The 123,351-nt window shown below is 40.8% G+C and overlaps 1 protein-coding gene across 3 annotated transcripts; it reads right to left on the bottom strand.

Annotated features, from left to right (window-relative positions):
* Positions 1-5,846: 5,846 nt before the first annotated feature.
* Positions 5,847-106,172, bottom strand: LOC116698005 (neuropilin-2). Of its 3 annotated transcripts, XM_032529699.1 has the most exons (18): positions 105,091-106,170; positions 92,158-92,338; positions 78,834-79,015; positions 69,414-69,641; positions 66,568-66,723; positions 66,290-66,459; positions 61,301-61,456; positions 51,368-51,512; positions 47,182-47,357; positions 46,330-46,503; positions 44,820-44,964; positions 32,723-32,797; positions 31,618-31,782; positions 26,350-26,618; positions 25,976-26,072; positions 23,122-23,154; positions 11,522-11,584; positions 5,847-9,933 (listed from the first exon to the last, which is right to left on the bottom strand). In XM_032529699.1, the coding sequence occupies exons 1-18, from the start codon at positions 105,164-105,166 to the stop codon at positions 9,605-9,607; spliced, it is 2,820 nt and encodes a 939-aa protein (XP_032385590.1). In that variant the 5' UTR covers positions 105,167-106,170; the 3' UTR covers positions 5,847-9,604. The 3 variants fall into 3 exon arrangements, with proteins under 3 accessions (XP_032385590.1, XP_032385592.1, XP_032385591.1); XM_032529701.1 differs by lacking the exon at positions 23,122-23,154; XM_032529700.1 differs by lacking the exons at positions 5,847-9,933; positions 11,522-11,584 and adding an exon at positions 16,214-18,720 and having other exon boundaries at positions 105,091-106,172.
* Positions 106,173-123,351: the final 17,179 nt, after the last annotated feature.

The following is a 123,351-nucleotide window of genomic DNA, read 5'->3' as shown; positions in this document are numbered from 1 at the left end:
AATTCTGAGATTAAAGTCAGAATTCTGACTTTTTTCTCAGAATTCTGACTTTAATCTCAGAATTCTGAGAAAAAAGTCAGAATTCTGACTTTAATCTCTCTGACTTTAATCTCAGAATTCTGACTTTTTTCTCAGAATTCTGACTTTTTTCTCAGAATTCTGAGATTAAAGTCAGAATTCTGAGAAAAAAGTCAGAACTCACAAAAAAATTTCACCTGTGGCCCTAATCCTCTTCCGTATCTTACAGTATGAACATTTGATACACTTTGCTGCTCTTCTCATTTTTCGGAGAGCCACTTCTTGTGAACGTTTCTTCTTCCCCAGCAAAAGGAGGTGAAGACAGTTCTGAAGTGAATAAACAGACGTCGCATTGAATTTTCTAGTCAGATTCTGTATAGAATATACAGCTACAACCCTAGCCGGATAGATAATACATGACAAAAGAAATTTGTGAACCCCTTACGTTGTTGTGTATCTGATGAACTCACTGGAACCAAGAACCTGAGTTGAATGTTAGAGGCAGCGAGTTGCATTCAAAGTCAACTTGTTGAAAACGTTTCAACTTCTGCCAAACTTGCACGTTTTTTTTGGGGGGGGGGGGGGGGGTTCTGTATGCTTGCCCTTAATTCACTGTTGATCCTGTCAGTCACAAAAAAGAAAATCTAACATCACAGTATGACTTCACGCAAGACTGAACAGCACACAAAGTGAGAGGTTGCTCAGTGGGCAGATCGGGTTTGAGCCAACACATATTGACAGGTGTGTGTGGGCACGAGCTTTTGCAGTGAGGAAAAGTTGAATGTGTGGGTGAGGACAGGGAGTACAAAACACAGGGGCCGGCAACACCCGCTGCAACACACACACATGCACGCGCACACACACACACACACACAGACACACACACACGCACACACACACAAACACACGTACACACGCACACATGCACGCACACGCACGCACACACACTTGTGCCACCTACCCAGATGAAAGTGTTGGCTCTGTGGCAGACCTCCCTTAGAGGCCCCATTAGGGTTATTGTTGCTATTTATATGATAAGGAGACATGCCAGTGTGTACTTTGTATGTATGCACGCACACACACTCAGGTGTTTGTGTTCACTTATGTTCCACAGTTGAAGAGAATGTGTGTATGAGTGCCGTGCCTACTTCAAGGTTCTCAATAAGACTTGCTACATTCACACTGAGGCTGGATCAGTATAAGTCAACACACCACACACACACACACACACACACACACACACACACACCACACACACACACACACACCACACACACACACACACACAGACACACTCCACTGAGGGGGGAGAAACAGCAAACTTGGATAGTTGAGTCTTAATGTCAGCAACCCTCTAAAAGCACAAGTGTTTGCGGCTGAGCAGCCGTTTTAGATAAGCCAAAGGCTACCGAACAGAAAGACTGATACCATCACAACAGAATGTGCTCGCTGTACTGGTGACTGCTGAAAGAATGAGAAGAGGGAGATGAGATTCTTTTTAAACTATTTACAGTGAGAGAGAAACTAAAGAAAGTGAGAGAAAAGGAATTCCTATTATTATTATTTCATGTCTATTGTGTGTATGTGTATTTTTCCTAGTACCTCATTTATATTTATATTCTGTGTTGTGTGACTGATGTACGTGTGCTGCTGTAACACCGTAATTTCCCATTTTTCTTGGGATCAATTAATATCTATCTATCTATCTATCTATCTATCTATCTATCTATCTATCTATCTATCTATCTATCTATCTATCTATCTATCTCTCTATCTATCTGTCTATCTATCTATCTATCTATCTATCTATCTATCTATCTATCTATCTATCTAAACATGGAGCAGAAGAAATATTGAGTAGCAAGAAAGACTTAAAAAATGGAAGTGACAACCAGACATGATGAAGAGCTACAGTCAAATGCAAAACATGCAAATAAAGAGTTAATTATACAAAACACACTAGTTTTCCAGGTGAGTTTTACAGCTTTAAAGGAACTTTTTAATTTGGCAAAAATTTCAGGGACAGTTGCCAACAACTGGCAAACAGCCAAACAAATGAAAACGCAGAAATGAGAAAACAATAAACCTTCTGCTGTGATTAGATTTACAAAATCTTATTTGTACTGGTGTAGTGAGAAAAAAAGCTTTTGTTTGATGAAATGTAATTTGATTTAGCAGCATGCAGCCAGTGAGTTCGGGACATTAGGAGAGCAGGGTGCTGGAAGCTGCCAAGACCATGAACAGCTCTCTCCCGCAGACGCCCACCTAGGTGGGGGGAGATTAAAAAAAACACAAAAAATACACACGTAACGGATGTTATACACTCTGTCTAAAGGAGACGTTTTGCACTTAGCTTACATCATCTTTTCTACAAATTGAAAAATAAGATTCAGTTAGAGGCTGCCCAGCATGCATATTTGTGGCTCATTATTTAAAAAATGCTTTTCAGTCCCCTCCCCTCTTTGCTGAAATCAGTGTTGCTCTGTTCGCTCGAAATTATATTAAAATGATTTAAAGTGTATCAATGTGAAGGACTTAGCATAGGGACAGAGGAAGAACATGTGGAACGTGTGCAAAGACGGAAATATTTTACCCCACAAATAATTATTTCAGTAAATTATCCAATAATTTGGAGGAGGGTGCAAAACAAGCAACTATAGGGAAGAAGGAAGAAAAGAAGGAATTTTGCTATGTGACGTGCATCAATTAGGTTCCAGTCAATAGTTTCCGTCTCAGCTGAAGGCAACGTATTGTAGCTGCACCGCCAACGAGGTAGAAATAATGCAGACAATCAAATCAACTGTTGTTCTAACAGTGTGGCTTTGCTCACACACATAAATGTGAACACACAAACTTAAAATGTATTTTTTCATTTCTAACCTAAGTGAGGCCAAACGTTGAAATATCTCTTGCAAATGTTGAGTTTTTACTGATTAGATTTTGTTTATTGGGGTTGTTGTTGGTGTGGTGACACCCATTATGCAAATGTGATATTTGTGGTTGACATTATATGAGGAGTAATGGTTCATAATAGAAGCGCTCAATGGTTTCAACAGCGAGAAGGCACCGTATCCACCAGCTTTCTGTTGGAGCTCCCTCTCTCCCATTGCATTCTTGACCCTATACAGGCAGGTATGGATTCATAATAGAGCACATACATACACACAACAGCCCCAGTCTCTTTTACAGCTGTCGCATCTTTGCGCAGCATAGACTTTGTTCGGCAAAGCTGTCAGTGCTGCTGCAAGAATAACTGCTTTCCAGAAAGTACCAGACTTCCCACATTTATAAGGGGCTGCCTGTGGGTTTATGTGGGAGCTGTGTGCATCTGGTTGCATGCCTTGTAAAAGACAGAGAGGCAGGAATGGAAAACGTATAGGTGGAGGGCTGGCTCAGAGAGGAGGAGTGATTTAACTGCTGGGTAATGTTTGCAGGACATTCACCTTCATAGCTTCTACAGATGAAAGAAAAGATAGTGATTGGGACTGTATACTGTAATTGGACTGCTTGTCATTAAAGGATTTTTTATTACTAAGCATATCAACATGTCTAAAGTCAGGATGTGCTAAAGGTGCTCTAAACGATGTTACGCATTTTTTAGGTTACAACCTTTTTTGTCACATACAGCAAACATCTCCTTACTATTGGCTAGCGGCCTGTCCCCTGAACACACTGAAAAAACACGGTCTCTCTGTCTGCAAACAGCAACAAAAACAAACTGCGCCAATCTGCACCACGAAGCATACACACACAGTGTTCCAGCCAATAATTGACAAGAAGGATTTGCTTGAGACCTCACCGCAGCAGCGTTAGCACGTAGGCTACTTCCACAATGCGCCTTCATGACTGTTTCAGGCAGTATGGACGGGAGGAAGGGGGGCGAGCTAGTCTCAGTTTTGTTTGACAAATCTTCGAACTTCAAAAACAAGAAGCAACGTCACCCAACATCGCTTAGAGCACCTTTAAATAATGTGTCTGGATTTATTAAACTAGCAGATTATTACCATGGCATTTCTATACTGTTTTGTTTTTACCAAAGCTGGGAAATTACCAAAATACTACATTTTATAGATATACTATTTGAGTGTGTACGTGTGTGTGTGTGTGCTATCAGTGATTTGTGCTGCTGAGCAGAGAGTTAAAATCTGTGTTAGTAGGTTACACTCTCAGCAAAGGCCAACCACAAGAGACCTGTCTGAAGTGTGTGTTTGCATCTACAGAAGAACAAGGTTCACTCTGGCATGCTTGTGTTTGTGCGAGCCTGCGCTGAACTGCATTCAGGTTCTAGAAAGATGAGATCTGGAGCACATCATTATGGGAATGCAAATCGTGGACTGCCGTCTAAATTCTTCGGTGTTGAAAACATTCCCTCATCCCCATAGGGAGAGGACATTGCAAAAAAAAATATGTCAGAAAATGCTGTTGGATATATTGACTGAGCAAAATTAAACCGTGTATAAAGAAATTAATCCATAAATGAACGTCTCTCTATCTATAGATCTATCTGTCTGTTAAAGCACAGGTTTTAACTTTGAGTCAGTTGATGTGTGGAGACTCATTCTATCTTAAACCACATTCACATAAGTGTGTTCATTTGTGTGTTTATATGTCAGAGGAAGTGTGAGAACTGGGTCAGCCTCCTGAGGAGAACAATAACGGTGAGATAAAGAAGCAATGAATAAAGGAGGGCAGGAGGGATGAGAAACACGGAAGAACGAGGTGAAGAAATGCTGATGCAGAGAATTCACTGCTAAGTGCTCTCTAAGCTAATTAGAGGGCGAAAATCAAGCGAGCATTATACTGTTTATAGATACAGCCAATTAGGAAGCGTTGTACAGTGGGCCAGATGGTCAGGGATGTGGGACAGTCTGTGGGACGTTAGTTGGACCTTACAAATAAAAAAAGACCCATCTTTAGATTTGAATTCTTCTTACAGTGGTTTTACCTAAGTTGCATTCCTGCCTACTTCCTAAATGTGTTGATTTCCTAATGAACACACACACACACACACACACACACACACACACACACACACACATAGAAACACACACAAACACACACACAATGTGTCATGTCCAACCGTAAGCTTTTTGTTGCATCAATACTCTCACTTTTGTTATTTTCAGATAAATAAACAAAGATAAAACACAGTTAAGGAGGAGGGAAAGGCCAAAATAAAGTAAAATAAGGGAATAATGAGGGAAAGGCTCATTGTTTGGAGTTTTTTTCAAAAATGGGTAAATGGTTTGGTTTTGAATGGTGAAATAATACGGGTGAAAATGATTCTTTTTATTAATACAAAAATCCTATTTTTAAAATGTCATTTGCAATGCAATTATTCTGGGCTCAATCCCTTTTTCCCCCTCTTCACTTCATGTAACACTTTTGAACACTTTGAGCTGTCAATGTCGTTTCTGATGAAGGGATTAGTGTCTCCTGTCAGTATGAAACCCAACACCTTTCATCTGTGTTAAACCCATCATATCCTTATATGAAAGCATTTTTTTCCTGACCTATTGGTCAGAAAACCTATAATGATTAACCCTGAATAAGGTTCTTTAAATGCTTTGGAGAACAATGCTGAGGGTCTGTTTGGAGGTTAGTCAGTATTAGTTAGTTAGCAAAAATCTACAAATAAACACACACATTAAACACACACAGCCAATACAAACACCCAGAACCAAATCACTTGTTATTTAGCCTTTATTAAATAATAATAATAATAATAATAATAATAATAATAACATTAAAAAAAGAAATTTTTCTGTACAAAGTCTACAAACAACAACAGTTTGAGTTATCTGGCTTAGGTGTGTTTATGTCTTAACGTGTTTGTGTGTGTGTGTGTGTATGTGCGTGTATCCATCGAGACAAAAGAGGTAATACTATCTGGACTTCCAGAAGATAGTGTTGAAGTCGAAACAGGAGAGAGAGAGAGAAAGAGAGAGAGAGAGAGAGAGAGAGAGAGAGAGAGAGAGAGAGAGAGAATAGTTGATATGTTTGTGTGTTTCTGTATGATTTTGTGTTAATTTGTAGCAGACAACATACTCACTGTTTAATGTGTTTGTGTGAAAGAGAAAGAAAGAGTCAGATAGCAATGGGGAGAGAGAGAGAGAGAGAGAGATAGAGAGAGAGAGAGACAAAAAGGGAGCTCCAAGGCACTTGGAAAACGGTCCAATGAAAACGCAGTGGGATGGACAGAAATCCCTCTCTCTCTCTGTCCATTGCTCCCTCCCTTCGTATCTCCGTCCATGAGCATCTTTCAACACCTATTTTTTTAATAACCCCCCTAAAATCTTAATTTATTTCATCTCAGCAGGCCTCCTGACTACGGTAAATCCGTGCATGCCATCGAACAGGAAGAGATGAGAGAGAAAGGCAAAAAGACAAGTGTGACATGACATGATTTAGTCATTTCCCTCTTTCCTTCCTCTCTTTTTTCTCTATCAATTTACCCCCCCAGAGGTCAGCAACTTCACAGCTTCAGGAAACACAAAAAGGTCTTTATGGGATTGACAGTAAAAATGACAATGAGAAGGAAAAATACAAAGAAGGGAGAGGACAGCATCTGGTCGTCCAATTACATTTTTTAAGATTTCTGTCTCCGGTGTGTGTCTTTTTGTATTGTTGTTTATCTCTCACCTTCCACCTGTCCGGCTGACAGTCTCATTTTATGTTTCTTTGTCTTAATTTCTATCAGTCCACTCCATCTGTCAGCTGAGTATCTCACCGGATATGTTTCCATGTAGAGAATCATCTGTCTTAAAGCCCTACGACTTATAACATTTTCATATGAATCAAAAACTTTGACGGACTACGTTGCCAAGTTAATCAAATGTTCCCGACCACAGATTGAACAGTCTGCAAGTGACATCTTCAACAGCAGATAGTTTACTTCAAATGCAAGGTCTGCAGCCACGGGTTATGTTGCCATTTAAAATCTACCCAAAATGCAACAGTCTCCCACGATTTACATTAATTTGCAGCTAGGAAACCATTTATAAAGCGCACACAGAAGTAAGGGTGTGGAGGTCAGGATGGATGGTCAGCTGACAACGTGCTACACCTTATTCTGTTTTTTTTTTTTTTTTTTTACCACAACCTTTACAAATGACTTTTGGTTGTGTAAGCATCACCATAACAACTCTAGTTATAAATTAGTTGGATAGTCGTAGTTGTCATGAGTGTAAACTGTCGGAAAACATGTCAAAATTGGCGATATGTTAAGCAGTTTGTCAATATGCTAATTAAAAAAAAAAAAAGAAGAAAAACCTTCTGAAGGGCAATGAAGTTACCCTGTGGAGCTTTCTCGTGAACATAAAACTTATTATTTACCGTATATTCACAAACAAGTTGATTGCGTTTCCTTTCTCATAAAGGTATTTACAAAGCCTTTTGTCCAATTGTAATTTAAAAGCCTTGCAAGCTTGCGGATTTCTTCTTCCCCGTTGCTGGAAAATGTTGTTTTTTTCCATTGCATGCCAACCACCAGTCAGTGGAGTAGTGTGAAACCACGTTGCTGCATACATGTGTGCATGCATCAACAGAAACACTGCTCCACAGTGTTACTAGTGGTCAAAAACTCCACAGGGTACCTTTGAGTTTAAATTAAGTTTCACCAAAATGTAATTAGCTGAAGCCAAACAGTGGCATATTAATGTAATTCTTGGGAGAAACATCAGTATAATGCTGGCCATACATGTTCACATGCAATATTTGTGTAGGTATCCTTACCAGGCGTTAACAATAATCTGTGATAATCTGAGTATAAACTTTGAGTTATGATGTTCAGACATTTTCTGCATGTAAACATATAATTTAACACTTTTTCTTTCCTTTTTCTTCTCTGCCTGTCTTTCTTTATTTGTGTGTGTGTGTGTGTGTGTGTGTGTGTGTGTGTCCTCCTGTTTAGTCTCTCCAGCAGCACTGGCACTCCTTGATGGCTGTCCTCCGATACAGCGTATACTGTAGTTAGCTTAAGGCTCGATTGTGTGTCCAATAAAGTCAACGGTACAATTTCCATTGTCTTCTTTTAGACATTCCGTCTCTTTCTGTTTTTTGAGTGTCCTCCTTTCAGGGGGTGGGGGATGACTCTAAGAGCGGTAAATAAAAGGTAGGATGATTTATCACTCTCAGTCCCGGCCTCTTTTAAAACTTGTTCAGACCCCCTGTGCACATACAGTACACAGCTCTTTGGCAATCCATAGGTTGCAATAAAACAATCATTGACATTTTGTCCACACAGTGTCTGTCCATCATTTGGGCATCATACAGTCTATGAAGCAAAAAATATAGATATATACCAAAGACAAACCCTAGAATACTGAATCTAAAGCACGACTCCATAACAGCATGTTAGATTTATAATTTAAACCTCTGATTTTCTGTCTACCGTCTTTCTTTACCTTTCCTCTACTCTTTGTAAAGACTGATCATCTGTAATGGAACATGTGTGAAAATAGAAAAGGACTGAAGTAACAGTTAAGACCATGGAGTCCAACACAATGCTAAAGAAAGTCTAAAAATGGCGTTAAGAGCTCTACAAGGTGGCTACGAACTGAAGCTGGCTTTTCATTACTTTTTTTTTTCAAACAAACACAAGTCTAAAACATAACAAAAACAGTCACCATTACTCTTCTATGCCACTGGTTTCACAAAGCGCAGACCGAGGGCAGACAAAGGAGCGAGCGAGCGCCATATGGCAGGCTAAATGGACGTTTGAAAAGTCCCAGAACTCATATCTAAAACTTTCAGAAAAAAACAGAAAGAAAATGTCCTTTTTCCTCCTCTTTTCCTTCTTCGCCTTTAGAAATCCAGATTGATTTGAGTAGTGTGGTTTGATACCTTTAAAACTTCGTTAGGGGATAGGCATTCGCTTGAAATGCGTTGATTTCAGTCAAAAGTACCCACATTAAATGGTCCACTGGTGCTGAAGTCTTCACCGACAGTCAGAATCTGGAGCTTTTGGATTTCAGCATGCCGTCTCAACTGGCCACATTCAAATTCAAGCCAATGAGGACAAATTAGGCATTGCCCTTCTACAAAGTACCAGTCATTGGTACATCTTCTTCATTAAGAATCCCATTACAGACATTTTAACCAAACACACCAGACTGTGCTATCATTTGTGGTCCAAATTTCCAGATTATCATGGGTGCTGTGGTCCATCCCCTTCCTAGCTTCATTCCAGTGGCTGGTGGGTTATATTCTATGGTAGATCTGTCATTCATATTCATTCCTTCATTCATTCATTCACAGGCTTTTAGAATCGAGCAGGCTCTCTCCTGCAGGCGGAGGAGATATGGTACTGTGGGTAGGGGAGACTGGGATCAGGTGTTCCCCCAGTGTAGGCCTCATAGCATGTAGGGGAGATCAAGTTTCCACTGGTTGGGAATCTCTGGTGGACTGTTTCCCCTTTTAGACATTAGAGCAGGATATTGGGTATGGGACAGTGGGGATTAAAATAACAGATAGTGCTTACATTTCCTGTTTGCTTTGTCCAAACCGAGAACCAAAATTACTATCGCATGGGATCACGGGACGTGTCTTTCCCTATTGTTCTCCAGAGTTCTCCTCCTCCTGCTCTTCATGCCTCTGAGCAGCACCTCTGCTGGTTTATCTTCACTTTATGCTTAATCCCGTCGTACAACTCAAAGTTGTAGTTCTCCAGCGTTGTGGAGGAGCGCGAGGAAAGGCCGCTGTAGGAGCATGTGCAGTAGAGGAGCAGTCCTGCGCAAACAGCACCCATCAGCACGCCTAGAGAGCTCATCACTATGATGGTGAGGAGGATGGGGTCCAGCGTGTACAGCCAGGCGTTGTCCTTGTCTTTCTCTGACACCAGGGTTACGGAGGAGGGGTCCACATCAGAGGAAGAGGGGGTGGAGAAGGAGGACGGCCACCCTGGGAACAAATAGTCTGGAGAGAAAGCAGGAAACATTAGAAAATACTTCTATGCACAAAAAAAAACAACTAACAAACATCTAATACCATTGTTTTTGCATTTGTTAGCCTATATACTACAAACACATTTACACACACAAACCACAATGGTGTTATTTACATTTGTGACAACCTTTGTATAAAAATTACATCAAGAAGTCTTAAATTGTAAAGTGTGGATTCAAAAATGATTTGCAAAAAAATAAATATAACTGATTTGAAATTAAGAAGCTAAAACATTGAAATATATAAAGTGTAAACTATGTAACCTTTGATCAACAGCGCCACTGTGGCCACAAGTGACAATTTCGAGTTAATGGTGAACGTTAAAACGTGTAATGGTAGCACAAGCGGAGAAGTGACATGAAGTCAGAATTGGCTGAGTAATGTCTCTTAGCAATATCTTTAGTTAGATAACATTAGCCACTATAAGCTACTGTTACAAGACCAGTACAAGACCAAGTCAGTGTATTGTACAGAGTAAGGGTGCATATGATTGGTTACAGTTTAAATGGTTAATGTAAAAGAGAAGGACCGTGGTATTTCTTCTTTCAACTGTTGCATAGTCTTGCTTTAAGGAAATTAATTACTGTATCAGAGGCAAATGTCCCACGTCATGGCCGATATATTAAAGATAAAGCTAATTCTGTTACCCCAGCTGTTATTGACGTCATAAGTTTGTAAACATAATGAAATGAATTGCTGTAATGGTGCTCTGCCGTGTGTGTGGTGTGAACATTGAAGTGTGCACATCTAGTTGGCATAAGCAATCATGCTAATCCACTTAATGAATGTATACACATGAACAAGCCAATCCGTAATTGAGTACTGCATTTAGCGTTCTATGGCAGAACGCACACACACACGCACACACACACACACACACACACACACACACACACACACACGCGACACACACACACACACACACACACACACACTTGTTAGTGGGGTAAATGTTGAGTACCTTTCTTGTATCTGCCAAGGGGCTGGGAGAAACAAGACACACGCACACACACACACACACACACACACACACACACACACACACACACACACACACACACACACACACACACACACACACACACACACACACACAGGAAGTAAACCGTGATTGTTACAGACAGATGTTTTCTAGCTGCCCAGGAGAAAACTGTCTGTCTCACTTTGTGTACCACGGAACATAAAAGAGGAGGAGAGGAAACACACACTAACATGGCCACATGCACACTTTTGGTTACTCTCTCACACTGTTCCTCTCTCTATACACACACACACACACAACACACACACACACACACACACACACACACACACACACACACACACACACACACACACACACACACACACACACACACACACACAGCCTGTCACTGTTGCCACAGGCTTTTTTCTTTTGGAATCACAAGTAAAACGAAGAGCCAAGGGCATGCCTCTGCCTAAAGAGCTACTGTACTATTATTTTGGTGATCCTTGTAAAACAGCCAGTATTGCCTCAGGCTGAGAGGAGAGCAGAGGAGAAGAGAAGAGTAGAGTAGAAGAGAACTTGAAACCTCACCTCCATTGATGGGGGGCTTGTGGTTGAAAACAGGATCTTTTCCGAAATCCATAGGCCTGGGGTCTGTTATAAAAGACAGAAAAGCGGTATTAATCTCAACCAAGTTAAAGCTACTTTAGAGTCCAAAACATGTGAGAACATCACTCCATTTCTTATGTTGTCAGCACACAAGCTACCACAAACAGCTCAAAGAGTAAGTGATCTTGTTTAAACGGTCTGAAGATATCAGGCAAGACTTAAGGGGAGACTTAACTGTGAAAAAAGACACAAATCTGTTTCATAGAAAAATATCACTTTTATTACCTTCACATTCGCCACAATATATTTTCTTTTTATTCCAAGACCATGAAATTCAACAAGCTAAAATACCACATTATACTTCTGAGGCAGTCGGAAGTGCAAGACTTTGAAGGGTTTGGAAACTCAATTCTGATTCAATTTGGTTTCATTCAAGGAAATTGATATTACAATACTCAGAAAAATATAGAGCAATATCTGGGCAGCTGATAATCATTTATTGCTGGGGCAAAGAAATCAAAAACACATTATAAAGTGAAACCCTAATAGATATTCAAAAGACAAGAGGAGAAAAACTAATTTAGTAGATATGAAAAAAAGATACGGAGCCTCATTTCCTCAGTTAGATAAGGTCATTTTTCCATGAGACAATTTACTATACATTCTATAAAAACCCTTTCCAAAATCCAATAATCAGTCTGTAAACAATAGTAAGAGATGAATACTTTTAAATAAGATCCGCTATCTGGGAAATGAAGATATTTGCTCATGTATTATATATGATGTAACTTCCTTGAAATTGTAGAAGTGACTCCATCACATCTTTAATTGTGTCAAATTGACCCAAAATGGACTTCCAAACCCAATTAGAGAATAAACAAAAGACACTGACTTGAATTTCATTTCAATTCAAACGTTACAGCAACCAACAAATCCTTTGCTAAATTGACCGAATTCAATTTGCTTATTTAATTATTTGATAAGGGGAGTATGGGTGGATCATGACTTTCTATGTTTCTCTGTACTTCAATATTTAATTAGTGTAAAGTGTAAGATAGGGAAATCCAGCACAAGTCAAAAACACAATCATAAAGGTTTTTCCTTTACAGAGGCAGAGAAAGTGCACAGAAGTAAATATAATAGCGATCTGGCTGAAGCCAGAGATGAACGTTTAAGCAGTTCACCACTCTAAAGCTGGTTTTATTCATGTTCATCCCTCGCTTCAGGTCATGACCAGTCTTTACTGCTTCCAACTGGTTTACCACAAGAATAATCTTTCTGGTCAAAAACCTCAATTATTAAAGACCAGTAAACACATAATTTATTCATTTGATGAAAAGTGACTTCTCAAACATGACTACTCAAGGTAGATTTTCCAAAAACTCAACATGTGGTTGCACTTTACCCCTAAAGTGTGACCTCACCCAAATTGATGCCGGAAAGTGACAAACAAAGAAAAGACAAGCAAGGGATACCTACAAGGAATATCTCCCTAAATTATAGTACCTCCTGGAGGTCTTACTGAAATGTCCTCTTTGTGTAAGACTACACTTAGTACATGCACATATAAGAAGCTAATCTCTTCGGTCTTCTGATTGTGTAAATGTAGTCTCGAAACAGACCCTCCAGCTCTAACTTCTCTGTTCTCACAGTCAAATGAAATCACCGCAGACATCGACAAAACGTTAAATCAACGGAGAGCTAGCTAAAAAGGCAGGATAAAAAAAGAGGGATGCTCGGACACTCTTTGGATGACTGTTGAACACTTTCTAATGATCCTGGCTTAAAGCCCTCAGGCTATGGGATCCTGAGAAAAATCATCACGCGGATCTGGAAAGAGATTAAAACTCCCTGTAGCCCCATTTTATCTCCACTCTCCAATTAGACAAGAGAAGAATAAAAAGGGGGCTTTTTTATTCAGGAAAAGACATGGATGGCTCTTTGGCACCGTACGCTGTTCCAGTTGGTGCCCCAGGACCTGCTAGAGTGCAGGAGCAGGCAGAAAGAAAAAAGAAATAGAAATGGCCTGAGGGCTAAAAATGCTTACTGCAGGGTTTTATGAATGCAATCAGCTCCATTAACTAATTAGAAATATTAAAAGGCTTCAAAGTAGTCAGTGATGGAGAAGGGAGAGGGAAGTGAGGGAAGGTTGATTTAAAAGCGCTGCATGAAGAGACGCCAGCACATTTTCCAAATCTTGCAAAAAGTTTGATAGAGAGAGAGTGAGAATGAAAGAGAAAAGTGCATGGGCAGCACAACATAAACGCAGTCATATATCATTCCTCTGTTTGAATTTCGGACCCACATTGATTGGGTTACAGCACAGGGCTGCTAGAGTCAGTCACATAATGTGTAAATCATACACAAGTCGATTGAAATGGAAGGGAGAGGGGATGGATACGCAAGCATAAAATGATGAAAATACTTGTTGACTAAAGCACAAAACCACATTTTCATGAGACACAGTTTGACGAAATAAGTCAATATGGAGAGCTGCAAAGTAGATGCACTTGCTGAACACACATGCAACAAGGATTTAAGTGACTGAATTTGTTGGAATTCTTTGCTAATACAGGTTTGTTAGATTGTGTTCGTGCAGTAAGTATAATGTGGCTCCATCACACTGTCTATTCTGCCAAAAAACTTCTTTCATCTGCTTTTGTGTTTGAAACATCCTGCCCTCCTACTTCAATTCTCTCCCTCCTTCAATCCAAACCCCAACCTGCCTCCATGTTAGCCTTCCTCTCAGAGTAAAAGAAAAATCTATTTTAGAAAGTATAAAGCACTTTTGAGCACTTTTATTTTTTTACTTCTTTCATCTTCCTCTATCTCTGGGCGCTTTCCTTAAGGGAAAGAGGCCTTCGTAATGGGCTCCTCCCCTCTGAGAGATGTTTTACTCTTCTCCATTTCTGTCTCTCATTTTCCCTCCTGTGTTTTTTACTGGAAGGATTTGCGATGAGGGAAAGAGTAGAATAGGAACAAGCGGATTTTGATAAAAAGGCTGGGGGATTTGAGTATGAACAAAATGATGTCGTGGTGCAGCACACAACACAGTATGGTGAACTGCCGTGAATTCCAGAAAATAAGAACCACTTTTGGTGTGGTCTGAAGTTGATACAGGGCTTCTCAAACCCAAACCAACTAGTCTTGCATTGCTAGATTTCTTCCACAGCGCTGCGGAGGAGGGTCTGGCTAGTCCACACAGCTTTCTGGGATGGGAGAATAACGTGCTCTGTTATTGGCATTTCTTTAAACTAGTGCTGTCAGATAAACCGGTTATTAAAGGCCAAGTGAGAATGTTGCGTGTGAATCTGAACACTACAGTAGGCTGTGTGCCAATGTAGTTTTCAATAAAAAAAAACATTGAGACAAAGCAAGCCGATCCACTTTCCCATGTTGATAAGAGCATTAAAATGAGAAAAAATAATGGGACAAAAAGACATCGAGGGACATTTAGAATAGATAAAAATGTGCAATTAATTGACATTAATGTGCGAGTCAACTACATCATTAATGCAATTAATTGCGATTAAATATTTGAATTGTTTGACAGCACTAGTTTAAACCAATCACAATCATCTTGGGTGGCGCTGAGTGCCAGACGCAGGTAGGCCTATGGTGCCGCTGCAAAAAAGCCTTGGGAAGGAACTTGTTTTCGTGAACATGTGCTCGTAGGGAAGTGAGCTCTGGGATTCAAATGGCTGTCGAGTGTGTGATGAGAATTATACTTTAAAAAAAGTAGGGGTGCAACGGATTACACAACTCACGGTTTGGATCGCATCACGGTTTTGAACAAAGAATTTAAATGATTTATTCAATGTAATAACTTTTTTTTTAAGATTATTTTTGGGGCATTTTTAGGCCTTTATTTTCACAGGACAGATGAAGACATGAAAGGGAGAGAGGGGGAATGACATGCAGCAAAGGGCCGCAGGTTGGAGTCATACCTGCGACTTCTGCGTCAAGAAGAAAACTCTAAATATGTGCTCCCGCTCTACCAACTGAGCTGGCCCAGCCACCAATGTAATAACTTTTAAAAAAATGATAAGTTCTTTCACCAGTAAATTGCTGATGAGACAGAAGAGAAAAGGGTATTTGTGTCTTTCAGCTCATAGTTTTAGCGGCAGACTGTGGTACGTCCCCGATGTTGGAATCTTCTACGGTGAAATACAGTCGCACTTTTACACCGTTTAATGGCAGCATTTTAACCTTATGTTTCCTCTAACGTTGAGTTTCTAATAGCACCGGATTTTAATATGCGCTGCCTTTCCACGGCAATCCACCATAGAGTTATCAGCCTACTTTAAGTAACAGCGACAGCAAACATTTATTTCACTCTATTTTTATGGTTAAACTTTGAAATTGAACTGCTGTTCACATGCATTCCGAACCGTGAGTGTTGATCCGTACAGACCACGAATAAACTATGGTACGTAGCGCCAATAAAAAAAAAAAAGGTTAAAGATTTTTGGTTCTAGCTCAGAGGATGTTTCCGGAATCGAGTGGAGTTCAGAATGCTAACACAAAGAAGCGGAAGATGAGGGACAACCAGCCGAAAAGGAGGGACACCCGGCACAACCTCTGGCGGGACCAGAATGATCCCGTAATTATAACGTTGCTGATATGGACTACAAATCAAGCAAATTAATATATATATATGTATATATGTATATTTACATCATCTTAATACTTTTCACATAACATACTAATTTGCCTCTGTTGCGTGTCCCTACATGAAGCTTGATGCTTTAAATGAAGGGACAAACAATTGTTGTTGCAAAATGGCTTCAACGTGAGAATTTGACATCAAATTAAAGTCAAGAAGTTAAGATCATCTCAGTGAACAGTAACAACGTAACTGTTCCCTTAAAACAACAGTCAATGTGTATAAAAAATAAACATTGTATAACTATTATATACTGTATCAGAAGCACATGTAGGCATACTGTAACATGTGATCACAAAGAAAGAAATTAAATTTAATTCACAACCAGTACATTACTCAACTTGTTTTTATATTAAGATTCACAGTAAATATAAATCATCAAATCCTTCATCAAACCAGAATCAAGAAGCAGAAAAGTGCTAATGTTACTCCCAACATTGCAATAACGTGTAACACTACTTCAAACATGCATCTTGTCACACCACTTTTTATGCAAAGTCATCTATGTAAACATTGGAAAATGTGAAAAATGAATGCAAACACAAAGTTAGACAGGTGATTAAGAAAACACCAAGATATCTGTGTGATGATTGTGCTGCAATGGAATCAGACTTGAATGACAGATCATGGTGAATAAAAATAATTAAAGGAACTGACCAGTGATCCTGGATCAGTGGTTTTCTAATAGGCTTCATAACCATAGAAACTCTTTCTCACAGCATTAGTTTGGTCTCACCTGTTGATTACAAGCACATCTGCATAGCCAAGTGGACCCCACTTTCAGGTCACCAGGCTAATATGCAAACCATTCTGATTTTCACAAATTATTAATTTGTCACACAAAAAGATCAAACAGACATAACGATTTGAACTTGCACAGACTTCCAAGAAAAGTACAACTGCATACAAAGATGTTTAGTTTTAACATTTGAACAGACAGGCATTGGATTATCTATCAAGGCAGATAAAAACTTCAAGGCAAAAAAAACCAAACTTTATAGAGTCCATTCATACTCTAATTTAACACTGAGGCACAACCTTGTTCTGGAGGTGAAGAGGTAAAAGTTTTAAAGCACATTTTAAGAAAGGCATATCAGGATGTAATGAAAAATGCTCTCAGGGTAACACGCAAGACTCAATAATTTGAAAAGTTTTGAAGTGTTCGTGCATATGTGTTAGAGACTTTTGAGCCTTTTTGTGTCTTGATGCTGAAAGTGTTTGTTTCTACAATAGGTATGTGATGTAAGCTGTCTTATCCTATCTTCCCTCCGTGTAAACCAGACAAAGACCAGCACAGCACTGATTCCTTGCTCACAGACCAAAGGAGTCACCCACGGTGGATATGTAGCCGTCTAGCTGTCATGGCTGGACGGGCAGCACTAATTCTCCCCATACCTCTTCCTTTTCTGTTCTTAATCCGACCATGTCACTCTCGCTCTCTGAAAGGCTAGTGCACAAATAAACAGCAGTTTCATTCAGACCCAGAGACCTAGCCTTGTTTCTTTATGCAGCACACGTTGTGACTCCTATCTCCCTGTACCTGTGTGTAAATCCCCTCTGTGTCAAACAGGGTATTTGGAGGCAGGCAGTGTCCAAGCTGCAGATCACAGCAGGCCAGACAGACACATCCTGCTCCGATATTTCTAAAAGAAGATGGTTACAACAGTGACAATGTACACTGCATGTTTTGTCCAAAGTCTGTTAGTCTACCTGTCATTTAATGTGTTATCCTGGTCACAATCCATTTTCTTTTCAGGTTGGGCTAAATCTGAAAAGCCAGTGTGCTAAAAAAAAAAAAAGAGTGGCACTTTAATCAGGCACTAAAGCCGCCATCAGAATTGGCAAATGAAGTTCTTTCATCTACTCTCCCCAGTGATGGTAAAGTTTAATGTCAGCAGTTCATTCTGCCAGTGCCAGCCACAATGAAGTTTAGCAAAGGTGCATGCTGATCAGTTAATTAGACCAGTCATCAGTTACAGCAACTGCAGTGTCTCTTTCATGTAGATTCTCATCAGCAATAGTGGCGATTATGCTGAATATGGCTGTATTTCAGGGGGTTTTCACACCCTTGATTTGTTTTACTTGAACAAAGCATTCTAATAAAATCAAATCATTCACATGTAGTCCATTTGTTTTCAACACTGGGAATCATAGCTGTCATCTTTCTCCAGTCTGATGGTGAGCATTGGGTCAAGACTTGGCCCAGTACCTGGGTACAGGGGGTTTTGAGTGGGGCTCCCAATCAGATTATAGCTGAGGTTTTGGTTCTGGTAGGAGTTTTGGTGACCTTGCTGATTTGGATGTCGGCTGTTGTGGTACATCACTGAATGATGATGACTACTGCTGGTCTTCTTGGGCGCCCAGTGGTACCGATGGCAGCACAGTGTCACCACCACGGTTAGAGTGATCAGCAGCAAGAGGGCAGCGCCTCCCGCCAACACATAGTACCAGTAGGCAGAGACGGGCTGCACCGCCACTGTGTCTACTGTGGGCTCCATCCCAGACATGGCATCCCCTGGAGGGCAGGAGGACACATTACTGGTTGGCACTACGGACGAGGGTTGCAGGCATGCAGGCCGCATTGGAGACTTAAAAGCTGTTAATTGTCTAACTGACTGTTCTGCTAAACCCCTCCCCAAGACAGTGATTATCAAATCATAGCTTATTAACCTTAACTTGGCATGGCAGGTGTGTCAAGCTTTGGATTTCTCCACATGTTAGATCTTGTGCTTGGGACTGTAACATACTCTGCATTTTAAGAGTTTGTAGGATGTTTTGTAGCCCTTCCAAAACCAACCACATAATTTATTAGCTAAATAAATCAAAACTTGTTTTTTCCTTAGATCATCACCTGGGTAGGACAACAAATCCTCCAAACCGTACAATGATACAGGTCATTTATTTCTAACCACTAATATGACTTGTAGCATTTTTGCCCAAATATGTAAACCAGATAAAATGGGGATTGCGTTTTAAAACATGTTAACGTTGTGAAACGGTGCAGTTTGGTTAAAAATAAATAAATAAATAAACTACTTGGTTTAGTTTAAAAAGATCATGGTTTTGGTAAAAAATGGTACATGTTTTACATTACTTCATTTCCGTTTTACTTCCAAACAGAACATGAATCCTGGTCTCCTGGGTGAAAGTTTTGTTCGACCCATCCACCTCCTAACATGAAATATTTACACTTCGTAAACTTCCTCCCTGTTTTGCTCCTCCCATCATAATTGCTACGGCCACAAGGGGGCGCCACTAATGTATTACTATGATTTATGTGGGCGTTTTTCGGGGTTCATGACATTTTTGCCTAGTACATGCAGCTTTTAGCTTAATTAGCTATCTAGCAACAGCTATCAAATCTAACATTTCAGCCAGAAAAACTGAGTGCCAGTTAGAAATGAGAAGCCTGCTTTTATCTACCTCTGTCTAAAATCAAGAGTGTATTGTTTTCATCAATATCTATTTTCTACAGCGGGTAAAAAAAACAATAACAGCTTCCACATTTAGCTCACTTTACCAAAATGTAAACACCCAATTGCATACTCTACGGCAAGTCATCGTCATTAAAAAAAAATGCTGATATGTCAGTATAATTGAAACATATATGCATGTGTTTCAATTACACTGGTTTAACCGGTTGTTGCAAAGGTCACAAGCAGTAGCTTCACATTGACACGCAGAGGCTCATGCCATGCGCTAAGATTAGCCATGATTATGCATAGAGGGCTGACTTGGACAAAGGGCGGGGAGTGTCAAGTGGCTGTATTTGGTGGGACGCAGCTGCTTTTATCAGGGCAAGATCACATTCAAGGGAGTCGAGTGAAGGGAGAAAGAGATGAAAAAAGGAAATCAGAGAGAAATTACAGGGGTAGAGAAAGGATAAGAGAGAAGGCATTACTGGAAGAAAGAATAGAGTGAAATAGAGAGGGGTGGTAGAAAGTGAGGAGAGAGGGTAGGAGGGAGGGGAAATGAAGGGAGAGAGCTAATCCTGCTATAATATCTTTAATCCTGCATTAGAGGGTTTGTCTGAAACTTCAATACTCTGTCAACTCACTGTGAAAGAAATCCGCTGAGAGAGAGGTTGTGGAAGAAAGAAAGACTGAGAAAAAGAATGGGAGAGAATGAATGAAGGTAAGAACGTGAAAGAGAAAAGAACGAGCAAAAGAAAGAGGAAATAAAGCCAGGGCAAGCAAGAACTAGATGGAGATGAGAGAAAAGAGAGAAATAATGAAAGGCCAGAGGAAGGGGAGGTGCAGAGAAAGACAAAGAACCTCAAGGAAACAAGTGATCTTAATTTAGTCTTTTTTTTTCTTCTTTTTTTTTTTTAAAGAAGTTCAGACGTACTCTTTAAGGGTTTAAAATTGACTTTGATTGTAAAGCTGCACTCTAAGCAGCCTGCACAGAGAGCCTTCCCACAGATGATTTTTAGGGCTGCACAATTGACCGTTACTTTTCCTTTATTCCATCTTAAGGGGAACACAGGGGAACGTTTCTCAAGAGCACGACTTCTAAAGTGAGCTCAAACGTATGGCTTTTCAGGAACCTTCGAGTTTCTGAATCACTGAATTACTATACTATCTTTCTCATTCAAGGTCTTCCACGTCACACATCAACAATCTTTTAAATGAGATACTTTCACAGAGTAGAGTTAATTGTCCTCTCTATAGTCCAACTGAAACCCAAATTAGCTTCTTTTCTTTGTGCGTGTGTGTATGTATGCATGTGTGTGTGCGTGTAGCATGGTCAGTGTGCCGCCAGCCCTCTCTTTTCAGAAGCCAAATGCTTCCGTGTTGCCATGGATACATAAACCCAACAGTGTGGCACACTAGTTCATGTCACACCCCAATGAAGCTGCCACTGTAGTGTTTGCCGGAACTGTATGGCTATTTCACATATTTTAGATTTTCACTAGTTCTCCTCGATTTTCACTTATGTTTTGGCACTTTTATTATTATGTTGCATTGATGATAAGAAATTCTAGGTAGATTTCAATTAAAGTCCATTGGTTGTCCTGATCCCTGCTCAGTTACAAAGGACTCTCTGTCAGGACCAACATTTCCTCACTAGGGATGAAGTCAGTTCGACTTTTTGATTTACATGTAAATTAATGGAATTAAAATAATCTTTCAATAATCTTTTGTCTATGATGATTTACTCAAACTCTAGTTTCAACCTCTTTTTCACCTGCGGGATATTGGCAGAAACCCTGCAGTTCACAGCCACAACCCACACACTAACTCACATATAAAATGTAATATGTATATATATATGTATGTAAGTCTTGAATGGGGTTCAACTGCATTTACTAACCCAAAAACAAACACTTTAGTTCTCAGCTCATTTTTCAACCGGCGTTCCATGTGAGGAATCTTATCCTTCTCTCTGGAGCTCAGTCTCATGAAAACAAACGTATGCTGGAACAGACACTGTTGTCATGCTGCGAGTCATGTAATACATGCTCAAGATCCAATAATCTAAAAACCCAAAAGCATCAGGTCAAATACCTAGCGTATGAGTCAGGTGAGTACAGTTTTCAGAGTTAGGCTTTTTACTATTTTGGGAATGGTATTTTGGTTTTTATTGAATTGAATTGTGCTGCTCATGTATCTGACAGTATTCAAAGAATGTTTCTGATCTATTCACACACTAGGAACATGCGCTCGGGCGTGCACACACACACACACACCACACACACACACACACGCTGGACAGTGAACAGTTCTACCTTTCAATCAGTTGGGATCAACAGCAGAGTTATGCAAGAGGAGAGGAGAGGAGAGGAGAGGAGAGGAGAGGAGAGGAGAGGAGAAGAGAGGAGAGGAGAGGAGAGGAGGAGACAAACTAAAATCAGGCAAGGAAGGAAGATAATGAAAAGGACTGGTTGAGAGGAAAGTAGAGAAGCAGATAGGACGGTAGAAGAAACAGAAAGAAAAGGGCAGAACAGGGGGATAAGAAATATTAGGCAGTAAAGAGATGGAAAAAGAGAGGCTCCTTGTATGGTGTAACATGGTGACAGCACATCAGAAAGTAAGAATGAATGAGGAACGAGTGTGCTGTTCTCTACAATTAGGAAGTATTTTGGGTTGGACAACCTGGTTGAAACCAGACCAGACTGAGAAAGACCAGTCTGTTTCACTTTGTCTCAACAGTGCAAACATGACAATATTCCTATGTCATATTTTAAGTAATTTACCATAGAAGGAATACAAAAAGGAACACTGTTAGTGACGTAGTAACTGTCAGTAATTCACTGTGGGTCTGTGCACACTATAGTCACACTCATTGTGTTACATACATACAAGTGACAGATCACACACAACATGATGCACACCATTAAAGACGTATCGAACTTACAGAAAAACTTATCCATCTGTGGGATGTGCAAATACACCCATCATAGTGCTCAGTCTGCCAACCTTGCTGTTGTAGTAAATCATCATGTGTAGCTATTTGTTTGTGTAGTAGCAAAACAGTAACTTTCTGCCAGCCCAGCATGCAGGGAGTCATGCTGGAACAATGCAGTGGATCCTTCCATCAAATTGCAACGTTGTCACTATCTCTTTCTTAAACAAGATTAAAATCCACATATTACATTCTATCAATAAAGTAAACTCTGACACAGTCTTAAGCACTGTTTTAAAACTTGAAAGTGCATAGTTACACTGATGTATTTTACATTGTTCAATAACGCAAAACCATAGATTTGATTGGAAGTGATGTAAATGCGCAAAGGTAGTATTTTCAGTCAGAATAAGTGTGGTTTATGTCTCTTTAGGTGTATGTAACATATGGTATGCACTAAAAAGGTTACTCTGGGCCAGTGCAGTGCTGCGAGCTGAGCGTAGCAACAAGCAGAAAGCACACAAAGACGTTTGGCACATGAAGTACAAATGGAACAAGAAGTTGGACTTACTGGTTATGCCAGGAGTTAAGGCAGGGAAAGGCTCTGGAAAAGAGAGAAAAAGAAATGTTAGTGATGATGGTTAGTAGCTGTTATGTGTGACAAAGCAATAAAAGGATAACCGCTGTAGGATGAATGGTGATTAAAGTTCAGATGACTCGATGTGAGTTCATACATTTTAACTCCTGTTCACTGGAGATGCTCCCAGACAGAACTTTGGATTTCATCACCTATTGTTTCAAGTCTTTTTACTTTTGGCTTTCAGAAAGAATTTTATACACTTAACGTTGTGTTTACTGTAAAAGAAAGTAATGTTATGCTGATTAGTCAATCACTTTCATGTCAAGAGCTTAAAAGGAAAAGTGCTGCTTACATCATTAAACAGTATATGAGAGGGTATTATGGATCCACTAGCTTCGACAGGCCTTGATGTCAGTGTCACTCTCTAAAGAATGAGCTGAACCCTAAAGATAAAATATGAGCATGACATGATTTACTCCTTTTTGAAAAAAATCAATAAAGATTTGCAAAGTTCCGAAATGAAATAGGAGTCTAAAGGTCCATAAATCCTCCTGGATGACAGTACTTTTTTTTTTTCAAAATGGAGAAAAGACGAAGAGAGGAAGACAAAAGAGTGGACTGACAGGGTTAGTTGGAAGACAGGAAGCGGTCCTCCCTGAATGTCTCTCTCGCTTTGTGAGTCTGTCATTTTTGACTTGCTCTTACTATCTTCTTTTTGCTTTGTCATTCTACATCTCTTCTTCCTGTGACTGCTCTCTCTCTGTCTTTTCTTCAGGTGACACACAAGGTGTTAATGGCAGCAGGCATGTTGGGTAGAGAAGAAGAAAGATGGGGATGTATGGAAGATGGGGGTGAAAAGAGTCAGGGAGGGTGAAGAAAAAGGAAATATAGTAATGGGAAGGAAGGGTGAAGGTAAGTTAAAGGGTCACTGAAAGAGGGACTGAAATGTATTGCTGTTTATTATTTGCCAGAGGATACATCATCTATTATGAAAGCGAAAGAGTGAGAGAAAGAGAGAGAGAGAGAGAAAGAGAGAGAGAGAGAGAGAGAGAGAGAGAAGATGGAAAAGAAGAGAGAAAATCAGAGGGAGAAGAGAAAATGGCAGCACAAGTACAGAAGTTGCAGCACTGTGTTGAGAGATGATGGGTAAAGGAAAAAAAGAGAGAAGATAAGGCATGAGGGAGTGGGTGATGGTATAATAAGAAACACAGAATGGTGGAAACACAGAGGTTGGAAAAGTAAAAGAGGTAGGGGTGACCATGTCATCCCAGATTAAAGCCCTCAGTAACAACAGTCTCGTTCTGACCTGTGATTGTATTATCTTATCTCTCTCCTACTGGATGATAAATGTAATATTTAAATAGGAAAACTGGCATCTGAGACTCAGACCCACAGAAAGAGTTACAACATTACAATGCCAGAGCGAACAATGGAAGCAGTGCGGCAGATATGAAATATTGAGAATATCCAATAAAACACTAAAGAGTTATAGCCATTGACACATCCTGATCTTTAGTTCCTAGACTAACAGCATATAACTCCAGTTCAGTAAACCATTCCTGCCTGGTAAAAGCTCAAAGTGAGAGTAACCTGACGAAATCATTAGTGTTATTGTTTTAAACTCAATAAAGCTCCTCCAGAGCTACAGAAGACTTCATTTCACAGGCTAAGTATTACTCCTCATGACTAGCAAACTGATCTTTAAGTGTTAAATCAGTTTAAATCCCATTTAACAAATCTGCACAAATGTACTCTAGGTCTCATTAAAACACACCATCATCCCATGAGGTGACCAAAGGAAAAAACTCAGTTTGTGTTGTAGTGGATACAAATTTAAATGAACAAGAAGTTGGACAGAGATTAGACGTATTAACACCAGGCTCACTTAAATAAGGTTAAAAGAGAAGCAGCTTGAAATGTGGGTAGCCACTTTACAAGAGTGTGTGGGTGTGGGTCTTAATGCGTTATGGTTATTGATGACAAACACTGATGGTAATCATTATACATGTGTGTGTAGGCCAATATGTGTGCTCACATCAAGCTAACTATGATTGTCTTGCTGTGCTGAGTGAAGGGCTGCTCCGCTACATTAAAAGATAATAATAAAGAAAATAATATTCCCATTAGCTCCCACGGCAGAGACAACAAATCGTGTGTGTGTGGTGTGTGTGTGTGTGTGTGTGTGTGTGTGTGTGTGTGTGTGTGTGGTGTGTGTGTGTGTGGGTGGGTGGAAATTATGTTTGTCAAACAAGGACATGTTGAGGATTTTAAACCTAATCTGACTCTGTGGGGTTCAGGTAAGTCTGTATTTTTCTGTTACAGTAATACCAAAGCTTCCATTGTTGAAGCCAATCATTATTAACAGTAGTCTGGTTGACCAGCTTGTGTCTGTGTGTAAGAGAGAGAGAGAGAATCTCTCAAGCATTTCATTCCCATAATAACATGCACAAGCACACACATTTGCTCTATGGCTAAGCAATGGTCCAGACTCAATAGAAGACAAGGCTAGGGTTAGAGAGAGAATGAGAGAAGAAGGCCCAAAGGCCTTTTTTGGCCTACTTTCCCTTTTTTAATATATTTTTGTGTATATATAATGTGTGTGTGTGTGTGGTGTGTGTGTGTGTGTGTGTGTGTTTGTGGCTATGTATTTAAACAAGAAACATTATGAGGTTTTATCCCTTTTCTCTCGCTCGGTCTCTGGTAAAAACATGGAATAAACAGTGTGGAGTATAGTTAGAGAATCAGACGGATAGATAGTTAAATAGACAGACAGACTAACTGACTGACTGATTGACTGAATGAAATTAGCATCTTGATAAATGGACAGACAGGTTATGGGACTTACGTGTACACTGCTCCAGCTCAATGCTGTTGCTCATGTGAATGTTATCTATTCTGATGTGGCCTCTGGTCGGGTGATCAAAAAAGCCCTCGAATGCCACCTAGATGATAGAGGGAGAGATATATATCACGATAGGCTCTTTATTATATTAACAGTTACAATTAAGTGATCAGTAAAAAAGTGGATAAACCCCAGATGATCAATAGACATAGAACTACTATACATAAATATTTTAACAGGAGTGTTAATCTCATACATTGGCATTTAAAGTGTCCCTTAATCATACACTTTGCAACTAGACTGTGTTTCTGTCCCTGGTTATGTGCAGCAAAGCTCAATGATGGTAAATGACTGGTTCCCAGTTTAAAAACAACTACCTGATACTCCTTAGGACTTTGGGGCAGGATGGTGCGGCCCTCCCTCCAGTGAGGCCCCTGGTCTCCTTTTAGAGCCCATAACAGCGTCTCCTCCTGGTCGCTGTCCCTCAGAAGGACCCTCAGGCTCCCCTGTGCTTCCCCCTGGAGCTGGTAGTAGAAAAGTAGGCAGAGCGGGCCTTGCTCAGGCCCCACCTCGGGGCTCATTAGCCGGGCTCGCTTGCGCTGGGTGTGGGCGCCTGCATCAAGGTGGAGGTAGTTCCCTGAGAAATCTGGAGGAAATTAAAAGACGGAGAGGTGGCAGATGCTACGTTTTTATAAGGTATTTCAGATTAATGACTTGTAAAAAATGATCGATTAGTGGCCTTTAAACTGATTCATCATCGCTCCTTTTAGCGTAGGGATGTTAATGTGAAGTCACATGTGTGGTTTTGTCAGTGCTATTTGCATGATTTGTGACAGTGCTGGTGCACAAAGCAGATTCCTAGTTGCTGGTGAAACAGGCCCAAACTACAGTTTGATGTAGTAATGCAGTGGGATGTGGCTGCTGAGCATTTAAGGCATTACCACCATAATTCTATGGTATGAGGCTTAAACCGCAAATGAGACTGCCATTTCATCATGGCCGCTAATGGATATGGACACACACACACACACACACACACACACACACACACACACACACACACAACACACACACACACACACGCACAAGCAGTGCTGAAAAGCCCTAATCATTCTGAATGCTGACGCCTCGTTTTGTTGCTCTTCCCGTTTTTTGCTACTCAGTCAGCACAGCCATCATACCAATAGTCACAATGCTTGTGAACGTGTCGTGTATCTGTGCGTGTGCTTCTGCCACACACACACACACACACACACACACACACACACACAACACACCAGTTTTTTGTGTTGTTTTTACATCTAATTCACTCTCTCCTTTGAGCGCAAATAATTAATGAGCAGAAAGCAAAGATGGTAAAGAGAAGAAAGGGGTGAGTGAGTGAAAGAGTGAGAGATTGAGAGAGAGAGAGCGCGAGAGAGAGAGAGAGAAAAAGAGAGAGACAGTGCTCAGTGCTCCCCAACCCAAACAGGACCATAATCATTAGCTTGCTGCTGTGGTTGGTTGTTTGTCTAGTTTGTCTATTTTGGCCGCAGAGTAAAAGCTTTGCTGGAGCTGCAAATAGTCTTTTTATCGACACACACAGTAGATGCTATGTGTGACACCTCATAAGGGGAGAGAGAGAGAAAAGAAAGAGGAGAGAGAAAACAAACAAACAAACAAATCTATCTATCTATCTATCTATCTATCTATCTATCTATCTATCTATCTATCTATCTATCTATCCATCCATCCATCCATCCATCCATCCATCCATCCATCTGCCTACACTACCTTCATCTCTTTTCTCCTTCTCTCCCTTGGCAGATTTTGCAGCACATCACACTTAATGAATAATGGATTTGGGTTGAGGTAACTCTGTTTCTTAACTTGAAGGCAATGAAAAAGGGGACCTCAATTACCGTTGCTCATTAAGTACAGTTAGAGAAAGTTGCAGTGTTTTTCTGTTTCTTCTCGTTTGATCTTGGTGAACGTACAAAGGGAGGGAATTAATTAACAACTCTCCATGGGAGACATAGGCAGCGATGCAGAATTGGCTCTGAGGGAGGGAGGGAAATGTGTGTCTGTGTGTGTGTGTGTTGTGTGTGTGTGTGTTGTGTGTGTGTGTGTGTTGGCGTCTGTTTGCATGCTTCATTTGTGGGTATTTTTGTTTATGTTTTGAATCTGCAAGTGCGTGTGTGAGTTCATCTGTCAGTCAAAGCCATGTGTGTGAGTTTGAGTTCATTGTTTAGCAGTTATATAGGTATGTGCAGTATGCAAGTTTAATTGTAGAGATGTGAGTGTGTACAGTATGTACGTTCACAGTACAGGGCTTAACGGCAAAGGGCTGAACGGCAAAGGTGGGCATGGGCAAAGAAGTAGTGCAGAAGGAGTACACGGTGAACTATTTGTGAAGTACTATACTTGATTCCTTACTTGACTAATCACCAGAAAAAAGGCAAATAGCTTCAAGTAGTTTCAATGATCTACTTGATGATCATGCTGCATTCATTTCAATAACATTTTGAAAATGCATCCTGCCTCAACGCTACGCATCAACCCTGCCTCCTGAACATAATGGCTGCCTGGATTAATTCGTTCACTTCACAAGACTTTGACATCTGAAGGCTGGGAATGTCATCATGAGTTTCTGCATGTGGTTTCTATAGTTTTAGAATCAGAAAAGCTTTAATTGCCACAATTAAAAAAATTCCACAAGTACACTGTGTAGAATTTGGTGAAAAAAAGCTACTAAAACACACAAATCATGCTTGAGATGCTGTGAGTGGGAAACAAATAAAACTATGTTGTAAGATAATGTTTTGCAGATAGATACAGTATGAACATTTTGTGTCTTTTTCAGATATCAGATTCAGATTGCTCATGTAAGAGATTTCTTCTTTTAAAGTTCGGCATATGAAACAAGTACTTAGTATAGTTCACGTAATCAAATAATCCCTTTTTGGATCATTATATTGAATTACACCGTTATTCCAGCTTTAAACACTTTGGGTTCAGAGTGGAAAGATAAGATCATAGAAAAAAAAGCTGATGGTTAATATTTTGGATCTCTGTGACACCTTTTGGATCACATCAATCACTTCAACTCAAAAGGATATCATCAGGAGTTAGACACTGATTATGATATAATTTGGTCTCTTTTTAAAGTTATTTCAACCCTCCCTTATTCTCATTTCCTCTCCTTATCAATAACTTATAGGGTGAGGTGTTTCTTTTGCTGAAAATCTCCACAGGGTATAGTTTTGCAGTGTTGCCCTATCTGAGATCAAAAGAATAACTTATGAGCTCTGTTTGGGTTGGATTTTCTCTTTAAAAACCCTAAAAGGGCTTTTACTGTCAAGGGTTGGGAATTTGATTTGCATATCGAGACAGCTTCCAGACAGGATGCCGCGCTAATGTTGCTGTAGAACAAGACTTAATGTCATGTTGCTGTCTAAACCAGAGACTGGGACGCTATGTCAATTACACACACACAGACAATGTTGAGGCAGCAATGTAGAGCCTTGCCTTATGTCACGGCCCTGTCTGTTTATAAAGGAGCTGCTCAGTCAACCAGAAACTGAATGGTTTTAACAGATACAGAGAAAACCTAGGTGAATGGAAAGGTTGTGCGTTCGTGTGGGGGAAAACAACCACACACCTTGAGTGTTTAATACGCAGGCAGTCCTATCTTGAGTGTGTGTGTGGTGTGTGTGTGTGTGTGTGTGTGTGTGTGTGTGTGTGTGTGTGTGTGTGTGTGAGCGTGTGTCTGTGCTCAGGGGGAGCTGAAGAGCCAAGGCAGCACTTCTGTCTAAGCCATCATCTGACTTATCAGACCGCTTTGGGCAATGTGTGTGTGCCTTATGGATGTAAGTACAGTAAGCCTGTGTGGTGTGTGTGTGTGTGTGAGAGAGAGAGAGAGCGAGAGAGAGAGAGAGAGAGAGAGGAGAGAGAGAGAGAGAGAGAGAGAAAGAGAAAACGAGAAAGAGAGACAGACACTGATAGAGAGACAGGAGAAGTAAGTGAGTCATTGCGTATGATGGATAAAACAGTCTTGGTTATCCTCCTTCTGTCTTATTAAAGATGGACAGATGTGGTAAAAGGCAAGTACCACTTGGGGAAATAGGAGAGAGGTCAGCTAGGAGAAGAAGGGGTAATCACAGTGATGGAGTGAGAAGAAATCATATCCTGTAGTATGACTTAGAGCTGAAAAAGAGATGGATGACTTATAGAGGAAGAATGGAATGAAAGAAGCATGGTAAGGGTAACAAGAAGGAATGTAAAGACAGGGTTTGAGGGCGGAAATATGCAGACAAAATGTAGGATAAAATAAAGAAAAAGTAGACAGAGAAAGAGCAAAGAAGGAGGCTTGAAGTGAGGTAATGACAGTAGATAGTGACCGATGCTATGAGCTATGTAGAAAATGTGGGGTTCTAGAAATAACAAAAGAAAGTTGTGGATTAAAAGGCAGGCTGAAAGTAGAAAAGAACAGAGAAAATGGATAACAAAGTAACAAACTAGGTTAGGGAAAGTGAGACTGTTAAACCTTAATTTGTTTTTTTTTCAACAGAAACCCCAATTAAGTCGTCGCACACACTTTTAGCACATCAGAATGAAATCCTTGCATCATAGTTGCTGTCAGTGGTTCCTCCCAGTGCTAGGATCTGTAATATTCCACCACAGGACAACCACTTTGCTCTTAATTAGCTATAGAAGTCTTCAAACATCCCAACACGACAATGCTTCATTTCGGTCTTTATAAAATTATAAATGTCTTGAAATAAAGAATACCCAGAAAAATAAGAAGTGAATAAGGGTTCTAATGGACACAAAGTTGTCACCAAGTTTGAATGTTTAATTTGACAAAAATGTGTTCATGGGTTCTCACTCTGTGGAGTTTTTTTTTTTTTTTTTTAAAGATCAAAGTACTGGTGACAGGTTAGATTAAGTGTTTGGATGGGTACAATTTGAATGAGAAAGCTTGATGATGATCAATCAGATAAATGTATACCAATGTATGTATGTATGTATGTATGTATGTATGTATGTATGTATGTATGTATGTATGTATGTTAAGATCGGAATAATTCCATATTTATAAGTATTTCTAATAAACAAAGTATAATAAAAAAAATACAGCCAGGTTTCTTTGGATGAATTACTAAAACAAAAACAATATATTATGAAATAATTTGGTGTAAGCCTTTCTTAGTTGCTATGGCATAAATTAGTGTTTTCATTGATATTTGCCAATACATTTTGCTGTTCTATGTGTTAAGTATTTAACGTTGTGTATTTCTGATGGTGTTTAAAAGTCTCACAGGCATCATGTGGAAAATTGGTGGATTGTCCCTTTACACGCTTGTTGTTACAGTAAGCTGGCTTCCACAACAAAACATGTTTTTTGGTAATGCTTTTTGGATGTAATTGCTGAAACAGCAGAAGAAGTCATTCAATTGTGTTATTGTTTCAACCCAGAAAAACATGTTCCGCTTGTGTTAATGATGCCATATAATGTAGGGACTGACTGACCCTAAACTCTTGTAATACAGTGTAAACCGAACAACTAACAACGATTTCTCAAGATATTTGATATTACTTAGAAAAGGTCTAGTCATAAAATGTACCGGTAATGCCAAGTTGATCACCAATAAATCGGTACTCACTGTCTGATCCCAGTGCCAGATCCTGCCTCGTTCCATGTGTGCCGTGTCCAGTGGCAGTGCTGCTGGCTGTGTGCAGGGACCAACTCACCCCTGACTGGGGATCAGCCGACCAGCCACACAAGCTCTGCTCAAAGTCACACACACCCGACAGGGACGGCGTGGTGGCTGTTGGGTGTAAAAGAGACACACAGACACAGATTGTAAGTAAATACATACAACACACATTTTTTTGTTTTTAGCACCATACCAAATTCAAACGTTTTCTTCTTTGTTTTTTTCATTTTAATGTGAATTAATGCTATATTGGCTGGTTCCTCTTTATTAAGATAGTGCTTAAGAAGAGAAATTCCCATTGTGTTCAGTTGTTTTGGCAATATGACATCTCAATGAATCATGCTGAATACAAATAAAAGAGATATGTGGAAAGAGAGAATGGGCTAGCTAGATGAATCAATGGAGAGGATGAAAGAAAGTGAACATAGACAGAAAACGGAAAGAGAGAAAGTAGTGCAGTACAGTGGGTGTGAATTCAAATCAAAAGGAAAGACATGAGAGGAAAAAAAGAGCATAAATAAGAAATCATGGGAAATTAGAAACAATTACATGACAATATAGAATAGAGAAAGTAGAGCATTATAAAATGCACTTGGTATTAATGATGCTGTATTCTGTTTAAATCAATGCATTCAGCTCATGTAGGAACCGAACAGATCAACATGGACCATTTTAAACTGTATCGGTAACAGTAGGGCTATATCCCTGACAGTCGCTGACCTATAGCTGTAAAATCCTTGTGTCAATATGTGTGTTTGTGTGAATGAGGAGGTGAGATCCTGGCTGTGAGAGCTTATTTTCACTCAAACGGAGCTTCCTGTGGGACTCTAACAGATTTCAAAGCCCAGGGGCCCAGTGGTGCAGGATGACATCACAGGTTTGACCTTAAGAGCTTGTGTGTGTGTGTGTGTGCGTGTGTGTGCGTGTGTGTGTGTGTGTGTGTGTGTGGACGAGAGACAGAGAGTGTGTGCTTGCAAGAAATCTGCATGATGAAAAAGTGGGGCAAAGCAGTGTGTGAGAGTACGTGGATTACGTGTGTGGGTGTGTTCACCTGGTCTCATTGCAGCAGAGGTCTGTTCAACTCTGGGCAGGGTGGGAGTCACAGTGTCAGGTACAGTGGTGGTTTCTGTCAACAGAAAAACAACACTAAAGGATTAGTTTTTTTTAGAATAGAATAGAATAAAATCAGATAACACAGCAGCAACATTAAATACACAGTCAAATGTGCAAAAGAAGTTGGGTGGCTTTTCCTATGGAAGGCCAGTATTTATGTTTTGCCCTATTATTTCGCCCTGCAGTGGCCCTCCACAACAAGTTAGAATCACTTCTGTCTACAACACCACCAGCTATTATCACCAGCTAACAACAACCTAGCTAACAACGACCATAAACAACATGTTATGCTTACTAGCATGTTAATCTCCAGCAGCATGCTGCTAAACCCAACAAGCCACTCTAAATAATCATATTCAGCTTCCACGTATGCATGCTAATGAGCAGTAACACATATATTACTTCACACTTTACTCTATATGTAATGCAAGCATTGGAGTGAGTCAATCTGCTTTAATTATGTTTATGTTCCAACACATTCACTTCCTAAAAAGTAAAGACACTACTGGACTTATCTAAGCTTTTAAATATTCATATTTGCTCCACTGCTGCTTCACCTTACAGTGCAGCAGCGTTGTTTGTGCAAAGAAAGATTAAGATAGTATACAGTAATTAATGATGTTCGTACACACTTTGCTGTCGTTTTCCAGGACTGTGTATTAAGGCTGATGTTTGTCATGATCCAGGCAGTGACAGAGTGAGTTGACACACTGAGCTGGCACTCAGCTGAGGACTGTGCCACACGGCTCATTTTACCTACTGCAGGTTGGCGCACGCACAAACGCTCACACAAACACACGCATCACTATGATAGATGCTGCACTCAAACTGACCTTGGTGCACAGCAGCATGCGACCAGTGTATGATAGATCAAACAGAAGCACCCTCACACACACACACACACACACACACACACAACACACCACACACACACACACACACACACACACACACGTCAGCAGTGGGGTATGTCAGTGAAACCAAAAGACCTTCTGGTCTTAATAAGCAGTTTTCTACTGTTGGTTAACATTCCTTAAACGGCCTTTAATGCTTTACCAGCACCCTCATCGCACACACACAACACACACACACCACACACACACACACACACACACACACACACACACACACACACACACACACACACACACACACACACTAGTGTAAGTCTTTATGTTGACGTAAGGGAACAGAAGATTGTCTGGCTGGCATGGCACAAACCTCTCGTCAAATTACTTTTAGAAATGACTTCTTTTTCTTTTTCATTTTCTGACATTCATGTCATGGTCTGTCTCTCATTTTTCTTTCCTCCCTACATCTGTCATTCGGCTTTCAAAATCCCCTCCCTCTTTATCTCGTCTTTCTGTCACAATAAATCGGACCAGATTCAGTTCTGCTATGCAAAACCACCATCAACACCACAGAAAGCTCTTTACACACACACACATACACATACACACACACAAACACACACTTGCTCTTTTGCTTAGCCTCTCCGGCATAGACGTGTAACCCTATCTAGTGTTGTTTATGTTTTAACACAACCACAATTTTCTTCTCTATAACTCTTTCTCTTGCTCTCTTTCTGTCATCTCTCCCTGAGGGATATTTTGATTTCCACTCATCTGTAGCGTTTGTCTGCCCGCAGATCTTTCTCTCTCTTTGTTACAGTAAGACTGTGTCTCTTTCTTTTGCTCTTTTCCTACGATTTCCTCTCGCTCTCCTCTCAACCTCTCAGCGCTTCTCTCTGTGCTTTTACTTCTATTTTACGTCGGTTCTAACCACCACTTCAGGAACCTGAAACTAGTGTTGATTTACTACTTGTTTGGTTGTTCTAGATGTTTCCATGAGTCACTTGGTTATCTGTATACATCTGTAAGTGTGTGTCTTGTTTTGTGTGACCTTTTAACCTTTGCTTGCCTTTGCTAATAGCTTTGAGTTCACTGCAGCTCTAATGTGTATTATGTACTGTATGTGCATAACTTTACTGACTATTAACACAGTCTGCTCACAGTCAAAGTATGAAGGAATACTATGTAAGCCCAGAGTGGACATATATTGCTGCACACACGTTACACACATAAAACAGACACAGACACACACACACAGACAGACAGACAGACAGACAGAAAGACACACACGCACGCACGCGCGCACTTATGTTCATACACAAAATTAGATATCAGCCTTAGATAAGCAGATCCCAGCTGCTGACATTAAGCTGTTTTAATTTGGTGCCCTTTACCACTGTAATTAGCCCCCCATATGGAAGGAAGAGAGAGAGGAATGGAGATCAGAGAGGGAGAGAAAGAGGGACAGAGACACATAGACATGGAGAGAGAGAGAGACATAGAGAAGGAAACATAACACCTTTAACCTCCCACCAGCATTTTCCTAATTAGTGACCGCACACAGCTCCATTTCTAACTCCATCTCTCTCCACCCGTCTAATCCAATTTTGCTCTCTGTCTGTCGCCTCCTCTTCCGTTATTTCTCCCTTTCCTCATCCTCTTCATCATCTTCCATCCCCGTCTTATTTCTATCCATCAGGGCCCTATCTGTAGCTAAAGGTCAGCAAACTAATGTGAACAAATGACTTTATAATGAAACTTATTTTAAATGTGTTACTGTATACAATAAACTTTTACATTTTTGCAGGTCAGTTTTCTTTTATCTGTTTGACTTCCTAATGCATGCAAGGCCGAAGTGTGTTTAGTCACGTGTGTGGGAAGAGTAAGAATGATGACACAGTCAGTCATGTTTTTTAAATAAATAAAATAAATAGAAGGAATGCAAAAGAAACACCAAGCTGTATTCTGAAGATGGATCATCATGAACACCGCTGAGTTATAGCATCTTGCCATGACTCTCCATCTATTTCTCTCAAACACCTCAAACTGAGAAACAGGAGGTATTCGGTTCGGGTAACCACGCACAAATAACCCCACGCACTGTCATAGGCCCAAGGGCTCATTGTAAAGCTGCTGACTGAGCAGGACGAGATGGAAACAGAGAGACGAAAACTGTTCAATTATTAAAAGAGCACTAGGTATAAATCTACCTCTGTCAGCCTAAATAATGACTACTGACACAGTATGTGAGAGTGTGTATGTGTGTGCGTGTGCATGCGTGTTTGAAGAAGAGAGAATGTCATCACTACTTAAATTATTGGTGACATGGTGCATATGATTGTGGATAGGGGTTTCCTTTATCTAATGACTACATGATTGACTGACTGAATGGCAGACTTTGTGTGCACGCGCGCGTGTGTGTGTGTGTGTGTGTGTGTGTGTGTCTGTGTGTGTGTGTGTGCGTGTCTGTGTAGCTGGAAAATGACCGCCGCCAAATGGCAATGACTTGCAGCTTTGGTACCACCGGCCAATCTTTTTGCTGTAGGTATCCATTCACTTTAAGCAGAATTTCCTTTAAAAAACACGTTTCTATCCACCATATTAATGCTCAGTTAACAACGACAAAACACTTTTAAGCTTTTAAAAAGTAAACTTTCCATTCAGAATCTTATTGGCATCTATTTTGGCGTCTCACACTCGCCATCCACTCAAAACGTAACGATACTACTCTTTGGCCGGCAAAGTTTGCTAGGCCAAGAAGAACATTAATCTCATGATAAAAAAATTGACGCCATTAAAATGGGTTTGCAGCACTATACAAAACATTTTTATCCAAAATTGGGAAACAATCAATTTATATGCTAAAAGTGCATCTATATTTGAAAGGAGTAGACAATGAGTTCTTAATGAAAGGGAACTTAGAGACTAGTAAGTGAAATATGAGTTATGGCACTAACAACAATGGGTCGGTGTATATTAAAGCATTGCATCAAATGAGACTTATGTGTTTTTGAATAAAAAATCCTTGCCAGTGATCTGAATGGCAAATCATTCAACAGTACTTAAAAACCAAAAGTGCAGGTTTGATTTATATGTAGCTTAAGTGCCAGACTAGTTATGGCTCCATCTTTTGTAAGTAAGTGAGTGGGAAAACATTTTTTTAGAGCTGGAAACTCAAAATGCCTAATAAGCCCATTGTACAGCAAGCTACCATTAATATCTGGTTTTACAGTAAGTGCTGCACTGGACGACAAGTTTTAATGAATGGCAGACAGAAAAGGAGAATTTCTGTAACCCAGTCAAATGTGGCATAAGAACAAGCAGATGACTGCAGTTAAAATGCCACCAATAATAGAGCCTAAAGTGTGGCTTAAAAGCAGAGCCATGTGCTACATAGTTGAGACACTAGATGCAAAGAAGCTCTTCATGTCAGGAAACTACAGACTGAATTGCTCATTAGTCCATTGTGCAACAAAGCACCACAAGGTATGTGACTGCAATTGTAGCCTTAAGTGTGAAGCTAAGTACGACAACAACTGAGATAATAAAAATAAGCTGCCGGCAATGAATGGCTAACTACATCAGCGAACAGTAGTCAGCTACAAAGGAAATGAGTTTAAGTGCAGAAAAAGCCATTAGGCTAAGTATGCCATTAACTGCTCTAAAGAAAAGAAAGAAAGCTTTCTAGATCACAAAGCGGTAATACATTAACAAGCATATGGTTTAAACACTTTCCAAAGCCCAATCAGTACTTTTTTGGCACTAATACTGTACATTTTAGGTAGACTGACAGACTGTATGACAATTTTGGGTCATGGTTAAAACATTTGCATGTGTTTCTCTGAACATCAAATCAAATCTATTGTATCAGGATAAACTTCAGACGTATCATCTTGCTTTCAAGAAAATATTGATAGCAGATTTAGTTTAGATTTAGTAGTTATTGTCTACTGCTAGTGTGGGTATTACACTACACACTCAACTTGAAAAAGATTGCGGGCTCTTATTCTGTGTTTTGAATTTTAGCTGATGGACTGTCCCCCAAAGTTTTAAGAGGAGGAAACAACAGTGGATCTATTGCTGCATTTCCACCGCGTACTGCACGGCTCGACTCAACTCGTTTGAAGGTGTTCTTTTTTGGTTTTCCATTGACAATAGTTTGAATAGTACCTAGTACTGGAGGTTTCAAGCGAGCTAAGCCAATACTAGAAAGGGGGAGTTCAAACACTGCAGCCCTCTGATTGCTCAGAGAGAATCGTCACCACAATTGTCACTTGGCAAGAAACGTCCTAGCTTGGCTATTTAGACGTGGTGAGTTTGTGCATGCACAATATCAACCACAATTTTTTTTATTCAGTCAACCTAGATTTAAAAAAAAAAAAAAAAAAAAATGGCAGCCAATTGACGAAGTGCAGATGGTCCTCTGTTTAGTTGCCAATGAAAGGATCCAGCGTGTTTTTGTTTATGTCCCGTTGAAGATGATGGCACGGCAGTTTCACGTGTCGTTGCTATGACGATCAGATAAGAATCCTCTACATTGAGTGGGTACTATCTGCAGTGGAAAAGAAAATCGAGAAAAGTACCTGGTACCAAAAGTAGTATATTCTTTTTTCCCCAGCATGTTCCCTTGGATCAGAGAGGCTCCGAAATCAGGGTAGCAGCTGTCGCCATGGTCCCGCTACACGTTCTGTGATGCCATGTTCAACTGCTACACTGCGGTGCCCTGCTACGTCCTGCTACGTCCTGCTACGTCCTGCTACGTCCTGCTGTGCCTTGTAATGCCGTACAGCGTCCTGCTATGCCATGAACTACTACAAAGAACTGCTACATACTACTAATTTTTTCTATTTTTGTTATTGCCACTCTTCATTCTAACCCCAACCGGCCCGTCAGACACCGCCTACCAAGAGCCTGGGTCTGACCGAGGTTTCTGCCTAAAAGGAAGTTTTTCCTCGCCACTGTCGCACTGTTGCTTGCTCTGGAGGAAACTACTAGAACTGTTGGGTCCTTGTAAATTCTGGAGTGTGGTCTATCTGTAAATTGTCTTGAGATAACTCTTGTTATGAATTGATACTATAAATAAAATTGAAAATTGAAATTATAGAGTCAAGTCGAGCCGAGCCGTACCATGTAGTGCAAATTCAGCATAAGACCCTGCAGTAGATGGATGGATGAATGGATAAGATACATAAATAAGGAAATAGAGAAAAGGAGGCAGGCATATCTGGGAAATACTGCAAAGAGGTGGCGAGCCAAACCTAAATATTTATATTGTAAAAACACAAGCATTTTTGCACTCAGACACATATAAACACATATGCAGCCACAATGAACCAGTGCCCAATCCTGAGTTTTTCCATGTGTGATGTCTCAAGCAGGAAGAGATGGAACTGATAAACTTAACTGTCCTGAAGTGAACAGAGCATGATTGTACGTGATGAAATGTATGGCCAAGTCAAAGGCGCTGCTGCCAAGCATTGAACCCCTCTGCTGTGGTGGGCAAGAAATTCGCTCATCAGTCAAGTGCCCCAGTGGTTGGCCTCAACAAGCACATGGTCATCATACTGATGGTGTCCTGTAAAAACTCCAAACAGTAATCCCTTCAGGAACTAAGTGTTTCCATTTTTACACCATGTGTTTGGAAATTGTACAATATTTGATCTGTGGTTCAGCTTGGCTCTGGAGTCATGGAGTCACTGTTTGTGGGAGAATTGTATCAAAACCTATCAAGTAAAGATAGCACTGGCAACAGGTTCATTTGTTTTAAATGTGGAAGGCTGTGAAAAGTGAAGGATAATGTGAGAAGAGAAAGTCCATGAGGGTAATGAAGGCAAGGGAAAAGGGAAGGTTAAGACGTAGAAGAGATGGTGTGTGTGTGTGTGTGTGTGTGGGGTTGTTAGTGGAGCCTTGGCAAGAGACATGAGTGATTAAACGCTTCTGATGGTGAGGGAGTCGAAGGGGCGGAGATGGAGTGGGTACTGCAAAAACCACAAACATTTGCACACGCTACCTCCCGCTCTAACATTATTTTCCATTCCTTCTAAAGTGTTCATACGTGTCAGTAGAAAAGAGCAGGGTCAGGTCTATAACTTTATGAATTGAAATAATGGAATCAGCTGCAGGCAGCTTGTTGTGTGATAAGTCTTATCTTATCTGTTATTAAAGCAAGCCGCTCTGTTGCTACCCAGCAAAACAAAATTAAACTTTTTGCTTAGGAATATAATCATAAAAATAAATAATAAATACATTTATTCCATTTAGAGAATACCTCTTTCATAAAATTATAAATGTATTCAATCCATGCAAATATATTATTATATATTGAAACAGTATTGCAATCTGATTGTCAACATTTTTGGTAAACGTAGTATTTTTATAATCACACTGCTGTGATCTCTGAGACAAGACAGGAGAACGAAGAGCAGAGGAAGGAGGGTGTAAGTGAGGACACATTCCACCAATCACATGATAGTATTTGGACTGGAGCAACAACTCACATGTGAAAGCGATCAGCAATGTTGGACCTGGAACACACACAGCACTATCCAGCGTGCGCACACCCAACACACACACACACACACACACCACACACACACACACACACACACACACACACACACACGGGCCAACCTCTTTGCTGTAACACAAGCCATCAGCCATGATCGATGTGAGCTGATTATTGTGGTTTTGTTGGAACACAGAGGTAAGAAGCATAATGTCTTTCAGAATCTGGCTGGCAGTGTTTAGGGTTTCGTGATAAGTGAGGATCCATGATCCAAAGAGCAGCACCAGCAGCAGAGGAACGATGCCACTCTGAGACACCGGACACAAAGCTGCTTTCTCTGTTTGCATGCAGTGTCTAGTACCCCACCCATAATCCACTGCAGTTTTTCAATGGAGACTAAGCATGTATTTACACAACTAAAAACAAACCTTTGTCTTTTGCCAAACAGGTGGTGTGTGTGTGTGTGTGGTGTGTGTGTGTGTGTGTGTGTGTGTGTGTGTGTGTGTGTGTGTGTGTGTGTGTGTGTACATATGTGACTGCCTGCCTGCCAACAACTAGGTGTGGAGTAAAAGAGATGAGAGCATAGCAGGTCTTCTGATAGGTCAGTCATTTAAAACATGAACAAAACCGGCAACTTGGCAGCTCTCAGTTTCTGTCCAATATTTACAAGACCTAAATTACATGTTTCCTCCATAGCTAGCATGAATGATCAGAAAGAGTCCTGCAATAACATCCAGGCTGTGTTTTGCCGCGCTATAATGAGATGCTAAACTACATTATTGTGTGCCCCCAAAAACCCTATATCCGTCATTTGGGATTTCTTCATTGTAATTGGGTGCTGAGATTGATTCTCCCATGTGAGGAAATTGTTCTACAGCCCTGACAACAGGTCAATTCGCTACATTTTAAATACAAAAACAAACAAGGGGCAGTAATGGAAAAGCCATTTCTTTGTATGGTTGTTAAAGCTGTTGTTTAGAGGATATGTGGTTCATGACTGACAATCTATCAGAATGACTTTGTCTCTACTTTTGAACAATGAATAAGCTAGTGTGTTAAACAAACAAAACAAACATGCTGCCTACACACATGCAGTGCACAATACTTTTGAGGGATAGGGAATGAGACGACAAGGATGATTGTATTCTTATTTTCAGTAAATGATGTATGGCAGTAGATTGGCAATTTGGAAATTTAAATATGGGTATAAATTAAGGGATGTTAAACATTTTAATCAGGTCCAGGTTTGTAATTTATGTCAGGGAAGGGAGGTCTGAAACCAACTACTGAATAATGAAAAGGCCATTCTGTGTGCTGCATCCACTGCAGGCTGGCCTGTGTGTGTGTGTGTGAACATGTGATTGCCTTACACTGCTGATGTCTCCTTTTATGTATTCATCAATTCATTAATTCACTCCTTTACTTCCTGAGCAGCGCTGAGACAGGCGGGGTTGTGGCTAGGTTGTAAACGCTGAAGCTCTTACAATTCTAGATTTTAAAGGGCAAAAAGGTGGTGGGGTACTCTCAAGGATATCATGCTTAGTGAAAAGAAAAAAATAACAATGCTTGAATCATTTTCTGGCCTTTTTAGAGAAAGGCAATTGGAGAGAGGATGGAAGACAACCTGATAGGATTTCTAGTAACAGAACATAGATTGAAAAGTGCTGTTAGGCCTTTTCCTGTATATTGTCATAACTTACTTCCTATCTGTAGCCCTGTGTGTATGTGTGTGTGTGTGTCAAAAATAGGAGAAGGCAGTTGAACGTGTGCGCATTTTTGTGCGCTTGCGACTTTTGTGTAAACAGCTGTGTTCAGTCGACTGAAGATGATGCTCTCTGTTGAATATTTTATTGAGAAGAAAAACAAAGTCTTTGTCTTCAGTCAGATGTGTTTTTTCTGTTTTATTGTTTTCATTTATAGCACTAGCGAAAATGATCGGGAATGCACGACGGGTAAGACCGTGTGTTTTCAGTGTTATTATCCTAATGTCACTTAGCGTGGAGACAATTAAAAACCAGACAAAGTAAAACTACACAAAATCAAGTTTCTCTAAGCCACTAAGATGTAGAATTATCTTAGTGTGTGATTGTCTGTGGTGTTTTCTGTGTAAAGTGGGAATGAACTGTTATCATGCAGAGATTACATCCAGAAGGCAAACATCTGGCATGCAGACATAGACAACCAGAGCAGCAGACAATCACAAAAGCTGCAATAGCCAAGAGGTTGATCCGCACTGTGATCACAGAGATGATGGCTGCAGATATGATGTGCATGATATTATTAGGCGCAATAACAAGCAATGTGTATGGGTGGGATAAAAAAACATGGCCAGTGAAATCCCAGAGGTTAGAGTCAGCATGATTGGACATTTAGGGCATACTTATCTCCAGGAGGAGTGAAATTAGAGCTTTGTCTGAAACCACAAAGTTTAATTGGTCAAAGTGTAAAATAGATGTAGAGAGAAGGAAATGGACTGCAATCAAGAAGAGTCATCATTTCACACTGAAGGACGAATAGAAACGTTTCACTAGATGTTCAGTTTTTCCACTGAGTGCTTTATCTTTGTATTGGGTGTATTACAATTAGATACTCCTCCATGGTATCTCAATCACAGGACTCACTAGTACAAAGTAAAAAAAGTCCTTCCCTGAGGTAAAGTGTTGAATTTTAGTTGTGATCGACATGATGTCTGTCTTATGCCTGAATTTTATTTTTTACAGTAATGTAGGCCTAGTCATGGTAAACTGTTAAAACTTGTGTTAACAGTAGAGGATGTTCTCTCCCCATCGTCACTGACCTCTTGGCTAGTTCTGACATATCTAGGATATAGTGTTCCCTTTGGCCTATCTCTCTCTCACACACACACACACACACACACACACACACACACACACACACACACACACACACACACACACACACACACACCACACACACACAGTTGAGAAAAACAGAATTCTAGCAGCAGGCCATCAGTCGCGGCCAACAGCCCACTTCACGTCTACTGGGAACAGGTACGTGTCACTTTCTGTTCTTGCCTTCACCTCTCACATGTCACAACCTGACTAAAGCAGTACGATCTGATTGCACATGAAGGAGAGAGGAGAGGAGAGGAAGAGGATATATTGTGAATTGCGCTTGACAGCTGCACTCCATAACTTTCAATAAACATGCTTAACGAAGAAAAAAACAAAGGAGGCAGAATGAATGACTATGCATTGGGTGCACTTTATCAACTTAATATGCACATTAGCACTGCTTTGTGACATTGGTCAAGTTTGTAATTTGTTGTATTTTTTTTTTTTTTTTTTTTAAATCTGTTATGTAGCCTACTGTAGGCATATGTCTAATTTATAACTTGTGAATTTGTAAAACTTGAATAAAGCTCTATCAAAAAAAAGAGAGCAGAAGGGCGGAGAGGAGAGGAGAGGAGAGGAGAGGAGAGGAGAGGAGACCGTAACAGTAGCATTGTTAACGGGGCATTTACACCTAAGGATAGAGGTCCGGTCAAGAAAACTTTTGAATTATTGAGACATTATTCAGACTGCATCTGGGCTCTGATTTCTTCATTACATAGGATATTATAGTAAGTAAAATATAGTTCTGTCTAATTCATGCAGCGCATCCTTGTTGCTCAAGTTAAGCAATAAATGTGGGGAGATTTGTACAATGGCCTGCTTTATTATTGTCGTCATTGTGCAGCTGAGAACAATTTACTTGCCACAGCTAACAAGCACCATACAACAGTAAGATATTGTAATAATAAAAGGTACCTTCAAAGCTCAATAAAGAAACATAGGAACTAATGCTCTGCATCCATCATCAATCTTTCCACCAAATCATCCCTCTTTATGATCAACTTTTTACACAAAATCCTTGGGTGGGTCACGAATTGATCATGAATACCAAAATTCAGCAGACCATGCACGGCACCTAATCCTTCACTACACACTAGCTACATGTTATTAACATAATAGGCTGTGAACACAATATAGTGCAACTACACAGCTGGCCACTATTAGTAAAAGACCCATGACCTAGACATGTTAATCCCTGTCCAGACATGCTGCAATACCTCCTATAGGGCAAGATGATTAACTTCAACCGTTATGCAGAATGCATGTAAGTAAGTATACACACACACGCAATCAAGCATAAACATTGTATACTTATACTATACTCTACATACTGACACAGATGTAAATACAATGGCAGATTAAAAAAGAAAAGAAAGCGTACACATTCTAAATCCTCATGAACACACATCCAACTATACACACTCATTGCAGATGTCAAGAGATTAATGGTGTGATTTACGCAGCACATTTACGTCACTAATGTTGGTACGGGATTATGCTCGTGGCTCACGTGATATACATACGCAGAAGTGTAATAACTATGATGACATATGTATGATTTGGAAAAGACTTCTCTTGATTAGAGTTGGTGGACCATTTGTCTTACTTTAATTTTGTATGTATAGGTTATAGAAACAAAGGAGGGTAAAGGCATATTATTAGTGTGTTTATGTATTTATCTCAATGTTTTTCCACAAACGTACATTTCTGCAAGCTTGTAGCTGTGAGTTCACTTGTTTAAATGACAGTGTGAGTTGTGTGTGTGCGTTTCTTTCTGGAAGTGTGTGTTGTGTGTGCGTTTGTTACATTGCGTGTCCTTACCAGGCAGGTCGCAGCCGAGGACCTCCATCCTCATGCCGATCCCTGCAGGCGACCACCTCTCCGGAAAGACTCTGATGAACTGGGCCACTATCTCATCGAACCTCCTCACCTCTGGAGTATCGTAGTGGCCGTTCCCCTCGAAAATCTAAGTGGAGGGAGGCAAAGGCTCGTTGATAGTGATGTTATTAGAGAGTGCTTTCCTATTCTCATTTTACAACAAGGAAAAGGTAAGGGTAAAACCTTTCCCGTCCAGTGTAAAGGATGTTTTCCTGTCAATTTTGACATTCCTGAGTTCAATTCAGCCAATTTGAAAATATGACAATGTTCTGTAGCTTGCTCCGCTGTTTTTCTCTGACTGTACAGTAAGATCCTGCTGCGATTTAAAGGAAAAATGTGTTTCACTGCTTGTCCAGTTTGTTTTAAAGCCAAGGCTGTCTAACACGTGCCTGAGATACATCAAGATGAGTGATAAGCTTTACGTCATGTTTGTTTGATATATGTGGCATCTGTCAGAGTGGGTGTGATACATTATTCTGTGGTAAACACAGCATTGAGGATGAGTATCCTGAAACAATGGAGAAAGACGTAAACGCGGCAGACTTAGTTATATGTGTCATTTCACCACTCCACTGTTCATGTCTCATTTAAAAAACAAAAGCAAAATCGTGAGCCTGTCTATCTCAAAGTCATATAACACTCCTAATCAGCGTTGTTTCCAAGCACAGTATGACATGTGTAATAAAAATAACAACAGAGACTGTGTTTCCTTTGATTTTCAAGTCTTTTTTTTTTAGGCGACTTGCAGCAGCCTCTGGCAAAAACAAGATTTATTACAAGCTGAAAACTGACTAGACTGCACCAATCCCTTCAAAATGTGGGCTGGGAAAGTTGTAATATTAGTTTCATTAATTGAATTGCATTTTTTTCAAAACCATTTCTAGAATAAAAAAAAAAAAAAAAAACATATGATGAACATCCCAGGATGCTCATTTAAAAAGGCAAGCAGATGAGAGAGAACAGGATTTCAGCATCAGGAGAAAAGCTTGGCACTCAGTAGTACTATTAAAGCGTTTTAAGACATAGTCAGAAAGGAGAACAGAGTTTAAAGTGCCCTGTCTCACAGTGCGTTAGACTGCCAGCAGTGTTGAGTGGTGATGCAGGAAAGACATTTTTAATTAACACCCATGAGAGACAAATAGAGGATGAGTGAACAGGAGGATGAGACACAGAGAAAAGCAGAGAGAGAAAGAACACAGAGGACTCAGAGAGAGGCAAAGACAGAAGCAGGGAGAATGAGGAGTGAGGTGATTAAATTTAATTATTATCAGAGCTGAGGCTGTAATAAAAATGGCATATCCCCCCCGAAGAGAGAAAAAGAGAGCGAAGAGGGGTTAAATTGAAAGACAGCTATAAATAAACCATAAATGAGGAAGAAGTGACAGTGACAATCAGAGACAGGAGAGTACATATGTAGTGTTTGTGTCAGACGGACACAGTCCCCCTCCTTCACCTTAGCAAACCCAGTCTTGCTGTCGGTGATGTAAGTCCAGTCTTTGCCAGTCACGCTGTGCGCCAGTTTGTACTTCCTGACAAACGCTCTGTTCTCAGCGCTGGTGCTGCCCTCCAGCCCTCTTGCACCCTGGGTAATGATGCCACGCACCATCTTGGGCACACCAAGGTCCACCTGCAACACAGACAAACATAATCAGCAGCGTAAGCTCACTCCCTGCACAGCAGAAGCATTTCACTTTCCAGATCTATCCTGTCTACTGTATTGTGATGTGAATCTTTAACTGACTTTTTCTATAGCCTATATCTATTTTTTGTATTTCATGAACAGTCAGTTCAGAAATGAAAGCTAGTTGGTGGCTCAAAAAGTTGTCCACTGTGTGAATCTCTTGTTTTCCATTTGGCTGAGTGCATTGTGATCCTTGATTTTGTCATATAGTTTATTCTTCCTTTTCCTACATCTTGCATTATCCTCTGGTACAGCATCCCTTTCTCCCCAGATGGGCTTTGATATCATCGTTAGTCCAGCATGCATTTTTCGGTGGTTTTGTTTGTTTAACAGTTTTTGCCATTGCAGATGACATAGCAAATGATGGTTTGGTTTTGGGTTTGTGTATTTGTCTTTGTTTTGAGGGGATGACACATAGTCGACACAATTTAGTTAAAAAAAGTTCTCCCCAAAGAATATGTAAGGAAGAATCAGTGGAGAGCCTTCCAACTAGCAACATTCTGATACAGTAGAATGAACCCCACCTGTAGCCCCTCATCTCCAACTACAGTCTCCATTATAATGAAAAAACAAGCACTGAGCTGAACAAAAACAAAGATCCGTTATGAGGACAAGGTGACGTACCTGTAGCCACTCTTCTCCAACTATGGGCTGTGTCGGGTTGGGGAACCAGCCGGACCGACTGGCCACCAGCCTGGCTGCCCCCATGGAGCCGTGGATGTCTCTCATGGACGACGCAGAGATCTGGGAGTCGGATAGCAGTCCAGACAACATGCCTTGCAGCTCTGAGCAGGGAGCATCTGGGCCGGACACAATGAGAGAATGGAATACGAACTTAATCATTGCATAGTAATACAGCTCCAAGCAGAGTTTGGAAAACCTTCCACTGCTTTCTCTTAGTGTTTTTAAGATCAGTACAGCATCCAACATTTGACAGTCAGCTGCCAAAAAACATTGTATTCATGAGTTGTCCGATGGGAAAAGGATACTGGGTTGATGTTGGAGCTTTGGTGAATAAACCAACAAGAAATATATATTTGTAAAAACGACTGACAAAAAAGTTAACCAACTGTTTACTTTGATGGATGTTGTATCACGTCTGTGAAATGAAAATGCGAAATGAAATTAGAGGCTGTCAGGAAGGTAGAAATTCAATGGAAAATCTGCTTTGGAGTGATGAAGTTATCAGGTATATACATCCTATTACTATCATGCTTTAAAGTCTATTGGAATTTCTGTCTCTGAATCCAGTCTGGCTACATGGGATGGCTGCATTGTTAAACATCTAAGAATTCAAAAACTCTTGCTTAAAAAATGTGAATTTCAGGTCAGGAATAATTTAATATCACCGTTTAATCTCATTTTGGAGCAAAACTCTGGTGCGATTGTGACTTGAATTGTAACACTGCACTCCGCTGCTTTCCATCAACCATTTCTCGTTTTCCTTCCTACTGCCGCAAAGTCAATGCTTCAACCCGAGCTTCCAAAGGGGATTCATCATGGGAATTTGAGCCTGAGAAATCCCAAATGTAAAAACTATATGAGAGCGTGGTACAGATCAAAGGCATCCTGTTTATTATTCTGACAAATGTGTTTAAGTCTAACAAGCATCAGAATATTTCCATGAATAATGGTAAAAAAAAAAAAATCAAAACAAAGGGAACAAAACAATATGATCATTTTGTTTTGAAAATAGAAAAAAAATGAATGGGATAAAAGTAGAGAGTGTGTGAGGGAGGAAAAGAGAACGAGGACTGGATAAAAAGGTGCAGAAGAAGAGTAAGGAGGAGATGAGGAGATAACAAAAGGTCAAATAGAAGGATGAACTGGAGAGGGAGCAAGTGAATAGAAAGGGTAAATAAGATAAAGAGAAAAGAAAGAAGGAGAGAGAGAGCCGATTGACAGTGAAGGGTGACGTTGATTGACGGTGACATTCTTCAGGTCCACATGGAGATGAATGTTTAATGCTGTGACGTCTGCAAACACGCCTCACTATGGTAAATAATGAATCAACAATGAAGAGCAACAGCTAAGCCATGCTCCCTCAAGCTCTATAAAAGACAAGAAAACTGATTCTGACACAGTTCTACTACTGTATTTATTCTATGTTTCTTCTTTTTGCATCTATCTATTTGAGTAGCTGCACTCCAGCTTTTTTTTGGTGCATTTTTTTTAAATACAGGAGTGAAGTGGGAGTGGATGAGAATATGATCTCTGGAGATCACAGTAGCAGAAATAGCTAGATATCACACACCAGCATGAGAGCTCTTACCCGGTCTCTCTCTCTCTCTCTCTCTCTCTCAAACACACAGACACACACACACACACACACACACACAGACAATAAAATAGACAAGGTCTCTCACGCAGGTTGAAACACACTTTCACTCTGATGCTAAGCCCACACATGGGCGCACAAACACTGTGCTTTTCCTGATGACAGGGTCTAACAAAAGCTGTAAAGTACACCATTGAGGCTCTACTTAGCCGACGCATGTAGACACACAGACACACATATATACACACACAGACACACACACACACACTCACACTCACAACCACGTATGGCTTGATAAACCCGGACACTACACAAGCCTGGTGAGAAAAATGATAGCGGTCCAAAAACAAATGATTGATATGGGCTGCAGGGCTAGCATAAAATGAGATTAAGGAAGGAGAGGAGGGAAGGAGGAACAAAGAGTTGAATGACACAAGGAAAAGAGAAGATTTAAGGGAAGGGTAGGGAGGAGAAAATGAAAGACCAAGAGAGCAAAGTGGGAATGGAAGCTGTCAGCAAAGGCAATACAAGGACATAAGAGAAAGTAGAATGAGAAGGAAGAAAAAACATGAAGAGAGATACCGGTAGGTAGAACGTAGAGGAAAAAGTAGAGAGAGACATAAAAGTGTGATTTAAGTTAATGACATGTCACTGACTGACTGCTTTATGTTTGCCTTTATAGGCTGTGTAGGACATTACCACATCCCCTGGCAGTGTCTTCGGGTGTGTGCTTGTCAATATGTGCAGGGAAAAGAAAAGAGAAGATACAGCATAGCTATTAGAGGATATGTTTGGTTATAAAGTTTCTCTGTAGGTTACAGACATATCTTCCTGAAAGTGTTGTCACTCGGTTTTCCTCTAAAGTGACACACTCTGTCAACTCTTTCAACAAAAGGCAATGTAGTCTGAAGCTTTCACAATTTTGCTTATGAAGTCAGTGTTTTCCTCAGGCCAGCGATTGATTGCAGACATTACAAGGCAGCGAAGATGGGCAATACACGGGGAAACTGAAATGCCCAAAAGATGCATTGAATGGGTTCTCACTGCTCAGAGTATAGTGAGAAGAGTAGGTTGACACTTTTATTATGCTGCGTGCTTGTTGCAACTGTGCACAGTCATTTTTTTTATTTATGCTTGAACAATAATTTTTAGAATTTATTTTCAGAATTTTAATTAGGCTTACATTCTTATTTTCAGTATTTTTTACTTGTTCTACCTCACCTAATTTTACTATTTGTTCATTTTTTGTTGTTAAGTTCAATAAAAAATCCTTTTTAAAATTGAGACTTGTAACATTTGTTATCATCGTGCCATTTTTATGATGTACATTGAGGGAACAAAAGCAGTATTGGCTCCAAAATATTTCTTTTCATCATCTAAGGCTGATGAAAAGAAATGGTATGGGCATCGGCACTAAAAAATCCATATCGGTCAATCCCTAATATATAATGCAATTTCAAGAGTTAAAATAGGGTAAAAAATAGGATATTGGTAGACAAGAACACAGGCAAAGATACATGATGTATGCCAAATCCCTGTCTCTTTTGTTTGCTTTCTCCCTCTCTGTCTCTCTATTACACACAGACATACAGCACACAGGGACACATACACACAAGCAGTATCATATTGTTTAGGTGTGATTGTGATTTGTGTGGGTGCTGAAATAGCCCTCCTAGATAACAGCATATCTGTCCCTCTCAATGGCCACTACGACGGCAGCAGAGAGAGGCTCTAACCCAATAATGATACAGTGGAGCTGGGACACACAGACACACACACACACACACAGACACACACACACACACACACACAAATTGAAACTCTCTCTCTTTTACCATTTCTATAACACAGACAGACAGACACAGACACACTAAAACACACACAAACACACACACACGCACACACACACACACACACACACAGCCAGTCTAATTAAGTTTTATCTATTTATAGTATTGAGCTGATTATGCTGGTTGAAATCGTGTTTGTTTGCCAGGGCTGCAGATGAAAGCTGAGAGCCTGTTACTCTCTGATGTTATCACCCACACATCACACTCTAGTATTATTCTATTAGGACTGAGTGTGTGTGTGTGTGTGTGTGTGCGCGCACGATGTGTGAGTGGGAGACAGAGAGGGAGGATATGTATATGAAAGAGCGAGGGCAAGAGTGTGAGTGCACATGAGAGTGGGTGTGTTGTGTGCATGTGAAAGACAAAAAAAGATGAGAGAGAGGAGAATATGAATAGAAGCACTGAATGGATTGATGGATGGACACATTTCTGAATTGTTTATCATTAGGTTATGTAAATGAAGAGAAAAAATACCCTTTTACATTTGCTTGCTTGTTCTTTTGCAGGAAATGTTTTCTAAGGGAGTTATTTTTGCTGTGACCCACCTTCTTACCCGGTGTAAAAGCCAGTATGTCACTGGTATTAAATTTGGCAAGACGGCTACCATGTTTTCACAAGAGTGAGTCCCATGAGGAAAAAAGTCTGAGAAACTCTGCTGAAGAAGATGCTTCATCTTTCTTACCCGTAATCTGACAGCCGTAGAGTTCAAACCGCAGTGCGATGCCATTCTTCCATGTCTGAGGTCTGATTCGTACAAATCGGGCCAGGACCGGCTGTGGGATCCGATTGAGGACAACCTCTGTGGCGTCGGTGTTAGCATGGAAAACCTATGTAGAGAGAAGAACAGACATCATTTAACGATACTACATTATAACGGCTGTAGGAATCTTTCCCCTGATACTCTGGACAGGAAGAGCAAGGTGTACACATAGGAGCACTGCCTCTTAAGGACAACACAGGGACACAGTGGACTTCATGGACACATATCCTCTTGTTCAACAGGACAAGTCAGATGTTGCAAAGTCATAAAGCATTCAAATTAGTTTTGCTTTGATATACAGTATGTATTTAACAGTATCATGTGTTTTCTGTAATAAAGGCGAGGACAGTGGAGAAGCCTAATAGTCTAGTAGCCAGCCCATAGAGCCCAGTTTTGAACCCGGAAATGTAGAGTACACCAAAGTTTTATTGTAGAAATGGGAAGTATGGGTCCCCAGCATACAGAAAATGACGAATGTATGTTGACCAATTTGCATAATTAGACAATTAGCAGAATTGTCCAGATTGACAATAGATTTTGCACTGTGCAATCAGTTTCTACAATATTAGAGTGGTTTAAGAGGTTTAGAGGATGCTGAACTCAATTCTGGCACTTTCAGACTTCAAAATGTAAGTTCTATAACAAAACTGGATACATTTAGACACATTTTTTATAAATTTAGGACAAACATTTAGGTTATTTTCATGGTAAACACAATAATCTTACATTTCCGAATCACAAGAGCTCTTGCACTTTGATTTGAATGTTGATTGGAAAAAGGACCATGAGAGAAATAGAAGAGCAGGAGAGAGCTCCACAGTAATGGTTCAGACAGTTTTTCACATGTTGAGATCTTAGCCACGCTAAGTCAGTTGGTCTGTTGGTTGGTCCACCACTTTGCTCTAGGCTGAAATAGCTCAGCAAATATTACATGGATTGCCTTAAATTCATGGTTCCCAAATTATGTCTCCTTATGACTTTGTTCATTCGCATCCAACCAAAAGAAAAAAGTCCCAACTTTTCTTCTAGTGCCCCATGAGGTTCCCATGTGAGGCTTTGAGTGAAATGTCTTAATAACTACTGGATTGATGGCTATAAAATTGAACAGAAATATTCACGTCTACCTCTGAAACTTCCCCTTTACCTATTATGAATGAAGTAATGGCAGTAACAAGGACATCTAAACTGTAACTTAATGGTCAACCGTTTAAACAATCTAAATAACTGCATATACAGACTATTAAACAACAATTGAACAATATATATGGTTCAAACTGGACAGTTTTAATCTCAGGACAAATTAAGAATGAACTAAAATTACAATCTTGCTCTTCCGACTGCTCACATACATAAAGACACCCAATGAATATATGGCTTCTAATCACAATGGAAGGAATGAGTGCAGAGGTGTGTTGTGTGTGTTGTGTGTGTGTGTGTGTTTAAAACACACACATACACACACACACAGTCGGAGGGAAAGCAGTGTGTAATAAATCAAGGGTGTAAGTATGTGAGTGAGCATCATCTACTCATATTCTCTTGACTCTACAACATACACACACACACACACACACACACACACACACACACACACACACACACACACACACACACAGAGACATACAAGAAAACATCAAATTCTTTCACGCACAGAGAGCAAAGAAAAACACACACTGTTGCCCCTCAACGCATAGACATACACAACATGATACTGTCTCACACACACACTCTCATGAAGTGCCCACTGAGCTCCAACACTTCCCACCATAAATAACACACACACCAAGTAATTTCCTCTGAAAACACACACAAATACAGAAAAAAAGGAAACTGAGTTCAAGCGCACATGGCCAGAAGCAGTGTTTTTGTCTCTTATATCTCTGCTATCTGACAGTGTCATATCTCTCTCTCTCTCTCTATGACTGTCATCTCTATGGGGCTCACTTCACAGCTGGGCTTCTGCTACTCTCTCCTTAGCGTTTCACTTTCTGTCCTCCTTCCTGTCTCTTTTCAACATCTCTTGCTCTACCTTTGTCTCCCTCACTGCCATGATGACTACTGTTTACACTGTTGTGAATTTAAGAAAAAATCTATCCTGTTGTTTCATTGGAGAACCTCCAAGGCTGTTTTTCCTCTGTGTCTCAAACACTATTTCTATTATGTTACATCAGTGCTGAAAACACAGCATAGTGTGTTTATTACAGGGAACAGTAAAGCTCATTTAACGGAGCCAAAAGACTCAATTACTTGCTTGGTTACTCATTTATAGGTGTTCACTTTGTTTTTGGAGTGTATGTGCCTGTGTGTAAATTCCCTATCTTCTCCTGTTCCCAATCAATTAAACAGCATGGCCCGTTAGGGGTGACAAAATATGGATGAAAGGGAACAGGAGTGGGCTACTAGGCCAGCTGGGAATTGAACCCATGACCCACTGGGTGTATGATACAAAGTCAGATGCAGTGAATGCATGCCCTTACAATGGCCTTAATACCAGAAACTGTGACCAGTTAAATGATGGAAAAATGCCTAAAGGCCCCAAAAGACCTAATGGGATTGTGGCAGTGGACTGTAACTACAAGTGTGTGTGTGTGTGTGTTGGAATTTCGGTGTGTAAAAGTGTAATTACAAAGTCTCACTCTAAGGAGTTGGGGGCTAGTGGGTTATTTCTGATTTCCCTTGGTGCACACTGAAACTTTTCCTCAGCCCATGTGTGCACAGATACACACACACACACACACACACACACACCACACACACACACACACACACACACACACACCACACACACCACACACACACAACACACACACTTGTATGTATGTGCTTTAATGTGTACATAAGAATGTGCATACAGTGTGAGTCTTTGACTTTTTGTGCATGTGTGTTTGTGCGAATGTACAGTGTGTAAAACCCTGATAGTGTATTTTACCAGCGGACTGTATACATTTCTGATGGCATGTTTGTGTGTGTGGCAGACACTTCTGTATACATGCTGTTCATTATTTTCTCCATTTTTAGCTTTGTCCAGGGTCACCAGACAGAGCTGCAACTGTATTTTAGCTTCCGCTTGGTGAAAACCTTTTTACTGCTACAACTGCTTCTTTTTTTTAGTAAACTGAAATCCTATTAGTAGCAGGATGAAAACATGGTAAGAAAAGACCAGCACTCATTGCTGTCAGATCTTACCACACACTATAATAATAATTAATAATAATCTTTCTAAGAACTGTAAAGAAAATCATTTTAATATTCAAAATTAATGGTGAGGACAAGAGAAATACGTCCTGGACTTTATTGTATTTTTATCCTAGATTGTATTTGATGTCTTTTTATGTGTAAGGCATTCTTGATACAATTAAATAAATCAAATCAAATGGTAAACCGACCCAGTCAACATTTAAATGTTTTTTACACAGTACCTATTTTATACTGGAGAATATCGGTTGCCCCCTTTTGTAAATTGGCATATATTATCATGCAGTTAAATAGTCATATTTGTATCAAAACCACAAACATTAACAAACATTTTTTTCCTTATAAGATATTACAGTAAACAAAAGCCTCCCCTCCAGGTCTTGGCTCTACAGTGGCAATCCACAGTGAGGAGGAGGTGGAAGGGGATACAGTATGTAGCATCTCTGAGGTCTTCAACTCAAATTCACTGACCGTCAGTCTCTTTCTAAAAGGCTTCTGCAACAATCAGCTAATGGACTGCACCCACAACCCAGCTCAGGTTAACATGTGTATGTGTGTGTGTCTGTGTGTGTGCATTTGTCTGTGTTTTGTGCAGGTTTGATAATGGTCCAATGTCTTCGACTGTGTTAAGAGACAAGGCAAGCTGACACCAGGAACACTGGAGTTAACAGATGCTTAACATTACACCTCTCTCTCTCTCTCTCTCTCTCTCTCTCTCTCTCTCTCTTTCCCACACACACCCACCCACACACACACACACCAATTATATAAGAACAATTCAAAGCAAGAGAAATCTTCCCGATTCCAATGCCACTTTCATCTCTCAGTAAAGGTCAGAGGTAATTGACATGGAGTGAATACTATTTTCTCCTTCATTTACACACACCTACTCTGCTGAATATCAATAGTGTGCAAGGTAGAAGGACACATATTGTGTAGCCGCCCCTGGTTTGTAGTCAAAAGGAGACTAACCAGGGCTAACGCGTAACTACAGGATAGAAAAAGAGCCTGACGAGGAATATATCCACCTCATGGGAAAGAAAAGAACAGGTGTGTGTGTGTGTGTGTGTGTGTGTGTGTGTGTGGCTGTGTGTGTGGCTGTGTCGTGAGCCTGCAGGGCCACAGTCAATCAGCCAGCGAGGACCAGCGCAGACACGCTGAATTATTCAAATGTCCGTGCTGTGTGTGGATAGTTATAAAATAGTAAAACACCCTCCATCTCCTGTGTGATTTCATCTCTCACACACACACACACACACACACACACACACACTTTAAGGAGGTAACCTGTGTTTGACAGCTGAATCCTGGTGTGTGTGTGTTATGTGCAACAGCAGAGTCCACAAATCTCACAAACCGAATGACACATGGCACCCTTATAACATCCCCCTTTGTCCCTTTCCTCTCAGCATTTCTTTCTTCATTTGTCACAAACTCTTTCCTCCCTCTCTCCTTTGACCTCACTCTCCCTCCTGCCTTTCCCTCACCTTGCCTCCCTCCCTCCCTCCTGCCACTACTCTGTCGTTTTATTTAATTCCCCCTCTCCTGACATCCTTACAGGCTGTGTTGCTGAGACCCCAGAGGGATCCAGAGGGATTTGTGGTCAACACCCTTGTCTGCTATTCGCATTAATCCTCCTCTCCTCCGTGCCTCCGTCCATCCTTCCTTCTTTTGCTCTTTTCCCCTCTCTGCCTCTTTCCTTCACTCACTTGTTCCCCTTTGAACCGACCTCCCTTTGGCTTCCACCTCTCTTCCTCCCTCTGCACAGCTCAGTTTCTTCTCTCTATGCTTGACTGATTGACCCTTTGCTTGTGTTTTGCTTTCTTTCTTTCTTAATTTATTTCAAACTACACTTTGCTCTCATCAGGATCCATCTCCCTCCCTCTGATTCCACCCACGTTTCCTACCTCCATTCCTCTCTCTCTCTATTCATCCATCCATCCTCGCTCCCACAGATTAAGGTGGGAATAGGAGGTTTTGGTCTTGGCTGAGGTCCAGTGTTGTAATGGCCACAGACAGCTCTGCCTAAAGCAATTCAGGAGGGCTACGTAATGACATTTGTACCACGTTATACTTAAAAGTACTTCTACCAGCAGAAGGTCTCAGACTTTTTTAGACAAAGAGTCAAACTAAGACAACATCGACGAGACCTCAGAACTGAAAATTGGCACTTTTCTCTCTGCATGTGGGCAACCTCCCATAACCAGGCCCACAGCCAACTCGGAGCACTGCTTAAAGTTGTACTGATAGTGTCATTATCTTTATTCATGTTTGTGCATGATGCTCACATTAGTGCTCTCATGATAGTTTACATGAGGAGTCAAATGATCTGGCATGACCTGATCATGAAGAGGTGGTATGAAAAAACGCTGCTGTAAAAGAAAATTTAGGAACAGAGAAAGAAAAACTCTTGGAAATTAAAAAGACAAAGAAAAACTTAAGAAAAGAGAGAATCACAACTAATCCTTGAGAAACAAAACAGCATATTGGTTTAGCAATGATTATTTCTAACATAATCTTGTTCACCCTGTATTCCCCTCTGTCTTATGCTTTGCTCTTTTTCCCTCTTTATCTAGTGAACGTCTTAAAAAGTAACTGTCATTTGTGAGAATGTAGGAACAAATGCTGTATGGATATTACTTCTCCTCCTCTTCCACAAGTTAACATAGATTCCATATGTGCCATCTGGTTCACAACAGGCCTTTAATGACATTATCAAATACATTACAGATCACACAAATCATCATGATGTTGTGTGACAGTGGCGCCGCCCCTATGGGCTGGCTCCCAGATGTTTAAAAGCAGAGTGTGGGTCTTTGTGTGCACAGTGGCTGCTTTATTAAGAGTTACTCATCTGAGGATAATGTTAACATACAACAAACATTCATGTGTGTGTTCTTGCTGTTGTATTGTGCAGGAGAGTAAGTTCACAGGAGCAGAGGCAGTTTGCTATGCTCATACTTTTCTTTTCTTAATATCCATGTGGCTCCTATTAATTTGTGTCCTCCTTTCATGCCTCTTGCTCATAAAACATTAATTCAATAATTCTTCTAGATTAACACACACACACACACACACAAATTGCTGTAGCCAACCACAAAAAGTAATTTGTTCGAGCAACCTAAACGTGCCTGTCTATTTCATGATGACTTTCTCAGAAACACTGGGGGGGAAGAACGAATGATGTGTTGAGGGAGCAGAAAAGGCACGGAGGAAAAAGAGTGCAAGAGTGGAAAGGATAAGGTGAATGAAGATGTGAAGAGAGCGAGTGTGTAGACGAGGAGGGTGGATTTATGAATGATAGATAGACTTTAAGAGACTAGTGTAGGGGTGAGTGAATGAAAATGTCAGACAAGAAACGGACGGATGAATAAACAGTTCAGAGCAGGTACAACAAGTTAAACAGACAGGGGTCAGGGCATTTCTATCTATGCCTTGTATTGGTAGAAAAACGATATTATCTCGGATTAAAGTAGAAAATAAATCATTATATGTTCTTTAAGTTAAGAATAAAGTTCCTGTCTTTAAGTTTAAATACTAAATGCTACTATCCTATGTCTTTTTTTACTGTAACTCCAACCTGCCTATTGGACTGCAGATGGAAATTAGCCCTTGGGCTACAATCTGGCACATTTACGTGTACTGTTGTGCTTATTCATCAATGTGCATTGTCCTGAATTAATAAAATAAAAAAATAAAAGACTTTTTACATGCTTACAACTGATCATAAAATGATCTAGGATCCCGTCCTGATTATGAAAACTTTTTCCTTGGAATATCCTGTGAATGTAGACACAGCATTTTCCACACCCAAGCTATTAAACACACTGCCGACAGATCCTTTTGGCCATTGACATTTGAGTTATGTATGTCTTTTTTTTAACATAAATGACAGACTCTCACTTACTTCCCAAAAGTTGACAGTTGGGATGGCAAGCTGTTTGGCTGTCTGCGGCATGTCAGCTAAGAAGGGACATTAGCCCCCAAGATGCTAACACCATTTGTACTATCATTAGATAAATGGCCATCACTCTCTTTGTCTTTTTTCAGCTCTCGCTACTCTGCCTTTCCTCAGCTTCCTCTTTCATCGTTCCCTCTCAGGACAGAGGTTGCTAAAAAAGTTGTGATTTTTTTTGGTATAGTTTTTGAAAAATTAAAAGGAAAGTTGTTTTGAGGAGAATAAAATTACTCTGGGCTGAGTTTTCCAAGGACCTTATCAAAAAGGCTCAGGATGCTGCCAACGTTGATATAATGAGAAAATGGCTGTTGGATTTAAGACAAAAATAATTTATTGAATGAATCAAATTTGAAATATAAATTTGAAGTGCTTGTTGATCTTTACATTGTTAGTTCACTTCCTATCCTGGCCTGGGACACACATTCATAGGGTTTGATAAAGGACTTATCATTGCACTTACAATAACGAGTGTAGCTGTTCTCAATTTAGGTCATCCTGTCGTCTCATCTCTGGTTTTTCCTGCATCCACCGTGTGTGTGTGTGTGTGTGTGTGTGTGTGCGTGCGCACGCTTCAGTCACAGTGGTAACTCAGCAGCCCCGCCCGCTGCAGAGAGCCGCAAGGATTGAAACAGCAGTTGCAGGAAACTCTGGTTATAGGTCAAATTTGCAAAAAAGTTGCCGTGATTGGTCAAAATTGCGAGTTGCACCAAAGTCACGGTGATTGGTTAAATTCGAGTGAATTCGCGCAATCACAACATTGCGAAATCCTGGAGGGACTGGGTTATAGTATATTCAAGTTTGCCTCAAGGGGAAGTAACAATCTGTAAAGCTGAAAAATGGTGAAAAAAAAAATGGAAGAAAAGCTCAGGAAGAGCATCAGAGAAGGGATCCCTCATCCAGGGTGGACAGGCATGCAACAGATGTTGTGTGTACAGAATAGACCAACATGGTAAAATTACAGTATGGACAACCAGGATGACAAAATATTCATATATCTGGTTCATATCCATAAAGTACAGATATTATGACCCTGATCTAACCAACAGATTACAGCACAGACTGTTTCACTAGGGGGGCTAAAAAAGACTGTTATCAGTTGGTTTGTGGTTGTGCGTGTGTGTGTATTTTTGTGTTCATAAGTGTGTGTGTGCGTGCGTAAGTGCCTTTGTGCGTGCGTGCGTGCGTGTGGAGGGAAGACAAGAAAGGGATACTCTACCAGAAGCTGCAGCTGATTTATTCTAAACCCCTTCTCCTCCTCCTCAAAGACACACACACACACATGCACGTACACACACTCCTCTGTGTCTCCTGAGGCATTCAGCGCTGAAGCAGCTTTCCAGGGTTATTGAAGGAATCCAGAGGGATTATGGGTGGTGACATCAACTACTAACCTCAAAACATAATTATTAATCTGTTTTGCGTACTGGATTGTTATTGTTTCAGTCTGGTTGCTATTTGACAGACAAAACAAATGGCTGAATGGCAAACTAACTTATTGATTGATTGATTGATTGATTTATTGATTGATTGATTGATCGGTTAGTTGGTTGGTTGAGTGATTAGTTAATGAGTTGAATTTAGTTGCTAATACTGCACCAATTAATTACATTATCTATTTTCTATAATAGTTTTTTTTCTATAATAGGTATAAACAGGATTTTTTTAAAAGAACAACTCACACTTAAATCCTTTCTTTTTCTATTGTCCCTTTATTTATTTATATTTTTTCTCCACAACTCCCTGTATTTTAGCCATCAATCATTTTTCTGGGACTTGGCTACATCTATAAGCCTTATGGGATCTGCAGTCCACAGAGGAGCCCCAGGTGGTTAGACGGACTCTCCGGTTTCTTTCTCAAAGCATGCAGAAGCATTTGCACTGTATGCATGCATCTGTGTGTGCATGTAGGAATAAGGGTTATTCCTTGATGAATACATGCACACACACTAGACTACATAGCACAAAGCTAGACGTGGTGGCGTTAGACCGCAGCACTAACATATGTGACCACTCTCGCAGATGCAGTGGGAGAACGGCCGTGATGGAAAAAAAACAGCCAAAACCACTGGAACGCTCCTCTACTTTAATTGCAGTTGCAACCATTTTAACGACGCTTGGTACCGTTTCTAGACTGCAGCACACTCGCTGATGATTCATCATGCTTTAACACCACTGAGAGAAACAGCTAAGAAACCTGTCCAACCAGATCCACATTAGACAGAACTCTGACCAGTAAGTAACGGAAACCAGATGGGATGTGAAAAGCAGACTGTGCAGTCTACTGTAAGTGTAGCTGCATTCAATGATGTAAGGTATCACTTGGAACTTGGAGACGTGTGCTGATTCTGGCTTGGTCGTAAACCCTTAAATGAAGCCAACGGAGCGGCGGTGGAATGACTGTAATTGCAGACACCGGTTGAATTTTGGGCTTGTGGTCAAGGGTTGCTGCATATATTCCGTCTCATATATTTCTCTGCCTCTTCCATGTGCATGTCGAGGCATGTGTGTCACCTAAGAGCATCCAGACTTTTGCTCTTGTCTTGACTTCTTAGCGGTCCATGTCATGGCAGGAATATATGTGTGTGTGTGTGTGTGTGTGTGTGTGTGTGTGTGTGTGTGTGTGTGTGTGTGTGTGTGTGTGTGTGTGTGTGTGTGTGCGTGTGTGTGTGTGTGTGTGTGTGTGTGCGTGTGCATGTGCCTACCTTATGATTCTTGCCATGTCTGTACACCATCCAGTCCTCTCCGTTGGTGCTGACCTCCAGCTTAAAGGTGGTGACATGGTAAGCCTTTAGAGTTTCCTTTGAAATGGCGCCCTGCGTGGCGATGCCTGTAAGTACCTTCAAGGTATGGAGGTCCACCTGTTGGTCGGGGAGGAGAGAGGACGTTTTTATCAAAGAATAAAAACATCATGAATAATACATCAAAGAATGTGCCCATGCTCAAAACTGGTCAATCAGCTGGTTTTTGAAGGAGTGTCTGCTGTATACAGTGGTGGAAAGTACATTTACAAGTACTGTACTTAAGTGCAAATTTAAGATACTTGTACTTTACTTGAGTTGTCTCTTTTCATGCCACTCCCTACTACTCTGCTTTAGTTACTAGTTACTTTACCAATTAAGATGTTTGTACATAAAATACATGCAGTTTATAATGTATTATACGTTAAACTTCCCAACAATATACAGGCCTACCAGTCAAGCTAAAATGGTTAGCTGATTAAACACAGTTGATTGACAGAACTGTTTAGATCGTTTCCAGTTTCTAAAATGTGTGTGATGTTTCTGCATTGAGTGCTTTTACTTTGAATACTTTAAGTACATTTTCCTTATGACACTTGCATACTTTTAATTAAGTCATATTTTCAATGCAGGACTTTTACTTGTAACAGAGTATTTTTTCAGTGTGGTATTCGTACGGTATTAGTACTTTTACTTAAGTAAAAGCTCTGAATACTTCCTCTAGTATCTCTCTCACTCTCTCTCTCTCTTTCTCTCTCTCTGCCTCTCTCTTGGCAGATCAATAAGGACCTGGGGCTCATTTATATTTCCTCCCATACAATAGCCATGATCACCTCCCCATCCTGATTGTGGATGCTAAGCTACGTGTCTGGCATCCTGCTAGCTGTGTTGCATTATAAATGGGCAGCATTGTGTGCTAAAAGCCAGCTTCCTTCATTTCAAGGTTCCTCAAGTAGGTACACATTTGTTTTGCTCCACAGTCCCCAAAATGAGTCCATCACTCAGAACAACATAGCTCTTTAAAAACGCAATGGATTTTTACAATTTGTAAGTGTTATTAAGCAACAAGGAATTGTATTGTTTCATGAAAATATTTTTTAACACCGCTAACAAGGACTTTTATCCATATACTCTTTTGTAGGTTTTTTTGTGATCAAATGTTTTTATTTAAAGATTACAAACAATTACAAACAATATGCTGAGACATGAGAACGTGTCCCAGGAAAAAAAACAGAGAGGAAAGACGGGAAAGAAGGAGACATAATAAAAACATAACAGAAAGAGTTATGTCCGCAGCTTACAAATAATACATACGTAGAGAAAAAGACATACACAAGCACACACAGAAGTAACTTTTGTATGTTTTTGTACTTGTGTCTGGGGTCTAACATGACTGTGTTGAGGGTTACAGTAGTAATATTTACAGTAGTAATTTATTTCCTTACCGGGAACACAGCACACCTGCCACTCTTTTACATGAATATCTCGCATTTTGAAGCCCTCAGTTTATATGAGATATGTTACATGGTGACAGTGACTGGGGATCCAAGCCTCTACTTTACAGAACAAGGTTTTGAGACAAAGAGAGGCAGCAGACAAATAAGGAGCAGAAGATGAGTATGGTTCTACTGTAGGTTATAACATTTATTCTCCTCCATGTGGGCGGTTGAAACCTGTAGATTAATCAGACCTTGTTGTTTGTGTGTGTGTGTGTGTGTGTGTGTGAGAGCGAGAGAGAGAGAGACACTGCCTCCCACTGGGGTATAGTACAAAACACCAGGGGAGGTAAAATGCTGCGTTTGTTATCTGTCAGAGAGACAGGTGTTTCAGATTACTTCCAATGCACACATGCACACGCACGCACGCACGCACGCACACACACACACACACACACAAAACACACCACACACACACACACGCACACACACACGCCCACGCATGCACAAACACACACGTGCACACACACACACACACACACACACACACACACACACACACAAACACACACACGCCAGTACGCTTAGGGCAAGACAGAGATCCACCAAGACAACTAATCGATGGTCTGGATCCGAGGAGAGGAATGGATGGGAAGATGAGGAGGGGTGAGGAGTAAGGGAATAAGAGAGAGAGAAAACAAAGTGGAGGTAAAGAAGAGACAGAGACAACGTGAGAGAAAGAGAAAGACAGAGAGAGAATGAGAGAAAGAGAGATAGATAGAAAGAGAGAGAGAGATGCTAAATGAAGGTCTTCTCATCAATCACAGAGTTGTTAGAACAACGGAGCCACCAGAATTCACATCATCAATCTGCACCCCACCCCCCTGGACCAGTCCAGAACAGAATAGAATAAAACCGAATCCAAAAGGACAATGGCATAAGTTACATTAGAGAAAGTGCCCTGGAGAGAGATTTAAACCACACACGTGGCCCTTGAGCCAACAAAGCAATGCATACATGCCTGAGCTGCATGGGCACACACACACACACACACACACAACCACACACAACACACACACACACACACACACACAGTTATGAGAGACCAGGGGGTGCATGTTGGCATTTATGACAGCTGCTTGTCAAGACATGTAGTTGCAATTACACACATATGCATAACACACACACACACACACACACACACACACACACACACACACACACAACACACAACACACACACGAACACACACACACACACACACACACACACACACACACACACACACACACACACACACACGCAGCACAGGAGCCTTGCTCTCTGCTAGGTGTTAACACAGAGGAACAGCTGAGAGCCTCTGTTGAACGCAGCGACCCCACCACAACACCGGTGACCGGAGAGACAGACAGAGAGACAACATGAAAGAAGAAGAAGCTTAATTTCCAGCCAACTGTCAAGACAATTTCATGCAAAGATCGAATGTGTCACAAACAATATAATCAGAATCAGGGGTCTTTCCATGGACTGAGCAGAGTATATTCACTTTTAAAAAAGTCCGTAGAAATATGAGCTAATATACTGTGTTAATGAGAAGGGATTTTCTGTAATGATTTTTTCACAAGTGTTTTTCTGTATTTTGAATTTTGGATTAACAGAAATGTCTGTTAAAGGTATAGAGGATAGACTTAACATTTTGAAAAATTTCCCCATTTGGATTAACAGAAGTGTAAGGTACTGGTAATATTCTGCCGGGACATCCGTTTTCCTACAGATTTATTTCTTACAAATCTTACAATCTGAACGTCAGAAAAAAAAGTTTTTTTAGCGATTCATGTCACGCAAATTCTTTAATGTTAGCTCATTTTTGAGAGGGGGGCAGAGAGTGTGAGCTGTCAGCTGCAGTTGAGGTGAAACAGGAAGGAAGTGTGAGACTGATGGAACCTTGGACTCATGCTGCCTCTTGGCCACAGTCCCTTCCTGTGTTTGCTGGCCTATAGTTTGGCCTCAGTAGAGCTCTGACAATAAGAAACTACCGCTTCTATTCTGTCTGCGATTGTGTTACTGTTCTCACAAATGAATAGATGAGGTGCTTGCCTGGTTCCTGTCTCCTCGGGCCAAACACTGATCCCTCACTGGCCACATTTTCTGTTAACTGAACAAACGTGTGATCATTGCCTAGAAGCATCACATCTTGGGTTGTCTAATCACAGGCTTTTGAGAGGAAGGAATATGTCTGCCGCACAAAAGAAAGCCTAATTCCTGTTTTTAATAGATTTTGGTCAGGAACTGTGAGAGTCAAGCAGCTGGCAACCTGACCAGTTGGCAAAAGGCGATGATGATGATTTCTGGTTCTGGAAACTTGCTTTTAAAATGCTACAAAATAGAGAAGACTGCATCCGACATCGGGTACATGAAGGGTTCAAACTGATAACATTGACTATTTACATATAACATGACATTATTATTATTATGACCTATTTCCCAAAAAGCTTGTCGACAACGAGTAAAGTAAAATCTGTGGGAAGTCTTTGCAAGGCTACAGGAGGGTGACACCCAACAAGATAATCTGTTGTTTATAGAAGGCGTCTAACTGAAGAGAGCCTTGCAGGCTGGTTTGAATTCATTTCTGTCTGAGGGGTGAGTGAACCTCACACTCCCTTTCCCCTCCCACCCAGACAGCCTCATAACTCACGCTTGGCACAGGGATGGCAGGAAGTTGGCACTGTGATAAAATACGGGAAACAATGCCCTACCCAGGCATCTCGCTGCTAAACCTTGATATCACTACACCTCCCACTTACTCTTTCTCACTCACTCGCTCTCCCCCACCACACACACACACACACGGATGCACACGCACAAACACATGCACACACACATGCTGACACAAATATAGCTATGCTGGAGTTATTATGTGTGACATGTCAACGCAAGAAAAAAGATGCTATTAAAATAGGAGTGCAATCTGTTTTTAGTTTCGACAGAGTAAACTTTTTCAAGAACCAGATTGTTTTTAAAAGGAGTGGGATCTTGGATTTGTGTCACATTCTGATGAAAAAGAAGAAACCCCTAAGAACGTTTTTATATATTACTAATTAGTTTTTTTGTTATTTTACTAATACATTCAGTATCAACATTTGTGTGACTTGTTAAATCTGGTAACATTATTTACTTACTATGGTAACAGCGTTACATTTCCTTAAAAACGTATTCTTAGGCGTGGGTTTTCCTCACCCTGTGAGCAGTAGGTGTGACATCAGGTCATTAACAGAGATGAAGAGATCAGTTAAACTTCTTACACGTACATCTGTTTATCCTTAGGTGTACTGCTCAGTTTTATATTGGCCATAGCATGCGAGTGATTGCAAATGTCATGGATTTCAGCTGTAAAACTTTGGTGTTACACCCTAATAAATGGACCCATAAGAACATCTGTAAATAGAGTCATTTGGAATGAAAGTTTTGAATCCTAAATTGTTTGCACCACACCTCCAGGTCTCCAAAGTACCCATACCTGTATGTACTCCCTGTTGCTGTCTTCATTGGGTGTCCATCCGTTGTCATGGTAATTGAGTCGGGCCTGTCGTGGCAGCCAGTGTTCATCATAGAAACTTGACGAGGCTGTGATCTGGTCATCTGTGATCTTTCCTGACTCCAGTCCGAATGCATTACTACAGTGGAAAGCTACAAGAGGGCAAAAGCAGGAGAGGAAGACATTTAGACCAATACTTAAACATTTATTTTATTAAAAGGAAGTGTAAAAAACGCAATAAAAAATAAAATTAAACTTACTCTCACTGACTTCCTTGTGCGTCATGTTGTATCGAGCGGAGAAGCCATCTTTAGCCACAGCCATATCAGTGTGGAAGGCCAGAGAGAGAATCCCGGTAGATGATTGGATCTCAGGAGGCACTCTGGTCCCACAGTATCGACCAATCAGAGGGCCGACTGTCGATCGGACAACAGGTATTGGATTAGCGTTCGGTGGGTTAAAATTCACCATCATATGCTGGTTTATCTGTGTTACTCATGATGCTCTAACAAGACGTTAGAATGTTCTCAGTCATCCAGGTGTAAATATATATTCCTTCTTATAAATACCTTTATTACTTAATCCCTTTGTGGCTTTGTCCTTTGCTATTTTAAAATTTCTTCTGTTATCTCTATCAGTCCGTCCACCATTGACATCTGCTCATCACTCCACCCTCACATGTCATCACCTCTCCTCCCTCTATCTATCAACTCTATCTCTGGACTGGACAAGGTTTTACAATGTGTACTATATATAGTATATGTGTGTGTACATCCATGGATCTAAGTGATTCCTCTACTGTCCTCTTCTCTAATACCACAACTTGTATATGTCAACACAACCAGATGATGGATTTAGAGCCCTGGGGTTGTGTGTGTGTGTGTGTGTGTGTGTGTGTGTGTGTGTGTGTGTGTGTGTGTGTGTGTGTGTGGTGTGTGTGTGTGTGTGTGTGTGTGTGTGTGTGAGAGAGAGAAGGAGTGGGAGTACAGATAGTAGATTCATCCCTGACTCCTCTCTCACACAAACAGATACTGTACACACACAAAGAGGCTTGTGTAGGCGGAAGAAAAAGAAAATAGCTGCCAATCGATCAGTGCAATTGATTTTTTTCTTCCCTTTTGGAATGGGTGGAAATATGAAATAGGGATTTTGAGCAAATAACGGTAATAACTCTTTTCTTAATAGTAGTGAGGAAAAAGGCATGAAAAGAAAAGAAGTCTCAAATCCACCAAGATTAATTCTATAAATAAATAACCCTGTTGCATACAATTCTGGTCCACCAAATTTAATATTTATTTTTTGAGGATTTAATAATTAGCATGTCTAGCTTACAGGCAAACGTCTAGTAATAATCTAGCAAATAGCGGTCTCATTTCTCTTTCTCCCTCTCTGTTTGTGAGTTTAATTTCAGCAGTGTCGGAATTTGACTGGCCTGATCCATGCAAAGAGATACAGCATGTGGTAATACACACAATCACACCAATCCCCTGTGACCTCTCTTTTGGATGGATCGGAGTGAGAGCAAAGAAGTCAGTTGCCCGTCACAGAACACACACATACCCATGCACATGCATGGAAAGTAAATGTCTTGTTTTCTCTCTCTGTACTTAATTAGTTTCTTGCACTCACTCCAATCAAGTTAGAACTGACATATCTGGTTGTTTATCATCTGTTCCTCTTCTCCATTTCCTTTGAATGCACAGATAGTTCAACCTTTAGACTTAAAAGAAACAAACAATGTCTTTACAATTATCTTTCCCCTGGGGCTTTTTTCTTGCCCTCTCTTCCGGCTCAGAACTCGACACGCCTGCAAAGGTTGAAACTTGGTCCTTCCCCTCTAAATCTGAATCTCATCCTGTATGTTTCCTTCCCTTTCTACCTCCTCCCTTCCACTTCATTTCACTTTGCTTTCTTTACTTTCATCCTGATATCCCTCTCGTAGTCTCTCTCCATCTCTCAGAGCAGGAGCCTTTCATCCTCTCTTTCTCTTCCATCCCTCTCTTCTTGCCTTTCTGGTCATTTATAAATAGTTTTTTTCTTTCAACTTTGTTTAACCTGTCTTGGCTTATATTTATTCCCTGAATCTTTTCAGGAGTAAAATATGTTGTGGCTTTTCCTCATTTAACCACCCTCTTTTCTTTGTATAGTACCATCTGACTTTTCTTCCCTCCTCAGGCTAAATTCATATTTACAGCTGAGTTATTCATAAGAAGAAAAGTGCTATTGTTTGGTCTTCATTGCTGTAAATGGTGTCTTTATTCTTTGCTGGATACGTCCTGTGCACCTTGAATTGGGAATTAAGCAATGGAAAATGTCCCCTGTCAAATTGTTCAATTTGTTAAACAAAAAACGGCTTGGAAATAATAAGTATCACATAACTAAATGATCAAAACAAAAAAAAGTATAAATAGTATACAATACAGAAAAGGTTTATTTTCTGAGAAGAATCTTACTTCCACTTCCATACAAACTTGCTGAACTCCCTTCATAACCCATCCCAGTTCTCTTTTCTCCCTGTGCTCGTCTTGAAGGCAGACCAGAGCTCTTCTGGCCTTCATCTATTCCTCTCAGCTTCTCTTTCCCTTGTGCCAGTCTTCCCAGCAGTGGAGGGCCTTTCCCTTGCCCTTCCACTGCTATTCTTTTCCTTTCTACCTCTTCCATCTCTTGAAACCAGATCGAAGGCCTTCGTGCCTTAGATTTGTCCCTCCAAACTCTTCCAGTCCTTCTCGCAGCTAAACCAGAAATATCTTAGCCCTCTACCATTCTTCCTCTCACCTTTTCTCCCTCCTCTAAGCAACTCCTATTTTCTTTTCCCCGTAAATGTTATGTTGTTTCTCTACAGCTGATGCCAACATCCTGCCTGTAAGCCGAGCTTTCATCTACCAACGCACAGAGCTACTAAAATAGTTGCTACTCCTCCTCAGTCAATAATGATGTAGGCAGGGCCGAATAGAGTACACACAATTTTAACTATGCTCTGTGTATTTACCCGTGAAAGGGTTAAATAATTGTTTAACATGTCCATCAAAACTTAACCAACAGCATCACTGCCATTGGCATGTGATGATCCTGATGCATAAACACATCCAGTTGATCAATGTCTCACCTCCTGGGAGCCCGTCCCACACTTCCAGCCAGTCGTACTTGCAGTCTCCCTCTCCACCCGGCAGGGGGTCATTCTCCAGGTCAAAGGTGAGGAAGGTGAGGGTGACATCCATGCTGGGAGGGACAATGATGATGAAGGAGCACTCCAGGTTGTGGGGGTATTTGTCGGGGTAGCCCGGCGACTCAATGAGACCCAAGGGACTGGTGAAGTTCCGGGAACAGTCTGATCCTGAGATGAAGACACAAACACAAAATGTAAATTAAGAGACGTATAGTCTATTGAATAGAAAATGTATTACAGCAGTTTGACAATATAGACTGTGCACATATATTTGGGCTGTTGGAACGAATAACAAAAGTTGAATATTATTCGAATTGTAAAAAAAAAAACAATACTATAGGAGTGATGAAATTTCAACATGTTGTGACTTTTTTCTTATAAATATGTTGGCTAACGTTAGCTAATCTTCCTCTTCTTTCCTTGGCCTACCCGTACATGTCACTTATATAACGTCTTATGAAAAATAAGTTAGCGGGAGTGAGAAAAACAAGGCATTGTGAGGTCTAAGGTAATATTATGTACCGAGTAACGTTAGTACAGGGAGGGTGACAGGCTACGGCTGGAAATCGGAAGAAGTTTTAACATAACTTAAAAATCAACATCTTCAAAGCCAAATTGCTTATGTTAACATTAGTTAGCTGGTTCTTGTTTCTTAATCCTAGCTAACTAACTACGTCACGTGTTATAGTAACTAACGTTAGCTTAGCTGGGAGCTTCATGGAGACAGCTACAGTTTATTTTACCTGCACTACAGCCGTCAGAGTTAGCTTCAACTTCAAATATTACCTTCTAATAGTTCTCAGTAACGTGGCAATCTACAAGAAACAAAAGGTTGCTTAAAAATCACTAAAATAGTAGTGCCAGAACAGTTTGCCTTAGTTATTAATGTTGTTAGCATCGTGGCTAACACTACTGTTACTTACTTAGCTAGCAAAAAAAGAAAAAAAAAAAAACGTAGCTAGCTAGCTAGCAAGCTTAACTAACGCTAGCTAGTTTATGACAAATCGTTTCAGCTGTGCTGTCTAACGTGATGTCGTGCTAGCCGAGCACCGTTAGCCTTTACTACAGAGTAGAGTACAGTTTGGGCTGCTGTAGTCTGAACTTGTGTGTTGAAGTAAAGCTAGTTTTATGTACATGTGAATCTTGTGGGGAAAAAATTGAATCTAAATGTGCGATGTGTGTAGCTTTAAAATGGCCATTTAGGTTATAGATATGCACCTTAAAAACCATAATATAACATTTTGCCGAGCAGGCTTTTGAAGTGCTAAAACTGTAACCGTTTAATACTGTTCCAAAGACAAAGGTACAGCAAAGCACAAGCCAGAGAGCAACATACTGAGTGCCAAAAATCCCAAGTTTGGCTGTCCTTAACAGAAAAAGGCATCTGCTTGTGTGTGCTGTTGAGCAAGATGCTGTATCCCTACAAGCACTTGAGAAAAATACAGGGGCAACCTCAACCCCAAAAGAGACAGTGCTCTATGAGTATTAACAAAGAAATTGAGGAGTTCAAATGAGACAGAAGGAAAAATTTAAAGACACAGAGAGAGAAGAAAACCAGTAGGAAATTAAATTGAGCTAGGAGAGATGGTAACAAAGAAAAAAATGATGTAGAATCTGTTGACAGTATCATGGTTGGGTGGTCTAACAGTTATGAGAAGCTTTAGATATCATCGTGCACACACACACACACACACACACAGAGACACACAAACATTATGGAGTGGAGGGAACTGAACCATCATTCCAGTCCGCACAGCCATGTATGACCAAACACACACACACAAACACACACACACACACACACACAGACACAGACAAAGTCTAAGCCTCTTATAGTAACCCATTTCTCTCCAGTGTGTTTGGGTGTCTGCTATTGTGCTTGCGTGCTTGCATGAGTAAATGAAGAGAAAGTAAGAACACATTAAGAGTGTGTGTGTATTCTGGCATGGAAAGTGCATTAAACATGTGTGAGTGTGTCCATGTACAGTTACTGTATAAGCAACAACCCGCATAACAGCTTTCACTTTGTGCTTATAACTGCAATCAAAAGTCTTTTTAGGCTTTGAATGTATTTTTTCTTACTTAAAGTATTATGAGTAAATGTAATGGGCTTTTAGTGCTGTTAATAAGGAAATTGCTCCACAACTAAAATGGCTAGTTTTGTTGGAGATCTCCATGGAAACTAGGTTCTTACACCAGGATGTGTACGGACTCAGTCAGTCAGTTAGCAGACTGAAATATGTTGTCAGAAGCAGGCAGAAAAGTCAGCATATGTCTGTGTGAGTCCATGCACTTTTTAAATTTTCTTTAATTTATTATATATTATTTATTTATACGTCTGTGACATTCATGAAAAAACAAACTTTTGTCAATGTAAACTATTTTGTTTTTACCGTATCCACCCTTCCTTTCCTTTTACTTTTATTTTAAATAATGAGCAAATTCTGTAACTGTACTGATCCTGCACAGCAGCAGTCTAGGAACATGCAAGCCAAAATCAAAGTCTTTTGTGTTTATAGTATGGTTACAATTGCAGAAATTAAAATCCAACAAATACATGTTCCCTATTTTGGTTTATTGGCTGAATGCCTGCCATTCATCTGTGTCCTCATCCGATTTCCAATGCAACCATCTATTTTTGAGTGCGACGGATATTGTCTGTTTGTCCTGATAAATCCTTGTTTGTATATCTGTTTTTCTGTCCTACTTTCCAGTCTAAATTGCTTGTTATCCTGACCTTGCCCCTCATGCATGGATCTCAGACACAAGCAAACACACACTCACGCGCACTCAGACACTGTCTCTCACGGGGTTCCCCTTACGTCTGGCCCCCTGCATAGTCAGTGGCTGGATTGCACCAGCCTGCGCGGTTATGAGCATGTGTGTGTGGGGTGTGTGTGTGTGTGTGTGTGTGTGTGTGTGTGTGTGTGTGTGTATGTATGTGTGTGTGTGTGTGTGTGTGTGTTTGTTGTGTGTGTGTGTGTGTGTGTGTGTAGTGAATGCCTGATACGTTCTGTTGCCGGCAGCAATTTTATACCCTTCTCATTACTTCATGTTCATGAACATCGCAAAAACACTTGCTCTCCTTTCTCCTGTGTTTCTCTTCTGGTCTGTCCCCTCTCCACATTCAAGTCTCATTTAAACACAAGTAAACTAAAACCCCAAAAGGAATGTGTTACATTTTTTTAAATATTCAAAACTGCTTGTCGTCACCCTTTGTACAAAATCTGTTTGTTCATCTGTCTGTTTTCTATGAATTATTACCCGCTCTACTTCTCTCCTCATTCATTTCTCCTTCCTTATTTAAAATTGTGTATCCCCCCCTCTTTCTCCTTTACTATCCGGATCTTTCTTATCCTTTTCTCTCCTACTGTTCTTTTTTTCCCTCATCCCATGCATCTTTTCATCTTCTAAAGCTCCATTGTTCCCTTTCCTAATACTGTCTCATTTTCCTATTCTTCTCCTCACTTCCCATCTGTTTGAATTAGATGAGTGTGAAAAGGGGGTAAGGAAGTGTGCGTGTGTGTGTGTGGGTTGCTGGGTAGATCTGGCCTGGTGCTCATGGCTCACTGATCTCAGGAAGACAGGACAAGGTCCGTCACTGGTGGTGTGTGTGTGTGTGTGTGTGTGTGTGTGTGTGTGTGTGTGTGTGTGTGTGTGTGTGTGTGTGTGTTTGTGTGGCAGGCTAGTATTCAAACTTTCCTTTTTTCCTATATACAGTAAGTGGGCAGCAGGGAGTGCGTGTGTGCGTATATGAGTGTGTGTGTGCGTGTGTGCGTGTGAGTGTGTGTGTGATTATGTTTGGGTGTCTGGTTAGCTGCCATGCAGACATCTACTTTCATTCGTACTGTCTTTTATGCCAATGGGCTATTAGTCGGCTCAAACCCACAATAATTCCCTCTGAGCTCTAACACGCACACACACACAAACACACACACACACACACACACACACACACACACACACACACACACACACACTGGAGAATAAACGTACACACATGGACAGACAGACCGACACCGCAGGCCCACACACAGCTCAACGGTTGCTGCAAAACCACAGCTTGGTTTTTCCACATGTGTGGTTAGATTCTACCTCGGTGTCATTGAAGTTGGAGTTTTTGTGTTGGTGAAGCTCCTCTGACATTACATATCAGCTTCTGTCAATGATTCACAGCAGGGGTTTCCTCCACAATAAACTCCCTATTCAACCACATTACCGCTGATATATGAAATCAAACTGTCATAAGACAACCAACCTTAAGCTATCCCAATGCAAGTTGCTAAGAGCACTAACAGCATTGCTTTGATGATGTAAATCAGGGAAATAGTTTCGATTTATTTTTTGAGTTTGACATCTTGGAACACTCAGTCTGACAAAACTCAAACTGCGTTATTCTAATATTAACAAACAAACCAATTTAAACAACTCTTAGAGAAAGAGTAAACAGACAGAAACATTCTGCATTCATCTGTCACATTATACCAATTATAAAATCTCCATCAGTAGGTGGCAGGAGGAAAAATATCCTATAAACAAAAAGACACAATATGCTGCACAGCCGAACAAGGAAACTATTACATTTGTAATTTAGGTTTAAGTTTATTGTGCATTTGTTACTTTAGCCCTACCGCAGAGCACCTTTCCTCCCCGGGTCGGATCTGGATCCACTTTCATTAATGAAAGCCAGAGGAAGGTGGGGCGAGCAGTGTGATTGGTTGGACGGTGTAATAAACTGGCTTGATAGGTAGTCGGACAGAGGCAGCGAGGAAGTGCCTAAAGGTATTTGGTAGAATGTAAACAACAGCAGTTATTGGAAGGATTGTCACGATAGCTTCCACATTACACCGCCTGAGGAGTGCGAGTCTGTGTGTGTTTGTGTTACTCACAGAAATCTGTTGAAATATCGAGACTCACTTATCATTTAGGTCAAAGACTATGGTAGGCTAAGATAATCTGTCAAAATAAGGTAAAGATTTGGTTTTTGGTCAAGGTTAGTTTTAAAGTTGTGGTTAGGTTGTGGTTAGGGACATGTGTCCAGGAAATGGATGAAAGTAGATAAAATGTGCTCATAAGTGACAAAAATAGCGTTTGTGTGTGTGTGTGTGTGTGTGTGTGTGCGTTTTGTGCCTGACACAGTCCACCTCGTGTGTGAACATTTGCGTGCAGACATGCAAGCTGCCCTGCATTCATGAGTAACCGTCCAGCCAGCATCAGTGCATTCATGTGTGTGTGTGTGTGTGTGTGTGTGTGTGTGTGTGTCTGTGTCTGGAGAGTTCTGGGTCACAATAACAGCTGGGGGCACGGTGCCTAGACAGTGAATTTTGATTGGTTGCCACATTCTAGTGACTGTGTTCCTATTGGCTGGAATTTTACTACAGTATCCATAGTGATACAGCTGTAAACAAAAACAAGTGTGGCATGTCAATGTGATTTTTTTGTGTCATTATTAATATTTTTTAGTTAGTCTAAGTCTTTAGATTTGTTGTCTGTTACATATCTGTGTTTGTGTGTATGTTAGTATCAATGCATTATATGTCATTATTTCCAAGCTGTATACAGTATGTGTGTATTACATGTTCTGCAAATGTGACTGTAAAATGGACAAAAACACATCATGGATTGGTGTTTTAGTTCCATGTTCCATGGTAAATGGTTTTCTGTATACAGTATGTGTACCCGTTTTCCACACTGATTAGACTAGAATCTTTGAGGGGTCCAGTATTTAGGACACCCAGAGAGTGGGCGACAATCTCCTCCAACACACACACACACACACACACCCTCTCATCATTCCAAAACACACACCCCAGTGGAACCCTGCCCCCTAAATACTCCGACAAGGGATGAAGGAATCAAGAGGAGAAGAAGCAAAACCATTACCAACGCTTGTAAAATGGAACAAGACTACTCGTTTTAGATTTAAAGGATTCTAATTAAAAAAATGGCCAGGTTTGTTAAAAAAGAATAATTTAAAATAATTTCCCCACACATTGTACTTACAAAAGTGTGTGTTTTCTGTCCCAAAAATACTTCCTGTAACATGGATTTAAGAGAAAAATGGGGAGAACATTTAAATGAGTCCCACAAAGTAATGTGCGGCCCAAATTGTATTTTCTTAGACATTTTCCAATTTTCAAAAAGAAACTGATAATTTTCAATAAAACAATAAATACAAAGAGCTGAAATAATGAACTTTGAAAACAAAGTTTAAAAAGTTTAATTAACAAAAAAAGATTATACCACAAAAAGTACAGCTCTACTTGAAACCTCGTCTCCACAGGTCTCTCATCGTTGACTTTTCCCCATACTTAAAGTAGCGAGAGTGTATTTGCCAGCGAGTGGAGGACGGGGAAATACATGAGAGACTTTGCAGGTTGAACAGAACAGAATGTGCAGGGGTAGCACAGACAGATACATATTTAGACAGTTTACTGTGAGACACACACACACACACACACACACACACACACACACACACACAACACGACACACACACACACACACAGACACACAAAATCTAGTCACCCACGTAACCAGACGTTCTGCTGCACCTTCCAGGATAACAAGATCTTGTTAGCAGTATGGCAACAGCTTGAGTGTTCCAAATGGCTCCGTTATTACTGCCAGGGAAGGCTGGGCACAGACATACACATCTACAGACAACCACACGCACAAAGTTACACAGACAAACGGAGGAAGTCCAGTATATGCTAATGTATAACTCATCAACCGAAGCAGCTGTCCATACAAACAGAGATCATGTCCGTAGTTGATGGAAACCTGGGTCGGATGACCTCTAAATAGAGACCATCCAACCAAGAAAAACTACAGAATCGTCATTTCAGCATATGCCCCCAGATGACATTTGCTTAAGTTCAAGTGACAAATTCCTGCAGCAGCCTCTAGCAGCATGGAACAAAATATCAGACTTCAACCACTTCAAACGAAGACCGCTGTCGGTTTCCAGTTTCATACCAACAGACGTGGGTTTCTTTTTAAAATGACTATGATTGTTCTGTAACCTCAAAGTTAGTAAGTACTTATTTTAACCCAAACCAAGATGCTTTCCATAAAGCTAACCAAACATTAACCAGAATAATGTCACATCATGAAACAAATATGCAACAGTGATTTGTAACCGTCATCCTGCCGATGTGGTCATGGACTGCATGCTCTTCTTTGGGTAGAGGACATTGTGCTCCCCATGGATTTACAATACCTTTTATATAATCTCTATTTTGAGAGAAAAAGAAAAAATGTTTTCCTCTGTTCCTAAACTTTGTTCACTCTTTTTTTTTACAAACAATAGTAATGTACTGAAATTGTGAACTGAAAGTTTACGATCAATTACTAACTATTGTTTCTATTACAGCAACACACATTGGGACTTCATCTTAATTCTTTCCAGGAAACTACTATGATACTGTTTTATATGTTTATTAACTTATTTATTCATAAATCTCTCTCTGTGTTTCTGTGTCTCTCTCTTTTTCTCCCTAGGCTGCTCGGGTGTGAACACCGACACCCTTGTTGTTTTAAAGTCCATCAGGTGGACTGTGTCAGGCACAAAACGCACGCACGCACACACACGCACACACACACACACACACACACACACACACAAGAAATCCCAACAGGCTAGTACCAGCAAGTGAGAAACACGACAACCGCACGTGTTGTGTTAGTAACCTCAGCCCTCTGTGCATTTGTGTGTGTGTGTGTGTGTGTGTCTCAGGGGAACAGGGCTCAGGACTCAATTAAGGGGGCATGTGTGGAATGCTTTCAGGGGGAACGGGACAAGATGGCTGTGGGGCCGACACTATGCGCCCCTCTGTCTCACTCGCCCTTGATCTCAATTGGTCTCGCTTTGGCTGACCCATGGCAGCGTGAAGGGGAGCCATGTCAGACACACACACACACCACACACACACACACACACAAAATGCCATGAAGGGGAGATATGTCTTGCCTGGACAGTCTAAAGGGCTCTCAAGGGTCCTCTGCCATGTCTCTCGTCTCTTTCTCTCCCACCATGGAGATAAACGATGCTTGGTCACCTAATGAAGCATGTTGAGTCCTCTATGAGTAGCTTGTAATACAGTTACTAATAGCCTTTGTAAAGGTGCAATCCTTCTGAAATCCTGTTCATTTTTGTTAACTCTGTCCATGTGTGAGGCTCATTTACAGGGATAATGTCCCTCTTGTGATTCTTGAATTATCAAAATATAGACTTTAGGTATATAACAATGAAACATACTGTACTGGGGCATCTTGGAGTCAGAAGGTTTAAAGTGCCCATAATATGAAAAAATTACCTTTTCTGGGATTGGGGTGTTATTTTGTGTCTCTGGTGCTTCCACATGCATACAAACATGGGAAAAACGATCCATGCTGTTTTGGGTGAGATACAGGTTTCTGAATGTCCTCTGCCTTCACAATCTCCTTGGCTTTCTACGTCTCTAGTCGAGACGAGGTGGCTAACCGTAGCATGTTAGCTTGTTCTCAATGGCAAAACACTGCTTCAACACACACTAGTTCACCATATTCTCCAAAAGAACACCTTCCATGTCCCTGTTCTGCAGGTATTCTACAAGTGGCCTTCATTTAGAAGAAGTCCTCCAGCTAATCCTGCCTTGTACTGGCCAAAGTTGGAGAAAGAGTTATCTAGCTGATGGGATCTTACCTAGCTACTGCGCATGTAAGACTCCCAACAAAGATAGTGTAGAATTGAGATGTCTCACTCTTTAGCTAAAACAGAGAAACACCCAGAGTGAAAACAGGATCTGCAGCAATGTGCGGTACAACAAAAATTAGGAGTTTTTTGAAAATGAAAGCATGTGAACCTTTTCTGGTACAACCTCAAAATACAAAGATGAACCTGAAAATGAGCAGAATATGGGCGCATCACAGCATTCCCGGTTCAAGTCTGACCTGAGACCTTTGCTGCATGTCAGCCACAATTTCTTTTCCTTTTTTTCTGTATGTCTATGTAACAAAATAATGAAATAAATAACAATATTCTGCACACAGACAGTTTATCTGTGTCTGCTTGTTTCAATGGGTCATTATCTCTATGTTGAGTGAAATATCAAAATCCAAAATGCTTTCTTTCGGCTGCACCACTATTAAAAATCTACATCATAACATGTACTCCTGATTTGACACACATTTCCCCCATGATATACAGCTCAGTATGCATTATCATACAGGAACTTTGGGAGTTGACTGTAATTAAAAAGGTAAACTATGCCTACGATTCCTATCCTGATTCTTTTACCTTGTCTGTGTCAAAAGTAACATTATCTTATTAGAGCAAGAAGAGGTGAAAAACATTGAACATCAGTAGCATCCATTTACCGGTTTTGAAGATTTCGTAGCGCAGTGAGAAGCCTGCCCCCTGGTGGGCGTAGTCAGATACGAACTTGATGTGGATTGAGGGCCCTGACGATATGATTGGTGCAGGGGCGATGTTGCTGCAGTGCTTCCCCAGTAGGTCAGCCGTCTCCGAGTTCCCGTCATGGATCTCTACATAGTCATACCTGCAAAAGACAATAAAAAATATCATTAAATTCCTTCTCTCCTACATACATACATAAATAAATACACACATACATACATATTGTGCTTAACAAAAATCTACTATACGCTACTTATTACTATCCTGAGATTTGCAGCTCGTGGAAACAGTGAATGTAAATATCACTTTCAGTGAAATGCAAATCCAGACGGGCATTAATAACCTACAGTGCTAAATATCTACCATTGTTCATGCTTGATGTACAGACATTTAATTAATGTACTGATGAGGTGTTTGTGGAAGACGGGAAGAGTTTAATTTGAGGAAGAGGATATTGGTGGAGCCTTCCCAGCTGCTTTGCCTCTGATGTTATTAGTTTCTTTTTTCTTCATTAGTTTTTTCATCTGGCAGGCATCACACCGGCTTTGGCTACAAAACGGAAGCAATGAGCAAATTGTTTGCATCTATCAGTGGCTAGAGGGACGTATTCTGAAAGCAGTTTTTATCAGCCAAAGCAGAGGTGTTTACAATTCAAATGAATGCAGCATGAGACATTGGCACTTCACAGATGGTGGAGGAGGAAAAGAACCACCTGCATGAGGCAAAATAGAAAGAAAAACTTGTTTTTAACTTCCATAAGTATACACTCAATAGGTGAGTGTATACTCCAACTGCAATGGGCTTCATGGTCTACAGTGCACCATGTTATGAACTATAACTATGTTATAATATGGACAAAAGTAAAGTGTGAATGTGTGCTCCCTTTCAGCTTGTTTTTAGACATTTTAGAAACACTTTTAATTTTAGATTAAGATTAATAAATTCTAATTCAAAATAAAACCGATTCCCAAACCCAAGGTAATGTGACTCATTTTCTACATATTTTATGTTCTACTTATTCTCATAGTGAATTACAAGTTTTACAATGTTTGTAAAGCCATGCAATGTGATGCTTTCAGAAGAAATGATAGCCAAACAAGTCTTGTGTATTGGGAAAGAAAGTAGATAGAAACAAGAAAATGTGCCGCACGTGACTTTTTCTTTATGTTACACTCGTGTCAAAGACAGAGTGTGAGAGCTTTTTGAACTACAGATGCACCCTACAGCCTTTTGATGCTAGAAAAGGATCATTGTGGAACAAATTACTGTAGTTTACATCTTTGCCCGGGTCTAATTCAATAATGTTTGTAAGTCAGCCTGGAGGCCTTCCACTCTCAGAGAAATTCACATTTTCCACTTTTTACAGTGGATTTAGGTCACTTCAGAATTTCCCTGGTTCTTCTTTTCTTAGAAATATCTCACATTTTTGCCGACTATCATAGAAGGACTGTACTGAACTATAGCCTAAATAAACATGTTGTTACTGAATGAAGAAATAGATGGATTATAAGTAACAAGCATGCCTCAGTACACAAAGACTAAACACATGCTTATGGGAATTTCAACAATGGACAATAAAGGGACAATTTTCCAGTCACATCACATCAAGGGCTGCAAACTTGTTTATAGTTCTTCGTAGTTTTCATGCACACAAAAAGCCAAGAAAGATGTAGGCCACATATAAGTCTGAATTTAATTTAAAATACAAACAGAAAGGCTGGTTGTCTAGGACCATTTTTTTGGAAATGTTCTGACTTGAAATCTATTTTCATTCCCATTTCTTTCATGTTCTGACCACAAATGTCCCGTCTCAGACCCACAGCAGGAGTGTTGCCTCTTTGTCTGGACACCAAAGACACACCTGCCTGGCTCTAAAATAGCTTCCTGGACAGAAATTCCTTGAGCAACTTGATATGAAAGAAGACATAAAGTTTGAGTTCAGAGAATTACATTTCAATTAAGGTATTTCTTATGGCTGGACTTTATTTGCACATCTTCGTCATCATATCAATCAGTTCTGACCGCACTGCCTCTAATTGCTCCAATATTGAGCAGTCTACATTTCTCTAAAGTAATCAAATGAACATGCCTCGACCTCAAAGAACCCAACGTAGCTTGTCAGTTCCATACAGTTTAAGAAGTAGGCTATGCTTGAGCCACAGTGGCTCAACCTGTGAAAGCAAGTTTCATGTACCAAGGGATTCAGAGGGAAGTATGTCATATGGTGGTTTGTTGCTACTGCTATATTTAAGATTTTCACTATTTGTTAGGATACAGGTATGTGGACTATCATTCCTGAACCCAAAAGCCAAAACACACACACACACACACACACACACACACACACACACACACACACACACACACACACACACATACACACACACTTGCTCTGAAACTTAACCATAATGGATGAGATCTTAATTGTGTATAAACACAAAAGAGAGTGTTGTGTGGTGTGTGTGTGTGTGTGTGTGTGTTTTCTGACAGAAGAGCAAGCTCCTGACATAAGGGTCATACACCTCCCACTCTCCCATCATGCTTTGTGTCTGCTTTGCGTGGAACTAACACCACAGTTATGACGCAAGCTGTCACTGCACAGTGAGCATGTGTGTGTGTGTGTGTGTGTGTGTGTGTGTGTGTGTGTGTGTGTGTGTGTGTGTGTGTACATGTCGCAGTTCCTGTCATATTTTCCCAAGAGAACGCCTCATCCCAGTGACAGTTTCCTCCTCCTCTTTTGTGAAATGACAACTTTGTTTAACGGTTACTTGTATCCTGACAAGATCTCTTTTCCTTCTTTTTCCTGGCTCACTCTCACTTATTACTTTCCACTGTTTCACTTTTCAATGCTGTCTTTTTTTCCTTCATTCTTTGACTCCTTCATTTTTCTTCCTTTCTGTCTTTCTGTCCCCTTTTCCTCTCTTGCTTTCTGTAATGTGCTTTCAGACGCATAACCAGTGGCCAAGAGCCAATGTGTGGCAGAGACGGGGGAACAAAGACATTATTAAAATTTGTGAATATTTTAATTTAAGACAACCATTTATTAAAATGCTGAGAATGAAGATGAAGAATGAGGTAGATAGATAGATAGATACTGTAGATACACCTACATTTTCAAGTTTTTCTGAAAAATGAACATGGGAAAATGGCAACATTTCTTCTTCTTTATCCCATTCCTTTTGAAAACCAATAAGATTGTGTGTCACAATCTTATTGGCAAGGTGGAGGGTGGGGTGTGGGCTGGACCACCTGCCACTTTGCTCGTTTGCCTTTGTTGCTCTCTTTCTCATGGGTGGGCTAAATTCTCTGGGTGAGCAAAGCAGAGAAAGGGGAGGTAACCTTGCTCCTTATGACCTCATAAGGAGCAAGATTCCAGATGGGCCCATCTGAGCTTTCATTTTCTCAAAGGCAGAGCAGGATACCCAGGGCTCGGTTTACAACTATCACCATTTCTAGCCACTGGGGGACCATAGGCAGGCTGGAGGAATCCATATTAATAAAAAAAAAAAAAAAGCTCCTTGCCATGGGACCTTTAAGGTTAGTGGCCATTACTGATAAGTTTAGCAACTGGAAATACGTTGAATACACATGTAGTAAAGTGCATTACATACAATATGTATTAAAGTGCATCACATACAATATGTATTAAAGTGCATTACATACTATATGTGTTACAATGCATTTCACACCATATGTATTACAGTGCATTACATACTATATGTATTACAGTGCATTACCTACAATATGTATTACAGGGCATTACATACCAGATGTATTACAGTGCACTACTTTTCAGAGCCATATGGACGAATAGCCTCTGACTGACTGAGCAGCCTTATACATATATAACATCTTTTTTCCAAAGCTCAGTTTTCCTCATCCACACTAAAATGTAAGGCTGGCATTTATCAGATTCATCTAGGATGTCTAAAAAAGCTTTATTTTCAGGTGTGTCAAAACAAAGAGAAAAAGATTTAAAATCTTGCCAGCACAGTGTGGACATAGTCAGAGAAAGAGAACATGACACTGCATTCACCCTGACAACTCCTCCCCACAGACAGACAGAGACAGGTGTCCCTCCATCCCTTCCTCCCTCCCTACAGCTCAGTGCCTAAAAGACAGCACTACCAACACACACACACACACACACACACACACACACACACACACACACACACACACACACACACACACACACACACACACACACACACTGTTGCACACATACAGAGCCTGTGGCCATGCACTCAGATGGATCCATGGAAGGGTTTGAGGTTTCCACCAATCTGTCTCTGTGTAGGAGGTACACAGCTTCAACAAACTGTTTAATCCCATCATCTCCCCTCTCCCCCAATGTATTTCACTGTAGCCAATCAGAATCTTGCCATAGGAAATGACAGGAAGTCTGAATTTCTCCCACACTTTTCCCGAAATTCCCTTGTTAACAAGGAGTGTACAATATATTTTTTTCCCTTGCTTACATGAAGGAAATGATGAAAAAACAAAAGTTGGTTCCAATGTGTAACACGGGAGGTTTTCAGCTGCAAAAAAGGATGTGCATTTGTTATGAATTGTAAGCACAGATTGAGGGAGTATACTTAACGCTGAATGAAACAATTGAGCTTATGAGATATCCATGTGTGCTTCAGGGCCGCTGGGAGTGTCTGTAAATTAGACTACTGACATTATCATCATTACCTGAGTGTGTGTGTGTGTGTGTGTGTGTGTGTGGTGTGTGTGTGTGTGTGTGTGTGTGTGTGTGTGTGTGTGTGTGTGTGTGTGTGTGTGTGTGTATGTGTGTGTGTGTGTGTGTGTGTGTGTGTGTTTTGGGGACAGGAGTGTTATATGAACGAGAAAGCTCTCCAAAGCCTGTGTGACATGAACCAAGGAAAAGGTTTGGATACAGATGCACTTCCTCCCCTCCTCCCTCTTCCTCCTCCTTCTTCCTCCTCCCTCTTCCTCCCCCCTCCGGCCTTGTTCTTAATTGCCTTTCACAGGCTCTCTCTCTCTCTTTCTCTCTTTAGGTCGGGAGTTGTGTTCTTACACCTGCACATTTATTTCAAACATCAGGGGTGCCCTTAGCAGTAGACAAAGCGTCTATACACACACACACACACACACACACACACACACACACACACACACACACAACACACACACACACACACACACACACACACACACACAACACACACACACAGAAGAGGTTGAAACAGGCCAGACTTGCAGACTTTGAGTCATGTTATTAAAAAGAGAATGCTTGTCAGTCCATTGAAACATTACTGTCATAGATAATTAATTAGTCCAGATTTAAATTTCTTGTATGTGTTTTTTTTATATTATTTTATTTGTTATATGTTTGTGTGGCAACACGGGGAAGGTCTTAGCAAAATCACTATGAAGTGAGCTGCAGTTCAAGAGACATACATATCCAAACTACATTACATTACATTATACAAACTATTATGTTTTTATGTTTCTGAAGAATATGGAAGACATTTCCATTATTATGTTTTTATTCTGTATTGTTTTTTCAACTTTTCTATCTGCTTAAGCACATTTCTCTGAAGGAGAAGTTAAATCATGTGTGGCCCCAAACCATCATTCCTTGGAGGAACTGAAACAGTGAATTATGACTCTGCATACATATTCTTTCCTCCTTCAGTCATGGCGATGACGCAAAACGCAAACCCGCAAAATGCACTTATTTTTGTTAGTATGCGGTGGGATCAACCGCATCTGAATTATAGTAACATGTTTACATGGACCTGTGGATAAGACAATTGTTGCCCGCATCACTAAAAAATTGTGTTTTAATTTGGTGTTTGAGAGTTCAGGTGTATAACCCACACACTCGCCCTCGGCATGTACAGTACATTCATATACCTGCGTGGAGAAAAAACTACAGGGGGAGCAGTCAGTCTGTCACTGGAGGAGTTAATAGAGAGTGAGGAAGATGACTGACTTCACTGTAATCAAGTAATAGGCCTATTACTGCAGACAGATGGACAGCGTATGTGTGTGTGTGTGTGTGTGTGTGTGTGTGTGTGTGTGTGTGTGTGTGTGTGTGTGTGTGTGTTTGTGTGTGTGTGTGTGTGTGTAAGAGAGAGTGTGTCTAGCAGTACAGCACAACCAATCGACTCCTCCATTATGGCTTTAACACGCATTGATCAGGGTCAGTCCTTCAAAGACACACACACACACACACACACACACACACAAACACACACACACCCACACCACACACACACACACACACACACACACAAATACACACGTTCATTACAGTAACAGACATTGATTAGGCAGACCTTCAGGGCTGCAGGGAGTGTCTGTAAATTAGACTACTGACATTATCATCATTACCTGTGTGTGTGTGTGTGTGTGTGTGTGTGTGTGTGTGTGTGTGTGTGTGTGTGTGTGTGTGTGTGTGTGTGTGAGTGAGTGAGTGAGAGAGAGAGAGAGAGAAAGAGAGAGAGGACTTTCTGAAATCACCACTATGGAGCTAAGCAAATCTTCAAATTTCCGACATGTTTCTGTAACCCCAGTGTTCTGTCCTAAGTCACTCCCTTTTTGGGAAGAAGAGCCCATGGTATACACTCTCCGCTCTGCTAACAACGCAAGAATGCAATATGATAATATGACAAATTCTGATAGTCAAAACAAACACAGGACTTTCACTCAGGAGAACGGAGTTTGTGTCCCATGTGAAAGCAAATGTCAACTGTCATTTAGAAATGAACCGAGTTTTCCCTATGAGTGGCCTGTCATTGCAACAAAGACGCAATTGTATGACATCTACAACTGTAGGAGGAAAAAACATATTTTGCATCCATGTTTAGGCATCTATGTAAAAGTCTAAAAGATTTTAAAAACCTAAACCTAAACTGTGTTGTACCATCTGGGTCCCAAGGTGTTCTCTTCCCTCCTCTCTGTGTAGCTTTCTAATAACATTGTGTTTCCGCTGATGCTTGTGTGGACGCATGGCTCTCCTGCTGGTATAGTCACTATGATGTTAATTCAAATATGCAGGCAGCTGCTAAATGCCCACAGCTGGTAACTGAACATCCACTGTCACACCAAATGCTGTTCCACTCTTTTACTCTGTCTGTAAATAAAGTCTGCCCCCCCCGCCCAACTTTCTCTTTTGCCCTTATGCCCTAAGGACATTGTCGCATCACATCACTCAACCTTTTGCTCTTCTCTTAGTCATGTCTTCTCTTACACAGTAAAACAGTTGGTTAAGATTGCACTTGTGCAAAGGTGCATTGATGAGAGAAGAGGAGAGGAAAGAGGAGGATAGAAAACTGACCGAGCAGGAAGTTAAATGATTGATCGAGGCGGAGTACAAAGACAAGGGCTAAATCATTAGTGAAACCATTATCGTTGACTGCGGCTTCTCTGTCATATAAATCACTTCTTAACTTATTGCTTTACTCCACACTTATTGTGTGAGCCACATAACCGTGAAAATACCTACGTGCCTGTCTGCTTGTTTTGGTTTTAACTGTATATGATATTTTTGAAGACCCAAAAAATGCTTGCCCCTCTGTGTGTATTTTTACTCATGTTTATGCAAGTGTATTTCTATAAATTTTACAGACAGCATCTGACTTGGGTGGGATATGAGGTAAAGGAAGACTGGAGAAGGTGGAGAACAAGAAGAGGATGAGAATCAGAGACAGACATATAGAAAGGGGATTTAGGTGATGGATAGACAGAGGCTGGAGGATAAAAGAGGATGAAGACAGATATAGGCTGAGGAAAGGAAAGTCTATAAATGATAGAGAGAGAAGAGACAAAGGAAGAAGGAGGGAGAGTAGATGAGAGTAAGGAGGAAGACAGATAGAGAGTGTGGCATTTGGGTCTCTGCTTGTGTTTTTTCATATGCATTGCTAAATAATGATTTGGCCTATAGAAGATTGGCACAATGCGGACGGATGAAGGTGAGGAGATGCGAGGGAGGGAAGAGAAGGAAATAGGGGGAGACATTAGATGGAAGGAGAGGTTGAATAAGAGGACGACTGGAGGAGAGGTGATAAAGAAAGAGGCATGAAGGGAGGCAAAGGGAAAAGTAGGTGGGACTGAGGAAGGCACAAGAGCAGATGAAAGATGATAGATGGGGCCCATTGGGCAGTGGGGAGGGGGCGGGAGAGGTGAGGAAGGGTGGGATAAATGTAGGGGAGAAGAGAGGGAGGGAGAGAGAGGTAGCTGTCAGGATGATTTGAGCCTGCCCTCAACGGACCCTGACACTGCACTTTTCTCTAAGCAGCTGTGTGTGTGTGTGTGTGTGTGTGTGTGTGTGTGTGCGCGCTCGCGTGTGTGTTCTTTCCAAACTCTCCAAATAGAGATCTTGCTTTCTCAGACAGAGCAGTGCAGTGAGCTAAGAGGAAAATGTGAAGCAGACAGCAAACCGCTGTTACAAACGCCTGCATACTGCACACTTTAAAAATGATTTTGCAGCAGTACTTTGACCTGAACTATGTTGCCAGTTGCCACATGGACAAGATGATTTTGCATCGTCGATATTCATCATTCGTGGGGCTTTTCTCTCCAATACATCCTTGAACAACAAAGAGGAGTTGTTGCTGTGTAGAGACCTGAGTTTAAAATGTTGATGACTTACTGCTATTTGCAGGGTCAAAGCAATAGTTTGACATTTCTGGGTAATACACTTATTTGCTTTCCTGCCAAAAGTTCGAAGAGAAGATCGATACCATGACAGTGGTATCAATCTTCTCATCTAACTCTTGAAAAACAAGAAGCACATAAATGTATTTCCCAAAATGTCAAATTATCTCTTCAAGTTGCTGACTAAGCCTTATGCTTACAGTGAAAGAGAGAAAGTGGGGGTTGAAAAGAACTGCAGAAAGAGTTGTTTAAGTGAGAGACTTTACAGTGGAAACACTATACACTCTTTGACGTAGTTCTCCTCAGAGCACACTGAAGTTAGAGGGTGAGATGTGCTAACTAAAAAAAGTCATGCCAAACATAAGGCTTTTTCAGATTAAATAAAAAACATGTATTTAACAGTTGCACACCTGAGAACTTTTAATCAAACACAGACATAGAGCCCTATTTTAATGATCTAAGCGCACAATGTGAAGCGCATGCCCAGAGGTGTGTTTTGGGCTTAACATGCAATAAACCAATCACAGTGTCCTCTCCCATTCCCTTTAAAGCCCGGTGCGTTTGTACCTTGGTGCATTGCTATTATGATGGCAGATTTGCACCATCATATTTTTTATTTGTAATCTTTTGCATGTTTGTGTGTTGCTGTGCTTCCCTGTGTGTGTGTGTAACAAGCCTTGTGTGCACATGCTGTGCATAAGCCTTAAAATAACAATGACATGCTGCGCTATTGACTTTAAACCAGGTGTTTGTTGGTCAATGGCACGATCATATCCCGATGCCTCAAGATAGCAGTACGCCAAGAGTGCACCTGAACACACCTCCCTGTAAGACCAGCACGCCCATTGGCGCAAAGATGGCCGCAGGCGCATTTGCTATTTAAACGACGCAGGCGCAGGACGGGAAATTGACAACTGCATCGGTCTTACACTAGCAAAGACCCTTACGTTGGGCTTCGCGCTACGCCGAGCCGGGTGCAAGATAGGGCCCGTAGTCTCCTCTGCTTGTGTACCAGTCTTTCTATGTCTAACTTTGTCTCCTAAAAACATGTTCTTATACAACTAAACTGCATTCTCGATTATTTTTGAGGAAAACATGTTTCCTTCTGGTGTACGTTTGTTTTAACACGTCCTTGTACTGGCGACGGTCAGTTTAAACACGTGGTTAACGTGAACTATGACAACTTGGTTAGGTTTAGGAAAATATCTTGGTTTAGATAAAGTAAATAGCCTAAGTTTGTCACGTTACATAATGTAAATTAAGGTTACATAGGCGTGACCTAAATTAAGTAGGTAATCATGTCCATACATACTTTTATCAGCAGTCTCCTGTGAATGTTTGACCCATCCATTCCCACAACCTCCTCCCTACACACACTTTGATTAGAAACATATTTGAGATACGATAAAATAAATAAAATATAAATAAAATCTTAATCCAGGACACATTTCTTTGGAAATGTAACTGAGAATGCAGTTTAGCTGGATGAGAAAGTCATTTTTAGGAAACAAGGCTGGTCCATCATGTGCATTTTGATCTACTCAGCCCTGAAACACACAAACAGAACAGATGCAACTGTTGGGTGATAACTGAAACCTGTCGTCAGTGATGGAAAAATGTGGTAACATAGTGCCTATCATGTGAAGGGAAATGGTAAATCATGGTGAGTCATGATTGGCCATGGCTATACTGATCTTAGCGCGTGCACAAATTTGCTTTTTATATCCCCCATTTCCTCCAGCTTTCTCACGTGCCACTTAAATTGCTACTGCATATGAATCTCAATGAAAACCTCTCTCTCTGTCCGACCAACTCTCCATCGATTTTGCCTGAAGAGTCAGCCAAGTGCTTGACAAGATGTGATGCCTTATAGATTACAGATTACCACTTTAAATTGCAATCAAGACCATAATAGATTAGATTGCTTGAACGTAGTGAGATAATAAACAAGCCTTGTCTGACCGGGGCATGCGGATTCAAAACAGCACTGTTTGTGCCAGTGTTTGTTAATACATGTTTTCGTGAGGCACAGATGATGACTTCTTTTTTTTAATGTGATGAACAGATACACAGAGGAGCCATATTGCCTGTTCATAATGTAGTTTTTGTCTACAAACACAGATTTACAGAACCTTTATCTTAACAAGTGTGTGTGTGTGTGTGTGTGTGTGTGTGTGTGTGTGTGTGTGTGTGTGTGTGTGTGTGTGTGTGTGTGTGTGTGTGTGTGTTTGTGTGTGTGTGTGTGTGCGTGCATGTGTGCGTATTCTCTCTCTGTAAACTGAGGATTAACAGCATGGATAATGTTCTTATGACCATATTCAATGAATCTGATCATTTGATAAAAAAATGTTAAATACAAAGTTAGAGGGAAAATGAGGGGCAAATGAGACGTTTGACATCCAGACATTGGAGACAGAGACATGCCGGAGACACTGGTATGTGTGTGTCAGTGTTGTTGCTGACAATCACTGGGTGACCATGTACCCCCCACGGACATACACACGCACCCTCTGCTTCTTCTCCTTGGTCTCTTTGCCCTCTGAACCTAACAGCTCAATTTCAGCCTACCCCTGCACACTTACAAACACACACACACACACAACACACACACACACACACACACACACACACACACACACACACACACACACCAGGCGCTGGGCCCGTGTAGACGTAAATAGCTCTGCGCTGCAGGACACTTGTAAATAAAAGCCTATTTGACTTGAGATGTTACCACCAACACTTTAAATATCTCACCCTTACTGACATGGTTTAACAATTACTTCTCAAAAAGTGTATTTGAAACAAAATCAAACCGATAAAATGTTTAGACCCATACTAAAAGTCTAAGAACAACTATAAATACACACATACTTTATGCGTATAGCATAATAAATAAATCAGAGCCTGTTGTTTCTAGCAGTTCAAGCTGATTTCCTCTTCCTGGGAAACTACTGGACTTTAAATGGATGTAAGAAATTGAAAGAGAAAGAGGACAGAGGAGCAGGGGGAGAGGAGGGGAGATGAGAAAACAGAAAGACAGAGAGGGAAAGAGAGGGGCAGAAAGAGAGAGAGAACGCGAGACAGAGAGAGAGAGCATATATTACTGTTAAACCGATTCTGTAGAGTGAAACTGAAAAAAATGCAGAGGACCGGGAGGCAGAGAAGTATGTTTTTTATTTCCACAGCACAGTGCGAAAGTAAAGCAAAACAGAGTGGAGCACAGCGGGCCTTTTCAACCTTTCAACCAGCCGGTGAAATATTGATGCTTCCAACAAAGAAATGTCTGAATGATTTTGGTACATCTGAGTGGGGAAATTCAGCTATCTATAATTGATACAGAAGAAATGTTCATAACTGGAGGGGAAAGGACCGGAACAGAGAAATAACGTGTGTGTGTGTATGTGTGTTTCTGCCCTCTTGCCTGTGTCAGTGGGTCTGTGGCCCTTTAGGCTCATAGTTAGATTCCTGAGAGCCGGTGGTCTCTCCTCTACTGTGTGCAGGCTGCATTCAAACATGACATGACGGCCCCAGAAAGATGAGGGAAGGCCAGTCGTTTCATTTACAGTCAAATGACCGACGACCTCGTGAGTTATCTGTGGTTAGGGGATTTATTTTTTGCCATTTCCTAAAATTTCTCTCAGCTTTTAAAATGTGCTTAGCCCAATGAGATATTGTGCTATAATAATTTGGTTTTCCAATAAAGATGACTTTAGTTAACTTAAGTTATTGGGAAAAAATTGCATGATTCTCTTAAATGTTTTATGTTTTGCTCCATGTCCCCTTTTATGCCGTTTGTTGTCTCTTTTTTTTATATTCCTCTTTAAAGTACCTTGTGAACTATACAAATTGATTTTACTATTATTAAGATTTTTGTTATTTAAACATCTTCCTTGTCTATCACTCTTTCAGTAAGCTTACATGTGATCCATCGCTTAACCAGTCTCATACCTCTCTGCCTGCATTTTAACACGTTTTCCCAGCCGGCCTGTGTGTTTTTCTTGATCTCTGTGTGCTGAATTTTCCTTTCATGCAGCAGACCTGCCTGCCCCTCTCCCAGTCTTACCATGCAACCAAAGCCAAACAGCCAAAAACAATGATGGACACCAAATCCTCTAATTTGTGTTAAATCTTCCGATGTGTGAAAAACATCCTGGAACAGTAAATGTGTTGTAATTAGACTTTGATAATTAGAGACAAGGGACTGAGGGAGGTCCCAAAGGGAGTATTATGGGATAGTTGAAGCCAGAGAAACAGAAGGAGAGTGGGCTGAAGTTCACCAAGTACACCAACACCAAATACACCAACTCTCACACAGAGACAGGCTGGTGGAGCCAGAAACTTCAAAGAGACAGTGAGGGAAAAATGTTTTTTTATTGTAGTCCAAACTCTCCTAGTGTGCTATCCTTCCTTAGTTGCAATCTATCCTCTCATATTGTCTCAATCTTCCCACTTCTTAGCTTACTCTATTTAACTCTTTCCTTACAAATCCCATTGCTTGCTGCCCATCCCATGACTTCCATCCATCCAATAAATCCATCCAATAAATCCATCATTCCATCCAATAAAGCCATCTAATCCATCCATCCATCCAATCAATCCAATCCAATATATCCATCCATCCATCCATCCATCCATCCATTATGTCTTTACCTGCAGTCCAGTTTCTCGATCTCAAAGTGTGGGTTGAAGTTTAGGACGATGCGTTGTGAAGGCTCGGGGGCTGTGATGATCCAACGACAGTTCTGGTGAGGTGGGTACTCCAGTGGGTAGCCGGGGGTGGTGATGTAGCCGGCATCGCTTGCATCTAAATAGCCACCGCATGGCTCAGAAGCTGGATGGGGAAAGAGAGATAGAAAGGGAAATTATCATATATGCAAGTTAGGAAAAGTTGAGTGGATGCAGAAACATGTCTATTTTCTGTGGCTTTGATCCACTAAATCGTGTTATATATATATATATGTAATATATGGCAATCTGCCTGTACAACAAATAAATGCTTTGATAAAATCATTGCGTACATTTAATATTTTCCCATAGCTTAACACATTAGTTCAAACACTGGACAAAGGTAACTGATTAGTGATTCCCAATGTGATAGAATAGCTACAGAAAAAAAGGAAGAATAAAAACTCTTTTGAGGGAACTATAGAAGGACAGCTGAATGAATTAGTCATATGACAATATGCAACTACAATAACGTCCATCACAGCAGCGGTTGTAAGTGTACAGTACCATCGAGGTCGATGTTGTTTGTTTATCATGACTGACTCAATCAAATGATTTTTTTTTCTCATTATTTCATATCTGTTCATAAAGCAGGATTCTGCACTGAGGAAAGGGTTGAAAACTGATAAAATGTAGATAAGTGTTGTGTTTGCAGAGACAGGATATGAGACACAAAGATGTGTGTGTCTATGTGTCTATGTGTCAAAGTGCAACTCAGCATCACAACATACAAAGACTCCATTCTGACCCATGAAGACCGACACACTGACACACACACACAGTGAAGGAGCCCTCCAGATGCCACAGTCACTGTCACAGAGCGGATCCACTTGTCAGCAGTCATACGTCTGCATCATGTCATAAACAATGCCACGCATTCACTGCCGCAAATGTATCCTGACACAGATGGGGTAACTCGTATATATCTGTGACACCCCAACGACATAACACACACAACTCTACTGTACTACATCTATGGAATCTATTGTACACCATGCTGCCTGTCCTGTTTTGATGGACTGTGCAGACTTTCTACATGAGCTGAACTTCTTCATTGTTTAACATCTGCACAACTTAAGTTAAACCATCATGGTGGATATACTGAGTACCATCTTTGTTGAGTCCAAGCACTTCCAATATAATGGCACAGTATAAGCAACCATCTGTCACAAGAGACTCAAAAACCAAGGTTGACTGTTCATTTAACATCCACCAAATAACACTGCATCAATTTAAATGCAAGTATAAAATATAAAATATTGAAATGATGATATTTGGTGCTTTCTGGTTGGGGGGGGGGGGGCTTTGTGTTTGTTATATCATTTGACCATTACTTTGAAAGAACTACTTTACCCAAGGAATTATTTCTGCACAAAACTGTGATTATACTGTTCATTTAGACCCAAGCAGATACATTTCAACAAATATTTCAGGCAAAATACAGGCCACGATGGACCAGGTTATGCTGATAAAAAAAAACAGCATCTGTGAATGTCGGCTGCTTGCTTGGAAGAATTTGGCAGGTTAACGACCACTTAGATAAATTCCTGTTCATGAGAGAAAAAACAAACTCACAATCAAGCTCCTGATGGTCTATTTTTATTCTTTTTATTAGGGCTACATGTCTCTGAAGAAACCTGCGTCATTAAAAAACAAAAGAAAAACAAAAAAATCTGTAAATGTGTGCGAAGAAGCTGTCTTACTGCTTGGGGTGTGCCACCGTCTAGTCCGCCGTGCTGTAACGTTATTTATTGCCACTGTGCTGAGTGCAGTGACATAGCCAAGTCAAACCACTCAGCAGAACACAACATATTTTAACGCTATAAATAGACTGGCTACTGTAAACCTACTCTGAGAGAAGTCACACATGCAAACATTTACCCAACACAAGCACAGCATAAACACTTTATCAGACCACCGCCTTCGAAACAAATTCAAATGGAAAGGGAAAAAAAAACATGCGCCATCAAAAACCTCACTTTTTTTTTTTTAAGTCATGGCAGCAGATGTGCATGCACATGGACTGACACATACTGTATACACTTCAGAGTCAGCAAGGGAGGATGAAAGTGGAGGTCAGATCTCAGCACACAGTACACAAAGTGATGGACATTTTGGCATCTATATCTGGTGTCTACCTCACACCGCCTGCAAGCAATTAATGATCACCCGTCTCTATCTCTCTCTCTATCTCTCTGCCTCTGTCTCTCTCTCCCTCTGCCGTCATGCTGTGAGCCAACTAGTCCTGTCTATCTCCTCTCCTATCTGTTTCCAATCTCCCTGGTGACATACAGTAATACAGGAGTAGAGTTACAAGGCCTATGTAACCCAGACAGATGCATTTCATCTCAGCACCACCTGGATTAGTGGTTAACCACTCTGGAATCTCACAGCAGCATCAGCCAAACACCACTTTTAGCACACGGCGTAGCTAACTGTCTCTAATGAAAAAATCTGAGATATGCTGAGGGGAAGCATGGGGGAAACATCTAGGGTTGTTAGAAAAATGTAACTGATTAATAACCCATTGCTTGGGACTCATAATGCAATCTTAGTTGATATTAGTTTAGTTGGGATAGGTCTGCCACTTTGCTCGTTTGAAAGCCATGATGTCTCTCTCTCATATGTGAGCCGATTTCTCTGGGCGGGTAAAGCAGAGAAAGGGGAGGTAACCTTACCCCTTATGACCTCATAAGTCAAAGGCAGAGCAAGATTCCCAGGGCTCGTTTTACACCTATCACCATTTCTAGCCTCTGGGGGGGGCATAGGCAGGCTGAGGGAATGCATATTAATGTTAAAAAAAACTCATAAAGTGAAATTTTCATGCCATGGGACCTTTAAAGAGGACTACTTAACTTTTTACTTTGCCTCAGCTTTCAACCTATTGCCGGCCTCCTTAACCAGCCAGCGGATACACATTCGGGGGGTAGACCTAACAATAACACAAACACCCTGTGCAATCAGACTAAGAGTACAATAAAACCTACCTTTAGGAAGCTTGTTTTAAGATTTTGCTAAAGATTTGCACACTTATCTACAATATTCTTAGCCTGGAAAATCCAGACCCAAATCCCAAAAAGATTAAGGGTCTGGCATCGAGTGACGAAAGTCGCCCATCTCGAGGGGTAACACCAAGCGTTCATTTGAAAATCTCACTGCACGCAATTGGATAACACTACGACCAAATCACAACAGCACACGGGGTGGCGTATCCAGAGCCCCTCACGCTTAACTACCAGCGGAGTTAACTGGTAGATTAAACTGTCGTCATCTGTTCAGCTCGCCCATGGCCCGCCTATATCAGATGCACTGATGTGATTGGTGCAGCTTGGCTACAAGGGCATAGCTAATGAGCAGAATTACTCGATGCCAGAGCAACTCGCTGAGTAAATTCAAATTGTGGTCTTGAGAACTCTGGATTTCCAGGGTACTCAAACTCCCTGCCCTCTCCTCTCTGCTCCTCTCCTATCTTCACCTCTGGCGTGCAGCCATGAAGACAGCACCTCCAAGTGTCTGATGAATACGGCTGGCCCGACAAAGAGGCAGACACTGTGTGTGTGTAAAGTTTTTTGTCTGCTCTGCTTCAAGGGTCTATCAATCTCCCCGCACACACACAAAGTCAGTCAACAACTATCACAGGGCAGGAAGTGACACACATTGAGGTAATGAGGACATAAATGACATCACATCATCTTGCATGAAGTGCAACTAAATATATTTTAAGTAAATATTGATATCCTGTGTTTTTTGGTTCATGCACACACAAACATATATATATTATATTATATAATATATATATATATATGCACACACATTACAGGTACCCACAGTGATAGACCCATGTACTAGAGAAAGAGTGAAACATTTTTATTTTAGCAGGGACAACTGGGACAACTGCCTATATGTCTATTTACCAAGAAACTATAAATTACAGCTTCCAGAGGTAAATCTATAACCATGCTGATTAGTATTCCACACTACAGCACCCTGACCTGCATGCTGGGAAAAAAGCGTAATGTCTGTGTGTGTGTGTAAGTCAGAACAGAGAAGATGCTGAGTTGGGAGAAAACATGAATACATGTCAAGAATTATCAAACAGTTAAAAGTGACAGAGAGAGAGAGAAAGGGGGGGGGGAGAAGAAGAAGCAAAACTTGCAGTAAAGATGATACTGTAGGTGTTGAAAGAAAAAGGAAGACAGACAGAAAAGAAGAGCATTACAGTTGCTTTGAGTCTTACTGTAAAACATAATTTGCCCCATAGGACATGATATTAGAGATGCCACTGCGTTCCCAGATCTCAGCTAATTGTCAGTGAGCACAAATGTTAATATCATAATGTCAAAACCAGTGATGAAATTATGGACAAACCTGCAGTAATAAGATTAAAATTGTAATAAACCAAAAATCGTCTAGCATCACGCTGGACTCCGCCCTGAACCTCTGTGGTGTGTCGGTACGTAAACTTTAAAAGACAACAGCAACACACAATGAAACAGGATATCCACATACACACATATGTGTGTATAATGTCTCGGTATGTCACAGAAGACACAAACACTTCCCTCCTGTTGACCACGGACTTCACATAAGACAACTATTCTCTCAACCACATGAGCATGAGTGATCTTTAGTAAGAGGTGGTATTTAGACCACATATTCACAAACAAACAGCTAAACATCCCTTATCCTCCCCTGGCTTAGGAATCACTGAATTCACACCACACACACACACACACCACACCACAACACACACACACACACACACCCCACACACAACAAACACACACACACACACGCACACCAGCACAAAAGCAGCAGAATATAAGACAGGTCACTGCATTATTTATGTCTCTCTGCTGCGTTTAGTATTGCGTCCTGATAACACCTATTCAGCAACTTCTCCCCACGTGTGCAACCTCAACACACACCGATGCATCCATACGGAAATGTGCTAAAAAAAAATAAAAAATTACATGCACAGCAACATGCCCACAGAGGGGCACACAAACTGTCGCACTAAGTCCTGAACATAAACACACACACATGCTTACACATGGAGCTGCTTTGCAAAACTGAACTTAATTCTTGTTTGTTGGCCCCAAATGCTAATTTTCTGACCTTTTTTTCTAACCTCTGTTACAGATTCATTTTAACTTTGAGTAGGGAGTTTGATTTGACTCTAAAGAACCTTTTCAGCCTGTTGCAATCGATTTGGGAGTATGTGAGGACATGGCTATTCACCATGTTCCGTATTTATTTGCATTGGCCAGAGCCCCAAATGAAAGCATTAGTGGTTTTAGTAAGTGTTTGTGTATGAAAGAGAGAAGGGGTGTCTCACCATGCTTACCAGAGAGCTTGTTAGGAGTGGGGAAATTAATTGACGGATCAACTTGTAATGACTGGCCCCAATACTCAAAACAGTACAGTGAGTCTCACATTCTCCTTATTGTTGGAAACAGGACCCTGAATTTAACAATGAATATGTTCTAAGCATTTGTATCAATGACTGAGAAGGGGAAAATTCTAATTTCCCCATTGATTTCTATGCATTTGTTACTGTTTACAATGCATTTTTGGTAGGATGGCTTAGCACCAGCATCATAAACCACTCACAAAACACTTCCAGAACTGTCCCCATAAACGGTAGAGATACAGATACATTTGTAGCCAAAAGCTTTAGTGTGACTCTGGGAATAAGAGAAACGCTGAAACTAACAGGCTGAAATGTCTCTTTTGGATCAGAACCAATGAGCTTTTAGTCATTGAAACCTGGGAAAGATCAGGAATGGACAAACACAGAGAGAAAGAAAAGAAAAAGAGGCGGATCAGGAAGAAAGAGAGAACAAGAGCATAATGCCAGAACATCTGTCTCTCATCATCTGAAAAGAGAAAGTCAGCAGCTCAGGAAAGCTCACTGGACAGAAAAAACAACTCTCGCACACACACAAACAGGTGGGGTAGTGCTTTTCTCCAGGTGCCCCGCATTAAGCCACAGTGGAAAACTACAGAGAGAAAACAGAGAGAGAGATGGCGGAGGACTACAAAGGGTAAGAGAAACAAAAGAAGTGATGGGAAAATGGAAAGAAGAGAGACAGGGATTCATTGAAACAGAAGTTAGAGTATGTGATACAGAAAAAGAACTGACATGAAAACAGGCTTCTTAACTTAGGAGCAAAGACACTGCCTGGTCTATGGGCGCTTCAGTTAGTGGAGAGAGAATAAGACAGTGGACAAAAAAAGATACACAGAGAAAGATTTTAGATCAATAACGGGGCGAGTGACTAAGTGGAAAGCTAAGTGAAGGAGAACAGTGTGAGAAAGGGGACAACAAAGAACAGGAATAAGTAGCTATAATGTCCAAGTATGACATGAAAAGAAGCGTTGTAGGTTAAATGAATCGGTTTGGGACAAGTCATGCTCCCATGACTGATCAGCCAAAGTGGACTACTATCCTCGATGTCCACAACCTTACTGTTTGTAAGACATCACATTACACAAACAGACATTACACCATACAAATCATATTTAAATTGTACAGCTAACTGTGATAAACATTTGTGGTAATCAGAATAGATGGAAATGTGTGTGAACTATGCACCCTTCAGGTGCACTATCCAACCAGTCCTCCAAGTTAAACTTTTAAACTTCAAAATATGTTGTCCCATCGGTCGGATGACATCACCACTCTATGCCTTTCAAAATCATCACAAATCACTGTTGAAAGATAAATCCGTTTTATGACGTGACAATCCTACGGCTTGACCTCTATAACAACGCCACAACGCTCGTCATAATTACTACACCTGCTGGGCTTTGGGACTTGAGCATAAACATATGTCATTTTGGGGCTCTCCCTGAAACGGTTTATTCAGTTATTGTTGGAGGACAGTCTCTCACTACAATCACAGGAGCCTTATAAGGGTCCCTGCATTACTATCTGTTTTCGATGACCTATAGAGCATGAAGGCCCCCATGTTACTATATCTTCCTCATTAACTTCAGTTGACATTGTGTTTATGCATTCAAGTTTACCTTTGATCATGCCTTCAAACATGAGGTCATGTGCTACGCTGTATGTAGTTTACAGCTCTGCATGTTCCTGCTTCATCAGTTAACAGGGCCTTGCTGTAAAAGGACCTGGATGCTCTATCCACTCTATGTGAATAAAGGTTAAATAAACACAGGTGCTGGTACACTAGGTAACCTGGAACCTTTTTGGAAATGTCTTCCTCAGAATCTTCTTCTAGCTCAAAAAGTACTTAAAACTATGTTGTACACTGTTGCATCCAAACACAATCCTAGCTGCATCTACAGGTCTTAATTAACAAATGTTTCCTAATTTGTGTTGATCAGTGGAACTTAAATTGTGTATATTCCTTTAATTGATTGTAAAAGAAATAGTAAAGGCGGCCTACTTAGTGCTATACATAAGCCTTTTAAGATTTGCATGAATAAAGTCACTCTAACAAACAACGTGAATGGATGTCCAACGGTTGAGCTTAATTCTCTTCCAGGCAGCGAGAACATTGGTGAGAAAACATAGATTGGAGTCAGAGAGAACAGAAAAAAAAGTGGATGAAAGAGTTAAAAAAAAAAAAGATTTCCCACCGTGCAATGTGGGGCAAAAGAAAGGTGAGGGAGGTTTCTTAATCGGAGCGAGGGAAAACACTGACACAGGGAGGTGTGGTGAAGGAGACAGGGCGCGCTATTAAAGGAGAGGTGAAGTGACACAAAAAGTGGAAAAACAACAGGAGGATCCAGCGTGAAGGGACAGAAGAAGGAAAACAACCTGTGGCCTCACACGGCACTGCTCCGGAGGGACTGCTGAGGACGCAGAAGGCTTAGCCTACACACAAAAACACACACAACTGTTGTTCTGTGTGTGGGTGACGGTTATAAAAGAAGTGAGGACAGGCAAAATGTCCTCATTTGAAGGATGTCCATGATCTCCCCTTCCCCCTGAGGACATTGGTTCTACACAAGTGTACCAATAAAGAAAACACACACACACACACACACACACACACACACACACACACACACACACACACACACACACACACACACACACACACACACACACACACCTCCCCTTCCTCTGTAATTACTCCAGTCATTACCAATGGCCAATGAAGGCACTAGAATACTAACAGTTTACTAATGACATGATAACTGTAATTAGACAATCCTGCTGGACCTACTAATTGTCCTTTCCCTTTTACAGACGAAAGAGAGATGGGGGGAGAGAGAGAGGGAGACTATTATTCTAATGATGGGAAGACTAATGTCCTCTCATTTGATTCCCAATTTTCCTTCTTTTTTTCCTTTTCTTTTTAAAGTTGCGTGGCTTATTTAAATGCATTTTCTTGAAAGAAATTACCTTAGAAGACAAAAGGAAACGGAAAAACCACGGCAGTACGCATCACTAGATGAATGAGGATAACTCTTAATCCTGAAACCTGGTGGAAAACACCTGCTGCCTTGCAGGATAATTAAAATGAAATCCGTTTTGAAAAAGGTCTTCAGCAAAGTGTCACCTGCCACAGTTTAGCACACTCACAGTTGTCACATTTAGAGATTTAGATCCAACCATCACAGAAATGTTTTCATTTGGGTTGGCTACTAAATGGCATGACCTCTTTGTGAACAAAGCTGTCTTTTTTTCTATCGTTTCAATATAATGGCCTCTAATACACAAGTGGAAGCTGAAAAAGAAGCTAAATCACAATTTTAATTATAATGTAATTTTATTCTCAAGATAATCATTTAGAAAATTATATATTTAGCCTATATTATAATCAGAGTATTTATTAATGATATGCTTTACCTTGGCCAGAAACCCACCTGTGCTCGACAGAGGAGAGGAATAAATCCAGTTTGGTTTACTGCAGGTGGCTCCACTCAGCTGCTGCTTTCCTCTTATTTCACTAATGCCCTCTCATGCTCTCTCCCTCTCTTGCTTCACCCATTTCCTCTCTTTTGGCACAACCAAATGCTCACAATTCCATGTTCTCTCCATCCCTTACTCCTACTCTCCATCTCTGCTGCTCACTCTTTCTATTCCATTGTTACAGTGTGCTTTACTGGGATGGAAGTTTGCAAGCCATATTGACAAAGATTCCCCTGGCCTTCTGTAGCAGCGAATCCTCTCAACATATCTGACAACACAGCAGTAATAAAGAACAACTCAATGGGGAAAAAACAATCATAGAAAATGATGAGAAGATATGGGAAATACAGAGACAAACCTGTATGGATGAGCTGATTTCAGAAGCACTAATTTGCCTTTTTTTATGGCCGGCTGCAATACATTTTGCTCCTAATATTAAGCATTCACTGATTCCCTCTTTTCTGCTCTGTTGTTTGACTTGCCATTATAGGGTGATGTATTTGGAGCCTTGCTGAAGTGCGCTTGCCAATCTTCATATGCAACGACTAATTAGCCATAGAAAACACAAACAGTAACAGTTAAATTCATTTTCGTAGACTACAATATCTGTCGTATTTCCGGCTAATAACTTTATGTTTCTAAAGCAAAGTAATCACACAATACGACTGTGTTATAGCCAGTGAGTCGATTCAATCTGTAGTGAGCTAAAACAGGGTATAACCCCATTGTGTGAACAAATGACATGGATGGTTTGTTTTATTGATGGCCAATTGAAGCTTACAAGGCATTATGACCTCCACCAATGTAACATTTAATTATTACAAGCTGGCCCCCACGGAGCCACACAGCGCCAGGTTGTGCTAGATGTGGGGCAAAAGCTCAGGGCTAGAAAATAACTAATGCGTTATGAAGTCCAGTCACAGTTAGGATACATGGAGTATGAAAATCTAGTTGTATGCATGCACAACCGAAATACATTCATTTGCAGAATTAGTAAGTGATGCGTCAACGTTGTTTCCCTCTATGTAGGTGGAGTTGTTGACTTTTTCCCCCTACTAGGTGGACAAGAAATATCTTCCCCTCTGTTTCTCACTTTCAAAAATCCCATTGGATTGGTTATAGCTGTCAAAAACAGTCCCATAAACCAGTCCTTAGTGCATACCTGTGGGCAAGTCATCCCACTGTTAGCTCACTTCTCTCACTGTGCATCACAGTGAGCCTGTTTCATCATCCAGCATATTTCAGCAGAGACACTATAGAGGCAGACAGCTGGTCTTGAGTGGCCAATTATGTCCGTTTATCTCCCTTGCAGGCACAGCTGCGATCAAATGGAATGAAGAAACAGGATCAAACAGTGAGGCTAAAAATCATTCTTCCGTTTCGTTCACTTCTTTTTGCAGCTTCCCTCTGCCTGTTTCTGTCTCCGTTACTTCCTCCCCCTGTACTTCCATCCCACCCTCATGCCCCCCCCCTCTCTCCCTCTCTCTCTCTCTCTCTCTCTCTCTCTCTCACTCTCTCCATATATAAGTATATATATATATATATATATATATATATATATATAGATATACTTCTTAGTCTCACTCTGCTTTCTCTCCAGAGAAAACAGAGCAGAGGCATCTGTAAAAGTTTACTCCTGAAGAAGCTTTGTGCATAGCCGAGTGCTGAGCATGTGCATGTGTGTGTGTGTGTGTGGGTGCTCCTGTGGTTCTCGAGGTAGCAGCGGCGAGATCTCAAAAGGGAGCTTAAGGGTAGTGGTGGTAATGGGTTGAAGCAGTACTACTTTAACAAAAGCGATGATGACTACAGCTAGGAAACGGAAGAGAAAACCCCGGTCTCGTGATGTCGAAGTAAACTGCATTTCCCCCCAGATACCACAACTTCTCTAGAAATGAGTGCTGTTCAAAAGATCCTGACTCTACCCCTACCTCGGCTGTGAATGTATACGTGGACAATTTTGAGATCTTAATCCAAGGGTCGTCTCTGAAATACTATGGATTTTACAATATCAGCAGTTATCAATTTTTAGTGATGATCTAAGCACTTAGAGGTGACATCAACAAAATCATCAGTTTGCAGTGGCAGGGCACATACTGTATCTTCTCAGATAAGAGGTGAAGTGGGATGTAAAGAATGCCTCCACTGTGCTCTCTGTATGCTGTTATTTTCCAAAACATTTGGCAGAAGTTCAACTCAATCCAAGTCATGAGACCAGCAAAAGCCCCAGCTAGCCTCCTGAACAAGCCCTAAATCAATAAAACCTAGAATGCGACCAACTTCCACACAGCTTCCACTTTCTCAACTCTCTCTTTTGTCAATTGTGTACACACAAATGTATCTCAAAGCAGAAAGTGGGCCTTGAGGTGAGATTAAAAAAATCCTTCTGCCAAGTTGTTTTTTGTGTGTGTCCACAGATAGGGGAGCAGTGTTTTTTGTTGCTTCTAAACCCATGAGGGTGATCCCTGTGAAATGGTGTAGGCTATCAATGATATTTTCTTAAAGTCCATTAAAACAACTAGTCCTGGTTTTTAGTTCTCGTTTCCTGAGACAAGTCACACCTGTGGCCGCTTCAGAGAATTTTAGTACCTATAGATGACTTGACATGACGTGAGTCACGAGATATTTTTATTTTTTATTTTAACCAACTAAAACATGTCTCCATCCCGTGCAGCAAAGAAGCTGGTTTCTTTAAAGAGTTTTCTAGTTTTCGCCCTTTGCTTAGAATTTGAAAATATCCTACGCACAAAAAAAACGTAAGCTACAAAGACCTACGTTTAACGCATCAGACCAGACCAATGAGCGTACCATTTTTTTGTCTTGCCACCTTTAATCGAGTGTAAATCGAACCGTTTCTCACATCCGAACGCAGCCCCAAACCCCATCGGTGCGCGCGGACTGGGGAAGTGTAAGACGTCCGCAGCCTCGGACCTCCGTGAGCGTGGAGCGCCGGTGCTGGAGACAGGGAGCCCGGTCACACTCCCCGCCACCTCTTCACACCACCGGCAACAACATTCTAAAAGGAGTGCCCTGTTGCAAGAAGCTGCAAGCATCTAGGTAAAGATCTTTCAAGGAATGTAATGAGACTTCATCATCGTGGCGCCGCACGAGACAGGCTACAACAAGCGTGATATTAACTCTACTGAGCAGCTGCCTTACTGACCAAAGCTAGCACTGGCATTAGTCCCGGTAGGAATAATGACATCAGAATTATTTTTCATTATTGAACGGCTCTCCTGAGAGCATTCATTGATTAAGCTGCAGATTTTAAATGTACACTGCGTGTTCAAGATGTTTTTCAAGGAGACAATAATCAATATTGCTACCAAGCCAGCATGCCTCAGTTATTATAGGACGGAGTGCAACCAGCAGTGGAGTGGGGCGACGAAAACGTACCACCGTAGCTATTTATCTGTTACAAAGTTGTCCGGATAGAAACGGGCGATGTCAAGCATTAGCCCTGATGCAAAATTAATGTAGGCATTTTATTAGAGGAAGAAAAAAAAACTGATTTAGTTGTACGATGATGACTCACTACAAGTTGTTTACGTACTTTTTGCCAATTTACTTTTCCACCTCTGGTGCCGACCGCGATATGAGACAATGATGCGTTAAAAGAAAACTAGACATCGTGTGGCTTATCTTCTTCCTACTGTGGACTAATCAGTGTCCCTCGGCACTGTGGTTATCAACGCATTATAATATATAATTACATTATAATATTATAAAGGGTCAAAGGCTAAGATAGCCCGTAAGGATTTTGGTGTCCCAAAAATGTTAATTTTTCATTACGCATTCTAGTTTGACGTGGGAACACCACTTTTGCTTACCGAAACACCTCATCTCTATTGTGTTTAATAGACTCCATACTTTTGATGTGGATTGAGAACGTGTTCTCTCCAAAAAAGCGGTTACATTTCCATCTATCAACTGACTGGGATATCAGCAGGCAGCAAAAGTGTCAAACTTACCTCCTTCCTCTGCTTTGACTGCTGAAGGCGAGAGAAAAGCCAATAAACATCCACAAAGCCATATGAATAAATCCATCTTTTCCCCTCGGATGTGGAGAAAAAAAAACACCTATTCTCCTCCTCTGTGGGTTTAATGTGTTTATCTGAGACAACGCTGCAGTCCAAAGTCCACCTTTCCTCTCCTTTTTCACAGTTCTCTTTTTCTTTGAGGCGCAACACAAGTAGTGGCCAACATCAAACACAAATGCCGGGTTGCGTTCACTGGGCTCTCCAAGAATATCGCAAAGTTTGTGCGCTATTTGTACGAGCTTTGTCCACGTGTGCTTCTTAAAAAAAGAAACTAACTAATTTGCGCTAATTGATCTGAAATATTTGCAATATTTACTCTAAGCACATATTTGAAGCCCCAGAATCCATTGCTGTGCGCACAGTCGGCAACGCCGTTTCCCCGTCTGTCACAACGCGCGTGGCGATGTAAACCTCCCTGACACTGTTGACAATCAAAATCATAAATTTCAAACAAAGTAGATATCACTGGTTAAAACCACCGCGAACCAACAGGAACATTTTCCGAGGACTGTTAAGTTTGACATAACCTGAAAAAAGTGTTTCCTCTTCGTCTCGATAAAATATATAAAAATCTTTTGCTCTGGTTCTTACTCCCAATTGCGCATTTGCTTGGCAAAAGGCTATATGACTTAAAAATAAAAAAACATTTCCCCATCGACGATCCTCTTAATATACTGCCCCTGTAACAGTCCGCTCTTGCGCAAAAGATAACACAAGATCTCCTGGAAGAGGCAGCTCCAGCGTGCGTGCGTAAAACTGATCGGGAGCAAATAAACGTGCAGCCTCTCCGCTCTCCTCCTTAAAACTGTGCGTTTCTTGGCTGAAACACTCTTCTATCCCCGCTCCTTCCTCCCTCTATATCTCTCTCTCTCCTTGACAATCAGGATATTTCTCTCTCGCGCTCTCTCTCTCTCTCAGTCTCTCTCTCGTTCTCTCGCTCAGTGCGCTCCTTCCCCTCCGATCTCCGCCGGGTTTGTGGCAGTGAGCTGGACTGCTCACTCAGTCCCCTGTCTCGGTGTGCGTGCACGCCGTGCGCGCGAGCGTGTATCGGATTACAGTAGGCACCTCGGCCCGCCTCCATATAGCCCCTCACTGATTAAAGAGCAGTTTCATCCCCCTCTCACTCTCCTCTCTCTCTCTCTTTTTGCCTCACCCTCTCTATCTGTCCCTCTGATTCATGTAGGCCCATACCAATTTTCTCCCAGTCTTCCATTCCTTCCGTTTTATTTCCTTTCTCTTTTTTAGATATTCCATCCCTCCTTTATTTTCTCTCTACATCTCTCTCTTTATTCTTCCCCCAACATTTTCTCAGTTTCTAATATTATATAGACTAGAGGGAGGTGGAAAGAAGAAAGGCAGAAAACAGGGAAAGTGGAGACCCACAGCACAGCTTTATGAGCTTTGTAGTAGTGCTTTCAAAGGACCCGGCTGCTGGTTTACAGCATAAACACTGACCAGGTGCATGTATAAACTAATGAAAATTGAATGGAATCTAATGAGTAATTTTGTAATCAATTATCAAAAAGGCTTTACTAATGTTCTTTGATTAACTATGAAGATTAACAACATGATTTTCTTTTCTGTGAAAAAGACAGATTTAGACAGATTTACTTGTCATGCAGAGCAGCCATTGTGTTAATGATGGTTGAGCTCTTGGATGCAAATGTTCACACAAACACACACACACATACACACACACATACACACACACACACACACACACACACATACACACACACACAAACTTATCTGCAGGACAGGGAAAAAGCCAAGGGCACATCGGTCAGTGGCAAACTGAATCTAAATAAGGAAAGGAAGATATAGACAGCAATACAATGCTGAACACACACACACACACACACACACACACACACACACACACACACACACACACACACCCACCACACACACAAACAGGATTAAATGGCAAATAGCCAGGGGATAATCTCATGGGAAAAATGTATTGAACTTGGCTGAATTTCTTTACACTTGCTGTCTAAAACTAGTATTTCTGGTTCCCTCTCTCACTCTCACTCTCTCTCAGTAGTTTTATACAGGGAGGATGTCAGTGGGAGGTGTGTTTTAGGGCCTGTTTGACACGAAAGCTTGTGGTCTCAAAAAACTAACCAAACCTTGGCTCTCGCAGTGCCTTCCCACGACACACCCTGTACACATACACACACAGATGCACACATATATGCCATAATGACACAGCTAAACTCCCCATTGACCGCTCAGTTAAAATCACGTTGTGCACCAAGTTATCTCGTGGGAAGGAAATCCCTTTCAAACCTCTTTTTTCTTTTATGACAAGAAAGTCACACGATTGCCCAGGCGTTTTTTTCTTCTTCTTTTTTTAAATCATGTGACAATTGTTTATAACCCCTTGAACTTTTCTGACACAAGTTTCTCTAAAACAAGGGATCTTACAGCAACACCTATTTTAACAAGCACAGTCCTGACCGAGGTAGGAAGGAAGGTTAATCAGCTATAATCTCATGTCCTGATCACTTTTACTTGTACTCTAACAGGCCTACAATTACCAGTAGGCAGGTGATTCACTGGTCTCAGTTCAGGACAGTGACACACAGGCGCAGATACACACCATCAAACTGTCACTCAGATGTTTCCTAACATCTATGGAGGTCTGGAGGTATTAAGTTCTTTTTTCCATGACACGTGTGGGTGAGTGTAAGAGAGAGAGAGAGAGAGTAACAGTCACTCATTCCTTGGGTCCCTCTAGTCGTGTGAGGCCTGTAACCTGTCCCTCTTACCCGCTTGCACCCCTCATCCTGTGTCTTTCTACTGAAACTAAACCCACCCTGGCCCACTGGAATCTGTCAAGTGATGAGAGCATAGAGCAATCACATGCTAATATCAATACAACATTCCACTGAGGTTTTAGAAATGTCTCATTTTGACCAATAGAGATCAGGTAGACGCACCACTCTGTGAGTAATCTGAGATGTTGAACAACAAATTGCTGCTGGGACTGTTAACTCCTTTAAAGGCCCCATGTTATGCTCATTTTCTGGTTCATACTTGTATTTTGGGTTTCTAGTGGAACATGTTAGTATGCTTTAATGTGTCTGCAGTTATAGAGGAGGAGAGGGGGGGGGGGGGGTGGGCAAGATGGAGGTGTGGCCTTGACCACTGGGAATCAATAAACAGTATAAATTATAAATGAATTATAATAAAATAATACTGCCATTTCTAGCCACTGGGGGACCATAGGCAGGCCGGGGGTACTTATAGTTAAAAAAAACTCATAAAGTGAAATTTCCATGCCATGGGACCGTTAAGCCCTCTTTCAGAAAAAGCCCACTCTGCTCTGATTGTTCAATGTTTCCTGGTCTTCCACATCTCCACTCTTAGCCTCTCTGCAATGTCATTGCAGCTGGGGAACGACTGTAACGGCACTTTCTACCAATATATAGTACATGTAGTTGTGCCATTACAACCGTACAGAAGTCCTGACAGCTCATTTAAACTCACTGTTCCTAAATAAGGGCTGTGTCTATTTCTCTGTGGAGCGGGTTGATACTTCTATAGGACCTTGAAATCATCAAACTTTTAGGAATAAAAAACTTTTTGTAATATAAGTTTTTGTAGTGGTGTTTAAAGATGAACATGTTTTCGTTCTTTGACTCCACAGAAAGCCGTTAGGTCTTTTACTGAAGTGAAAATAGTGTAAGATTGTAGTTCAAGTTTTGCTTTCACATGGGAACAGAGCATGCTGAATGCAAAAAAAGTACGTTAAATCTTAGTATGCACAATTTGGCAGGGAGACTTTGGACAGGAAGAGTCAGCCATAACCTCTGAGAATCATTCGGAATTCACACCAACCCACGTGGACCCATGCCTTCTGGAGTTTCCCTTCACACATTCTTTTGTATAACTTGCAACAGTATGTTGTGAAACTAGGATATGCTAATCCATGACACCTTTTCTGCTTGCCAAGCAGTGAACTGGGTTTCACAGAAGTCACAACTGAGAATCCATTTTAGGGAAATGGACAGAACTGCTGTCCGATGGGCAGTCTTACTACTAACAGCTAGCCCAGGTTACCCTGATGAAGTTCCAGCAAATTTGAGATTTGCTCTGCAAGTCTGTCTGACCAGGAGCCCATTCAAGCCCATTTCCTGTTTTTCCAAATCGAGGCACCAATCACAAACGATGAGGCGGGCTTTACACAATTCATTCAAACCTTTATTTAACCAGGATAAAAAACTCCTTGAGATTAAAAATCTCTTTTACAAGAGTGTCCTGGCAAGTGGCAGCAGCACGTTTCAGACAGAGACACTTACATGTAAATACATAAACATACTTTCACTCATATTCAAACAACAATGTCATCATAAAATACCTGGGTCCTAAATCAATTTAAAAACAGTGACATACAGACTGCCCTTCTGCCAGGTCCTTTAACAAGCCTTTAAAAGAATAAAATGAGACCAACTCCTTCAAATGGAGTTCATTTTGAAGCTGATTCCATGCAGATGGGGCTGCAAAATTAAAAGCCCTTTTGCCAAAGTCAGTGCGGGCTTTAGGGACTGTCAACAAAACCAGATCCTGTGAGCGCAGGTGATATGTCCCTGCAGACCTCGGGACGATGTAGGTGTTCAAATAAGGAGGAAGAAGTCCTAATACTGCCTTATAAATAAAAAGATGCCAGTGCATCCAACGCCGAATCGAGAGTGAAAACCACCCGACCCGAGAATACAACAAACAGTGATGAGTGAGAGATTTTAAGTTTGTGATGAATCTCAAGGCTCCATGAAACACAGTGTCCAAAGCATGAAGACACTGGGAGGTTGAATGCATGCACAATGACGATAGTGCAGCGACATTTACATTCAAAATGGCAGCCAACGAAGCACAGCCACCCGTAGATGCCGCTCTCGCTGCTACGTCACCTGGATTGTTGCTCTGATTGGTTGAAGGTCTATCCAGTTGCGCTGAGAGCAAGGTTATTATAGTTTTGCATTTTTTATTAGTTTTTTTATTTTAATTTCCTTTTGACTTTTTGGTTTTCAAAAATGTTTGCAAGTTTAGTTTAGTTCTTATTAGTTTTAGTCTTTTTTCGCATCATACAATTTTAGAAATATGTTTTCAACAATGTATTCAACAATAACACCTGTACATATGATGATGAGCACAAATATGTTAAAACAGTCTACACCGCTGCAGTAAGGGCAGAATGTGTAAGTGACGAGTGCCAGGAAAAACCTTAATAGCCAACAGACCATAGACTGTATATTATTAACCTCTTTACAAATCACTTGTAAATCCATGCCTTTCTCGCCTAAATTTTTACCCCCAAAAAAGTGATGCAGTTCCCATATACTTTGGCCCTCTGGGATGACCCTGAGGTCATTGGGAAGTTAACACTCTCAATTTTTTGTTTCTGGTGGAAGTGTGACACTAGGCCTTACTGACACAGAGCTAAAGAGGTTAGAACAAAGAATTTCTATTTCCGTCCAAGTAAATCATCTGTAAAATGATTAAAAAACACTACTGTAAGCATATTACATGGGCTACATACAAAAATAGTACCCTAGCCACATGTCTCAACTTAATACAGAAAAAAATCTAGAAAAAAATGATTCATAAAATGGATTTTATATGAATTTATTTCTACAGATATGTCTGTACGTTATTCTCATTTCCTTTCAGAAAAAAAGCCCAAAAAGTGCAAAATACAAAACTTCTCAAATTAAAAAACACATCCACAGCACTCACACACATAACTGAAATAACTACATGCATAAATTTATAGAAATAAATAATTATAAATTGATGAAATGGTGCAATGCAATAACTAAGGCCTTTTTTTGCTTTGACACAGCTGGAGCCATCACAGGGTAAAGATTTTCTGGTCAAGTTAGGTGTCAATCAACTCGTCTTCTTATTGGCTACACAGGGAGGCCGGTTTCATAACATTTGTTTTTAACTGGTTGGAATAGCTGTCAATCTTTACAACTTTTGCCCTCTGTAAATCCTGCAACTTGATTGGCTTCCATAAGGGCTAACTCAGGTTACAGTAGACGGATTGGGTGAAATCACCTGTCAATCAAAAACTGTGACGTCATACAATTCGACTGAATTTTAGACACTATCGGCGCAGAATCTGTCTGTGTTTCTTTACTTCACAACATGATTATAACCGCTATAAGTCACCTTATGCTTTGTGTGTGGGCTTAATGGAATTATGAGAGCTTTCTTATGATGTGCTACATGAGCGTGTTTATGAAGATTTAATGCTTGCAATTTGTGAGTGAAGAAAACGTCTCCTAAAATGGAGAACCGATTTCTGGTTTGAGTATAGTGGCGAACCTTTTGAAGTCCATTGAGTCACACAGTTATCCCAGTATCAGTACACATTTTAACCCACTTCCCCTCCCGCTTTTGGTGTTCTTGTGTATTTACTAACCAGCTACCGGGTCGCCCATGAAAGCCCTCCTGCTGTGTTCTCTGTCCTATGGTTGTCTCCGTCATTCTGCCCGGCTCTGTACCCACACATCCACGCCCTGTACCGAGGTTCTGTTTCGGGGAGGGGGGCTTGACGTTCTCCTTTATCTTGTTCAGGTAAGCTAGGTTAGCCTCCTTGTGCAGGCTTCTCGAACGTACTTTCAAATTCAAGGTATGTTTCCCTGTAATCCACTGTCCACATATTTTACCACCTTCCACTACAAAGCACTCTCATCTGACACAGTTATAATCAATTAGGACTCGGCCGCTTTCTTCCAACTTTTGGTAACGCCATGATGACAGGCGAGGGTCACGTAGCATGGCACGGAGTGGACTATGTTGTGAACAACTTGACATGGAATGTCGGAATTTTGGGGTTTCCAGTCTAAACTATGTATGGCATAGACTGTATAAAACCGGTCTATGGGCGGAAATGTAAGTTCTGAAAGTTATGACGTCATTTGCTCTGTAAAAGACATTGACAAAGATGAAAACTAAGGACATTTACTTGATCATTTTATTTTATTTTAATTAGTTTTGCTAACAGACATTACGTTATTTTATTCGTTTTTGTTAACGATTATATTTGCCCAGAGGACTTTGAGCAACGTTCTTTGGTGACGCCTCTGGTGAACGTTGCCCAGACCCTTCTCAGTTACAAAGGAGAAGGGTCTTGTGTCAACCAGGTTAACTAACAGCCAGGTTGCATGACCCCTTGTGTGCCAACATTTTAAGATTGATGTATTTGATTAGGACAATACACATTAATCAACATTTCTGTGAATGTGCCAATGTTAGCCAGTCAGCTAATTTTCAACTGTAGTCCTAGCATGCATGGCTTCAAGTTTATTTTTTACCTGACACTACTGGGTTAGGTCACTGAATGGAAAAAAGTAAAACACAAATGCGTTCATATGAAAACGTTTTCAAGTGTGTGTTGCAGCGGAGCTGTGAAACCAGTAGAGGGTAAGGTGATCCTTGCGCTGCGTCAGGGGAAGAACTTGTCTGCTGGCCTGATGACAAGCACTAGGCCCGCTGGCCCTGCATGTCCACACCTTGCCAACACACTGCATCCTCTATCACGTTCTCTGGTTCTGTCGATTTGGTGAATCATTTTCAACATTAATTTCTTTCATTTCATCCCTTTCTTGTTTTTTCGGCACTATCTCTGTGAATCTGTCATTTTTGCCACCTTTTCATTCACAAGTTTCCCTTCCTTGTTCAATCATACTTTTTATTTAGTAATTTCTGTTTTGTTTTACCCATTTTTTAGTCCTTTTTTCCATTCCTTTCCTTTCCTCTCTTCTCGCCACACATTGCCATTCTCCACTCCCCTTTCCCCCTCTCTGTCCCTCCAGAGGCCAAGTGGGATTCACTTTGGGGAGTTAAGCGATGCAGATCAACTGCCTTGAGACTTGAGACCCCCCACGCATGAAGCTGTTTTTCTTTTTTAAACGAAAAACAAAACAATTCTAAAACAAACATGATGATACTAAATTGAGAATCAACTACAAGACCACCTCAAATAATATCTTCATAAATAGAAACTGTGCTAATTAAAACACTAGGAGTCTTTGCAGGAAGTCGCTGCTCGCTTTCACCTTGTTCAAAAACAATATCCAGTTTGGATTCCTGTATTTATAATGTCAGGCGTATCAAACAATGGCTCAGCAGCCAGCTAGGGATAACATTAAAATGAAATGTGACATAATAAAATCATTACCATATTTGCAACTTGTTCTCCCCTCTGCAAATGTGGGTTCAGTATTTTGGAGACAATCGTGCACATAAGTCTTTTGTTCAAGCAGCGATTACGAGTCATTTGTCATGTGTCGTGTTTGAAAATAAAAGTTAAAAAAAGATAGTTTTTTTGGTGCTTTACATCATGTTCTGCTTTATCGGATTAATTTTTTTCACCTGTGAAGCACTTTGCAACTCTATCTGTGATAAGTGCTATATGAATATTATTTAGTGACTTGCTTACTTACTTGTAAGCGTAACCGGAAGTGAAGTAACGTAACAAATGTCAATCATTTTACGTTGACACGCAAAAACCACTACCGTGAAAAACCATTCTGTGGGTCGTGTCAGAGGGAAGTAATAATTTGTTTTGGAGGACATATTGTTGTTTTGTTCACCATTTTTAACACCCTATGAATACTATAAAATAATATCAAAATATTGTGTTGTAAACTTTGTTTTGATGTTAACAAAGTGCATGTGGGAGTTTGTGTGTCTGCATGTGCATGCATCACTTCAGGTTGCAATGAGGCTCCGTACTGTTAGGACATCCAAAGTAATCATCAAGATGTTACCGGTCTGCAGAGATTTCTCCCGATCCTCCTGATTACCACTTCACTGCCTCTTTCCTCCCGCCAAATTCATCTTTGAGGTTGATGGCACATAGAAAATGTGGTGATCTCAGAGGGACCACCGGCTCCGCATCCATCAACCTCTCCTCACTTCTGCGCATATGGGTGTGTGCCTAGGATAAATGTGTGTGCATGTGTCTGTGTGCCGGTGAGTTAAAAGATCTTTCTGAGTGCATAGTTGGAAGCTCTCTTCTGTATATAATTTTTTTTAACCCGCACATAAGTGTGTGTAGTGTCAACCTGTTGGCACCTCCAGACTCCAGGGATGTTGCTGTGGCTGTATTCCGACCAGTTTTTCACCACTGTCCAATTTCCTGTTCAAGATCTCTCCCAGCTCACCGATCATGTTTCTCTTCTCTTCTCTTCTCATAAATTTAGAGCAAATGCAGAGCTAGACATATCTAATCATACCCCCTATAAAAAATAAAAACATTCACTCTTCACCTGACCCACAGCTATCAAAGTGTCTCACGAACAGACACATTCATGCACAGAGAGTAAATATTTTTCTTTGCATACATCACCCATGGACTGGCAATATTTATCTGTAGCGCTGCAGATATTTCATCTCCGGTGTGGGTACACAAGCACTGAAACACTCGGTAATGCAAACACACACACACAACACATATACACACTCCCTGTGGCCTCATCAATAAGCCATATTACAGAGCAGGTCTTACGGGAAGCCACAGTAAATTAGCGTGTCAACAGTTAACATGGGCTGCACTGACACACACATTTACCAGTGGAGTAGAGCTGAGACATGGTACAGACACACACACACACACACTCACAGTAGCAGAGTACAGATATAGACAAACAGATCTGAGACGCACACATACACACATGGGGCTGACAACATATATGTTCCTGTGTTTCTGAAGGAAACCCAGTGTATTACCCTGATGTGTGTTTACGTGTGCATGAGTGTGGACATTTGTTTCTATCATAAGAGGTCCGTGTGCACATTTCTGTGTGGATGCACAACTAAGTGGTGATAATCACAGTACAGCCGGTGGAGACTGCAGGGACTCCACTCAGCTATTAGCAAGGACATAGAGGTGCTAGAGAGAGACAAATATATACACAGCCACAAACACACAAACACACACACACACACACACACTCACACACACACACACACAAACACAAGTGCAGGCATTCACTGATACATGGACACATACAAACAAGCAGTGTCCAGGGATCGCAGTGCGCTGTCAGAGCCGAACAGAGCTGGTGAAAAATGTTTGTCTTTCTAATAACTTTATTGTCTAGCTTTTGCTCTTATCTCTCCATATCTTCTGTATGTCTGGTTTCCCTTTTGTTCTCTCTATCATCAAAGCATCTTTACCTTCCTTTTTCTCTTTATTTCCTTCTCTTTTACACTTTTTCTGCCTCTTTTATCCTGTACCATTTTTTTGTCTCCCCTCTGTCTGACTTTCTCATTTACTGCTTTCAACTAACGCACTTTATTCCTTGCCATCCCTCCACCCCCGCCCTCTCTCTCTCTCTCTCTCTGTGTGGTCGTAGATAAGGATGTCCTCTCTGGATGTTCGACTCGGCTGGTAGCACAGCATCAGCAGTAGTAGTTAGCAGTTAGCAGCTTAGTGTTCCTCAGTGGGGAAATGACAGGTGCTGCAAAGGTGGCAAACTGACTTTGTAACTAGTCGTCTAAAGCTTGTAATTGAAATGGTACTGCTACTTTTGGAGTAGGTATCTAAGTGTCTTTTTCAAAGGGACTGCAATAAAAGGTCCCATATCATGCCCATTTTCAGATCCATAGGTGTATTCTGGGTTTCTACTGGAACATGTTAACATGCTTTAATGTTCAAAAACAATATTTAATAGCACTATTGTTTATAATTTAGCATCATTAAATAGCACCTCAAGCTGCTTTATTTAATATATTATATATTTGAACATGGGTTTTGTAATTTACTGTAGGCCAAGGGTTACATATCGTTGCTGAATTTGATGTATGTCTTCACAGCTGTTGTTTGACACATTTAGAAATGAAATGGCTTTTAGTTGAACAGTAATTATAAGTCTAAAAGATGAATGGCCATTGAGCTTTGTTGTCAAAATGACCTTTTCTAAGAGTTGCAGCTAAAATTTTCTTTGCTTATGTTTCTTTGGTTAAAAAAATTAATATCATTTTTTATACTGAATGGGGTTCATCAAAAGCGGTCACTGTTGACATTTCTGCGCTGCACTTTATAGAGATAACTTTCAGTTTGTGTGTCCACTATGTCAGGTCTTTTCCTTTTGCATTTTTGATGAGGGATAAATATGAGGGTTTATAAATAAAAAAAGACAATCTGTTCAAACTGCTCAGAAGCAGTGAAAAGGTTATTGTTATGTTTAAAGAGCCTTTATTTTTAATAACTTTCCATTGCTTTCACAGGAAAGGTGGAAGTGTAACTGAAATCAGGATCAAGTTCTGAACAACTGGGGCAGATAAGTGTACATTGACAGGCTTTTCTTTTCATCACCACTCCATGTTATTGAATTGAACCATGTCATGTTTTATTTCCTGCAGCCTGATTATTGCTCTTTTGTTCTTCTAGAATAGACTAAGACAAAACTAATTCCACTTATAAAAGCCTTCTCCATCCCCATCTTTTTCTTCAACCTTGCAGGTCAGCTTATCTAAGAAAGTGTGTCCAGCTCAACTTTTTCAACACAGTGGAGGGTTTGTTTTCCCACCTTGTTTTCTTTGACCACCTTAATCAAACACAGGACTCTGAAAGTGGCAAACAGCAGAAGGTTTCATACAAGGTTTCATTCAGACACAAAGTGAGGGCATCACTGATTACAGGAATTTCTTTTTTCCTCTTACTCTCACTCTTGTATTATTCTAACTTCAGATCAGTTCATTAGTTCCTCCATTCTTCTTTGTTTAAGGCACCAAAATAGGATTCGTAAAGGGCACTAACTGTACTTTAGGGGAGGGGAACACACACCCCATTACAGCTTTGCACGGCACACACAACACCCACCCCTTTGCTGATCCCTCCCTTTCCAATTGCAGACGTCCCGGTCTTTTGTAGGGTGGTATTGGTTAAAGAGAAAAAAAAAGACAGACCTTTTTTATGGGCAATCATTAACTGAACCGGGGATTACAGTGAAGCAGGGGCCCTTTGGCCCACCAGATGTATACAACACCACACACACACCCAACCCCAAAAACACAACAACCCCTTTCAAGCCCGGAAAAAGGCGTTTCCCCCCAACCCTTCCTTTTTTAAAAGGACATTATCGATGACAAAGCCTCGGGAAAATGTGTGGGGTTTTGGGCGGGTTTGGGGAAAGGACCCTCGGGGCTGGGGAAACAAAATACAGTGGTTTTTTGGGGGGAAATTCTTTGGTCTTGATGCCCCCAAAGTTAGGTTACAGTAATGGCTTAATCACCCCAAATGGTCCCAACACCCCCCACAAAACACACACAAAATGCGGAGACAAAAGTGGTTTCTGATCATTGATAAAAGGGACGGGTCGGGAAAACCCTAACACTGTTTAAAAAGGGCCCTTTAAAACCCCTGGCATTACACAATTTTGGGCCCATGGGTGGGGGGTCTGTTCAGCATGGGTTTTTTTCCTTCTTTTTTCCTTTCCCTCACTTTTATCTTTCCTCATTGACCACCCCCCAACCCCCCTTTTTTCCAACTTTTCCCTCATTTTGATTTTCCCTTATAGGAGGCATTTACTATTTTTCTACCCACACCAATCAGTTTTTTTTTTGCAAAAGGGTTTTTAAATTTGGGGAATTTCCACAGTAATTCAAGATTTTTTTAAGTTTGGTTTTTGTTACCGGGGCTTTTCAGTTGCAAAGTTTCATGTTTGGCGAGAGGGGAAACACACACACACACACACAAAAACAAAAAAAACACACCCCCACACACACACAGCACCTTTCTCCCATTGGCCTCCCACTGGTACAAACCCTCTTTCCAAGTTTTTCAAAACCCATATACTAGGGGGCTTTTTCCCTCTCCTATGGGGGATAAAATAGAAAAATTTTGCCCTTTTAAATTAAAAACCATACTCGGGTTTGGGGGGAAAAGGATTAACGGTAGGGGGGAGTGGGACGGGAAAGGGAAATTGGAAAAACCCAAAGGAAAAAAAAAATTGGGTTTTGTCTTTCCCCGTATCTGCACATGTTTTAATGCTAAAGGGTTTTGCAGGGTGGGGAAATTTTGGAAGAGAAATACCGGGGGAAAAGAGGTTTTGAGGTTAAAATTAAAAAACAAAAAATAAATAAATAAAACGGCAGGCTCGGTGTCGGAGTACTGCTACGGGTACCAGTAAGGAGATGAAATAAAAATGAGGAAGTCCAGTTTAGTGACACAAGGTTAGAGGTTTATCATAAGCCAGAACGCATCACAGCAGTTCACGAGATAGAGTTTAGCTTTTTTGCTAAAACAATAACAGTATCTGTGTTTTGCCATTGTACAGAACATGTGTTGTTTTATACTTGCTCTTTTGGCCTTCTTGTATTTAAAAATACATTACAACTGATTACTGTTGTGTTATGGAAGGAGGCTGAAGCGGAAGTAAATGGGTGTGGGGTAACACAGATTAGTGAGCCCATCATTAACAGGGAGCACGCAAATCGGGATGTTTCAGATTTGAAGTGTCCATGTGCTGACCGCAATTAGGCTGATACCCCCTATTACAGAAATCAGATTTCTCGTTTGTACAAAGTTTAAGCTTATTTGAGAATGCCGACTTGGCCGGGGAACCTGAGTGCATGTAAACGCACTTACAGTTTTTTTCGATTGCGAAACTACAGTGGTCACAAATGGAGCCGCGTGCAAGGCTCTATTTACAGTCTGCATATCAGCAGTTCATGTGGACCGAACTGTAGTTTTTGTTTTTCATTGCTTAAACACAGTTTTCAAAACTCTGTCCCATGGCTTAAACCACAACCTGCACAACACTGTGGACCAATCGGGGGAAAAAAACTGTTAAAAGGTTTTAATTAAAAACAAACTATTGTTGGTCCGAACACGACCTGGAAGGAGTGAACGTAAAAAGAAAAGACAAGTGTGAAGCAGGAAAGCAGGCATGTATTGTTGGATGTAGCATGTATTCCTATTTTGCCGTCATCTGTAACTATGTACATACATGTGAGTATACATTGCTTTATTATTATGCAATGATAATATTGTAATTCATCCTGTGGCATACTGAAAGTCATGTGTTTGTTTGGAATACATACAAGCAGAAGTGGGAAGTAAGTGCGAGCTGTGATTTCAGACACTGTGAGTAACTCCCCCTACAGAAACCAAAATATAAAAATGACAAACATCAGGATTACCACTGTGATGATCTGAATTAAGAAGGGAGTTTCCAGGAAAAAGAATACAGTACAGTTGTAGTTATGCTTTTATCTATAGGACAGATTAGGAAGAGACAACATCGACCAGAAGGGGGGGGGGGGGGTGATATAATAATTTGAGTTACTACCAGGGAAAATCCTATTTTTGCAATCTGATCGAGATAGAGGGACATGTGAATGGATGGAGGATTGAGGGAAAGGGAGGAATACAGTTGCAATCCTATTTTCTCAGTCTGGTTCTGAGGAAAGATAGACGGATGGATTGTTGGCTGGCTGGCTGGATGATGGACGAATGGCTAGAGGCACAGATGGATAGATAGCTGAATGGAATGATGGATGGATGGAAGGATGGATGGATGAATGGATGGATGGATGGATGCAATTGCTTCCAGTAAAATCCTATTTCCTTCAGTTGGTAAATTTAGCACCTGGAGTCCTCAGATTACCATAATAATCTACAATGGGGAAATAACCAGATTTTGGACTCAGGGTGTGTGTTTGTGCGTCTGCTTGTCTGTGTGTGTATATTTTATATTAACTGTGTTAATGTGTGAACTTGCATGTCTTCATCCAACACGTCTATTGTGTTTCTGTATCTGCTTGTGTGTGTGTGTGTGTGTATGTGGGTGGGGGGGGGGGGGGGGGGAATCTATGTGCACTGAGCAAGGAAAGATGAGAGAGGGAAATGAGGGGTTGCTGCTCCGGCCCACAAATTTGATTTGGAGCTGCTGCTTCCATGAGATGGTTGACCACATCCACCACCACCCCCTCCCCAACACACACACACACACACCACACACACACCACACACACACACAGACACACAAATATTAGAGGACACTAATTGATTGAGGAGCATTGGTTGATGGACAGCATCTGAGATGGGTGGAAGAGATAGAGGGGGGTCCAACAGCTGTTTCATTTCCCAGACCTACTAAAGTGCGTTAACAGTCATCACTCACACACAAACTGATACACATACACATACACAAAAAGCCCCCCCCCCCCCTCCACACACACACACACACACACACACACACACACACACACACACACACACCACACACCACACACACACACACACACACGTGACCATGGGAGTGTAACATGTGCTGGTGTCAGGTCACCTTTAGATTGCTAACAGGGGACATGAGTGATCATGTCTGATCATTAATCCGTCAAGCTGAAATCTGGGCCAAACACTCATAGATCATCCAATACTGCTGCAGGCGCCGTGACTGAACAATAAAAACATATATGAACAACAGTATTGTTGTCTGGAAAACATATTTATTTTTACGATTTATGAGCTAAACTCCATTCCTATGGCTGAACAAGCTTACTGTCAATAACTGTCTGCCCAAACGATTGACTGTCTTTAGTTATGTACGACACAATAGGATAATTTGTTTGACCACATGAGTAGGAATGAAGAATCAAGGCACATTGTTAAAGAACAGAAAAAAAATTAAAAGCTTGTACTGACATGACTGCATTATTAAAAAACTATAAAGAGTGCATACGTCGCTGAATGTTTCTTTGACTGCTATGCTAATCAGGTTTTAGATAAAGTAAATATGGTTGTGTGTTGGTGTTGTAGGAAACCAAATATCAATGCCTTTTGCTATATAACCAAGAAGTCATGGAGCAAATGCCATACATCTTCCTCTTTCTCTTTTTTGCTCTCACACATATACAGAACATACACATCCTCATATTCATACACTCCCTTTGTCCTTCTTTGTTCTGATCATTATTTTCTGGTTTTCTGGTTTGCCTCTCCGTCATGCTTTGTTTGTCCTGCTGTAATTTTCCTCCTCCACCTCCTCTGCTCCACCATATTTCTCTATGTTTTACCTCCTCTATTATTTCTCCACCTTCGCCCTGTGTCCCTCTCTCTGATATAAAGACACAAAAGCTGTAAACACCTTTGTCACTCACTAATTTGTCTATTACAAATAGCTCAGCCAGGACAGAGCAGTCATAAAGGATTAAAAGAATAATACTATGAAGCTATGTGTACGGTGTGTGTGGTGAATGCATGTGCACACATTGGTTTGTCCATGTCAGTATTTATGAACACTGCATATTAAACATGTTTTAATGTATGACATATTGCATTATGAGTCATTTGGGACAGTTTCATCCACTGTTTGTCGTGTGCTGCATTATTGGTAGGTGCATGTTACACAGATGTACATTGCCAAACCAATTAGTTAGTCCTTCTCAACCTTCAATTCTTTTTTCTGTAAATATCCAAGCATACTCACTTTAAAACATTTCAAACTAAGCAAAAGTCTCACTTTTTTGAGCCTTGGCCAACCAGTGTGCGGCTGTAATTGGTTCGTTCACTGCCCTTTGTGGCCAGTGGGGGAATAATTCTCAGGGACTGCCAAATCCAACCAAAGTTACTGTAAAGTGTCATCAGCAACAAGGGGCGGTAATAAGCCCAGTCCCGATTTGCCGCAAATGCGGCAAAGTAGACGATACACCACAAAAAGGTGAGATGTAAGGGTTATTTTAAGTAATTTTAAACTAAGTAACTAACTGAATGAGTTCCCTAAAGATATCTGCAGTTTCAGGATTTTTTTTTATTACCTATACTTGTGTTGTTGGATGACATAAAACATTTTTACTTGGTTTGATTGACCCATTTTCTTTGTCTCTCGGGCAGTCGTGCCTGCTTCTTTGCTCTAAGCGGTCTGTCTCATAACTCTCCGATCTCCCTCCCATTTTCAATCCTCTCTGTTTTCCTTTAACTTTTTCTGTGTCTCACAAGCTACGCATTATTTTAGACAAGGGTAGATTTTGCAGATTTATTGTCAAGACAAAAGTTGATGAGAATGGAAAAGATTACTTTTTCTCAACCATTTATGTTTCTTCTTTTCTATCTGCCTTTATCTCCTCTTTATAGCTCCGGACGACCTTAGAACAAGGCAGAGGATGAAATACAAAGGATTTAACGAAGCGTCTTTATCTCACTCTCTCTCTCTCTTTGTCTCTCAAACACAAACACACAAACACACACACACACACACACACACACACAACACACACACACACACACACACACACACACACACAAACACACACACACACACACACGCACACAGCTTCTCTATTTACAGCTCAGTTGTTTTAGAGCTCTTTTCTCACTCCAGAGTTTTATGGTGCTGTAATAAAACAGACAAAAGACAAATGGTCAGTGAAGAATTGCTTCTGCAGGGGGTGTTTAGTAGTCACTTAGTCTTACAGCTGGTCAGTTAGCCAGTCAATAAGTCAAGCATATAGTCAAATAGTCATTGCCCAAACCAGGTGGCCAGGCAGTCAATTCTGCAATTCAGTCTACAAGGTGCCATTTAATTAGCAAGTCTAATAAGAAAAGAAAGACATAAAGGGGGAGAGAGAGAACAAGATAAAGCAACTTTCCAGTAAAGCCAAATGTTCTCACAGAAACCTCACTGAAAAATCAGATCTTTTTGTGACTTATGAGACCCTGTTGAGGAGTGATACAACAAAGACACCAAAAAACATACATTACCATACAGACCAATTTCTTCTCTCCTACTGAAACAATGGCTAAGCCCAGATCCTAACAAACACACTGTGTCTCTTGGTGTGACCCCCTGCTGCTGCCCCACTTCATCAAGAGTAATGGGTTGTGACTACTAAAGACACACATCTGAGGACTGAGACACAGACACACACACACACACACACACACACACACACACACACACACACACACACACACACACACACACACACACACACACACACACACACACACACACACAAAAAACAGTGGGCCGATCTATCCGTCTCAACAGTCTCTGTGGCCTCTATAACCGTTATATTTAGGTGAGCAATGGTATAGTCAAAGCAGCAATGCAACCCAGACCTGGAAATTACTGTAAGTAATGAAAAAGTTGTTCATCATATTTATCCATCTTGCCATTTGTCAAATTTGCAGTGGAAAAAGTGGAAGCAGAAAAAACCCACAGT

This window comes from Etheostoma spectabile, chromosome 11 (genome assembly GCF_008692095.1).
Source record: "Etheostoma spectabile isolate EspeVRDwgs_2016 chromosome 11, UIUC_Espe_1.0, whole genome shotgun sequence".
In the NCBI taxonomy this organism is placed as follows: domain Eukaryota; kingdom Metazoa; phylum Chordata; class Actinopteri; order Perciformes; family Percidae; genus Etheostoma; species Etheostoma spectabile.
Note: the sequence above shows the minus strand (reverse complement) of the source record. Positions and strands in the feature narration are given on the sequence as shown.

Excerpts from the sequence above, each read along its gene's own strand:
- LOC116698005 (XM_032529699.1), bottom strand. The coding sequence starts at position 105,166 with ATGGATTTATTCATATGGCTTTGTGGATGTTTATTGGCTTTTCTCTCG. Across the intron at positions 66,724-69,413 it reads GTGGGACGGGCTCCCAGGAG|TCGGCCCTCTGATTGGTCGA; the intron begins GTGAGACATTGA and ends TCCGATCGACAG. Across the intron at positions 32,798-44,819 it reads CCTCGGCTGCGACCTGCCTG|AAACCACCACTGTACCTGAC; the intron begins GTAAGGACACGC and ends TTCTGTTGACAG.